The following is a 106,696-nucleotide window of genomic DNA, read 5'->3' as shown; positions in this document are numbered from 1 at the left end:
GTATGCGTCACACACTATGTTTACTACTTTCAGAAACCGGCTTTCCGGAGAAACAGCAATCTGCAAATATGGTTATATGAACAACCGGTGGGTGTTGGTCATCCTACGTGCAAACGCTTTCGAATCGAAACGGGGTTTGAAAAATTTGCTTATAGCTTTGCAAGCAACATTTATTGTAACCAAAAATGTTTTAAATGAGACAGTTTCTTATCCTTTATACATCGTAGGATAGCATTTTGATATTAGAATAACATTTAATACTATATAAAATTTGTCAATTCCGAGCTTATTCTGTGGTGTGATTTTTACTATTTGCAAAAAAAATCAATCCAAACCTACAATTTTTCTAAAAATTGCATAACATGAGACACACGTGACTGATTTGATATTAACATTTATTTGCTTCTCTTACCCGGATCAAATGGATGCACTTGAAAACTGCACGCTGTCACTGATATACGTAAATATTTGCAATGCTATGTCTAAGAAGATAAGACAAAACAACTGTCCTTAACTTTTGCACATTTGCCATCAACCAACAGTTGCATTTTTTCTTGTTGTTAAGTACTACAGTATTTGTTTATATACCTAGTCAAATACCGATGGATAAAAAATAAAACACAAACATTGCCGCAGCAGTTATCTGATTCTGCTATCGTCGCGAACGCAACTTCTCACCTTTTACTGCGTGATAAGAATTCTAATCTTATGCACTGTTTTAAGGGGGTCACCTTTCTTAGTTTCTAAAAATCATCTGAAATGTTTTTACTTTCAATTTTTTAACGTTTATGCCCTACTTTCTAACAAATCCTGCATTATTTACATAATACGTACAGTTCCAAACAAACGAATCAAATAGCTTTGCGTTATTTTTGCCAAAGCGCGATTTTTTCTTTTTTCGTAGACATTTGTTTGCTACCTATGGTACCAATGACCGATAGTGACACCTTATGATCCCTCTATCAACTTGCTGGCTGGTTACACTGTAGATTTTGCTTTCATTCTACGACAGACGTGACCCAGAAATTTTGTGCATCAAAAAACTTATCAGCCATCAGTTGTAACTGAAAACCAGACCAGTCAGGGTAACCAACGTATTTTGGACCCCATCAGCAGCTCTGCATAATTTGGACACTTACAGCAAAATCAAATGGAAGTGTCCAAATTATGTACAGCTGCTGATGGGGTCCAAAATAGGTTGGGTACCCTACGGTGCGAAGTGGTCCCATTTAGTCTACAATCACTGATACTCACTGTCATGGGCTTTTGACTTGCACAGAATGGTTATTAACCCGGACATACTCAGATATGGACTCGATGATTTTATTTTTCGACATTCAAATCTTTGAACCAGTCATATTGTGCAACTTATTTTCTTACTTCGGTTTTATTTTATTTAATCGACGTAAAGCGATAATTGAAAAATGGATGTACACTTCAAGACCATCCAGTTTTGCTAATGGAATATGGCTTTCAGAACGGTCAAATCACAGGAAGATGACAGGGCGTTTGCAAAAGCAGGAGCATATCGCTAAGAGATTTCACTAGAAAATGCAGAGCAAGTAGGATACAGAAGGTTATTTTCAGCAAAAAAACCAAAGCCATGGGTATAAACGTCCTTACGACCTTGACCCTTCTTTATCGACAATACCCCGGAGCTAACTGAGCGGGCGGGGGTATTTTCGGCCTGTTTCTAAATTCAACCTATTTTCCTTTTCGTTCGCTAATAAAAATACTCTGCCGATATGCAATTTTAATATGTTATAATTATTTTGTCAAGACTGTAAGTAATCTACTGTTTTTTATTTAAAGAAACTCGAAACCACCTGACGGGTTTGACAAACTGCCCGCCAGAGGTTACCGGTCTCGGGTTGAAGGTTAATCTACGAACGATTACAGCGGGCACCCGTATGATGCGAAAAGATTTGCTATATTTTATTACTTATGCCATTAAGCGCTGTTGGACTATTTTTGTGGGATCATGGTTTTCCGCGAACAATTGCCGTCTTGGAAACCAACCAATCAGCCACGTTATCAATAATATACGGGCCGGCCTCGACTGCTGCAAAAGGTGTTCATTGGACTGACCGATCGATTGGCCGAGCCAACCGACATAGATATATATTATAAAACACAGAAAAATGGCAATGGGTTATTTTCTGAATAAGACCAAGTTCTTACTTACTTTTTCGGCGACATCCCGAATTCAGGAGCAGTTTCCACATTTCTCGGTCTTTGACTGCAGCTCTCCAGTCGCCCCTAACACCCGCACCTCCAGCATCCACGTCAACAGCGCTCTTCCAACGGATACGGGGTCTGCCTCGAAGTCGTCGGCCTCCGTCGGGTTCTCTGCTAAATATTGTTTTCGCTGGACTTGCTATGTATGTGGCTAGCCCATTGTAGTCTGCCGTGTTTTAGTCGCTTCATTATAGCTTGGACAGCATATTTTTTACTTTTTTTACTTTATGTGTCCATGTCCGCCGGTACGGCAGAACAAAGGGATGAAATCAGAGATCTCCACTGCTGACGGTTACCCGCCATGGCTTTTACCTGTCGCCAGAACAGGTTCTCGTTTACAGCCCGAATGTCGTTAGCCAAGCTCCGTCGCCACGAGCTTCTGGGTCTGCCTCTTCTACGCTGTCCTTGTGGATTCCAGTCGAGTGCTTCTCTGCAAAACTCGTTCGCTCCTTTCCTCAAGGTGTGTCCGATCCACTTCCACCTACGTTCACGAATTTCTGTGGCTATCGGCCGTTGATGACACCGACGATGGAGTTCCTCATTGGATATCCAGTTCTCCGGCCACCAGGCACGAATAATGTATCGCAGGCACCGGTTAATGAATACCTGCAGTTGTTGCGTTGTCTCCACTGACAACGCAGTGGAGACGCAGCACGTTTCGCAGGCATACAGCAGTACGAATTTAACGTTTGAATTAATGATTCGGGTTTTCGTACGTAGAGTGATCTGGTTTGAGCGCCAAATGTTTCGCAGACCTGCAAAGGCACCCCTAGCCTTCCTGATTCGTGTGGCTATATCAGTCTTGGTACCACCATCGGGCGTTGTCTGGCTACCAAGATATTGAAAGGCGTCTATCTGCTCAACTTGTTGTCCCGCTACTATGAAGTTGGTGGAATTGTCAGTGTTCACTACCATAGACTTAGTTTTCGCTACATTGACTGTGAGACCTGCTGCCTGGGAGCTCTCGGAAAGGTCATCTAACTTGCTCTGCATGTCGTTTCGGCGTTATGCGAGCAAGACAATGTTGTCGACTAGGTCGACGTCATTTAGCTGCTCCATCGTTAGAGGATTCCAAGGCAATCCTCGATTTGGTCTACTGTCAATTGCTCCAACTAATATCTCATCCATAACGATGAGAAACAGAAGCGGTGATAAAATGCAGCCCTGTCTCACACCAGCAGTAACCCTTATGGGGTCGGACGAGACGCCGTCGTGCAAAACCTTGCACGAGAACGCCTCGTACTGTGCCTCGATGAGATGGACTAGCTTATCTGGAACTCCTCTACGCCTAAGTGCGCCCCAGATATTTTCGTAGTTGAGTCGGTCGAACGCCTTTTCGAAGTCAACGAACACCAGCAGAAGAGAGTCCTGGAATTCGTTGATCTGTTCCAATATAATGCGGAGCGTAGTGACATGGTCTACACATGATCGGCCAGCACGGAATCCATCTTGCTGCCACCGGAGAGTAGCGTCATATCCTCTTCTGTATCCGGTTGAGGATTACCTTACAGAGTACTTTGAGAGTAATACAGAGCAACGTGATGCCACGCCAGTTACCGCATTCAGTTAGGTCTCCTTTCTTAAGGACTTTGACCAATGTGCCCTGCATCCAGTCCACCGGGAAAGTTGCGGTTTCCCATATATTGCTGAAAAGCTGAAGCATCATCATGGCTGACAAAGATGGGTCAGCTTTGAGCATTTCGACTGAAATACAGTTTATCCCTGGCGCTCTATTGAATTTCATACTCTTGATGGCTGCTACAATTTCATCCAGCGATGGCGCCTCCGAGTTGACGCGATTAATTCGACGAACTGTAGGCGTCATAGGCTGCTGGTTTTATTGGTCTCTGACATTTGAAACTCGGAAGAGTTGTTCAAAATGTTCAGTCCATCGCTTAAGCTATTCTGTACGGTCAGTCAATAGCTGACCAGCTCTGTCCTTTAGCGGCATCTTTGTATTCATCCTGGCACCACTAAGGCAGCGAGAAATATCGTACAACAAACGGATATCACCATTGGCGGCGGCGGTTTCTCCTTGTTCGGCTAGGGAGTTAGTCCAGGCTCTCTTGTCCCGCCAACAAGCACGTTTAACAACCCTCTCCAGTTCGGCGTATCGTTGATGGGAAGCTGTCTTAGCCGATCTGGTCCGTGCCTGCTCAATGCCGGCTTTCACCTCTCTCCGCACGTCGATCTTCCTCCATGTTTCATCCGAAATCCACTCCCTCCGCCCGCTGCGTGCTTTGCCGAGGGTTTCATCACTGGTCGTGATGAAGGCGTTCTTGATGCCGATCCATTCGACGGTTCCACCAGGTGGCAGCTCCGAGGCTCGAGATTCAAGTTGTTCGACAAAGGCCCTTTTCACCTCAGGATTCTCTAATCGGCGAACGTTGTAGCGGCACGCAACTTTCTCCCCCCGTCGTTGGACACGTGCGACGAGCAAACGTATCTCAGCGATAACAAGATGATGGTCAGATGCAATGTCAGCGCTGCGTTTGTTGCGTACATCAAGAAGGCTCCTTCTCCATTTCCGGCTGATACAGATGAGGTCGATTTGGTTTTCTGTTCGGCCGTCGCGGGAAACCCACGTGACTTTATGTACTGGTCTATGGGGGAAGAGCGATCCACCAATGACCACGTTGTTATTACCACAGAATTCTGTAAACAGCTCCTCGTTTTCGCTCATCTCTCCTAGGCCATGGCGTCCCATGACGCGTTCAAGGTCCGCGTTGTTTGAGCCAATCTTCGCGTTGAAGTCGCCCATGTGGATTTGGATCTCCCCCTTCGGGATTTTCTCAACCACGCTGTTCAGCTGGCTGTAAAAACTCTCTTTCTCAACTCTCATTCTCTTTCGCATAGCACTGGATTGCGGTAAGGTTCCTAACCCGCGTTCTGAATCTGGCAACGATTATTCGCTCATTTATCGGTTCCCACTTCATCAGGGCCGCATGTGCCCCTGGGCTCAATAGGAATCCAACCCCTCTTTCTCGAGTAGCATTTTCACCTCATATGCCAGAGTAGAGCAAGACTAGCCCGGATGATGTCCTGTGTTCGCCAGTACCCGGCCAGCGGACCTCGCTCAGTCCCAGGATTTCAAGCTTCAGGCGGCTAGCTTCCCTTCCAAGTTGAGCCAGCTTACCCTGCTGGACAAGGGTCAGTAGATACACGTACCGCCAGATAAAGAAACATGGTATCGAGCAAAACGCGTTTGAAATTTCGTACAGCAATGCACTTCCCTTGAAGTGAACCCACATTTTTGACGTAGGACTACGTCTTTGTTTACTATACTGAGACTGGGTAGCACTTTGTGAAAACGAAAATAGAAGTGTAACGTTTGAATGAAAGATTTCAAGTGCTTATAACTTCTATACTACTGAACGAAACATAACGCTTAATATGTCGTTGGAAAGATAAAATGTCCAGCAATTTTATAGTAACATACTTATAATAATCTTTCATACGCTTAATAGTGAAAATGTATGTAAAAACAAGGTCAAATTTCGTTAACATGGAAGGCTAGCGGTAAGTACGAATGACAAACGGGAGCAGACCACTCAGATAACGGCTAGTAAAAGCTTTTCGGTGCAGGATGCAATGAACCGATGCCGATAACCTACATTCCTGTTGCCATCAGAGGTGTTAAATTGTCATAATTTGGCGGACTAAACATCCACTGATGGCGACAACTCTAAAGTAACCTTCATATCAAAAATAACAGCTACTAATAGTTAAACTATGGCTAATATACTGTGTTTAAATGCTTTCTGATTAGTTCAGTTGATTTAAGGATAATCATCAGTAAGTAGGTACCAGAACCTATAATACTTGCTTTGGCTTTGATGTTATTTGTAACCAATGGCTCTTTTAAGGGCCACCAACAAATTAAATGAAAGTTAAATAAAATTCTTGGTAATCTGCACTTTGCATTTATAATTGCAAATTGACTTTCTTGTAAAAATGTTTACTTTATCGTACCTAAAACGCTAAATATATACTACTTTTGTGGCGTTCTTTTCAAACTACTGTGTAAAGTGTCGTTAATATAAAACATTAACGACAACTTCAAACTACTAGCTACAACACTGTAAAATTCCCTAAAACAATTTTTGCTGTTGCTGATACATCAAAGATATATTTTTAGCTGAAAGAAAATTCAATTTTTTCTTCAATTATTACTTGATGTTGGAGGCCACCAAGGCTGATTGATGGATGATATTCACATTTATCTTGAAACATCTACTAGGAGCTCGAATGACATAATTCTGTGCCTTCCGGGACGGCATTTTGACTAGATCACTCACAATAAACGAACGAAGATCTGAACCTCACGAGCGGTTTCCGTAGCGGTTCCTGACATAGAGGAATACTTCATCGAGTAAAACATGTATTCAATATGTACAATGCAATACAATGTTAACATAGGCCTACGTCACCCTTTCGTACAACCCTTAGGGCTGTATACCTTGTAGTTTTTGCTGTAACTTCTCAACAAGATCAGATATCTAAAAATCCTTTTGGAATTTCCTTTCTGAAGGTACAAAATAAATTTCGATTTTTCCGATTTTCCAGAGTAGGGTCTACCCTTAACAAAGAATTTTAATTTTTACCGTAATGGATTGAATGGATGATTCGGTGATTACATGCATAGCAGTTCCGATTAACTCTTTCCTCCCCGGGGTAGTGCTTCATTGTTTTCGCTTCCTGATAAGAGATATTTCAAGCTTAAGAATTCTTTTCAATTTCAATTTCTTTTCGTTTAATCGATCGTCTGCTAGTTCAATACAAATGATATTTAATTTCACGCCTTAATCATGATTTCATTCAAGAATCCTGTACTTATTGTCAACAAATACTTATGTTATTTCACTTTAAATACAATTTTTTTGATACAGGCTGTCATCGAATCATCAAATAAAACCAAGTTTAAACTATTAGATTGTTTACTATAAAATACAGTTTAGTCTATCAACAAATCTGTTTTAATCAAACTAATCCTAGCAAAAGTATATTTATTGCACTCTGTAGTACCTAAACCTTAATAAAAGGATTGATCAAAATAATAAACAATAAGTTGATACTTCTTTAATCACTATTATCACACAGAAGTCAAATCAAAGGAGGTCTGCGTAAACCATATTAACTTCAATTAAAATAAATAAATATCTAACTAACTCAGTACATTCAACATTGTTTAAATAGATTTTTTTTTCTTTTTTCTAACGACGTATAGCAGTCGGCTTTACTTTTCTGTTGGGGAAGAATAAATGCTTAATGCAAGAAATGTAGATTCAGGCAAACTGAAAATTCTTGATGTTAGGCCAAAAATATAGACTTAGCGAAGGTGAGAGTCGAACTCACAGCTCCCAATCTCTAGTTGAGCGTGTTGTTTAACCAATTACACCACTAAACCGTCTATACTCTGTGGTCTTATATAAAGGTTTTGTTATGACGCAGAATGGAGTGCAGTTTACTCTGGTGGTGCGTATTAAAAAATGATTTGCAATACTAAAAATATTTGTTTTTTATTTTTCTTTATTTGAAATTGACGTATAACGTCCTATATCAATCGATGGGAAATTAACTAATAATGAAAACTCCATTTAATACAAATAAATTCTATTTGTAATGACTACCCAGAACCAGACCAGAAAAACCAACCGTTTATTAGCATATCATGTTATAGCTGTTGTAAATTTGCATGAAATTCTTTTTGTAATTAGCATTGTCAGCACTATAAGAGGGTTAGCAGTAAAGTAGCCGTATATTTTGTCAAAGTAATTTTTACGTAGCATTTAAGGTGACTTGAATGCTTATTGACATACATTTGAATAATTGCACTGGAAATACTTATTAGTTATCTGGGAAAAGTTTCTTTGTTGAGCTTCTTAGTAAAATATATTTACAAAACCTTGTCAGCGTAATACACAAAGCATGGAATTAATAGATTGCTGCCATCGTCAAAAATGAGTCAATATCAATAATATCAAAGTCAATAATATCAATATCAATAATATTAGTAGATCAAAGATCAGTATTTATTTACATAAAAGTTTTGTTTTAAGTTTACCGATACCATTATTGGATCCCATATAACAAATCATAGGAATCAAAAAACGAATTCTGTCACACTAAGAAATAAGCTAGACGGATTTGTGTAAACCTTAGTCACCGAAAATTACAAACCAAACCTTCTTCTGTGAATTTGTTTTCTGAGTCTCAATATACAATGCAAATTCTTTTACAGAGTGTTTCTAACAGCAAAATATTGAACTATCACTAGCATTACTGGGTATATACAGATCCCGGGAGCCGATAATCCATGCAAGCTATGGGAGGAAATTGAAAAAAGTGTAGGATGAAACGATTTAACGCTCACGTCTGTACATTACATCCAATCAATACAACTAAAAGAAGGTACTGTCGTACCCGGTAATCAACAACAACAATTAGAATAACAGTAATAACTAAGCGTGCGCCACATTTAAACTTACTTCCGGACGGACTACGATGGCTGACCGCCTCCGCACAGATGACTCAGTGACTTCATCGGTTGTTAGTCTCCGTCTCTAGACGCAAACAATTCAACTGCTTTTTTCCATTTTCATTCCGGCGGCGGCGCCTATGTTTCACCCAGTTCAATGATTCTCAGGACGGCCTCGATGTTGTTAGCTTTTAATGCATCTTTGAACTTAGTAATGATTGAAGCGGCGTAGGTTCCGACTGAAAGTCGAATTAAAAGTGATGGATCAACAGTATTTACACGAGGTTAATAAATATGATAGTAGGATATATTTGAGAAGATTAAAACAAGATTGATTTTCTTTTTATAATTTCATCAAGTAGGTCAACCTCTAGTAGTGCAGAATTTTGAACTAAAGGAGATCCAACATTTGGTGATAATAAACTATTTTTTATAATATTATCGAAATGAAAAAGAGGAACTACATATATAATGACACTTAGGTTGCTCTATGCGAAACTATGCCATGTGAATAAAAAGCGCATACAGCCGTTGAATTGCGTAAAAATAATATTAAAAATATATAGGGTAGTTGATCCAATAGTTGTGGTAGTACCAATAGTTGCGCCACTATTCATTATTAATGCATATTTTCGTCACCGTAGCATTTTAGATAAAACCATTACATTCATTATATAAAATAGGCTTTTAGAAGTATTGGTAGTTAGACTACATCATTTAAAATTAAAGCATTATTTGCTAAAATGCCAATTTTCCAAAATCTAACGCGCAGTTGGAGCGCACAACTATAGGCGCTCATCTATAGTTTTGCTACGATGTTTTTTCACTTAGCAACCTAGCAATGTATATGGAATAACACAATTACAGGAACATCAAACTTAATTAAGGAAACATTAGCGCAACTGTTGGTACAATATAATTGAATCGGAAAATTCATTTTTTCTTTATAAAGCTTCTCGTACAACGAAAGCAATTGTCTTGCCTTGTGACAAATACCTTGTATTTGATAAATTTATATCCCACAAGCATTAATTGAAGCATATAGCTCAATAAACAAGCAAAATGAAGTTATGTTGTGCTTAGTGGCGCAACTAATGGATCATCTACCCTATAAAAAGAAAAATAGAAAATAAGAAAAGATTTTTGGAATGGAAACAAAATCAAATCAACCAAGTTTCGTATTCTACTAAGACGCTCCAAAAAACTTCAGAAAATCAAATCAACTAATTGCTTGTTTTGAAAAATCGTAAAAAGACCGTGAATACCTACATCCAAAGTAATATTAAGAACACGGAATCGTATTGATCTAAATTACACCAGTATAAAATCATAATTTCAAAAATTGAACCGAAAATAGAAGACGCACCAATACGAGCGAACAAAACCATAACTATCAGACGTACAACCTGAAGGTGCAAAGTGCTTAATGTAGCGTACAACTTTTGTGTACACAGTTTGAATTGAGAAATTAGCAAGGTACCTACGAACCTCTCAGCTTCGATGCGCTATACAGTATGTTATGGATACGTTTCAGTGCCAGTTGTACCTCGCCTGTGTTGACCAAGCGTATCTTGTAGTTTTTCACGAGATCTTCGTTGGTGTTCATCATCTCGTTGTGATATTTGATAACATGATCACTTTGGGAGGTAGCATCGTGAAAAAATTCTTTTATTAGATTGATCAGAAAACACGAGTGTTCGTTCTCGATTCGTTCATCAGTCTTTTTATTTCAGCGGATCATTCAGTAGCAAAACTTACCCATTATAGTATCGAGCATCCTCTGCTCGTATGAGATGGCTTTTAACTTGATTTATGTTGTCAATAATTTCAGAATTTATCTGTTTCTCAGTCTCTTGCAAGCCTTGCAACTTACTGAACAGATCTCTGATTTCTGAGTAAACCGACGGAAAATAAGCGCTAGCCTGCAAAAGGAAGAAGCATTATAAAGTACGCCTTTGCAGTATATAGGTAATAGGATGACCGATTTTGCATGGGTCAATATATTAGTTGTACTTTATTTAGTGAAGCGATTTAGTGAAGTTATGATTTTTTCTATGACATGTAAAATGAACATATCAAATATTATTAATTAAAGTTGTATATGAAAACTGAAAACATAATTTTTGACATGATCCAGTTTTGCGAGAAATTACAGTTCGGTTTAGCTAGAAATTTTTCATAAAAATTACAAACAGTTTCTTTCTCAAAAAAATCGGAAATGTCCATTTCCACTGTCACTGTCACCCTAATGGGGGTATGCAACAAGTATCGGTTTCTCTGCTCCGTACTTACTTACATTCATATTTTCAATATTCATAAACTGCACCAAAGACTGAATGAGGTCACCGGCCAGTCCAATGTCTTCGGTGTAAAAACGGGTTTTGCCGTCATTGTTGAAATGGAGGCATACGTTTTTGCCGGTGCGCAGACTGATTAAGTTCAGCTTTAGCTCCGTTGCATCAGAGTCCGATGATGTCATATATTCAATGTCCGACGGGAGCAAGAAGTTCTGCGTGCCACGAAGAAAAAATAGATATATAGATCATCATCAACTGGCTAACGCCAACGCTCGCTGGCTATGCACGATTTACAGAAACTACCATTTGCGACAGTCAGTGATATAAAAAAACTTACCTGATTAATCCATATGCAAATCCGCTTCAACCGTTCGGTGATACGGAATTCAACGAAGCTCTCGCCGGGAGTTTTCTCACTTGAGAGGCCATTGATGTAGGCTGTAAACCAAGAGTATGGATAGCAAAAACAAACGACACGTTTTAGTGTGAATGTTGCAAAGAAACGTGATATTCATGTAAATTTTGTTTGGTTGATCGAAATTGGTAAAGCATCTGGTAAGCACGTTGGAAAACAATGCTATTTGCAGCTAAAACTTCTGTCATATATGTACCATCAATTGTTTGTTAGTAAGGCAGCTTATAATCGATACAACCGCAATTATCATCTTCCCGATACAAATTAGCCGCCTGGTTAGTGGGTCGTGACTGTTGCAGAGCATGAACTAGATAAGTCACGTACCGTTCACCTTTCTAATTAATAGGTGTAAAGCTGTGATTAACACACAACCAAATCGGGTTTAATGACTCTCATGTTATCGGTTGAACGGATATAGATTACTGATTTCTGTACGATACATTGATGTCTTCCATTTTTATTAAAATTAAGTCGCATGAATAATAACAGAACATTTCATCATTGCAAAACTTATAACACTTGTACCAGGCAATGTAATAGACAATTAAATAATTATTTAAATTTTCAAAACCTTTACAGAATTTATGGATGTTACGGAGGATTATTTAAGACATAACTTTGTGTGTCAACTATTAAAAAACATCTCGGATTTTTTTTATTGAACTGCACTTAATCGCATGATTTCATCTCAAAGTAGGTAATCTGCAAGTAAACTAGTTTATTCAAGTATTTTAATGATTTTATGTACTTTTATCACTGGCGTTCCGAAATTGGGGCACACTGGGGCACGTGCTCCACCTTCTCTTTAATATTTAATAGAAAACCAAATAATTTTCCAAACCCAGAAGTCCGCAGCTTTTAATTTTTTTTTGCAATAACTAAATTAATTGCGTAAAAAGTTGCAAGTTCGATGTCAAGTTCAGTTATAAATTAAATTTAAAGCTTACCCGGTCAACATTGTTACATAACATTAACCAGGTTGTTACGTAACTGTGTTATGATGTGACGTTGAAGTTACGTAACCTGAGAGTAACATGATGGTTGAAATTTCCCACTTTTTTACATAACATTGTTACATTACAATGTAACATTGCGATAATGTTTATGTAACATTGCAATAACATTAAAGCAATGTAACGTTACGCTACATTATTGCCATTGTTATGTAACAATCCTATTATTTCTGTTATGTAACAATATAAATGTTTTTGTAACGTCACAAAAAATACTTAACTGTGACACCTAAGTAATACTTCCCACCAGAATGTATGTACAGCCTAGAAAATACTATGCGAATTGACTAACTGCTAGCAAGTGCACTTAAAAGCTGATCATAAACTCACGCAGTTTACGATTAGCTTGCAAGCGCATTTACTAGCAGCTACATAGTCAATTCACCTAGTATTTTCGAGACTTTACATATATTCAGGCCTCCGTCACCAATCTTTGTTCTTTAAATAATCGACAAATAAAAAGGGCATTAGATTCCAAATCATTTATTGCGGAGTTTCCACCTATTTAGAGTCCCACGCGAAAATTATTAGCGTGGTTATTTTCTGCGTTTACCACAGATATTTGCAATTTAGCAATTTAAACCATCAGTTGGTCGTTATTGCCTCTGCACTGCACCCCTCCTTGCTTGACAAGTATAGTTTCAGTGTATTTAACAGGTACAGGATAATTATTATTAAAAAACGTATTTGCGTAGGACTCGTAAAATTGCTGCAAGGTACAATATTATTCGATTCCTTTTAATTCATGTAGGGTAGATGCTCGAGTAGTTGTGGTAGTACCTATAGTGGTGGAAACTTTAAATATTCCGTTATTTTTGCAGATTTTGGTACAGTTTGAGAAGTATCGATATACCAGTACCAGTTTCATTTGGTAAGTATCAAACGTCACACGCAGTGCCTTGTAAGTCGCAAGAGCCTGCATAGTGTCGTCGTCCCGCCAGTAAAAACAAAGTTAGATTAAACTTCTCGGTCGGTGGTTCAACAGCAGACGAACGAAGAGGCACAGTTTGTGTCTAAAATAACCCATCCCATGTCGCTAGCTTAATAAGGGGGGTTTGCAGTCTCCTTTTGTCCAGCACCTCTGTGGTGAACACACGGTATTCAACACTGAAAGTAACACAATGTTGCTGTTATGTAACACAGAAGCAACATTGTAATGTAACAAAGTTATCAAAATTTGACGTAACATTTAAATAAAAAAATGGTAGCATTGTTACGTTAAAATGTTACCTGTAGGTTATGTAACAATAACATTAAGTTTGTTACATTACAACTTTTATCAACATTTGACGTAATATTTAAATAAAAAAATGGTAGCTTTGTTACGTTAAAATGTTACCTGTAGGTTATGTAACAATAACATTAAGTTTGTTACATTACAAACTTAATGTTCTTGTAACATAACCTACAGGTATCATTTTAACGTAACAATGCTACCATTTTTTTATTTAAATATTACGTCAAATGTTGATAAAAGTTGTAATGTAACAAACTTAATGTTCTTGTAACATAACCTACAGGTAACATTTTAACGTAACAATGCTACCATTTTTTCATTTAAATATTACGTCAAATGTTGATAAAAGTTGTAATGTAACAAACTTAATGTTATTGTTACATAACCTACAGGTAACATTTTAACGTAACAATGCTACCATTTTTTTATTTAAATGTTACGTCAAATTTTGATAACTTTGTTACATTACAATGTTGCTTCTGTGTTACATAACAGCAACATTGTGTTACATTCAGTGTTGACCGGGTAGTTGCAAGCCTAATTTAAGCTTGAATTCAAGTCCAAATTTAATTCTAATTTCATAATTCCAATATCAACACTGATTTCGAGTCCAAAAAAAAGTTTCTTCCATGAAAAATAACAACCGTAACACAATGGGAGAGAAAACGAGACGTACAGGGACAAAAAAGTGAAAAAGAAGAAAACAGGAGAAGAAACGTAAAACGAGGCAAAAAGAGGATGGAGACTGATCGATAAAGAGGAAAAACGATAAAGAGAACTACACACATAAAAAAGAGCACCGAATTCGGTGAAATATTGCCGATATCTCAACAGCCGACCATTCGGGAAATTTTTTCATGTTACCAAACGGTACTTAAGATCCGTAAACGTCGACATGCACCAAGGAAACTTTTACCGAACGTGCGGCTGTTGAGATTTCGGTAAATTTTATCGAGTTTTTCAAGTGTGTAGGAAAATGAAAAAGAAAATGAAATCAATATGGACAAAAAAGGGAACAAAAAAAATAAAAAATTGAAGCCAGACGGGATAAAATGAATAACAGAACGTGAAATCAAAAATGGAGGAAAAGCAAGATAAAAAGAAGAAGAACAGAACAAACGAATACGAAAAAAAGAGCTAACAAGACAGAAAACAAAAAGAGACTGGGTCTGAAAGTGGAAAAAAGACCAAAAAGTGGAACAGAAATAAGAAAAAAAGAACTGAAAATGTCGAAAAAGGGAACAGGAAAACAAGAGATAGAAGAAAAAGCGTGCAGAAAAAAGAAAAAAAAAGAAAGAGAAAAAAAGAGAAACGAAACAAATAGAGAGAAGAGGAACAGAAAATAAAAAAACGTGACAAAATGTAACAGATGGAAAGAAAAAGAGGGAGACAAGAAAGGGAAAATGGTACCGAAAACAAGGAAAATCAAAAAGGAAAAGATCAATAACGAGGTAAAAATGAAAACCGATAAAGGAAATCAGGAAAACGGGAAAAACGTACCAAGATGGAAAATGGGCATGATATGAGAAAATGGGACAGAAAAAACAAAAGAAAAACAGGAAAACGCACCAAAGAAAAAAGGTAGAGAAACTGTAGCAGAAAGGAAAAAGGGAGTCAAAAACAGAATAAACGTGATAAAAAGAAGAAAAACGGGGCATCCAAAAGAGGAAAACCAGACAGATGATAAGGAAAAGATTAGAAAAAGACAATCGAATAAAAGAAAAAAGACGGAAAACGCCAAAGAAAATGCCAAAAAATAAGTGGTAAACTAGTAAAAATAGAAATAGAAAAATAGAAAATAGAGAAAAAGAAAAATGAGAGAAAGAAGAAAAACAAGGAAAAGTATGAAAAGTGAGAGCAAAAATCAAACAAAATCGGTATAGAAAAGAAGAAAAAACAGAACAAAAAGTGGAAAAAGCGGAAGAAGAACTAAAAACCAGATAAACATATAGAAGATTAAGACTAAATATGTCAATTTTAATTTCAAGTAAAACTTCATGTCTAATTTCGTGACCATGCTCAAATTCAAGTTTAATTTAATGTCCAATGTCGAGTTCAATTTCAAGTCCAATTGCATGTCCGATTTTGCCCAATTTATATTTAATTTTAATTCTAATTTTAAGTCAAATTTAAACTTTGATTTCAAGTCCAATTTCTTACTTGCTTACTTATTCAGCCGGGAGCCGGGGTGGCTCTTGCTGTATCAAGAATTCCTCTCCATTGTACTCGGTTCTGGGCCACTCGTCGCCAATTCGTTGCGCGTCTCGACACACGCAAGTCGGCTTCAACCTGGTCGAGCCATCTAGCACGTTGAACCTCTCTATTCCTGGTGCCGGTGGGGTTCTTAAAGAGAACGGATTTCACTACACAATCGTCCGGCATCCTTGGGACGTGGCCGGCCCTCCGTAGTCTCCCAACTTTCGCCAGGTGTACGATGAGAATCTTTCCAAGCAGTGCCTGTAGCTCGTGATTCATACGTCTGCGCCACTCTCCGCTTTCCGTCTGTACTCCGCCAAAAATAGTCCGCAACACCTTTCGTTCAAAAACGGCAAGTGCACGTATGTCTTCCGTAAGTAAAGTTACTGTCTCAAGTCCGTAGAGGACTACCGGTCTGATTAGCGTTTTGTATCGTCAGCTTTGTGTGGCGGCGTATGCTCCTTGATCGAAACGTCTTACGAAGGGGAAAGTAGGCTCGGTTTCCAGCCTGTATGCGTCGTTGGATCTCCTTACTCGTATTATTGTCGACGGTGACCAGAGATCCCAAATATATGAACTCATCAACCACTTCCAGTTCATCGCCGTCAATAGTACCTGTCCGTGGGAGGCAAACGTTACTTTCTCGGGAGCTTTGGTTTTCAACGCATTAATTTGTCTGAAGTTTTTGGAGCAATAATTTGTAACCCTATCCCCCCAGCCTTCGTTTTTAGTCTGGCGTAGATTGCCTCCGTCGTCTCACGGTTTCTGGTAAAGATGTCGAGGTCGTCTGCAAAGGCTAGGAGTTGGCTACTCTTGCTGAAGATCGTTCCTCTCGTTTCGATGCCCGCTCGCCGGATCACACCTTCAATAGCGATATTGAATAACATACAGGACAGTCCATCCCCATGCCGTAACCTTCTGCGCGATTCGAAAAGACTTGAGAGTGTCAATATTTAGTGAACGGGACATAACACTAATAGTTCTTACAAACGGATAGTTTACCTTTTAAACCTACCGGTTTCGGGAAATATGTTTCCCATCAACGGGGTGATGTCCAACTGATCCTTGAGAGTGTCAACTTGAGAGTGTCCCCGAAACGCGCACGTAGCACATCACCCGTTCCACAGTAGCTTTGATCAGCCGCGTCAGTTTGTCCGGAAAACCGTACTCGTGCATTGTCTGCCATAGCTGTTCGCGTTCAACGGTATCGTATGCTGCTCTGAAATCCACGAAAATATGATGCGTGGGCACGTTGTACTCTCGACATTTCTGAAGGATTTGTCGGAGAGTATAAATTTGGTCCATAGTAGCACGGGTCCCCATAAAGCCCGCCAGATACTGCCCTACGAATTCTCTTGCTATTGAAGATAGACGACGCAACAAAATCTTGGAGAGCACCTTCAAGGCGGCGTTGACCAGCGTAATGCCGCAGTAGTTACAGCAGTCTAGCTGGTCGCCCTTTTTGTAGATGGACAGACTCGCCTTCCATCCACTCCTCCGGTAGTTTCTCTTCTTCCCAAATCCTTGAGATCAGCCAGTGACGTACCGTTGCTAGCGGTTCTTGGCCATTTTTGTAGAGCTCTGCCGGGAGTCGGTCCTTTCCAGCGGCTCTATTATTCTTCACCAGACCGATTTCTCGTCGGATCTCTTCGAGATCGGGAGCAGGTACGCTGTTGCCATTTGTAGGTACTCCGAGGTTAACTTCCATTGCGTCTCCTGCTGCTATATCGCCGTTGAGGTGTTCATCGAAGAACTGCTTCCACCTGTCGACCACCTCGCGCTCGTTTGTGATTAGATCCCCTCCCTCGTCTCTACACATGTCAGGATTTGGTGTGTGGGCCTTGCGAGTTTGGTTAACCTTCTCGTAAAACTTGCAGGTATCATTAGCCCGGAATAGTTGTTCAAACTCTTCACGATCTCTGTCCTCCTTTTGGCGCTTTTTCCTCCTCAGGATTCCTCGTTCGTCGATACTTGGCCAAATTCTCTTTCTTGGATATGCTCAGATAGTTTTCTCAAGCTCTTTTTTCCTCTCTATCGCTCTTGGCATTCCCCGTCAAACCAATAATTTCGTGCACTTGAGGTTCTGTCTGTCGGGATGTTCCTTATAGAATCGAAAACTACTGAACCAATCGGAGTGAAAATTTGCATGTAGAGGTTTTTGGAGCCAGGAAAGGTTCTTATGATGGTTAGAGACCCCTGCCCCTACTAAGAGGGGGGGGGGGTTCCCATACAAATGAAACACAAATTTCTGCATAACTCGAGTGCTAATCAAGCAAATGGAACAAAATTTGGCATGAGGCTGTTTTTGGAAACAAGATTTTTTTCTATGGTGAATTGAGACCCCTCTCCTCTTCAAGAGGGGGGGCTTCCATACAAATGAAATACCAATTTCCTCATAACTAATCAAGCAAATGGAACCATATTTGACATGTGAAGGTTTTTGGAAGCAAGAAGTTTTTCTATGGTGAATTAGGAGGGAGGGGGGCTCCTATACAAATGATATACAAATTTCCTTATAATTCAAGAACTAATCAATCAAATGGAACTATATTTGGAATGAGGGTGTTTTTGGAGGGAAGAATTTTTTCTATGATGAATTAGGACCCCTTACCTTTTTAAGAGGGGAGGGCTTCCACACAAATGAAATACAAATTTCCTCATAATTCGAGAACGAATCAATCAAATGGAACCATATTTGGCATGTGGGTGTGTTTGGAGGCAAGAATTTTTACTATGATGAATTAGGACCCCTTAACTTTTTAGAAGGGCTCCCATGCAAAAGAAATACCAATTTTCTCATAACTCTAGAACTAATCAATCCAATGGAACTAAATTTAGCAGGGTTAGGGGGTTTTGGAGGCAGAAATTTTTTTGAGACCCCTCACCAAAAAGGAACCAAAAAGGAAAAGGACTGTCATACAAATAAAACAGAAATTTTTGCGGAACTCAAAAACTAATTGAACTCGAGAAATTTTAGACTCTTTTATAAAACATTAGTCATTAACAAGACCACCAGAAACTATCAATAGTAACATTAGATGATTCATGGTGAGACGGACACAGGCCGCGAGTATTGCCGGCGATCTGCCGTCGGAAGCGTCGGTCACTGCGGGAGGGCAGCCCCCCGCAGAGATCACCTCTATCTAGATTTATTTATTTTCCTAGATCTACTGACATCTATTACTTTCCTTCAATTGGGTCACTCTTGCGAAATGGTACTTTCTACGAAAAGATTTTCCATGAAATAGTACATCCCGCGTAATGTTTTTCGCAAAATGGTATTCTGTGAAACTCTATATTCCGCGTTATGGTCAACCGAGAATTGGTGTTCCGCAAAATGGTACTCGGTGAAATGGTTTGTAATTATGGCGAATATTTAAATGCTATCCGCTTTATTTTATCAGGCTAAGCAATGGTGGGAGTTGTTTTCTATTTTACTGTGGGGAAAATTTGTATATTAAAACACCCATGAACTCCTCAGAAACTTGCAAAACTCGAGATTGTGACAAAGGTCATCCGAGATTCACGATTTATGTACAATACAGTTTAATTTGTGGCAATACGAAGTTTGTCGGGTCAGCTAGTAAATAATAAATAATAAATAATACTCAGTTGAATCATAAAATACTTCGTTCATAACATAGCAAGATTTTTGTTTATGTAGTATGAAAGATGACTTACCAATGCTTTTCGGTGAACCAGTTAGACTATGCGGTATAGTGTACATGGCAAACTTAGGCAACTGACGTGTTAACTCGAACACATGAAACTGCACACTTGTGGGATAGCCAACGAAAGCCTTTATATGAATGTCCTGTGCATTGTCTTTCACAGTTTTTAGAGGAATCAAAATCCTTGAAACGTCTTTGGTAAGGTGTGCAATCAATGTTTCTTCCTTGAATAGTTGATCAGCAAAAATTAACACCGCTCGTATGGTAGTGGCGTTGTTGGTAGAAACGGTAATGTCTATGTTCATGTCCGAGCTATCGTAGCTTGTTGAAATACCTATCTGTAGCCGTGTGTTGGATGGTATTACTCCCACGTCGTCTGGTACACTTTGTACTAACTGTGAGTCGTTGCTACTAAGGATTTCCTTGTTGAATTTTATATTGTTCTCATAGTGTTTCAATTCAAGCAACAATTTTTGCTTCTGCGAGAGAAGACCGTTCATTTCTTCGTCAGCCAAGTTATGAAGATTCAAAAGATTTACGGTTGGAGTTGTATAACCTCGAACTGAAAAAATAAAAGTAGTCTAGCATAACTTGTCCTTCTATATTACACAAAGAGAAACAACTTTCGCCATCTGCTGTAACGATCACCAAATCAAGAACGCCGATTCCTCGGTAATCATTGCACGCAATCCCGCACACAAAATCATTCAGCTTCATCTTAATTAGTACATCTCCAGTCCGACAGTCTCGTACATCGATTTTGCCACTTTTCCAACTGACAATAATTTGCTTATTTTCACATCCCAATATGTCGTACATTACCATAGCAGTGACCCTGGTTTTCGATTTGATTCTCCACAATCGAACGCTCTCGTCGAAAACACCAATCGTTCCATTCTTGACGCTATACATAAACTGGTTCTGGTTGATCATCATAAGATTTTGCACCTCGTTGCCCTCGGTAAATTCATGCAACAGTGTGTCCTTCTTGTAGATTTTTATGCAACCGTCATCCGTGCCTACAATAAGCTAGTGAACCAACCAGTTCCTGTGAACTGTTAACAAGTGAAGTTGTGCGCCGCATAAACCTACCTCATTTTGACCGTCCTTGTTCACGTCCATTAAAAGCAAGCAATTTACTCCTCCGGCAGTTATCAGCCAAAGAATTTCATTACCGTGTGAATCGAACCCTTTGATCACGGCTTGAATATCAAGAAACAAAAAAGTTTTTGTAGTGAAAAAAGAGGAAAATAATAAGTTAAATTTAAATGATAAAATGCATAATCTTATTGTCTTACGTACCATTTCCTCCTACGATTAATGTATATCCAGAGAAATAAGAAAATGACCCTATCAAAACCGTCCGAACACCTTCGTGGAAATCTCTTTGAAACAAATTGTAATTTTCATCGACATGATAAACTGAAATTTATTACAATTCATTTACCGATGCATATATTATTTCACAGCGAGCTTACCTAGGAAGTGCGAAGCACTGCCAATTACGAGTACATCGCGCTCGTCGTCCTTTTTCAACTTTCCCGCTATCAATGCTCGAATGGAAAAATTCATATTAAGCATTGCTATGTCATTCTTAATTTCCGATACCGATAGTTTTGAATTTTGCAGCCCATAGCGTTTATGTGGTGTGTGTATGAGTATCTTGGACATAGAGGAAAATGCCATTGCCATAAACTATTCATTCGTCCACAGTAAATACAAGAACTTACCTTATCCGCGTTGGTCACCACCGTAAGACAGGAATGTATACCATCGTATTTTCCACAAGTTACTAGCTTCTCGAATACCTTATAGTTAAGCGAGAAGGAAAAAACAGGCTTTATTGTGATGTCCATAGTAGGAATCTATGAAACCAAACCAAGCCAGACAGCAGCGTATCGAAATGCCACTGCTGATAGAATTGCAATGGATTTTATGTTGTTTTGGCCAATCAATGTGTTTGCGATATGATTCGCGCCATGGAAACAGCTCCTGACGGTGTCTATACAGATCATGCGTGAAGACAGAGAATATACTTGAGAACGTTTATTTAGTTCTTTAAAAGTCAAGTATTGTAAAATTGTATGTATTTTCTTAGAACTGGATGTAGCTACTCATAGTTAAAATTTATTATCGGGTAAAATTTGATAAGAGAATCAATTTTAACTATTTTTTGTACAAATTAAGTCTTAAATATGGCAAGAGAAAATGTATGATAACGTATATGATATGATTAGGCTAAATTTGACAGAATTGTAAAACAAAAAATAAGCAAAGTATATTAGTTACGAAACATATAAGAGATGAGTTGAAATTCAAATGACTTTAAGTATTGCTAATTGCAAGGAAAATTTTATCATCCAAAGTGCGCAATCGTTCATAAAACTGCTATTTTGGCTTAAATCGTTTCGGTCTCTTCGGCGCACTTATTGCTTGGAATGAAACGAAAAAGTGCGCCGAAGACACCGAAACGATTTAATGCTGGATCGCAGTTTTATGAGCGATTTCGCACTTTGGATGGTACAATTTTCCTTGCAATCAGCAATATTAATAAAACGAAAATAATTTTTTACCACAAAAAACAGAGGTAACGCAGATTTTATTTGTTTATTAGTTATTATACGGAAAATTAGGGTCTGTTTACTTTATCTCGGTTTGTTCTCAGTCTATTTACAATTACTTTTTATACCATATTCGTTTTAATTCCCTTGTGAATGGAATTAATGCTGCTTGGATATTTCAAATTTGTATTTAGATTTTGTTTACATTTTACCTTAGTTGCAACCAACTTTTTTTTAATTTGTTACTGAAAATTCAGTTTTGATTATATGATATTTTGTTCAAATTTATTCCCTTTGAATTTTATAAATATTACGTTTGCAGTTTGTTAGTGATACACTAGAATCTCTTTTTACGTCCACTCATGTTACGTGATTTCGTTTTACGTCCGAAATTTGAATTGACGTCCTTTCGTTTAACGTCCAAAATTTGAATGAACGTCCTGTCGTTTACGTCCAAAATTTGAATTCTCGTCGTCGTCAAAAATCATTAGGAGATATGTCTTTTCTTTTTACGTCCAAAATTCGAAATGACATCCTCTTTTTTACGTCCAAAATTTGAATTACCATTCTCTCTTGTTACATTCAAAACTTGAATTAACGTCCTCTCGGTTTACAACCAAAATTTGAATTAACGTTCTCTCGTATTACGTCCAAAGTTTGAATTATCGTTCTTTTTTTACGATCAATTTTGTCACGTTCCCCAATAGTGGACGTAAACTTTACACTTACTTTAAGCAAAACTACATCCGATCCGTGGCTTCTGTGTATTATCAATTTCCCACCCTTTCGTACGCGAAGTGAGCAGCGCATTTTGTTACCAAAGAAACGGGCAATATTAGGGTAAAGTGGCGCAGAATGCACCGCTTAAGCACCTTTCGCGTGCCTAATGGCGGCTAGTGGGTACAGTTGCCGACAATGTTTATTTGCTTTTGGGAATTCCGCTCACGTATGCTTGAAAGTTCTACAATAACAATTAAGGCTGGAAATATCAACTTGACGTGAATAAAGTTGCCAAAGGCACATATATGCCATCGACCTTTTCGCGTGCGTAATGGCGGCTAGTGGGCACAACTTTCAAAAAACGTTAGCATGGCTTTGATAACTTTATTCACGTCAAGTTGATATTTCCAGCCTTGATTGTTGTTGTAGAACTTTCAAGCGTACGTGAGCGGGGTTCCCGAAAGCAAATAAACGTTGTCGAAAAGTGTACTAGCCGCCATTAAGCACGCGAAAAGGTGGATTTGCGAGATATTTATATATGTGACTGTGAGATACTATGGTTATTGTTTCAGTGTTTGCCAAGTGTTTGCATTCCGAGCAGTTTTCGTTCGGTTTTCGAAGAGCTCAGCCTCAGAGTATATTTTTTAAAATCTGGCATCCATGTCGGCAGCCGAATTCGAGAAATAAAAGCGCTTTCGCTTTTGCCTTTTGTGTTTGTCATTTCTAATGTGAAATACGGTTTTAAAATCGTAAATTTTATCGAAACAAGAGTTTTTCGTCAATTTGCAAGTTGGTAAGTACCGTACGATTATTTCTCTTCTTATACCGTAATAATCAAAAACCATATTCACAAGTTAAAATATCACATGAATTGGTTCGTATCTATTTACAAATAGATGCTCACAGAAAGGTTTTATGCTTTTAATTTCAGAAATGCCTCCGAAAAAAAATGCAACAGCCAAAGGGCCGTTCTTCTTTTTTATGCTGGAGTTTAGAAAAAAAGAGGAAGCAGCCGGGTACCGTTTTACTGGCGGTATGCCAGAAGTCACCGAACGTGCTGGACCACTCTGGGAGAAGCTCGCTCCGTATGAACGGGAACCCTATAATATCATGGCAAAAAAATACAGAGCACATCCGAAGGACTTGCTCGGAGAACGTTACACTTCGCAGGGCATTGCGTTTTCACAGGTTGAGACAGAAGCTCAAAAACAACGAGAACATCAACAGAAAATTCAACAACTTATCATGACCATGATACACAGTGCCGTTAAGAGTAACAAGCTGGAAGAGCTAGAAGTGTTTATGATTTCCTGTAATTATTTCTGCGCTACTTCGACAAATGATTACATTCCGGCAGAACTGGCTATGGTTAAATACAGTTTGGCAGACGGCATCAAGGATCGTATACATATTTTGATTAATCCTCAAGAGTTGCCACTTGGATTGGCTCATGACGCAGAATTGCATACCGCCGAAACTCATCAACTTCCGTTACCACCTGACGCCGTCGGGGAAACAGATTTCGAAGAAATTTTGAAAGCGATATTTAAATTTACTGGCACGTCGTTTACCAAAAAACAGCTTCCACGGCTGTTTACATACAACAAAGACTTGGCCATGGTGACCAACATTTTAGTTGGTATCTTAGAAGCTACTGGAGTTGATAATCTCGAACCTCAAATTTGTCCACTGGTGGACTATTTTTACTATTTGAAACAGGCAACCGAAAGTTATGGTTTGGATATATGCACATTTCCATCGGTCCATATGGCTAAAGCTTTGTTGGAAAAAGATGTATACGCGTATACTATAGGTATTGGGTGTGAGGTACACGAAGGACTCGGTAATTCGATTCATTGCTCGCTGTCGAAATGCGTTCGTTGGGCATTCACAATATCAGATAGTTGCTGTTTGGATCTAGGACTCGACATGGAACCGGGTAAGCATCTACCCAGAAACATGACTTTGCCAACTGAGATAACCGAAACGGTTTCCTGTGTTTCATCGCGCTTTAACAAAACTATTTTGCCATCCAACAAAACTCGGGATGGTGCCAGCCGCCGTCCACGCAGTTCGGAACGCCAAAGTATTGATCAAGCGAACACAACGATTTACAGCAGCCGAGTTGCTGCCGACGAAATAAACTGCCACGATTTCCCGACCCTTCAGGAATCTCTCAATACAACCAACCCATTCTATAAGTTTATCGAGGGTCAAAAACCTGGTAAGTCCAATGCAAACAATACGAATGCATTATCGAAACCGAATCCCTGGTCTCGGGAATTGAAATTGAACGAAGTTCGTGTTCCGCTGGAAACACATATTCCGGTAATCGGCCGGGGCCGAGGAACGCTGGTTAATTTAGTTGCCGGACGCGGTACTAAAATTAACCAAATTAATTTCGGAAAACTTAAAAATTAGTATAATTGCTAAACTGATCAGAATTATCATTGTTCAACGAACTAGTTTTGAAATTTCCTCGATATGTTTGATACGCGAATCAATAACTAGTGCGTAAAATGCTATTTTAATACGAAAAAAGGACACCCGAAATACATCGAATGTAATGTAAAAATAAAAAGTGATAAATATAAGTTGGTTTATTACATACATAGCTTAACATACTTAACAAAAATTAAAAGAATTTTGCCCTAATACAAATTATCAACAACCGTGGTATAGTCCAACCAAAGCTTCTTGAATTGCTTTTAAGCAAGAAATACTAGTGTTGAAACCACCTGCTTGCTCGGAGATTGTTTCTTGTCTGAAATCAAACGAAAAATTACTCTTCACTTTGTTGTACGTCATTATAATTGCTTCTAGCTTACCTTATATGCTTAACATAACCATTGTTTTGAATCTCCTCCAAAGTGGGTTGCATTGGGCCCTCCTTGGGAAATATTTGTGGTTCGTAAGCATAGCATGGCCCTTCCTCGGTTTTGGGCACCGGAAGAAAGCCATGTTGAGACTGAAATTTGATACCGGTTGAGAAGTGTGTTTGCTTGGGTGCCGGAGGAGCCATCGGTTTCGGGATGGTAATCTGCTGCTGTTTTTCCGCCCTCTGAGCGAATTTATCCACAATGGCACTGGCATCCTCATAGCTGGCCATTAAAGAATCGATAAGATCTTCCTTATTTTTAGCCTTTTGCTTGCGCAGTTCAACTTCTATCATCGCTAGTTCTTTTTTGCGTTGCTCAGTTTGCTCTTTCTCTAGTTCAATCAGCTGCTCTAGTTCTAGTTCGTCTTTGCTAAGTTTGGATTTATTCTTCAGTATTATATCACGATTTTCCTTTTTGTACTGCTCTATCCGTTTATTGGTGTTGATAATATCGATGTTGTTACATAGATTGAAAATGATCTCTTCGATCATCTCCAGATAGTCATTATACTCGGCTAGGGTGTTGAAATCATCCTCCTTCTTGTTGAAGTCTTTCAAAATTCGTTTGCGAATTTGGACCTCTTTGTCCACCGTCGAATCCTCAAATAATTGCACACGAAAATTACTGCGACGTAGTGCAACATTACATTCAGGACAGGAGCCGGATCCTTTGAGAAACAGCAGTTCGACACAACTTTCACATAAAGTGTGTCCACACACGTTTACCATAAGCTTCAGCGATGGATTTCTGTACTTCGTAGTTTTACATCTGGGACAACCTTGATCATCCATTATTTTGCAAATTTCTTATATTTTTACTACAGCTAGAAAAATAAGCTTCTTTCAATATCTTTATTTTGATAACAATGTTCGCGGCTTTCCGGGCTATCTTTGTAAACTTGTAAACGTAAACAACCAAGTATGCACTAGGCTTTAGTTTAGTGAAAAGGGTAACGCAAAAGGAAAAGAAACACACAGAACTTCCGCTTTCCGAAATAAAGAATATTCTGGCAAAAGATGGGCGAATGGTTGTAGACCAATGTACGCAGACGTCAGTGCGTTCTTTGCTTGGTGATAAAAGATAGTGATTAAAACAAACCACACAAAAAATTCAAACTAGAAGTGAGGTTACGCGCCGTGCAATGATCTTTGGATATATTTTGCTATGATGCGGCTGTGGATTACAAATTTTAATCGTAAATTTGACCCAAAATGTACTTGCAAGCAGAGAAAAATGATTGAAGTTTTTGGAGCGTCTTAGGGTACCGCCAGAGTGCAAGCGACATGCGACGCGACGCGACATTTGTTGCAGTAGTTATACGCGCAGCTCTTTTTCGCCCGAAGCAGGACTGTGCATTTAGCAACATGAGAGCGAAGTCGTGTCGCGTTTACTCTGTACGGGACCTTAGTAGAATACGAAACCTAAAACTAAATAAAAAGAAGAAAAGATCCAATTTAATTCTACTATGTATACTTTATTCACGACAGATACGTATTTCGCCTACGACTTGCAGGAAGCCTGCACGTCGTAGGCGAAATACGTATCGGTCGTGAATAAAATATACATAGTAGAATTAACCCATTATGACCCAGCGTATGATATATCATACCTCGTCTTCACAACCTGTTTACTGCTGAATTTCAATAGTTAGCATTGTTAATATATCACTACAAGAGAGATAAGACATCAATCTGATGTGTGTGTGATATAATTTGTCAGTTTTTGTCATTTCATCTGTATTTTCAACAGTGCAAAGTTGTGACAAATGGCGGAAAAAAAGTTGAAAAAATGGCGAAAAAAATTTTGTCTCCAAAACGCATGAAAAAGTCTACATTTAGTGACGAAACATTACCTGACATGTAAATTAGTATTTATATGTAAAGTCTATCACAAAATTCGGTAAGAAATCTGTAAAAAACTTTGTAATTTGTCTGTTTGAAACTGAGCCTATAAAATATTTAACCTGCGATATTTTGGCCCTGAAAGCATTCCAAATGACGATTTTGCGTTTCCCGACACATTCGAGCCATAATATAATAGATTACAGAGTTTCACTTCATTTGGTCCAAATTTAGGTATACCCGGGTCATAATGGGTTAAATAAATTGGATAAGTTTTCTTCTTTTTATTTAATTTTAGAGAAAAATGTGAAACTCACATTAAAGTTCGGTAAAGTTGTAAGGAAGTGACACTCAAAATAATTTTCACGTTGAAACCATAAGAAAAGTTAATGTTATGTGAATGTTGTCGAATAACATGCAAATATAACGTTTATTGCAATAACACATATTCGCAGTAGGTCAGGTAAGACAGTAGAACATGATTGGTTAATAACCCAGGTAACCAATAAGCATTAGTATAAGCAGCTAATCAATCGTTTATTAGCATCCCCGGCGTTTTATACTGCAGGTTGCTGTTTATCAGCCTTTTGACTGCATAACTGTTGTAAATTTGCATCCACAATTCTATTTAAATTCTTCTTGTCGGTAACTAGCTGCAAATAAGCATTGTCAGCACTATAAGAGGCCTAGCAGCCAAGTAGCCGCCTATTTTGCCAAAATAGCATTTAAGTAGCATTTGAGGCAACTTAAATGCCTATTGGCTTGCATTTAAATTGCATTGGAAATGCTTATTGGTAACCCGGGAAGTAACACCAGCAATATTTTAATCTGTTCCGGATATTTACTTTTAGATAACTTGATAGTCATATACACTCAAAATATTCTGCATATAACTAATGGTAAATTTCCATATGAAATTCCAGATGATTTTCATGTGCCACATATAAGCACAATCCGCCTAGAAATACACATAAAAATTATACGGATATGAATTGTATGTGCAATTATACACATAAAAAATATATTAATTATAACTGTTTGGCATATAAAGTTCATTAACTGGGCACATTGCAAAAATCTATGTGTGGGACACATAGAAACTATACGAAAAGTTTTCTCAGTGTACTTGGTCACATTTTCATATTTCAATGAACTTTATCAGTTTGTCTAAAGACCATCTTTTGCTGTACCGAACACCAACCGTCATTTTTAGCTACAAAATATTACCTGCAAAAGCAGAAGAAAAAACGCTTTCTATTTATTCCTCCGTTTTCCTCATAACTTGTACATTTTAATTGATTACTTTCGCTCCTTTTTGCTGTAGCGTGTAGAATAGTCTTGTTGCGAAATTCTACACCCAGTGTTTGAGCGGGGAGAGACCAGCACCGACGCGTCAGCATCTACAGTGTGAGCGCGCCCTTAGCAGCCGGCAGAAATTTCTAGATTTGCTCTTCCAGTGCGGCTGTCGCAGCGCAGGGTAGCCAAACTTTCGATTTTCCCCTCAGCGAACAGACACGCGCTAGAGCTTGGACATAACAGACGCTACGGTCGCCCGCTCGTTCGCTCGCTCCGTTTAGACGCAGGCATAAAAAAAGAATTTTTCTGATTCAGAGCAGCCATCTTGGCCAAGATAAATTTTGTGTGTGCTACAGTGCGCCCAAAGTGAAAAATCTAGCGCTTCGATTTTCTTTCCGTAAAAGAAAATTCATAAACGTTTGTCGATTTAAGTGTATTATTGTTGAAGTGTAAAAAAGTATTACGAAAAGCCATGGGTGATTATCATCACGATTCACTCGGTGCGGGCCAGCTAGAGTTGGGTGGTAATCCGGGCCTGGTGTTGCGGCGTGCTTTCGATCCGACAGCCCACGACTTGGAGGCTTCTTTCCGGCTGACTAGATTTGCCGATCTGAAAGGTCGCGGCTGTAAAGTTCCGAAAGATGTGCTGGAGAAATTGGTCTCGTCTCTGCAGCAGGACTACACCCAGGACCCGGAAGCGCAGTACTTGTCGATGTCATCTCCACGCATAGGTATTGGATTAGATTGTTCGGTTATTCCGCTTCGTCATGGTGGTCTCTGTATGGTGCAAACGACGGACTTTTTCTATCCGATCGTGGACGATCCGTACATGATGGGCAAGATTGCCTGTGCCAATGTTTTGAGCGATCTGTATGCCATGGGAGTTACTGAGTGCGATAATATGCTAATGCTGCTGGCGGTCAGCACCAAGATGACTGAGAAGGAACGCGATGTTGTCATACCGCTTATCATGAGAGGATTTAAGGTAAGCTACGTAATTTTTTTTTTTTTTGATAGTTTTTCGTTATCATTGGAATGAGAAGAATTAGCATAAACCAAACTGCTTCTCTACCTGACAGCATATATGTAGGTAACTAAAATTAAATGGTCTGTTCTCAGTTTTATTTTTACGCATGTTTCGCTTGTTAGAATCGACCAACAATTTTCATCAACTACCAAACGATTTGTAAATGCTATGGTTTATAAAGTTCTTATTATCAATTTCAAATTCCTACAACAAAGATTGCATACCTAATGATTGTTTATAATGTTTAAAGGTAAACATTTACTATTGTGCATAACTAATCCCGTCTTACTTTTGTTTATTTTCACAGGACTCTGCGTTGGAAGCTGGCACTTCCGTCACCGGAGGCCAAAGTGTGGTCAATCCATGGTGCACAATCGGAGGAGTGGCCACGACCATTTGCCAGCAAAATGAATTTATCGTGCCAGACAATGCGGTCGTCGGAGATGTGCTGGTGCTAACCAAAGCCCTTGGCACTCAAGTGGCAGTTAACGCACATCAATGGCTCGATCAATCGGAACGCTGGAATCGGATCAAGTTGGTTGTTTCGGAGGAAGATGTCCGTAAGGCATATCATCGAGCAATGGATTCAATGTCCAGGTTAAATCGCATTGCCGCCCGTCTAATGCACAAATATAACGCCCATGGATCAACTGATGTCACAGGATTTGGACTTCTTGGCCACGCTCAGACATTGGCGTCACATCAAAAGAATGAGGTTTCTTTTGTGATTCACAATTTGCCGGTAATTGCTAAAATGGCTGCAGTTGCCAAAGCGTGTGGAAACATGTTCCAGCTACTGCAAGGCCATTCTGCCGAAACCTCCGGTGGATTACTGATCTGTTTGCCTCGCGAACAAGCTGCTGCTTACTGCAAGGATATTGAAAAGCAAGAAGGATGTCAGGCTTGGATTATTGGCATTGTTGAGAAGGGCAATCGCACCGCTCGTATCATCGACAAACCACGAGTTATCGAAGTACCGGCGAAAGAATAAGCAGTCACATTCTTAACTTTTTTTTTATCAATAAGCTGATAAGCATTTCTAATCTGATCATTTCAAAAGGTACGACACATTTCCAAAAAATGCGATCTATCACTAATATTTTTCATAAATAGAAGAAGTTCGATGAGAGATTCTTTCTTGTAATCTAGCACAGGAAGATTGCTAACCCGTTCTGCTGCTGGCATGGTAATGAGAAAACGGATGTGTTATAAATACTAGATATAAGAAGTTTTACTAATTTCCCATTCTATATTTCAACTCAGTTCACGCATCGATATTGAGTTGATTAGATTTTACTGTACGAAGAAAAACAAGACCGGAATGAAACAATGCGGGATAAGACATTTTTCGTTTTATGAAAAAGCTTTCAAATTTATGCAAGATACAGTTAAGATATTCACACAAAATTATAGAAGATGAGAATAAACTCAATAAATCGAAGAAAGTGTTTTTAATGAAAGTTAATGACAACAGTAGCAAGGTATAAAGTTGAAACTACTTCAGTTGACCTGCTATCCCCAGTCAAACTAATAGAAAGATGTCCGATAGTAACGGTAGAACAAATGATGGATTAACTGAATACATGAATTACTAGGATGTCTAACAGTTCCCCTCAACCGTGAATTCCCTTAACTCCCAATAGCCGTCTTGCTTCTTTTAGATTTGGTTTTAGATAGAAAACAGCTTTCATCAGGACATCTGCAGTTGGCAGTCCAGTTTCAACGTCGAGTAGCCCGATGGATTTCGTCTAAACTTGTTCGTTAACAAAATGAAGCGCAAATTTATAGGCTGCGTTCATGCAGAGTAACCAACATCCTTGTTCGCTAGCAGGGCTTGTTCGTTCACTTTGACTCAATTTTGATTCATTTGACAGTACCGTCTCAGCCGAGCAAAATTTGACAAAGTTGTGTATGGAACATTTGTAGAACTCGTTATCATCTTCAATTTTGCTGAATAAAGTTTTGCTGTATCTGTAGTAGTTACGATGCTATATTGCTAGTACGTCATTAGTAACTAAATGAGCATTTATTTAGTCACTAATAAGGTACTAACATTGTATCACCGTAATTACAAAAGATACAGTAAAACTTTATTCAGCAAAATTGTAGATAATGACTGGTTCTACAAATGTCCCATATATAACTTTGTCAAATTTTACTCGACTGAGACGGTACTGTCAAATGAATCAACATTGAGTCAAAGTGAACGAACAAGCCCTGTTCGCTAGGCAAATGGTACTGCTGTTATTATGTAATACAGTGCTGTAGTAATTATAGGTTTTGGAAAGCTCGACCTTGAATGATCTTCACCATAAAACTGCTTGCGTCGCAGCTGAAATTTCACGCTAACGTTCCTCCAGCATATACAAATGCATATCCAGTTACAGACCGAATGCTGATTTCAGTATCGTTTCCCCAGTCGTTTATACGTTTGACAGCTGTCTACTGAGACGCCCCAAGGCTGCTAAAGGAACTTACAGCACTGACAGCATACGATGTGTCTGGCCCAGTCGCTTGTGCGAGAAACTACAAGCTTCCGCAAGTATACTTTCTCCATTTCTTTAGCTTCCTCGACTGATATCGGACTCATCTCCTTGGTCAATCGCTGTTTCGGGTCGTATGGTGTTGACACGGTGTTATGGTCGTACCAGTCATACCAAACTACAGGAGCAATTTATCCTCGCAGCTTTCTCAATTCCCGTCCATGCGATCCACACGAATGCTGAGTATTTGCTTCGCAACGCAGAGTTTTTTCATCAGGAATGTCACCAACTCCTGTGACTCCTTGAAAATATCAGAAGATCGTCGTCATAAACGCTTTCTACCCTGGGAACAGGCCCGCGAGCTCCTACGTTTCGTTGTCATCCAAGGTTTTGTTTTACGCCAGCATAGCCTCTTACCCACAAGTCGCGGTCGTAGCGCCACACCGCCTCGCGGTACGTAAGTAGGCTCGCTATTCGTTTATACCTGCCTGAGATACGGAAATCTTTTGAGAAGGAGTACCAAAAATCATTTCAAAATCAATGTACTATCTGAATTCCGTCGCTTCCGTTCACTGCACCCCACCGCACAGTGGATCCTCTCCATACAAAAGCTGGACAAAAATAAAAAAGTTGTCCAAAGATGCTGAAAATGCCACCTAAGGGTAATTTTGGGTCGCTGAATCTGATTTTTGCATCTAAAATGTTCTAAAATTATCATATGAACGTCTATGGTTGATTAAAAAAATATTAATACTGTAAATCATATACTTTATTTTTCTGCAAATACCTTTTATGTATTCTTAGTGTTTTGCAACAAACTGAACTACTAAAATTAAAATAAATTGGGCAAGCTCATGTTTCCAATACATAGCTGTGTTTAAATTTGAAGTATTATTTCATATTCACGTATGTTTTGAAATAGATTAAAACTGTTTTTTTTGCTTATAGTGTTTCTTGCTATCCTCGAAATTTTGAAGCAATTTGAAAGATATTGATGGATAACAAAAGTAATGACCTAATATGGAATCGACATATGAATCAGAGAAAGATTTCGTTCGATTTCAGATATTTAAGATGATAAAGAAATAATAAAAAATCATGCATGGCACAATCATTTTGATTCAATTCACATTCATTTGACAGTACCGTCTCAATCAAGCAGAATCTGAAAAAGTTATGTATGTGGCATTTGTAGAGCTAGTTATTATCTTCAAATTTGCTGAATAAAGCTACGCTGTATCTTTTGTATTTAAGGTACCATATGGTTGCTACCCCGTTGGTAACCAAATGAGCGTTCACTTGACTACCAACGGGGCAGCAGCATTGTAGCACAGTGAATACAAAAGCTACAACCCTGCTTTATTCAGCAAAATTGTAGATAATAACTAGCTCTACAAATGCGACATACACAACTTCTTCAAATTTTGCTTAATTGGGACGGTAGTGTCAAATGAATATGAATTGAGTCAAAGTGATCGTGCCAACCCTGTTCAGAATTCATCAAATTTGAGACCTTGGCGCAGAACGGCGCAAGATGCCACTATGATTTTTGAAAACTAGACAAAATTTCCTGTAAAATGAAATATAAGCGGTCGATGCACTAGTATGCACTCCTAAGTAGATGGCGTCCTACAGACCGAAACACTGTTTAAAAATCAAATAATAACGTGTATTTCATATTGTAACTTTTATAACAATGATGTTTTGTGAAATCTAAAAATTCCATTGGATTTCCAAGAAAATTTCCTATCAAAACACATCTTTGCATAGACTGGTGTTCAATATTTTAAACTAACTAAAACGAATTGAATATCACAGGGTGTAAAGTTTTCGCATTGCGAATTTCAACAAATTTCACTGACTTTGGTATCTTCAAAAAATTCTACAAGCTTTAGTTTTTACTCGATTGTCTTAAAAATTTGGCATATATATATTCAATGATAGTACTTTTAAGAAAAAATATGAGAACAATAAAAATCGAAAATCGATTTTAGCATTTTTGTCCGGCCCGGCCCCTCTGTGCACCGCTTCAAGCTGGTATGCTGGTTGTGCACTTCCAAGGAGGGAGTGCAGATAATGAAACTGCTGTTTCTGGTTCGCATACGTGGTCCTCCAGATGGTTCTCTGGCTCAGCACGAATTTCAGCATGCGCAGTCACATCGTCAATAACATCCTATTCTACTAGGTAAGTGACGTACCTTGCTCAATCGGTTCTAGACCGAGATCGGTTTTTGTCCGCTTTGTTGCTCACTCAGGAACACAACGTCTCGGCTTATGCAAACTTTCCTGGTTTGTGGACACGGTCCCTAGGTTCCTGCTGCATACACAACGAACACTCCAGTCTCGAACATGGAAGCCTATTTGTTCCTACGTACTTTCCAAACATGTCCAACTTGTGTCCCGAACGCATGAAACTGCGATAGATCTGGTCTCTTTCCGGTGAACTTCTTCTGATGTAACTGCAAACCTTTTAGTCGGAGATCGGTTGATAGGATATGTCGCCGTTCCAACTAATTCAGTCCCAAAAGTTTTATACAGATCACCATCGAATAGAATACAAATCGGAATGGATCACGTCCAGCACATGGTCCCCTGGTGCACCCTTGTATCGGAATGGTTGACGTTGGTGCTTTCCACACAAGCACGGGGCACACGACGAAAGTTCCGCCTCACTGAATTGCACTTCCAGTTCCAACACCATGCCCCGAAGTTACGTTCAGGAGTCCGATTCGCCTATACCACAGCTCCTGATCTTCAATGACTTCGCTACTCACGAAACTTTTTTACCTTCCTGATACAGCTTGAACAGACCATCACGTCACCAGACAGATTGATTACCTCGCACCAGTGAAGGTGAAGGTGTCTTAATTGCCTAATTCGTAAATATTCGACACTGATATAAGGTTTATAGCCAGCTCCGGAATACAAAGCACACATCAGCAACCTTGACCACTCTTAGCCATAAACCTCCCAATGTAAGGTTTCGAGGGTTCTCAAGCTCTTCAAGATCCCGACACATAATATTATGACGGGAAAATCCAGAGTCCAAAATCCAATCTTCCTGCAATAGCATCCCTCCGTTCGACACCGCAAACGCCAAGTGCATATTCGACTTTTCTCACCCTTCTCTGATGGCTCATTTGAAACTACCGGTTTTTCTTGCATTCGAACGCGTAGTGTCCAACCTGCTCGCATAGGTAACATATTTCATCTTGGACTTGTCGAGCTTTACGTTCACAGGTTTCTTCTTGTTCTGGTCTAGAAGGCCCTTCAACATCGCATCGTGCCGACTCATCAGGCCGCCCGGCATTCTGTAGAATCTTTGCTTTAACAGCATCCATCGTCACGCTTTAAGGCCCATGATCATGGCACCGTAGGGTAACCAACGTATTTTGAACCCCGTCAGCAGCTGTACATAATTTGGACACAGATGGGTTAAATGGAAGTGTCCATCAACAGGATACTGGACATCCAATGGTCATTACTTCGAATCCGATTTCAGCCAACTTGTACCGAATGGTCATCAAAAGATTGACGTAGGCTTCGACCGATTTGTACCCCATAAGCTTGACCTGGCCAACTGCTGAAGCCGTCCGAATTCTTAGATGCAATGCTGAAGAGCCACCTTCAGGCTATTCGATTCCTCCTTGGTTTCTTGCACAATGCTGTAGCTCATAGGGTTAATACTTAGACTTATCGTCGGAAGAACCCGAAAGAACCCATCGAGTTGGACTCAGAATTGGCAAATTATTTCTACTAGATTTTGCACAATTAACTGAACCGTTCAACCAAGCAGAATTTGAGCGCTCATTGTGCTACCAACGTAGCCCAATTGTACCATCAATATTGCTAATTTCTCGCCCTTTCGTACGCGATTAATTATTACCGTCGCGGGCGAAACCGTCGCCAGAATCATCGCGGGAGCAAATATCGAGTCAAGTAAATCAATAGCTTACGTGTTAGACAAGCATAATATATACTTATAACTTACATACAGCCAAGCATATTATTTAAGCGACGATTTCAAGCTCAAAAAAGTGAGCAGCGCGTTTTGTTACCAAAGAAACAGACAATACAAAGATAAAGTAATACTTCACTCAGTAATACTGCAGATTTTACCTCATGTTACCCACAGGTATGCTCTTTTCGCATCGAATTTGATGTTTTGATTACTGCACCACAACCAAGCAGAATTTGAAAAAGTGGTGAATTTATATACAATATTACGGAAGAAAGTAACGTTTTATCTTCTGTATTTACGGCTGCAATGCCGTTGGTAGCAAAACGAGCGCTCTACCAATGGGGTGGCAGCCTTATGGCGCCATAAATACAAAATATATAGAAATTCTTCCTTCAACTATATTGCAGATAACTAATTCTACAAATGCTATACATACAACCTTCTCTAATTCTCTTTGGCAGCGGTTATCTAATCAAAGGAACAAGATAGAAGCGAATAGAGCGTACCAAACCTGACCACCTATAACTCGTTCAAAATCTACCTGGTTAAGGTGGTAGTTCAATGAGTAAACTAGAACCAATACCTGATTGCAGCCCATGAATACTCGTCAGCCCTGAGAAATTTCTTTTTCTAACGAAAACAAAAAAATTCGGTTCCACTAACATTATTTTCCGTAATTGTATAGACTATATTTCACCTCCGCACATTCAGATGTTACAGAAAACTGTTGTGGCTTAGTTTTACGCTGACAGCCCGGAACATTTGACTGCCACAGGGAATAGAATCTAATGCTGACAACGAATTGATCTTCTTCAAAAGGCTCCGCCCCTTAATCCTTGCTTTCCAAGGCCGAAGCACCGGAGATGATTTCAATCAGCTCTCGAGTAATTACAGCCTGTCTGGTTCGGTTGAACGTCAGTGTGAGCTTGTCAATCATCTCACCAGCATTCTTGGAAGCGTTGTCCATAGCTGTCATACGAGAGGACTGTTCCGAGCAAGCACCTTCCTTCATGGCATAGAACAACATTGAGGCCAGCGAAAATTCCAAATAATTCTGAATAACGTCCGAATCAAGAGAATCATACACCGGCAGTTTTTCGGCAGATTCTACGGTTTTCAAACTAAAGATGGGCATATCGGCAACCGCATACGATACCACAGACTTGAACTTGTTGTATACGATTTTACCGTCGGTGTATTCATAGCCCAAGTTCAAGATTGCATTCGTCAACTTGGCAGCATCCAGGAAGGTGGGTGGCAAACGACCAATTTCATTGCACACCATTTCGATGTTCTTGCCATACAAACGTTGAAGTATGGCACGGGACTTGTCACCGACACAAATAACTCGAATGTTAGAATCCTGCGCCAGCTCACCACGAATGTGACGGGCCACGCCGGTATGAACCGCACCACATAGACCTGAAAATTTTTCACAAACATAAAGCTACATGAACAAAAAAAAGCAATAAAATTTTTCTACCTCTATCGGAAGTAATTGCAATGTACAGTTTTTTCGGTTCTTCCGTTTTCGTGGCAACTTCGGCCTTTTCATAAAATTGTTGCGCTCCAACACCATATGGCCTAGCCTGCTTCAAATCGCGCTCAGCTCGGGAATACCTAAATCAAATACAATTAACAAAATTTTCCTAATTTCTATAGGCAGCCTAAACGTACTTAGCTGCTGACACCATCTTCATGGACTGCGTGATCTTCTGGATGTTCTTGACCGACTTAAGACGGATTGATATGGCCTTCAGGGTGGCCATTCCGCGGTTCTGTTGACCGGCACATGCGACCGACGGCACTTGGCCCAAAACCGGAACCACAGACTTGAACATTTTGCAGCTTTCTGAAATTGTTGGAAACAACAGCTTTATTACACAATCGCTTGCACTCACTTGCTTTATTCTATAAAAAATTTAGGCTAGAAGTTACATTGATAGGTTGAATAGCGAAGTGTTATGTAAGAATAAAACCATACAAAATATACATCAAAACAACTATTCAAAGAGTAAATTTTGGTTACAAAATGTAAATCAATGTACGCAAAATGCTAACCTGTATTAAACGAAAACGCTCGATCGGAAAATTAGTGAAATTCGTACAATTTTTTTCGCTCAACACTTGTCTGTTCAATGTCTGCGGATGTCAAAAATATGGTCGCTGATCCATCAGTTTTTGCTGGAATGTGTTCAGTGCAGGGTTGGGGTTTTAATTTCGAAACACCGTTCATCGACAAATCTGTCAAATTAACTTTTCTCGCACAAATTGAGAAAAGGGCTTATGCAAGAATATAAGAACAATAGAGTGACTATATACAGAGTGGCGCCAAGTCATCCCAAATGTATGCAATGCGGTTTATCCTAGGTTTTTCTTTCTCTTTCCTGCATACGCGTTGGATAGGTTGTCTGCTCGATTGGAATGACACTGACAGATAATTATCATTCCAATTTTGACATTGTCGCCACTCTGTATATAGTCACTCTAAAGAACAAATTCAAATCAATAGCATGTGTGTAAAAATCAAAGGCATGGTGTGTTGCTATCTCTTTCTCATATAAGAGTGAAGAGAGCAATTTTCAAATGGTCCTCGGTAAAGGGGAATTCCCAGCAAACTTTTTGGTTCCTGTCCAAATAGACCAAATCAACATACCGTCAATTGACAAATACTGGCGCCCTTGTTTACATTTTGGAAAATTTTCCTTTTCGTTTATAGCGAATGTACCGTGTGTTTTAACATTTTAAAGGCATAATGGCGTTTGAAATTTATCTTAATGCTGTTTAAAACAACAAACTTGCCGTTTAACAGCTGAAACTTTTTTGGACTCTGCGGTCTGTTTGTAAACAAGGGCGCCAGTATCTGCCAGATGACGTCACCTTGATTTGGTCTATTAACAGTTTGGTACCTATGCGTGGGACATTTATGTGTGAATGTATGTATGAACAATGTATGAATTTGACAGTCACTTCAACCCGTAGCAGGGATGGCACCTCCTCAGAAGAAAAAAAGAGAAGAGAAAAATTCAAACTGTGCTCAGTCTTCAACGCGATTTATTCTGCTCCGTTTCATTTTAACTGTGCTCTTTCTTGCTGAACGCAGTTGTATGAGCAGCCGCACACTGTGCTACTCATTGAGGAGAATGTTAATACACTTTGAATACGTTGATGCGATGCGCTGACGTATGACAACTACGGGTAGTTTTAACATGGGTAGTGCGTTGAGAAAAAACGACGATTGTCAGTAGCGATCATTGCCATCAGAAAAATATTAATCCATTAATGCAGTTGAATCATGATTCTTACATTTAGTATATTCAGTTGAGTTTGGCTGCCGTGAACGCAAATGCATCATATGGTTAGGCATGTCACAACGGCAACAGTGCGAAAAATGTTATTTAGATATGGCAACATTTGAATTCCCATACTTTTGCTTCTTGACGCGTACCAACAGGAAAGTCCCATTATAAACAAAGGCAATTCTCCGCTAAGATTCAAAATATAACGACTTTTGATTGTCTTGACGCCTCTGAGTCTATAGTTGCTGTACGCGCACCGGTTGTTTTGTTTCCACGTTTACTGCTGTAGCTACCGAGAGGACCGGGAGCAAAACCGAAAGTTGCTCATCTAAAGAGCGCATTAAGAAATTTTTCTGCACGTCAGTTTTTCTCATTGTGTTTAGTCTGTTTCTCATTGTGTGGATTTACTTCTCATTTCTGAAAGCAGTTCTGCTCATTGTGTTGAACAAAAAAAGTTGCACTTTTTGCACAATGAGTGAGGAAATAACAAGCCTGCCCCGTAGATAAAAATGTGTTGACTTGACGGTCATGAACAATATAAACCAAAAATTTAGGGATCAATGGAATTGAATAAATATTTCTTATCAGAGGACTAAGAGGCGAATCAAACTGTCCTGAAAACAATACCATCAGTACGAAAACGATTATTTGAAAAAACTGGAAAATTTCTATCCACCGCGCTTTGCGCGCTTAATGGCGATTAGTGGGTACAGTTTTCGACAATGTTTATTTGCTTTTGGGAACTCCGTTGAAGTATGCTTGAAAATGTTTCAACGACAATTAAGGCTGGAAATATCAACTTGACGTGAATAAAGTTGCCAAAGGCATGCTAACGTTCACCGAAAGTTGTATCCACAAGCCGCCATTACGCTCGTGAAAAGATCGATATGTAGACTTAACATATACCTGTCATAAGTCCCACGTAACAATTCAATAATAAACCCTCTTCAATAATAAACTGAAATGCTGGATCAATTATTTTGGTGTAATGGCTGTAAACCCGATAAAACTAACTTATGAGAGTTAATTTGGTACCGTGCATTTTGTTGTGTGACGGGTGACGTATGAATCTGATCACTGTACTATTACTAGAAAATACCGTTCGTTATTATTATTATTATTATTATAATTCTTTATCTAAGAGGTTGTCAGCCTGCGGCTGACTCATCTCTTAGCGTTCATTGATTTTTGCTGAATCGAAAAATGCAATTTTGGTGTGAAAGAAATTAGATGGCTTTTACTAGGCTTCTATAAAACTTTTTTTAAACTCTCTGACACATTCCAGCGTTACGGGACATAATTAGTACCCATTTTTACCATGTGAATCGCCTCCTGTGTGATCATGTTTTTGGCAAATATCTTGTAAAATAGTTGTTTAAAGAGTACTTTACATTCCACTAGAATGCCGGGGATTTGATGAAACAGGAACCGCAGTAGGGATGGTGTCCCGTAACACTGGAATGTGTCTCTGATAAATTTCAAATAACAATTGTTTCAAATCTAATGCTAATATGCTAATGTTACTAAATTACGAAGTGCGGATGGACTGCGGGCCAGCATGCAGGTACCCCATTATGACGTTTCATACAGGCATAATTACAGAGCGGGAAAAAGAAGGTAACGAGGAGCGTAAATACCCATAATTAAATTAATAATACCTAATTAAAAAGCCCGATCTATAGGGTTTTCCACTCAAATGCAGCAGCAAAGAGAGAAAAAATGGGGGAAAACAAAATATCGAGTTTGACGATTCGATGTTCTATTGGCGATGCCAGCAGTGAAAGAGATTTCGTAGGCTGCTCGCACTTACAGGAAATCTCGTGCCGAACTGTCAACGCGTGAGTGTTGACAAAAGCAAAAATACTTCCCTTTCTTTTTTTCTCACGCAGAACCCTGAACAATATCAGCAACTATCGTTATTACACTCATGCCCTTGCCCATGCCAATCTTAAAATCATTACAACTTATTACCTAGATTTTGCCTACAGAATTATTTACCTAAGTTCTGTTTACCTAAGTTTACCTAAGTTACCCATTAAACCCCCGATAAATATGTTCGAAAATATCGCATTTTCCTCAGTGTTTCATCAGTCATCCTTTGTTTGGATTTTACAAAACGCCGTTTAGCTCACTCAACAAAAAGCAACCAGCACGAGGATTTTTGGGATTTTACGATCTAGCGGAATTAATACGTAGTGTTTTAACGAATTGACGACAACTTAAATAAAACTAATTACGCCGGACAACAATGGACGGAAATTCGATGGCAGAAATCAAGCAGCTAATTCGCTCGCTTGCGATATCAGGCGCAACCAATGGTTTAACCGCCAAGGATTTGGCCAGCGATTTCAAAAAAATGGAAGGTTTCGACTTGCCTTATCAGCGATTGGGCTTTCGATCCGTTGATCAGTTTCTGCATTCACTTACGGATACGGTTACGGTTAGTATATATTTTCATGGACGGAATGCTCGTGAGTTTCAACAAGTAATTTACAGATAATCGGTAATGGTCCAGCAGCACTGGTGCGGCCCGTTCTTACTGAAAGCAACAAGCACATTCGGAAACTTGTTGAAAGTGGAAAAAACTTCAACGGAAAGCGACGTCCTAGGCAAACATACCAAAATCAAAGCTATCAGTGAGTGCATAGTTATAAGCATTATAAAGTGAATTAAACATTTTACATTTAAATTTTTTACAGGCCACGAAAGAACTATAACAATTACAATAATGGTTATAATAACAATTACAATAAAAGTAATGGGGTTTCAAATTATCCGAGAAGAGACAACGGCCAACCCGAAACATGTCGTAAAGTGTTTAATAGGGAATATGATTTTTGTGATACGACCAACGATAACGATGGATCGGACAGCTCGGACAGTGCACCAGTTTTTACGATGAATGAAAATAAACTGGAGCTGGTTAATAATAGCACCGCAAAAAATGAAGCTCGCGAGATCTATCAGAAGAAATCTCACACTAACGATGCAATTCCGGATGGCCAAGGCTTGCAGATAATCAATTCGTTAGAAATTCCGAAAGACGCCATGAGTTTAGGCGATAAGATCGACGAACCCAAAGTGCCCGACTCGATGGTGCCAAAGCAGACGTTACAAATTTTTGTCACCGAAGTGCATAATCCCAACCGGTTCTGGTTCCATATTGGTGGTTGTGTGGAAAAGATTGACGAACTGATGAACGACATTGAAACGTTCTACGGACACCTTGAACGGGAAGAGTGGCGAATGGCGGCGTCCAACGTCGTTGTGGGTATGTACTGTGTGGCAAAGTTTCTGGGCTTGTGGCACCGGGCAAGGATAGTAACTGAGTATGCGCATAACCGTGTCAAGGTGTTCTACATCGATTACGGAACCGTAGCGGAGCTTGAATTGAAAGACATTAAGTATATGGCAAAGTGTTTCGCCACTCTGCCCGCTCAAGCTATGCGTGCTTCGCTGGCTTACGTTAAGCCGGTAAACCATAAGTGGACACGGGATTCATCGTGGTCTCTGCTGTCGCTTGTATACGAGAAAATTTTGTATGCTTACGTTGTGGACGTTGACCGAGCGGTGAGTATTTCTGACGATAGTCAATTCGTTGCAGTTTTGCCTATAATTGGAATCTCGTTTCAGAGTAATGTTGTCGACGTGGTTCTTATTGATACTTCCGGGCAGCAGGATTGTGTAATTAATCAGCAGCTCTTTGTGAAAGGACATGCAATTTGGGAGGACGATTTACACTATAAAGATAAAAGCGTAAGTTGAAGTCTACGAGTCCAGGCTCTGTAATTATACATTTATGCTTGCGAGATTTTGTGATTACGATTGTATGTTTAGCCTGTACGTAATCATAAGATGAAAACTTTGTTGTGTATGCTGAAAACGTTTTTACACTAAGTGAAAACTAATTAAAAATTAGTTATATAAATTATATTATGTAAAGCATGATTTTAGAATTTTAAGTACAACTGGTACCCGATCCTTTTATGGTCACTCTTGTTTGCTACGCTACTTTTTATATTATTAGTCTTCTATTATAGAACTTTGTTCAATGATCATATTCATGATATGTTTATGAATATTCATGCTGATTACAGTGTTAGCAAGCATATGAGTTTTTCCGACATCCAAGAAATAATTGTTATTAAATTTGTAGCTAGAAAGCAAGAAAATTTAATGCTCTTACCTAATTTCAGATGACAAGAGCTAATGCTTAATTTAAATTTATATAGGAAACTGCATATAAAATGGAACTGTTATGCAAGTAGCGGCAGTTTATCTTAGCCGTACAACACATTTGAACACTCTTGTAATAAATTCGTTCTGACAATTTTAAATTTATATTATTGGTTTCTCAATCGATTTTAATTCTACACTGGGGTTTACTTGTTTGGATTGTCCATATATTTTAATATGGTCCCTATAGTGTAGTTTATGTTAATCGCGTAGTGTTTCCGTTTATCGACATTTAATCCACCAAAAAGGGTACATTTTGTACACTTGTTTTTTTTTGGTGCCAGAAGGGCATTGGGTTAAAAGACCAATGCGACAGTCTTAATGATCGTCTTTTGTGGCAGACCCCGATTGCTGTACACAGTTTCTGTACACTTGTTTAATACTGAAAATGTTTCGCCGTATTACGAGAAGTATGTCTTTGTTGAAAATAGATATATAGATATAATGGTTAAACAGCAAAAATGGAGTAAATACTCTTCAAGTACAGTTATGGTAGCGTTTCCAACCTGCGAAGTTTCAAATTAGGCAATTGAATTTAGAACCTAGACAAAATGTGTCCAAATAAAAGTAAAACCTTGGTCTTAACCGTCTTTAACGACTTACCATTATCCTTTATGGACAGTCTTTTCAACTGGTTGTGTGAGTGCCGTACAATTACGAGGCAGGTACAACGATCCTTCCGACTCTATCCAGACTGGGCTGTTAATCCAGCATCGTACCTAGAAACTAACTAGAAGATAATGTATCTCTTAGCTACAGTGGCCTTTTAACCCAATGCCATTCTGGCATACAAAAAAAATCTCTTAGCTAATGTGATTTTCTTAGCTCTCCCTTATCGACAAAAGGCTTCATGGTTTGTGACTGCGAGTTTATTGAGCTTTTGTTTATTGTGCTCTGATTTTATCCCCATTTTATGCAGCCTCAGTAGAGCAAAATTTCAATAGATTGGAAATGTAAAACAGTCAGTTCTATCAATTATCCCTTAAAATGGCAATAAGGGTTTAAAGAACGAAATTAAAAATGAAAAAGCGGACTTAAACCTATAAAAATGTTTTATTTAGAATTCCGAAAGAAGATGGACGGTCGTGATAGCTTAGAGCGTATCAAATATGCTACCTAATCAAATAATAATTTATTTACCAAATACTAAAAAACAACGTCTTGGAAGTTTGAAACTTTTCCTAAAATTGCACCCCGTAATAAGCAAGTAAGAAAAAAGAGTAGGTACATTAGCATTACATGTTAACATGGCAGCAGTATAAAAGTACTATTATAAAAAGGATTCATTTACAAAAGAAATACAATCAGAAACGTTACTCCCATAATGTGTCATGCAGCCATTTCAAAAAGTGATTTACCTAAGGTCTATTAGATAATTCAATTTCTCAAAAGGTCAGCGATTGCCTTTAGTACAATAAAAATAGACACTTCTATATGAATACTCCGTTTTCATTTAACCTTTCCACTGTTTGTCACTTGATATGTTGTTTAATTCGTATAATTTTTCAGACAGAAGATTTCCAGAAACGCATCAAATCGTACTGTGAATTGTTCCCACGGTAAGTGTGACGAAATAATTCGGAGGATATTTGTTTGCAAGTGATTTTCCATTAATTTCTCAGTTTTGAAGACATTGAAAATGCAATCTACCCTGCGCTATTGGACATAGGAGAATTTCAGTCGCAAGGCTTCAACTTTGACCACTACTACACTCAAGCACTACGTACAAATTCTAATTATATGCGATACACTGAAAAGAGGACATTTAATATTCAATCCAGGAGGATAACTCAGCAAAACACTAAACAATTCGATGCACCTAACTCTAATCAGAAATGTGAGCGACAGTTTTCGGAGGATGTCGTGTTTCAACAGCGACCACTTTCGGCCGCTTTTGCGGAATCGTGCGAATCCATTTATGGTGTGGACATGAGTAAATGCACCAGCCCCGAAACATCAGCTGTGGCAAACTACGTAAAGCGAAAGCAGGTAAGATTCGTGGAACCATAAAAGTGAGGAAAACAAAAGATATTTCGTGCCGACCGTCGGCTCCGTTAGACAGAATTAAGGCAACCCCAAATGAAGTGGTTAATGACAGTGAATTTTGCGAGCCATGTTGGCCTATGTTTTTAATCGTATTTTAGTTAACGTTTTATGTACAATTTGAATATATCAAGTCTATTCAAAAGGATGATCTTATAACTTTCGTTTATATATTTGAGAATTTCAGCGTTGAGTTACTCAATCTCAATGTTTTTTTGCATTTAACTCGGGTCATGAAACAATTTTTAACTTATCCAAGAACAAATTTTTACTAGTTTCTACACTCTCTGTCTCTAAGGAAAAAGGGTGAAAATACCGGCAGACAAACTAAATTCAATGTTGGCGGGAACTCAACATCTATACGTTGTTTTCGTTCTTCAATTTATAATCGCTGTTTGTGGAAAAAATTACATCCTACGAGCCGTGCCAAACGAAATGTTTTCTTCTGACTCTATTTTCTATTCGTTAAACTAAATCAATACAGCAGTAGGTATAAAAATCGCTAGAACCAAATTTTATTTCAGCGCATAACAATACAATTATTTTCAACTCATATTACAGCAAGCAAATAGAAACGGACAATTTCAACTGTTTTAGTCTTCGCCGCCTTCCTCTTCCTCGTCAAACTCTCCCTCCTCGTCGGCGGTCGCTTCCTGGTATTGCTGGTATTCGGAAACCAAATCGTTCATGTTACTCTCCGCTTCCGTGAATTCCATCTCATCCATACCTTCGCCCGTATACCAGTGCAGGAAAGCTTTCCTGCGGAACATGGCCGTAAACTGTTCGGCGATTCTTTTGAAAATCTCCTGAATCGCAGTCGAATTTCCGATGAATGTGGACGACATCTTTAGACCACGCGGTGGAATATCGCAAACCGCTGTTTTGACATTGTTTGGTATCCATTCTACAAAGTAGCTGCTGTTTTTGCTCTGCACATTCAGCATTTGTTCATCTACTTCTTTCATCGACATGCGTCCTCGGAAAATCGCCGCAACGGTAAGATATCGGCCATGACGAGGGTCACAAGCGGCCATCATATTTTTAGCATCGAACATTTGTTGGGTTAGCTCAGGTACAGTGAGTGCTCGATATTGTTGCGATCCTCGCGAGGTCAAGGGTGCGAACCCGGTCATGAAGAAATGTAATCGAGGAAAAGGAACCATGTTTACTGCTAGTTTGCGTAGATCTGCGTTTAATTGGCCGGGAAAACGGAGACACGTGGTAACGCCCGACATCGTGGCTGAAACCAAATGATTCAGGTCACCATACGTTGGTGTGGTAAGTTTAAGCGTTCGAAAGCATATGTCGTACAGAGCTTCATTGTCGATGCAATACGACTCGTCGGTGTTCTCCACTAGCTGATGTACGCTCAATGTGGCATTGTATGGCTCAACCACGGTGTCGGATACCTTAGGCGAAGGAACAACGGAGAACGTGTTCATAATGCGATCGGGATATTCCTCTCGAATCTTGGAAATCAATAGTGTTCCCATTCCTAGAATTAAATGAAATCGGAATTCGCCATTTTTATATCATGTTATGCAATATTTTACCTGATCCGGTACCTCCACCGAGCGAGTGGGTAAGTTGAAAACCTTGAAGGCAATCGCAGCCTTCCGATTCTTTGCGAACTACATCCAGCACAGAATCTACCAGCTCAGCACCCTCTGTGTAGTGTCCTTTGGCCCAATTGTTACCGGCGCCTGACTGCCCGAAAACAAAATTGTCCGGTCGGAACAATTGTCCGAATGGGCCAGCTCTTACCGAATCCATGGTACCAGGTTCCAAATCGACTAGAATCGCTCGTGGAACGTATTTTCCCCCTGTAGCTTCGTTATAATAAACGTTTATACGTTCGAGCTGCAAATCGCTATCCCCGCAATAGGCACCGGTCGCGTCGATTCCATGTTCGTCCGATATAACCTCCCAGAATTTGGCACCAATCTGGTTGCCACATTGGCCGGCTTGAATATGAACTATTTCACGCATTTTCTGTTCTTTCCCGTATGCTTCCGGTAAATTTTCCAAACTCTTCAAATGAGGATAAAATTAAAAACGCGTTCGTATCCGTCGGTGGTGAAAAACTATGTGAAAATTTTCAGTCGTCTTCCCAATCACCACGGAAATGAGTTTTCATGACCCACTACGATTGCAAGTTTGCTCCACACCAATAGAAATTCAAACAGCGAATTTTTCACTCTACTAGGTACATTGCGAGTGTACAAATGTTTTTGAAGAAACTTCCATGTGTTATAGTTTATTTGAATGATTACTCAAAAACAAACATTAAGAACCCGTACCCGACCCGAACCCATAGATTTTTTTTTTTCAATACCCGAACCCGGCGGGTACGAAAACCGCATTGGTATTCGCCAACAAAGATTTCTTCCAACGGTTTCAGTCTGAGAATCAGGATGCGGGAGAGAATTTTTTATGCAGAATTGAGGAGAGTAATGCCTCGATAATTGCTGCATTCGAGTCGATGGCCCTTTTTGTAAATAGGGCACATGAGACCCTCCAACCAGTCCATAGGTAGTTCCTGCTCAGTCCGTACCTTTCGTATAACCTGATGGATTGCACAATACAGTTGTTCGCTCCGTTCGCTCCCGACTTTCAAAAGTTCGGCGGGGAAGCCGTCCTTTCCAGCTGGTTTGCCGTTTTTCAGCACTCTCGCTACTTTTCTAACCTCGTCCAAAGTTGAAGGATCCACGGCTTTTCCATTATACATTATCTCTAGCATCTCGGTATCTCTCTCTGCTCTGGCGTGTTATCATTGCACCCAATATATGACTTCTGGCTGGCTCACTGGAAGTGGCTGCAACAGTAGTAAATACCCAACACTTCTCGCGCAGTAATACTGATCGCGTCGTGGATGTGCCTCCACTGTTGGTTCAGGTTCTTTCCAAGTTGTTCACCGATCCGCTCGTCAGTCTTCCGAAAGTACACTAAAGCAACTCCTTCCGCTGATAACCGCCGAATGTTCAGTCCTATCTTCATCGTTGGTTTCGATTTGAATAGGTTACTTAGGGCTTACTTAGAGATAGCGATCCGAGTCGATGTTTGGTTCCCGGAAGGATCGCACGTCTGCGACATCAGAAAAGTGGCTGCAGCGAGGTTGATTAGCCCCAGGCCATTGTCGTTTGTGGTAGGATTGAGGCTTTCTCTATCAGTAACGAGACGTAAGAACTCTTCGCGTCCGACCTGTGTTGTATCCCCGATGACTATCTTTATGTCATTTCCTGGGAACTCTCTATAGGTCCTTCCGTCATCGGGTTTGTATTTCGTCAATGCGTACACATTTATCAGACTATAACTAAAGAATTTGGTCTTAATTCTCAACACGAATAGACGGTCATTAATGGGCCTCTACCTAATGACACGCTTTATTTGTTTTCCATGAATACGAATCCGACTCCATGCCCTGCTTTATCGCCGCCAGTGTAGTAGATGTGATACTTTATTGTCTTGCCCGCAATAGGATCTACTACGCGGAATTCACGTTTTTCCGTCTTCAGCCATCGCACTCCCTGGATGGCTGCAACCTCGACTTTCATCTTCTGCAGCTCTCTTGCTAGGATACCCGCGCGTGCCGGTTCAAGTAGAGTCCTGATATTCCAAGTACCAAGTTTCCAATAATCGTCCTTTTTCTTTTACTTGGGTCCATACCGATTATTCCGTTGTAGTTCATTTCCTGAGTTTCTCCTTGCATAAGTTTTTTAAGCAAACTTGGATATAGCTGGCGAAACATAGTGTTTCATAAGTCAGCCGCCCGCTCCGGATCTATTGCTGTTGTTTGCCGTCCCTAACCTGGGATACAGCCATGCATCTGGTACGGAAACGACGATTCACCGCGTAGTGGGATCATCGTGATGAGCCGCCCCTAACCTGGAGACAGACACTCATGGCTGGCAATGCTGTTCCTTTTGCTAACACTCAGCAGAAGCTTAGGTGCCTTCTTCTCTGTCGGTATACGACCTTAGTTTCCACCCTGGTTGGTTACCTGATCTCTACTAAGGTTGCTCGTATTCCTCTACAAATTCTTCTATAACATTATATATTATAAATAACTCTACAATTGCCCCTTATACTAGTTTTTCGAGTTCTATTTCGCTGAGGTGCTGTAGTCAAATGAGCATTTACTAAGCAAAAAACCGAAAATGACGCCTGGTCACAGCCCCCTGAAATACGGGTACGTAGCACATCACTCGCTTTAAGGTAGCTTTGATCAACCGCGTCAGTTTACCTGGAAAACATTTCTCGTGCTGCCGGGGTCAGTCCCGACGTAGTAGTTAGCATTCACGCCTCTCACGTCGAGGACCCGGGTTCAAATCCCAACCCCACAGAAGTCACGAATGACCCAAGCTGGTAAAAGTGACTATAATCAAACAAACAAAAAAATTCTCGTGCATTATCTGTCATCCACGAAAATATGATGCGTGGGCACGCACGCATTTTGACATCACTGGAGGACTTGTCGGAATGTGAAAATTTGATTCGTATCAACCTGCGTAAAGCCCGTCTGGTACTAACCTACGGAATCTCATGCAGCATAGGAAGTCTATTGGGGATAGACGACGTAACAAAATCTGGGAGCCTATTTTATGAATCCGCAAATCCGATTTCCCGGCGAATCTTTTTGACATCGGGAGCCGGGGCACTTATTGTTTATGGGCAATCGCAGATTGACTTCCGTTCCACCAACTTCTGTTATATCGCCATTGAGATATTCATCGAAGAACTGGTTCCACCTGTCGATCACCTCGCATTCGGTTGTGGTCTGGTTTCCCCCCTCTTTGCACAACACATTATCAGGTTTCGGTGTGTATCTTTAATGAGATTGGTTCACCTTCTCACAAAACTTGCACATTTTATTAGCAGTCATTGTTCTCACACTTCACGAACCCTACCCAACAAGCATTTTTGTTGAATAACAGCTAGTCAATCACTTGTTATCCGGTAATTGGCTATACAATGGTTGAATAAGGTATTGTTCAAAAAAAATGTTTGTTGGGTATCCTCCTTCTAGGGCTTTTTCTTCGTCAGGATCGTGGTCAACTGATTTCTCAATCGTCAACACTTCAAATTCTCCCTTGTGGCAATGTTAAGATAGATTTTCCAAGCTCTTGTTTCCTCTCCATCGCATACATAATGGTATCCTTTGTCAAACCAGTCATTCATTTCGGTCACCTGGTATTTCTTCACCTAATACCGCGGATGCGGCCTTATCAATTGTCGAGCAAGGAAGGTTGAACCTCATCCAGCAGATCTGTGTAGTTTTCAGCAATTTGCGGGTTATCTATTTGCCTAATGTTTAACCGAGTAGGACAGTTTTGTTTGGGTAGGTACACATGTACTGCTACTACGTAATGATCCGAATTATTTCCGCACCCCGTAGTGAGCGTATGTTGTATTGTTCGAGAAAACTGGCCATTGCTGAGAATATGATCGATTTGACTCAATGTGCGTTGGTCGGGTGACCCCAGGTCCAGGTGAATACTTTTGTGGATTTCTTTGTGGGGAAAGAAAATGCTTCTGATGAGCAGACCACTGGAGGCCGCCAATTTGATGTATCGCTGGCCGTTATTGTTCGTGTCGGTGTGCAGGATATGGAGTCTGAGTTTAAATAGGATATGGAGACATCGGTTTAAATATTGCTTCCCTGCCGTCCTGAGCCTTCATATCTCCGATGAAGATCTCAATGTCTCGTGGCGAATGCTTCCATCGTAGTCAGGTCTACCTTCGTATGGACAGTCCCAAAGTATGCTACAATTATGAAACTGAATATGTACAATTTGGCCAAACACCAAGACAATCCACACGAAAACAGGACTGATAAATCAGGCCTTGTGGTCGCGCAACGAGTGATCATCAGTTTAGGAGTACATATTTTCATTGTAGCAATTTGGGCGAGAAGCACTCTTGTGATAACAGAGTTTTGTAAATCGTATGTTATAAACGTTACACGTCGTACGAGCACATGTTAACGAGTAGGTAGTTAATGTTTTTAATCAAATTAGGTCTTTTCCCACCCCAACCAAATACTTTTGTGTTAAACTACTTACAGATTTGCACGCGATCCTAATTTTTTGCTCTTGCCGATATTGGAGGGGCGTGCGCTATCGCTTGCGAGTACTATAGCTTCGCGAGCAACCACGAGTGCGAATTAGCAACATCAATTACTAATTTGAAGTATGTGCCACTACTCGAAGAATACTTAAATTTTAACACTTGCAGCAAACTACTACCATACTGCGTATGAAGCTGTCCTCAAATAGGTATGTTCAATTATTATTCAATCAACATGTCAGTCAACAGAAATGGTTCCCGCCTTCCTCCTTCGTCAATTTTTGAAAACAAATAAAACAAAACAAGTTTTTCCTTTCTTTTTAAGGGTTGTTTCATATTTTCTCGAATTATTTTTTTCTGGTTTTTCATTGCTTTGGTTGCATTAATTAATATTGGAAAAAGAAAGGACGTTTTCAAACATGGAATTAAGATAAGGTTTGAGGGATTGATTCGTTGCTATTGTTCTATACGGAAAAATATCGTTTTCTATGAGTATGTAAATAAGACAAACTAGGTAGTTATTGTTTTTTCTTCAGTCGCACCATCACACTTCCGGTTAGATAACTTTGTGGGACGAATGGAAAGTAATTGTTGTAAACTGAATGTTTTTAAAAAGGAACTCTTGGGCGCATACGAATATGTCCCTAAAACCGCATTATGATAAATAATTCACGTTATTTGCCCATCGTTCTAAATTATTATTAATTATTCTGACAAGTTTTTTTTTCGGAACTAAGCAAAATACTTTACACATCAAATGATAGGGGACAATTCTTTTTCTGAGTGAAGAAAAAACAGTGATTATTCGAACGAAAGAAAAACCAAAATTTGTATCAGTATCCTCTAAGTTTAAAAGATTTCAGCTGTTTGTTTAAACTTCTCATATAAAGTTGTTGTTTGTTGTTTTTGTTGTTCTTCAAACGGATCACTACGACACACGCAATAAAAGGTTATAAAATGGGCAAACTATTTCGCAAACGTATTGTTTCAGTTATAAGTCAGTTGTTTCTTGTGGTCAAACTTGTTCTCTCTAGTGAGTTGTTATTTCTAGAAAATAATATTTTTAATTCACTTGCTCAAAGATGTTGTTGCTCACGTTAGTTGTAAGAATAATTTGCCAGGAAATAATCACTGCTTTTTACTGCAAGCATTTAATCTAGTACAGTTTAATAACGTTACAGTAGTATATTGAAAGTACGAAATAAGAGTAGTTTCACCTTTATTGTTTTTTTTTCTGTTGAAGATAGATTCCTACACTGAGTAACAATTATAAATTATTTAATCTAGCTATTTTTAAAACATTTTCTGTCTTTTCATTCACTTAACATTTATTAATTGGTTATTAAGATTTAAAACTAACAAACCTTCTTTAATGTTAATTGATTGATGTTATTTTCTTGATCTTGATGGTATTATTACAAACGAACATTATGACATAACCTCAATTATTTGCACGATGTTAGTGTGCTAGCTGTTGATGTTGTTACAGATTTTCAAACTTTCAAAGAAGGAGGCGAGAAATATTTCTTAAACAATTAAAGCTAATATTTAAAAACACCGTAATCGTTAACATATATGAACAATAATAATTAGAGTAAAAATAGTAGTTTCACTAAAAATCATTAACATTAAATAGTGTTTGCATTATTGCTAGTAGTTAGTATGTTTTCAGAACAAGTAAAACTTTTTCAATTTTTCAATTGTTACTATCTAGTATTTTAAAAAGTTGATATTGATTCTCACTTGGTTTTATGTACAAATTCAAACAAGTAGAAGAATGGAAAAAATAAAGTGAAACGAACGGGCTTAGGCAATTTGCAGGCACAAATTCGCCTAGCTGGTTCGGAAATCAAAATCGACATAGGGAACGAAACTGAAAGTGGTAGGCCTAACAAAAAAAATTACTGGTAAATGCCTGGGCGGGGTCTTGGTTGCTCGGCATTCTACTCGTTCGTTAGACATTGCACCTTCAAAATGGGTGCTTATGTTCCCTTCTGCTCGTAACGGGTACCGGGGGTCCTTAGAGTGTGAGATCACAGTCGGGAACACGGGTATCCGCTTCGTCTTTTAGTTGGAATGGAACCGGATCAGGACCACCCGTCAAACTACCACATTGTTTGGAAAGAGGAACCGATTCGTGATGCTACTATATTGTTCTAGGTCCGAATCGTTAATGATGTCTAGAGGTCGGTAGTTTGATGATCTAATAAATCTCGTATACAAATAAAATTAAATTTTCGGTTTTGATGTTTGCTTTATTTAGTCAGTTGGGATGTTTTAGTATTCGAATCAAGATGTTGTCTGATGTCGAGAGGTTGATTTAGAAGCTTTCCTCTTTCTCATTTCTAGCATCATTTGCTTTAGTCTATAATCTTATGCTTAATACTTAAACCTGGTGTTGTTAGTTTACTGTTAAGCAAAAGCCGCATTTTGGTTGGTGGTATTCATTGTTTTGTTTGCCAAAGGTGGTGAATCTTCGAATGTTGGTTCAAACGGTTTATTGTGGGATCGGGCCGTACAGGTAGATGGCCGAGCACTTGTCGCTTTCGTTACCCATGAACTGGGCGTACAACTCCTGGTATCTCTGCAGGGTAATTCCACCGCGCTTGTTGTCCTCGTCCTGCAGGAGGAAGCAAATGAAAATAAAGTTTAAAAATGATTATTGGTTTGTGTGACACATCGATCATATGACGATGGTTCTCGGCAACTTGGAAATTCGTAACTATTAGATTCTTGGGATATTGGAATCTAGGACTTCTGGACTCTTAGACTCTTGGACTAATTGAACTTCTGAACTCCTAAAATCTCAAACTTTGGACTCCTGTACTCCTAGATTCTTAGAGTCTTGTACTTTTGGGCTCTTGGAGTGTTGGACTCTTGAAGTCTTGAATTCCTGCAGTTCTAAACTTCTGGGTTGGACTGCTAAACTCTTGCTAAATGCTCTTTTAAACTCTGGAATCTTGCACTTTTGGGATCTCGTATTCTTAGATACATCAACTCTTCGTACCTTAGACGCTTGAACTTTAATATTCTCTTGGATTATTGAATGCTCAAACTCCAGATTTTCGGACTCTTGGGACCGAAGGTTCCCAAGGGAAAAGATGATCTTCCTCTTACTGAGGTAATAATAGTTTAGGAGCACAGTAATGATAACACGAGATAAAAAAAAGAATACTTACGCTGACTAGGGCGTTGTACGAGTCATCGATCACCTTGATGTCATCGACTGCGATCCGGGTGATTGAGTTGTAACGGTACTCCTCTATGCTGACCAGACCGTCGTTGTTGATGTCCATCATTTTGTAATGGGCATCAATGAAAGCCTTCATGGCCTACAAATAAACATAATATCGTAAGTAATTGGTTGAAAATACGAAAATTTCATTCATAATCTTTTGTTATTGAACCGTCATTTGCAGGAAATGTTTTGTAAACACAGATGTCAACATGAATTTATTACGTTAACTTAAATTTAATTTATTTCTGAGGAACCATCCTGAAGTACGCCCGGAAACAGTAAGCAAAAGTTATTGGGTCAAATAAATACATCGGTAAAAAATAATTGTTGAAGCAACAACTTGTAAGAAAAAGTGGGTGGTTGTGCTTCGATCATCCAGGATTCTCTAACTGAAATAGAAGCCACATATCAACTAATGAATTTTATTTGCTGTCGAAAAAAAATACTTAAATATTTTCCTTTTCATTAAGTTCGAATCAAGCCATAAATTTTACGGCTAGGCTATTTTACGATACTTTTCTTCGGTCCGATAACAGCATTCCATTCACTTGCATTTTGCATTGCATAGTCAGTCCTACACATCACAGGTGGATGCAAACATAATTCCCGACAACCTAAGCTATAGGCACCGGCAGAAGTAACCACAAATCAACAGCAGTATTGCGGAATGCCCCATGGTATGGTTATTTTGTGCACACTAACCAGCCTAATGGCTGGCGGTTTGCCAGGTGGTGTATCATTGTCAAAGATAACAAATTTCAGTGTAGCACATGTCATAAAAATTGTAACAAAACCGAAAATCAACCAGTATGTCTGTGAAAATTCTGCAGAAATTTAAAAACAATATGTTTATAGTCACTTTTACCAGATGCTGCATAAAACTTTTTTCATATATGTAAATTTAGATCAAAAATGCTTTAGCCTAGTAGGTGCGGGAACTAAATTGAAAACGCCAGTTTATCCACGTGACATGCACGCACGATTGATGAGTCATTCTATAGAAGCTGTCAATCTGTTTCATTATCATCGTGCAATAACGAACATTTTGCGGCTTTTATTAATACATGGTTGTATGATAGCAACGCTCGCTGGCATGGTTTCGGTTCGAAAGGCAATAAGAATTGATTCTATGCAAATTGTCCAACCGGTGTCAGACACGATTCAGGATCAATAATAATACCTAATTGATGCCGCGTCGTCAAGCTGGAGTACTTAATATTAAAACGAAATTTTGTCAGTTTGAATGTTTTCTGACATATTTTTTGGGATATGGGCCTTCCCGGGTCAAAGTTGTATCTGGCCGCAGCTCAACGAGAACTCTCCAGCCGATTTAAGTTTACTTTTGCTGATGAATTTGCTAGAAAACTCCTTATCTGCGACCAGAAAATCGAGGTTTTCGTTACACACACGAACTCAAAGTTCTATAAGGAAGAGTATTTGAAGAAATGCATTCTGCCCTATATCAAAGCTCACAAAGGCCCTCACAAGTAACAATTCTAAAGCCACTTAGTTTTAGTTGCGATTTTTAAAGTTTTTTTTGCAGCTTATAGCTAGCCATAAAATCATAATAACTTACTGTTAATAAAGCAAATTTATTGTAGAAAGTGCGAGTTGCGAAAAGAAAAGTAAATATCAATCGGTTTTCATGTCATAGAGAGCAACTAGAATGATTTTGCTAGAAATTGAGATTGACTAATTGAATATATTTATTTTGTTAAAACAAGTTGTTTGCAACAATTGCAACATTTCGATGGGGCGTTGATATTTGGCACCTATCATATCAACATGCAGGATAAAATTTAATGCGCTATGCTGCAAAACTACGGAAACTACTGAAAATTTATTATTTATTCTATCGGATATTTTATTATGGTTGCCATAAACCAAATCGATAAAGTTAACAAAGTTGGCTGATTGGTTTAGCCTTTTACCAGAGTATCAGTAGAGCGTAATAAAACTACTTATAGCGAATTCATAAATTAACCTGGCGCGGGTCGATTATCACTCAGTTTTAATCGAAGTGCTGTCAAAGCGTTCATAAATTAACTGAAATTGCATCCCGGTTAAACTGACAGTATTTAGTTTGGAGCGCACATTAAAACTATCTAGCATTACGGTTTAAGGGTCGATCTGTCAAACTGTGCGTATCGTTCATAAATTTCTATAAGGTTACTTTTAAAGGCATTCCGTAACTTCATCAAAACCAAATGAGAATAAATTGCTTGTTATTTGTTTATGAAAGTGCGATAAACAGTATTTATTTTAATTTTTTAATGCCAAATTAATCGGAATCAGTTTTTTTGCGTCCAAATATTGACGAAACCGAACTTAAGAAGAAATATGGCACCGACACATGAATGAGCTTATATACTTTACATAGCAATCGTTCGTAGTATTTGTTATAATCAATCATTTTAAGGCAATTTTTTGTGCTTTACTGTATCTTCTGACATAGCAAATTTGTCCTGCAAACTGCTCGATTCCGCAGCAGAAAAGTTATATTTAATACAATACCATTTAACATATTTGCAAAGCTACATTGAAATCGTATTCAAGCGTCAGTTGGCTCTGTTTGCGCTGTGAAAACTCGAGTACCAGCACATTTTCTCACCCGCTATCGGTTGTATACTGTTGCCCAGCTTTCATTTGTAAAATTTATTACACAGATTTTGGAAATTGTTTACACGTAAACACAACCGAAAAGCCACTTCCGTGGCAGAGCGCCGCGGTCTGTACAATCGAGCACATGTTGCGAACAAAATTAACCACTTCCACGGAACGGGTTCGTTCGTTCACCGTGCGTCTCCATGAACCCAAATTAACGCCTCCTTTGGTTTGACAGTAGAATAATGTTATGATTGGTAACTGTTGCCCAATGGACATTATCATTTGGGTGGGCGGAAATTCTTCCGTGTTTAAGCCATCACTCATCAGACACGGAAAATTTATTGTCGTTGCTTTTCTTCATCAAAATAATAAATAAGCAACAGATCGACTTGTACGGTGCGGGTGCGGTGTTATTTCGAACTGCTGAAGCGCCCGAAGACCGATTTAGTGTAAGCTCAAAAGAATACTCTAAGACGATCAGGAATAATTTGAAACCCCCGACAGTCGACACAATATATGGACCGAGTTAGGTGACATTTGTCACGGGCAGATGAACGATGGTGATAAGTGTGTTTGTAGTAATCGTAACGAATGTGAATGTCGCGCATAATACGAGGAAAATCGCAACAAACGAAACATCGAGCGAGTAAATTGTTCTATGTCGAATGCGATTCGGGGCCTAATTAAAAATGATGCGGAGATGATCTTAAAAATAGATTACAACATAATTCAACAACATTCCCCCAAGGGAACAGTTTTTTGACCGGATGGGAAGGCCAGTGTAAGATTACGGCTCGTACATTTCGAACTAACGAGAAATAAATACTGCAAGAGTGGCTTAATTTGATTTCATGTCGAACGAAACCTTTACAGAACGTGTCGCTTAGCCGGAAATGGCAAATAAATGCTCTTAGAGTATGACGATGTATTTGAAATTTTCAGCTCGGTTTGAGAGTTTTTAATGGGAACTCTAAATGTAATTCAGTTTTGAAGGTTTGACATTCTTAGTTTAATAAAAGCAGCAATGGTTAAGTAAACAAACGTAATAATTCTTTGGCATATATCGATGATAAAGGTTTGGGAAAATATCACATTTTTTCCTTCCAATTTCAATAGTAAGTATTGGAGCGAATTTCCTTGAAAAAGTTTTTGTTTTTGGTTTGTTCTAAAAATTAAAGATATTTTGTTTCGTTGAACAAAAATATCACATTTGCAGTAGACAATAATTAGGCACGGATGAACTAACATAAAATTTTACAGCTTATTTATCTTGTAATTCGATTCGCGTAAACAATTCATCGGTGAGTCAAGGCATTTCGCCAATTTTTCCATCGCTGTTGCACATCGCGCCTCGCCATATAAATATTATTCTTCTGGCGGGTTAATTGCTGATCGTAGTGAAATTGATTCATTAAAAGTTTTATCAATACATGCTCTAAAACGTTTTCCGAACGGCGCCAAGAATTTACTCGAAAATTAAATAGAAACCAATCATTCTCAGTTTGAGTGTTGACGTAATTTCAAATAACAGAAAATTAATTTCGATTTTGTTTGTTCACCATGACTGCAACTACAACACATGCAGATTAATGACGACCTTTCAATGAGTCTTAAATCAATTGTGCTCTTTGATTCCTGTTGGTATGCAATACTAGTAGCGTCTTCCAAAAAAAAGACACTGCATGAACAGATGCAAATTTTGCTTTCATCGTTGCTAATTTTCAATTGCGCCATTGTGCATGGGTTTATTATAGTGCGACTGTTGGTACCTAGATTATGAAAACAAGAACTGCAAATGTTACGGGATGTGCAACGAAGGAGAGCAGCAGCAAGTAATGCACCGCACAGAACAGGACAGGTTACTTACCTTGGGGAATTCGGCATAGGGTTTGCCAACGCACGTCTGCCTGACGGCCTGTTTGAATTCGTCGGTGGTGATTTTACCATCCTGTCGAAAGAAAGGAATCAAATAAAAACAATTAAATGCATTGCTAATTTTCTACGTATGTTATAGTAATAAGATATATTTAAAGGCTGACAAATTGTACTATCATCGACAAATATATCATTATCATCACTTTTTGCACGATGTTTTAATTGCCTGTCAGCTAAACAAGTCGAACGCAATCAAAGCAATAAAAACAGTTGAGCGTGAAATCGTCGTTTCCGCTCGCTTATCAACATCTATTGATCGGATCGAAGATTAAAAGATAAACAATCTCTATGTGTGCTCTATTTCGGCTGTTTGAGGCAGCTGACACCCACGGTGACGGCTATCTTTTGATGCTAATTGAAGTCAGCTAAGCAAGCTGTGCAAAAATGTTCTTTGATTTCAATACCATTCATTCCATTACGGTTGGTGGGGACAAATTTGACTGCATTTAATTGCTCTATCGGCCGGCAACGCCCGGTAGAATGTTTGTTATTTGTTTCGTTTTTATTGGATACACGGATACATCAAAGAGATAAGTAAAAACTGTCAAGTTTTTATGTCAAATGATTTAAACAAAACCACATCATCTCGGATTGGTCAATCTTACGACATTTCAAAGGATTTTTTAACTTCTATTCAAACCAGTTAGAATTGTACGTAGAGTAACGTACAAATGAAAATGGAAATGAAAGGTAAACAACGAACATACCTATACATTTGAATTCATTAGTTCTGGAAACCGGCAATCAACAGGTGAGTGAAAGGCGGCTCCCTTTGTGGCAGTACCTGGCATACGTCGAGGGATTATTAAATTTCAAACTTTTCGGTCATTTCGGTAATATACCTAGATGATAGAAGTGGACTATATTGATATTTTGAAGGACCGAGTGCTTCCCTGGGTGAAGGCCCACTTAATACGTTGTCCTACAACAGGATGGAGCGCCATGTCACACGACAATTCGGACCCAACGATGGCCGATGGAAAATATGAAGTTTTGGACGAGATATTTATGGCTCTAGCAGACCGGACCTTAACTCGTTGGATTTTTCGATTGGGGCGTATAAAGAAGCATAAGCCTGCAATTTTAAGATCCTGAAGTCTGTCATAACGTGGACCTAATAAAGTTAACTGAACTCGAAAATGTTGATATTATTGCTTAAAGTAGTTGAAAATGGGATTTGAAAGAAATACCATAAATGTTCGCATTTTTTTCTGCCGCAGCCTGACAACAAGCATTTGAGACATATGGAAGAAATTACTCTATTTCTTGACTTGGCTGGTAAAAAGCACTAAAAAGCATAAGAAGACAAAATTTTATTATTTTGTACCTCTTTTTGTCTCTTTCTTTTGTTTAGTTCTAAGGTCAAATGTCAAAACTTCTCTCTAAATGCCTACCACGAAGCAAAATAAGCCAAAAATAGCAGCGATCCTTTACTTCCTTGTGGAACTCCTGCGATTACTTCCTTGTGGAACTCCTATATAAATCGGGATAGCTGCTGTGAACATCATTGATTATTACGAACTATTTCTTACTTTTTATCAAATCATTCTCCTCTTTTGATATACCATATCGTTCAGTTTTATCAATAGAAATTCACAGTTTGACACCTAATACTTTTTGATCCGGAGACCGAAGAGCTTATGAACTCGCTTATTTTAAAAATTTATTTATTTATTAACTTTTTTTAATGGGACTTTCAACCAGTGGTTGGTTCGCCCCAAACTTTTAAAAATTGATAACCCAAACATCTAGCCAAACATTCAAGAATTAGCCTTTGGTAATAAGTTTTATCACCAATCCGGAAAAAAAATATTTGGATTTTTTTTTCATAAATTCCATAGTGGTGAAACCTTCACAGATGACAACTTTTGAAAATATTTCATGTAGCTTAGGCTAGCTGTACGCAAATTTCTATTCTTTTTATTTTGAGTGTGCTTAGAATTTTTATGCAACAATATCGAAATTTGAAGTTATTGCATCAGACATTCGCTCTAAATATACACGCTGCATATGAAAAAGCTCCAAATGCAACGTAGCAAATTTTTTCAATAGCTATTCATTACTCGTGAATAAAGCACACAATTTCCTGAATAAGTAATTTAATTAAAATTAAACTGAGATAACTTCATTCGATTCGAGTCTAATTGATTGTTCGAAATTTATTCTTTTTCGAGACGCGCTATACTTATCAATGTAAAACTTTTTGATACTCTGCTTTATGCCAGCTAGAGGAGTAATTATTTTTTCTCGTGCTTTGTAACGTTGTAGGTAAAGCCTGATTTTACATTATTTAGAAGAAAGAAGTAAATTCATTGTAATTCACTGATCCTTCTATTAATAGCTAATTACTAATAACTATTTACTGCAGCGCCTATTCTTACCTTATCGAAATCGGCAAGGGCGGAGATTTCATCCCACAGGGCCTTCATGATGGTGCGGTACTCTGTCAGGCGAGCCTGGTTGATGTCGCCCTTGCCCTCAACGACGGTGGCACGCAGAGCCATGCACTGGAAATCGTTGTTGTCCAGGAAGCCATTGTTGTCCAAATCTGTCAAAGAGAAAGTTATCGTTAATTAACTCGTCGTCACAGTCGATCGGGGTGCCAATGGGCGCGCAGGCGGCAACCGAGCTGATGGCACAGTTTATGGCAATTATGTATTTAGTGTCATGGAACATATGTGTGCAGCAATGTAACAGTGCCGTTAGTTGGGTTCATTATAAAGTGATGTACGCTCAGTAATTGCATTTCGATAATAGTGGTTTTCACAGCTCCACTTTGATAGAAAGCAGTGGTAACGTTAATAGCCCAAGCAACCGCGAAGCAGTCATTAAAAAGCTGATGGTGCACTTGGCTACGAATAAAATTTCATTTCTTAGATAGCTCCAAAACATTATTATTCTTTATTTAGATCAAATTCGCACGATTAAGGTTCTATACCATGCATAACTGCAAATAGGCTGTAAATGAGTGACACGCTTCAACGGAACTAATGAAATTTTAACGAGGATTTGATGTCTTCATTTAGCATATCGACACTTTCTGTTTAAAAAGAATTTTCCCGAAGCATACCACATTTGTGATTCGCATCACTAGCTGTGTCAAAAGAGAGTTGGAAGAAAATTGACGCTGACAGCGTTTTCGGCAAGCGCAGAAAAAGTGGCTACCCATTACAATTTGGCAGAAATGTAGGAAAATGAGCAAAATTGCATGAACCGTCCGGTTGTCGCTTTAGGTTTTCAATTAGTGAAATAAGGAAAAGCGTGGAGAGCGAACAGCATGAGCTAATTTCGGTATAGTGCTGCTGCAGCTTCCTGTGGAGATTTTCACTATCAATATTGGCGTTTGCCGAAAGCTCGACCAAGCGTGATGGCTGATAATAAAAGCGACTCAAGCGCAATTAACGTGGGAATGCCTTAAGGCGACGAAGCTGGCAGTTTCGATGAGGAATCCACAAACTGCTTGCTTCACAATTTATGACGTACAATTATGCAGGACAATAATTACATGGTTAGCTGAATATCTTATAACCCATAGCCGGCTGACTAGAACTAGAAATGGTGTAAAACCCAAATGTGTGTGACGATTTAAGGAAACTGGCATAGTTTCGAATGAGGTTAACCGCAAGTGTTTCGTACTTGGAAGTACATATATTCCAAAGGACAGATAGGAGTGGGGTAGAAATTTACTGCCTGTCCGGTTTTTGTGTTGTTATTTTTAACTCACGAATGAGTGAATTCAATTATTCAGATAAATGTAGGGAGAATGTAAAAACACAACGTAAATACAAAACAATATAATAATTATAAAATACGATTTGAGTTTGAAATTCTCAGGCACATCTGGCAGTTTTAATACATTTTTTTCTTTTTGACAATTTTAATGGCTTTTCAATACAGATAACCATAAATTCATGAATGCATGCAACTCGTCGAAACGGTCAACAATCGTCAAATTGTGCATAATCGATTGAGGCAAGCTAAATATAATAAAACAAATATCATAACGAGTGGTGAAAGTGCACTAGTTCAATGGAGAGAAAAATTGTTTTAGATTTATTTAATCGATATCCAATCAGTTGTTCTCTTGCAGCCTTCCCGCCTTAGGGGCTTCAATCACAAGGACGTGCAATCATGATTATATGCATGATTTATACTGCATTTGCCTCAAGGTTATATAACATGAGTAACCATCAATTTGTTGATAGTAAGAAAAATTAGAAAAAGGCACATCTGCAGATGTACCAGTTCGTCATTAGAAATGCTCAACCAGTTCGGGAGCACTGCATGTCAAATTTTCCATTTCGTTACTTTCCTTTATCTGTATCTTTATCTCAGTCATAATAGCTAGCGTAAATAGAACGTGTAAACTCTAACTTTTACTTTTAATTCTGGACGCCCCTCTTGCATCATCGGCACACATCTTGTGGCAGGAACCGGAACCATTTGACATAACTTTTACATGTTTATGAAAAACAGGTGTAAGTTTCGTCAAAATATTCCACCACGTTAAGGAGTAGTACAGAATGGAACTCAAACGAAGTAAAAAAGTACTGAAGTCTGCGCCACATTATTGCTACATTTATTATGAACCGATTGATATTCAAAACATCAACATCCATTCATATACTAGCAGAGCTATTAGCGTTCAAAATTTTTCATTTTTTAGCGACGTTCGCATTTTTTTATTTTTTGGAATTACCCTCTGATACAAGCTACCTTCCTGAGAGACGTAATTCTACGTCAAAAAAATCTTGCACAAACACCTGTAAAATACAAAGTGGTCTGGATCAAAGTTGGCTAATGTGATAAAAATGTCAAAATCAAAAGTGTGTAATGTCCTGAAGGGTTATAAAAAGAACCTAGGTTCTCGATCATCGCCGAAGAAGGTTATAGGTCTTACGGAGTCAGTTAACATCGGAACTAGTACTTGAAGCAGAATTTGATCGCCTGATTCAGTCGCATCTTCAACTGTGTGCAATTTGAGATTTTATCAGAACCAGAGAAATGCAATGGTGTAATACTATGAAACTTAAACGTGAATAAAAATAGTACAATCCATTCATTTATGAGTTTTTTGCGACACTCTGTCCTGAGTCTTGGATGTTCTATACGTCCAGAATAACTTTTAGCCAGACTCTAGTGCTACGATTTTATTGACTCTAACAGTCTCTCGCTCGAGATTGTAACATACGGCAACCAGTTTGTTAACGTGGCCATACACGAAAATACTTCAATTTGTAATTGAGTAGCCGAACTAGGAGGATCGGAGTCGTGTGGTTTTCGGTTTCCAATCTTACAGCTGAAGTTTTAGGCAAATCACTGAACCACACGGTTTTATTCTCAAGTATTATTCGCATATCAATTTATTAATTAAAACTATTGGTAGTTGGTGTTTTCGATCTATTTTCAGAGAAGGAAATATGACGTCATACCCTTGACCCATTCATTGTAGTATGGCTTCTAGTCTAAATGTCATTAGTTCATCCACGAGGGTCCAGAGTATTATTTAACCTTTATTAGCAAAGGTACTCTCAACGACTGTAAATAAATCATTATCTATCCGGAAAGTAGTCGGTACGGGGGGTCCACGCTTTCTTCCTTTCCCTTGATTTCAAGGAGTTGAATGGAATTAGGTATCATTTCTGGTTTCACTTGATTCTTGCAATTCTCTTTGCCATACTGTGCAGTTAGCTTGGCCATTGGCAAGCAAAATTATAGATTCATGTAATTGTCATTTTCCAGGATGCTTTCAAGAATTGGCTGCGTTAGAATATGATTAGATTACATTAGAAAAAGGGCATTTTATTCTAGTATTCTCGATATGAAGAGATGTAACAGTCCAGATCACCAGATTCCACTGGGAATTGATTGAAAACTTATATTTTTCGCCATCAATAAGGTATTTTCATAAGGAATCCGATGGCACGTTTTCGTTTTACGACGCATAGTTATTTCATAGTTGTTTCGACGCATAGTTATAGAATATCTCTGGATTCCGCTGGGCAAGACTTCATATTTTTTCACCAAAAACACTATTTTTGTCACAATCAAATATCAAGCCTAAAGAAACTACTAAAAATAGCTTCATTTCGGGAACAACGATCGGTTTCATCCCAGCGGGTTCCAGAATTATTGATCAGTACATCTCTGAATCTGAGAAAAGTAGGCTAAAATGCTCTTTATTTGGCCAAAAGCTGCTAGAACCTGGCATGTGCCGCACTGTGGGATGAAACCTAAATCTAGGTGGACAAAAGTAATTACGCTAAAACCGTTAGTCCTAGGTATATAATATATTCGGAGTAAATTTGTGATTCTACTTTCTGCATTTTTGGTGTATATGAAATTAGAGTGACCATCATAGCAAGCGAGTGCAAAATATAAACTTTTTTATGAGTTACGTTAGCTGAATAAAAAGTTCAGCAAAATTAAAGGACATTAAATTTCAAGTAACTTTGCTAAAGAAATGAAAGTTCTATCTCTTATGGTTGATGGGCTGGAGCTATTTAAAGTTTTTTGGCCGGGGTGGACCTAAAAAATCCGTTTTTTCTTTATATCTTCTTTCGTGTTTATTTCTCACAAATCATGCCTTCTGGGCACTTTCACACGAATGAAAAACACGTATTTTGTTTGAAGGAATTAAGTCGCTATCTCCTTCGGTTCTCAAGCTACAGGCATCACATCACATCGGTCCAGGTCGGCCCTTTTTTGCTAGACCGTATTGAATAATGAAGTAAAAATTTACGGTTTACTTACTAAAATCACATTTTTTAAGTAAAAGAATGGATACTTTTATCTTTTGATATTAAAAGATTGAATGTTACAATTGAGGATGCAATTGAAATGCATATTTCAGTGTTCTAGAAAGTTTACTATGATAGCAGAAAGGGAGCTATTTGATTGCTTTAGAAAATTGTAAAAAGATTGACGAAATAAATTGAAACAAAGCAAAGCCATGGGTATGAACGTTCTGTTGAGAACTTGATCCTTCTTTATCAATAGACTTCGCAGCCGGTTATTAGAATACAGGACAATTACGGGGATAGTGCAACGATCCTACTGACACTATAGAAACACCTCCCAGCCGAGATTCGAACATATGGCTTGTTAGGCCAGTATCGTAACCCGAAGCTAACTGGGCGGGCTAAAACAAAGCCAAAACCGTATAAAATAAGATTATATTATATTAATTCTAGAAATAAAACTTCTGATAAAATCAATATAGAATCGAAATTTCAGAATAATTGTCTAAAATATTTCGAAATATCGGAATATGGAAACAACAATGTCGAAATTAGGATAAATTGTTCGATTTTTCCTATAATTTTGGTTCAATTTTATTCTATTTATCGTATCCTGATTGTGAGGAACTATTAACGAAATTTGTTATAATCTTGCCTTAATTCTCCTTGTATTAATTTTCTAAATATGAATTTTTTGTTTGATTTTCTCGTCTTATACTACGGCAGGTTTAAGCGTGAAATTATGATACGTTACATATTTATTTTATTATCAATTCTGCCAATTAATAGCATTAATAGCGTTCCCAGACCTTGATCGATAACTTCTGAAGGTGTGCCACAGGTCCTAGTATGCTCCGGTCCGTGCACATCAGTAATTTTAAAGTAAAATTATAGTTTCTTTATCGTTGAAAAAGACAACAATTCTGAAAAACGCATAAATTATGCATCTTCTTTAAAATATTCCATTTCTGCCACGGTAAAAAGTAAAATACAAAGCCTTGGCATTCGTTTAAGGTCCTTTTTCCAATCGAAACAAATATTGCAGTTGCCTGTCAGTGTAGAATGGTTAGCATTACGATACACCAGACTCTTGAACTCTCCCATCCTTTATTCGGAAGGACTTTCTTTTCAAACCAACATCGCTACCTTCAGGCTAAACGACAAAGTAACAACTGTCCGGGCGCAGGCATTAAAAGTTTGCTGGAAGTTTGATTTTTTATCCATTTTTTCTCTCTAGTTAGTTTCATAATTATGTCTACATTGCTTACCGTAACAGAGTAGCAAATATTCAAATTATCAAAGGTTAAATTACCGTCAACATTATCGATCTAATTTTGAAACTGTCGCATTATTTCGAGCAGCAATGTCAAACCTGCTGGGGCCAACTGATTTCACTTAGCTAGCATCGGTTTGACATCGCTTTTCACCGATTCCGAAAGCTCCTTTAATAATGTATAAGCTTTTGGATCCCTGTTTCGTTCGTCCAGCTCTTGGGATTACACACCACATAACGTCCCTTTATTTTAGAGTTCAAAATAAAGTTTTTTTTTCTTTCCACAAATTAATATTTATCTTTGTGAAAATTTTAAATTATTCTAAAACCTCGTATATTTGTAAGGTAAAACTCCTACATCTGCTCCTGACTGCCATTTTTCTCGTATCTGCTTCGCTAATTCTGATAAGCTGGATTACTGGTAAAATTCGTTTCAGGAAGCACCAATGCAAATGAACTCCATTACCAGCAAAAAGCGCCGCTCGGAAAAACTGCTGTGTACAAAAATCATTCTTTATCTCACCTGGAAATTACACTTTTGTTCTTTGCTTTACTGTGGCTCTGTCGACTGTAGCTAGTGAGAGGAACGGAAAATTCCAAAGAACTTTCTATTTGTTGTTCTGCGTGCTGATGAAACATTACTCAATAGGGCAAGGGAATTCCTAGAATTTCATCGTGATATACGATTTACTTATTCCAGGATGGTTTCGTGGTTCTGCCTACATAGTCGAGAGATGGGTACGAAAGGCTCATCTTTCTATCTACTGTATAGTTTCACTAGAAAAAGCAATTATCCCCAAAAAGTATGTCATTGAAAGTATTCCTTACAATTTAAATTGGCTCTATTAAATCTGTAGACTGAAACTTCAAAGTGACAGTAATTTGTCAATCAATCGGGAATAAAACAAACTCGGAAAAGTCATCCAGTGTTTATTGGACTGGCTTAATAGAGAACGTCTTGGCTCAATTAGGCTGGTTGCTTTGCCTTGGATATGCTTCCCATGTTTAATTTGACAATTAAGCACCAATTTAATTTTTCAACACCATAATATCATCAAAAGCATAATTAAAGTCATAATTAAAAAATATATCACACACAACTGTCTCATTGCCTCTTACGTCCCGCCAGTCCCATTTCATGCTAACATGATAGTGAACAAGAAGCAAAGTGTTTGAAACAAGAAAATTAAATTTGTTCAAAATATGTCTTCAACATATATAATCTAAATTCAATTAGCTCTGATGTTGCATAGACCCCATGACATTTGCGGTTGAATTATGTTTCGGTTCTCGAATGTTTTCATCCTTTTTGCCATAAAGCACTCGTGCCGTTCGCTTCCGAACGACCACTGGAATAAGCTGCTGTTTCTTTCGTTTAATATTTATATGTCTCATCTGATCATGACATTTAAATAGTTCTAGTTAAATTAAGGTGAATCATAATGAGTAAGAATGAAGAGCGTAATTCTAGTACTAAGCTTGAGAATTCCTGCACTGCTGGGTGGATTCATTCGTCTTTCACTTGACGAAAAACCAACAAACCGGGCTGGCAAAAACATCAACCCGGTTTGCGTATGCAAACAGAGCATGGAAACTCTTGGTTTTCTGTTTTCAGGTTTTCTCAACCTAATTCAGTGTATAACAATTAGAGAAAGCAATATTTTTTATGCTTCTCATTATTGGACTTCAACGGGTTGTGACGAAGAAGTGCAGCAATCCTGTCGTCTTTCCCGGGACGAAAAAATAAAACGTTCATTCTGATTCAACAGGTGGGCTGTCAATACCTACTGCTATATAGCAACACGCCCGCAGTACCTTGGTAGCGCGACTTTCGAGCTTTGGTGGTTTTCACTGGGTGCTGCTTGGTTCGACAAAAGGTCAAATGTTGCCGCTCACGAAGTGGGTTGCTATGTATATTCGACATTTATGTCTTCTTTGATGTACAACAAATTTTACTAGTTTTTTGTTTTGTTCAATGTTGTAGGTACTGGTTCAACTCAATCGTTTTCAAATATCATCTTACTAAAAAGCGAAACATTTTCAAATTATCGCTGTTACAAGTTAGTTTCAGCTTTTCATCGTCATTGTCCGTTGATGACAGAAATATACGTTTAGATTTTAGACGCTGGGTTGAGAGCACCAATTGCAACACTTCAGCTTGTTCCTTTTTTTTTGTTCAACGGTCAAACAATTGTATCCAAGCCGGTAAAAAAAGTATCTATTATAAATAGGCCCCCGGACGATATTCCTCGCACCAGATTTACTACTGCCCAGGGCAGGCATACCGTTCGTACATAAATTGCGAGTGTTGAGAATTAAAATTAGCATCATTTTATTCATCGGATGATGGTTCTCGGGGGTTCAGTTTTTATTTGTTACCCGGCTGCATTCTTGACAACTGCGGAAACACTTTCGCATACCGTAGTGTTTTCTAATTTTACAGTTTACTTATTTTATGGTTTGGTTAGTTTTCGACTTTAACATCTTTTTGAGTACCATTAAAAGCCGCACGGCTATTATTTATGCATGTAATAAAAAATTAGTGGTACTTACGTATGAATTATATTTGAAATTCTTGATTTCCCTTTAACCAATAACTTTGATGTGGATTTTAATTGTTTTTTCACGGATAGAGATTCTGGCAAACTGGTTGATATTGCGGTATGGGATTCCACAGTTTACTGCAAAAAATATGTCACGTACAAACGTACTATTTTTGCGAAAGCTTTGTTGTTGTCTTTGCAATTTAGTTTCATCGTAATTTTTAATTTTTTTAGCTTCTAGGAAATGTAAGTCTTTCGAACATTAGCTAGCTATCGTTTGTCGAATTATTGGGTAGAGGTTCTCTTGTCAGTACTAGAAGTTGAATAAAATCTGCAACTTCGATCTAAAAGTGGGTTTTTAAAATAGGTCTTTCGGTGTTAAAAGTCAAATTATAACTCAGGTTATGATAAATCGTTTAGGTTACAAAATTATAAGACATAGAAATGCCCTATTTGATAAGATATGAGTTACGTTAGCGTCGCATACCTGGGTTATTAGAAATATTTTTCGAATAGTTTTGAACAAAACATCGGCCAGATTTCCAAAAACAATAATACTGTCTTCAAAAAATTATGTTACATTCTCGATTTGAAGAAAACAAGTTTTATTGTAAGTTTTCAGTAAGATTTTCCGAATCTTCTGTAATAAAAATAAAAGAAAAAATGTAATAAAGATAGTAACAGGAAAAGTTACCAAACCTGAACCTGAACTTTGTTTTTTTTTGAAATTTCTATATGTTGTTTGGTCCTATAGCAATTTATTGAATATGGTAGTGGCGGATTTCGTCCACCCGGCAAACATGACAGGCCTTAGCCATGTACATAAAAAACCGAAAGCGCACAGCTCCACCCACCGTCGTCTTATTCGGGGAACTGATGTGTCACAAGCAAGGCTACAAATAGGTTTTCTCGAAAGTCTGGCAAACACGGATAATGGGGAGGACTTTTTCGGGAACGATCTTGCCAGTTTTGCTCAACGCAGATGTCCGAAATTAGAAGTGATGACCTTTTCACAATACGGAGAAACGAAAATCTGGCAAAATCTGGCACATTACCAAATATCTGGAAGAGCTTTATCTTTGAGCTTTGTCTGTTTTTCTGGCGAGGAGTCAAAAATTTAGTGAAATCCAGGTTTATCTGCCATAATGGCAATTATGGTCACAGATCTGCTGGGTTGAAATTGTATCACCCAAATAGCTTTTTTTCGTATCTAATATTAAGCACATTAAAATAACAAAATGTCCTAATTAAGCACATTGAAATAAAAAATACTAGAGTGAAGTCAGTAGTTTGTGAAAGTATTTTGAATTTTCATTCAAAATTGATAAAAAGATAAAATTACAAAAGAAATTTATCAGTAAGTTTATTTCTCAAATGAGGTTTATTTTACATTGTATGAACGATTTTCAGGCAACTAATAAGTTATTTCCGACCTTTTCTCGAGCAATTATTTTATAAGAGATATATGCCTTTTAGTTCTTACATTGAGTTGATGGATAGAAAAATTGTTAAAAATTGAATTGATGTATAGAAAATCACTTCAAAAAAGTTTCAACTTGATTTAAAAGTGGTCAATATAAAGTATGATAAAAAGGTACTCTAAAAATTGTCTGCATAGCCAAAATCTGTGTAACTAATCGCACAGATGGTTTTAAAACTGGATGTAGTTCAATAAACAAATCTGCATTTAAGATGAATGTTTTGAGACATTTGAAAAATCCGCGATGCGATGCGAAAACAAACTGTCTGACACGTTTTATTGAAAAAAGAATGGAAAATTGTTGACATAAGCAATCATAGGTAAAACTTTTTTTTCACTTATGCCATTTTTCGTTGTAAATAAAAAGACTTAAATCAATTTGTTCTGAAAGTTCAAAATATGCTTCCTCTGCTAATCCAACAGTAAGTAAGCAAACAATGTCCTGCCTCCGATATATTTTTCAAATAACGGAGGAGTGCCTTCCAAAGTAAAAAGTGTTGCACTTTCGTTTCTTTTGAAATATCATTTTGCACGAAACATGAGAACACGGTAGGTGTTTCGAGTAACTGGCCACGAGCCACTTTTATACCCAAAAGGTTATCACATGTCACCCACGCATCCCAATCTGGCGACAGGCAGTGAGAAGTTTGCAAATTTGAATACAAATTATCTTTTTTTGCAGCATAACAGTTCGACTTGTTCGATAAGTGTTTCACTTTGAATTTTATCTATTATAATTGGAAAGTTTCGTTACAATCTGCACACATTTTCTTATGTTTTAAAATTTTGTTCATCCAAAAGACAGATACATACCGTACATGTGACTGACGATGAATTCGACACGCTTATCCCACGAGTAACTCATTTTGAATAGCTTTCAATTTAGGTTTCAACTGAACTAACTGCGATCGAAGAAAGAAAGTTAAAAAAGATAATTGTAATAATTTGACAAACAGTTTATGAAAACAAACACAATTGTAAATTCACACAGTAAAGCACAAGCATGGTCATTTGTTTCCAACAATGGTTCAACAATGCTATTCCACTGCAATTGGTTCGTTTTGAGAGTTCTTGTTGTTGGTTCGAACGAAAAGCATCAATCCCACTTGTGTTGAGCCAAACGAAGCTTCTGATTCTTGGCCAACAATAACTCTGTAGATTTTTGCTTCAGTTTTTAAGTTCAAACCAGATATTCAACACGCACACACAGTAGGTTAAGTCACAAACGCTTATGCAGGATTACAATGCACTTCAAAAAGCATTCACTTGGGCAACACCACGTAAACAAGCGCTATCTAGCATAGACAATAGAGTAGACTATTACTTGTCTAAACCAACTCCCGTCGAAGACTAAAACAATCTCGAGTGTTGGGTTTCGTGGTGCTCTTTTTTAAAAACTTTGTTGGGGTACTAACTGATAAAAAAATTTCCCGACCGGGCCCGAAATAAGCATCGAGCGCGCCGAATGGGAAAACGATCGAACGCTGGCCGAGTATGCGCAGTACGCACCGGTGAGCCGCTGGTCCGCCGGGCGAATTGGCCGGGAAGCGGTCGGCCTTACGAAAATTCCCTCCACTCACAACAGGTGCCGGCGCGGCAGAGCACATGGCTCAGTGAGCGTGGTGAATCATGCATGCGGAAGCAGGCGGAAACTTAGCAGACTGTAGTTATCTTGAGCTAGCATTGTGATATTCGAAGGTATGATCCTGCGGGACAATTTAAAAAAAATCGTAATTTAGAGCTCACGTAGTTTGTGACATTTTATAAAATTATAACATATGTATTGTGTTTAATAAATTATTGTACAACATGGGCTGAACGGTCCCAGACTTTCATTAAATTTAGTTCACGGGTATAGTTAATAGATTTATAAATGAGAACACTATTTAAAAACTTAGAGATCCCCTATTTTGGAAAAATGTTAAACTCTTGGGTCAACGTAAAAGAAGTTTTTCTTAAAAAATGCGAGCAATTTTTGTCAGCAATCCATGTAAAATATAATATGTTTCTCAGAAAGTTTTCGATGCGAGAGTATTTTTTTTTATATGGGCTTATCGCTAGCGCTAGCAAGAGTATAGAAAAAATACTAAGGAAAAATAATAAAAAAAATTTTTAAATATCTTTTTAGTTCTCAATCCATAACGTTTCAGTGAAAAATTTTATTCATTATAGACTTATGAACGAAAACACTATTTAAAACCTTCGAAATCTCCTGTTTCCACGAAAATTTCAATGGAAGTTTTTCGGTTTTCATCGTTAGTTTTTCAGCCATAAGTTAGGCTGTAACTGATGAACAACTAAAAACGGTATCGTGAAATTTTTATCATCAAAAGAACATGAATTGATAAACAAGAAAAACTGACTTCCATGAAGTAGAACATAGTTTCTCCAACATTTCTTTGAAGTTTCCTGCCGGTGTGGAAAATTTTGTGAAAAGTTTTTTCCAGATGCTATTTTTCCCCTCCCCCGGTAATATGAATGTGTATTTCGTTTGATCGTTTTTTATTTAACCGCATCCAAATTAGCGGGGTTCAGATGAAAAAGCAGTACAAATTAAAAAAGGTCACATGAGCGGGGGAAAAGGTCACGGTACTATAATCTTGAAAATTGTGTATGTTTCCTGTTTTCAAAAAGGTGATGCCAAATCTAAAGTGTTTGAAAAATGTATTATAGACAGCGATGATGAGCAACAAGAATATGAGCAGCAAATCTCAAGTAGATGCGATTTACAAAGACCTAAAAGCTGCTTTTGATTCGGTTAATCACATTATTCTGTTATCCAAGTTGGATAAACACGGCTGCTCAGTAAGATTCTACAAATGTCTGAAATCACATCTCGTACAAAGATAGCTATGTGTGCAAATTAATAACAATCAATCCAATATTTTTGCCAATACGCCAGGCATTTGCAAAATGGGTATGAAATGGGGAAGGCAAATGAGGAAGCGCCCAACATAGCTCCAGGCATCCCAAGCCCCTACCTAGCGCCTCCACGTGACCTTACCTAGTCATGCTCTATTGAGTAGCCAAGCTGCGATGCTGGGTGATTCCCGGCTGCCTGATCTCGGCTGCCTAGACCTAGAGCCGCGGTGACGGCTGAGCCACAAGACCTTGTCAGTTGGTAAGCTTAATATAAGTTATTTTATTTATTTGTTTCGTTTTAGTTCATGAAGCACCTCCTACTGTATAGTGAGAACTCTGGCCGAAAAAAAGTTTAAATAATGCTCATGGATATCAGAAGAAAGAATTAAATTTATAATGGAAGCACTTATGGAAACTCAAATGATGCAAATCTATTCCATTCGAAGGACTGCTGTTGAGATTGTTCTGTTTTTGCCCATATATCTTCATATATTGTATACTAGCTGACCCGACAAACTTCGTATTGCAACAAATTAAACTGTGTTGTACATAAATCCTGAATTTCGGATGACCTTTATCACAATCTCGAGTTTTGCAAGTTTCTGAGGATTTCATGGGTGTTTTAATATACAAATTTTCCTCACAGTAAAGTAGAAAACAACTCCCCCTATTGCTTAACCTGATAAAATAAAGCGGATAGCATTTCAATATTCGCCATCATTACAAACCATTTCGCCGAATACCATTTTGCGGAACACCAATTCTCGGTTGACCCTAACGCGGAATATAGAATTTCGCAGAATATCATTTCGCGAAAACCCTTATGTGGGATGTACCATTTCTCGGAAAATCTGAAGGAATGTAATAGAGGTCTGAAGATCTAGGAAAATAAATAAACCTAGATAGAGGTAATCTCTACGGAGGGCTGTCCCCCCCCCTCCCCCCCGCAGTGGCCTGTGCTTCCAACGACAGGTCGCCGGCAACACTCGCGACCTGTGTCCGTCTCGCCCTGAATCATCAAATGTTACTATTGATAGTTTCTGGTGGTCTTGTTATTGACTAATGTTTTATGAGTCTAAAATTTGTCAAGTTCGATTAGTTTTTGAGTTATCCGTATTCCTAATAAATAAATAAATGGAAGCCCCCCCCCCTCTTAAAGGGGAGATGGGTCATAATTCCCCTCCTAAAGAGGGGAGGGGTCTCAATTCACCATAGAAAAAAAATTTGCTTACAAAAATACCCACATGCTAAATTTGGTTCCATTTGCTTGATTAGTTCTGGAGTTATGAGAAAATTTGTATTTCATTTGTATGTGACCCCCCCCCTCCCCTCCTAAAGTGGGAAAGGGTCCTAATTCACTATAGAAAAATTCTTGCCTCCAAAACCCTTCACATGCCAAATTTTGTTCCATTTGCTTGATTAGTTCTCGAGTTATGCAGAAATTTGTGTTTCATTTGTATGGGAGCCCCCCCTCTTAGTGGGGGAGGGGTCTCTAACCAACATAAGAACCTTGCCTGGCCCCAAAACCTCTACATAAAAAATTTTGACGCCGATTGGTTCAGTAGTTTTCGATTCTATATGGAACATCCCGACAGACATACAGAAATTCATTTTTATAGGTATAGATTCATGGAACACATATATTTAATTACATTGCCATATATCATCAGTATAGTAAAGGGTAGGAAGCATCAGGGTATCAGGGGTTGTGAGGAACGTGCTGCTCGAGCCAAAGATGCTGATCAGGGTATCAAATGAATCGAAGACTGGATGAGGGATGTGGTAACTAGCCCAAGTCATATCAGGTGGGAGATGATTTTGAGGCACCCTTCTAGTACAAAAATCATCACGCAAGATAAGTTTGCACGGCGAAATTATGTATCTAGAACCCGGAGGTCTATGCTGGAAGGAGTGTCTTTTATTCCCGTGGAATCATGTAAGCGCAATTGCTTATAGATCCACCCAACCCCTTTTACAATTTTAACGTTTATTCGACATAAGCTGAGATATTGCAAAAAGAAATATGATTTTACCAACTGCGACACCTAACGGGACAGTTTCGAATTTAACCGATCATTTTCAAATTCGTCTTGTCTAGACACACAACTTTGTCAACAACCGCAACCTTCTATCGTATCATGGTCATGAGATATCATCATAAGATTATAATTTGACCACGTGCGCCACCTAGTGAGACAGTTTCAAACTTTGTTATGCATTACCAAATGTGTCTGGTTCGAACAAATAGCTTTGTAGAACACAGTAGCATCACGACTCTGAGATATTTCCAAAAAAAATCAATATGCTCGTAACAAGCGCCATTTATCGTATCAGTTCCGAATTTTGTTGTCCGCAGTCAGATTGATCTCGTCCAGATAAACAAGTTTGCCAAAGACAGCAACCTTCTATCTCTTCTCAGTCCCTAGATATTAGAGATTTTAGTATCGAAATTCTAGAATCATTTATTTTGGTCGCCATTTGCGCCATCTAGCGAATCAGTTCTCAAACTTTATTGCTCGTTTCCAGATGCGTCTTAAATAGATAAACAACTTTGTCGAAAACCGCAACCTTCTATCTCATGCCAGTCCTGAGATATAGGCAGTATTATTCGCCGTGTACTCAGTACACGACGCGACCGCTTACGTAACTTTTTTTAACGCGACCGCTCTAGGGTTAAGATTATTAGAGAACTTAACTACTTAAGTGTACTAGGGTAAACGCACCATTAGTAGTGGTAGTACCAGTAGTGGTGGAAACTCGAATTAATCCATTATTTTGGTAGATTTTGGTACAAGCTTGATACTTATCAAATAGTACTGTTACTGGTAGTTCGATACTTATCAAACTTGTACCAAAATCAGCAAAAATAATGAAATAATTCAAGTTTCCACCACTACTGGTACTACTACTACTACTGGTGCGTCTACCCTAGTACACATTGCTTCAAAGGCTTCTACTATTTCATCGTTCGGTCTTCGCCTGAATTCGCTCATACATATTGTATGGTGCCTCAAGAAAGCCTTTGGGTTGGTTGTCCGTTTTTTACAACGCAGGTTTAAGAAAATTTTCTAAGGACAACACTTTCACGGCGTTGTATAGGATTCGCAAAGTGCAAGCATGCCTACTAGAAACTCTTCTGGTCTTCCTTTCCTATACCCCTCCGGGAACCACCGGTAGATATTACTTCGGAAGAAGAGAACGGGTCTAAACATTCCACCTGTGCTAGCTTCTACTTGCCCTAATATCTGCACCCATCACATAAGGCTGCTTGACTGCCTATTCGACATTGAAGCAGACCCTAGCTAACCTACATCAAGCCCTTATTATCTTGCTTATGGCGTCTGATGTCAGCTATACCACCACTTCGAGGAAATCACCTACCACTGTTAGGACGTTATCGTCGAAGAATCTCGACCCCAGTGGGCAGATAAAGCCTCAGCATCTCGTCGTGCATGGCGTTCCAGAACGTAGCACCGAGAATTGAGCCATGTGGAACACCCGCGGTCACATTGCACTTCCTCGCGCCATCAGCCGTGTCGTACATTAGCGTCTGCGTCCTGTTCTCGAAGTTGCTTTTAAGCAAATGTATCGCTTTATGCAGTATCTATAAAACGTTACATGTGAATTTTTCCTATGCTCGGACTGATCGAAAAGGTTTTTAGTTCCCTTTGCCTACAACGGCTTAAGCATCACTTTCGTATCCGAAATACCGTTGCGGATGATGGATAGGGATGCCCGACCGATAACTCTTATCTCGGGGCGAGTATTTCGCACCTCTAAAACCTTCTACGAAGATAATCGACAACTAAGTTTCAATACTTTTTACTGGTCCACTCCGATCCGAAATTAGCAATTCCGGACTCGTAACTCCAGTTGTTTGTACTTAATGCGATAGCTCCCCAACTATTAATGGCATTTGATATCAATCGTCACTATGTCACAATATCTGTCTATCCGCCTCTTTTACCTCATTGACTCCTCTGCCCTCTCTGCGACGGACTTATTGGCATCGACGGAGGACTTCTACTTATGTGTCCATATCCGCCGGTCCGGCAGAACAAAGGGATGAAATCAGAGATCTCCACTGCTAATGATTACCCGTCATGATTTTTACGTTTTACCTGTCGCCAGGACGGGTTCTCGTCTACAACCCGGATGTCGTTGGCTAAGCTGCGGCGCCTTGAGCCTTTGAGTATGCCTCTTCTACGCTGTCTTTGCGGATTCTAGTCGAGTGCTTCTCGTTCGCTCCCTTCCTCAAGGTGTGTCCGAACCTCTTCCACTTACGTTCACGAATTTCTGTTGCTATCAGCCGTTGATGACATCGTCGATAGAGTTCCTCATTGGATAGTTTTTGCTACATTGCCTGTGAGACCTACTGCCTGGGAGGTCTCGAAGAGGTTATCTAACTTGCTCTACATATCGTTTCGGCGTTGTGCGTTCCCGAGCTCTTCGATTGCTTGGTACCAATACGCTTGTATGATCTGCCTAACCTGTGCTTTATTATCATTGATCGTCGGCTAGGTCGAGGTCATTTAGCTGCTCCAAGGCAATCCTCGATTTGGTCTACTGTCAATTGCCTCAACTAATATCTTATACATAACGACGGGAAACAGACGCGGAGGACTTCCTTTTGCAGAATTCAAACTGCGTCTTTGTAAGCTCAGAATCGCTTTTCACAACAGGTATTAGCCTGTTGTTTAAAATTACCCGCTCTAGTAACTTCCTTAACGTGTCGAGTAGGCAAATAGGCCTGTACGATAAGGGATTTACTGGGGCTTTCCCCGGTTTTGGTCTTCGGATTTTCCATTTGTCTGCAAATTCGTAGACTTCAAGGCAGTCGACTAATCTCTCAAACAATAAAAAAGGGCTGCAAAAAGTGATATTGATAATCACTAGTCAGTAAGTTTACCTAGCATCCGCTTAAACTGCTCCGGTGTCCTCCTAGGCGGAGTATAGCTGCTGCAGATGTATCACATACCCATCATTGACTACTATACCCTTCTTATCCGGTCGATACCACCTCTTCTATGGGACCTCTGCCCATGATCGCTGCCATTCTATCCTTGTCAGCCACCCAGTTACCGTTGCCTTGAGGGACACGGTAGGGGTCTGCGATAATGGTAATATCGCACTTTGTTTCGGCTGCCGATTGCCAGAGTCGCAACTGTGGACCCTGTGCCAATCTTTAAGTTAAAAGTTGCCCTGGCAAGAGCTTTCGTTGTTGGTAAGGAAGTTGTTGGTCAACACGAAGGAAGGTTGTGTAGGGACCTGAAACTAAATTCATGCTAGAATCTTGACATAGAATGCCCTGATTCTACTGAGATTCGAACTCTCGACCTTGCCAAAACAGACGTGCGGTAACCTTATAAAGCTAAAAAAATCTTATAGCATTTAAAATGTCATAGCAAGACTCTTGTTTTGCAAAGTATGTTTCCTGAAATTAAATAAAAAAGAATAAATATACATAGTAGAATTTAATTGGAAAGTTTTCTTTTTTATTCAATTTCAGGTTTCGTATTCTACTAAGACGCTCCAAAAACTTCAGTCAAAGTATGTTTTATTTGATCTTATACATCCTGATACCCATATAAAAAGCGTAAAAAAGCAAAGCAAAGTTTTTTTTAACTAGTTAGTGCTGCAAGAGAATAAAAATTTTTGATAACGCTGAGTTTTAGTTATTAAAATTAGTAACAGTGCAGGATTTTCTGCGCATATCCTGATCGGTGAACGTTTCTTCAACTGTCGTGCTCGATGAAAAGCGCTTTACGCATGTGCCATCATTGTTCCTGCTTCGAAAAATTACGAAAAATATTGCTATTTTCTACTTCTTGCTTCAAACAAAGGGTAGGTAAAGTCCTGACAGAATATATCTGTGAATTAAATAATTATGTGTAAATGTGCTGAGGTAGGGTGACTGCCGCAAATATAACTACATAATGGTTTCAGACTATTTTTATATCAGGCAGCGGGCAGGCAACGCATTTTATTGCGCGGTTGGTGTGTCGGCCAGGTCCATCTTGTCGCGTGGTCATCATGCCACGATGCCGGAAATATAATTGCTACCAGAAGACACTAAACTAAACAAGTTTGAGACGCTAACGGTGATCGATCAGGTCGTTGATCTTACAATCGAACAAATTGGCAAATTTTCAATTTCGTATACGATACAAACAGAAGAACATATTTGCAATTTACTGCCACCGTTGAGATTTACGTTTGCATTTGAATTTGCCCAACAACTTGTTTCGATGCTCTCGTCTTCTGAAAAAAGCTGACTCGATTCATATACCTATACCTATTTGAAAAACATAAAGTTCAATAAAAATAAAAAATAGCGATCAAAAAGCTCTTTCGCATACTTTTCCTTTCCAAGGATTGTAAGTTTTTTTTACTAAAAGTTTTACGAGCGTCGTAGTAGAATATGAAAGGAAAACTTTTTCATGATTAATAGTGGAATTTAATCGTGAAAAAGTTTTCGTTAGAAAGTAGTTATTTAAGTAAGAAAATTGTCAAACCTACCCATTAACCGTGCCTTTGCGACCCCCTAGTAGATTTACTAGTACGAATCGAGAAGCACGCGTCATTGTCGGATCATACCCATTTGTAGTTACTCGTCGAAAAATACAGTGCAAGTGATAAATTAAATGATTATTAGAAACATACGAGCTCATGCGTCACTACGTGGTGTAAGTTGACGGTCAGTATTTAAATAAAAAGAGAGCCTTGGCATTCTGGTTTCTGAATTTGTCCTTCAGCACAGACAGTCTATGTAGGTAGCCTTAGCTAAATGTAGAGTGAAAGAATTATTCACAGTCTGAACTGTAATATCCTACCTCAATTAGCTCATCCTACAGCATCTTTTTGCAAAACAAAATCAATGTCAGGTTCAAGTTTCAGTTTATTTTGATATGTAATATAATTTTCATATTTGCAATTGATTTATATTACTTTTACTTTTAGAAATAGAAATAAACTAGAATGTTATTTTTATTTAAATTTTTTTATGTCTAAGGTCTATTTTTGAACTCCCGTAAAAAACTTGTGTGGGCGGCGCATCAACTAGTGAATTATTTCTGTTGATCTGAGAAGGGTGTGACTTTAGACCCAAACGCAATGCGCACGATTTCGAGTACGTTGCAGAAATCTGTCAGAAAACCCTCGGAAAAATTTAAATCATTTATTTTTATAAGGCCATTGCAAATCATTTTCAAAGTTTTTGTCACCCCCCTTGGAAATTGGCTTGAAAAATTGGGGGGCAAAAAAATAATTTGTAGGATATGAGTTAAATTTTTTTTATAAAATCAATTGTCTGTGGGCTCTACAACCTGAAAAACTTGAAAAATGAGTGTACGAGTTGAGTTGAAGCTTCTAGCACGAAATAGAAATGGAAGTTCAAACAAGGGAATTCCGAAGCTCGGCCAAAAAAAATTTCTTCCGTTTTTGTCTTTTTGTTCGTGGATTTTTGCATAAAAAATAACAACGTATTTATTAAAAGCAAAAATAGATTTGGTTTTCACGTTTTAACTTTAAGTAAAAATGCCTTAAATCCATATTTTTTTTGCTCGATTAAAAAATTCTCTTTGTTTCTTTTTGGCTTATTAGACCAGCATCATACCTCGTTAAAAAATCATCATTTGCGGCTGATCAAACAATATTTCATTTAAGATAATTACTTTTAAAACTTAAAGTATACCAATAATCTCCTTATTAAAACAAAGAAAGTATCCTTAGGGTAGGACAAATATACAAACAAAACAAAAACAAAAAGATTACATTAAAATGCACAAAGTTAAATATTTTTTTCTGTTTGCAAAATATTTAAATTATAAATGAATCGTTTAAACAATTTATAAATCGTAATTTTTGACAAAAACAATACTAAAATGCTGAATGGCATTAAACAGATACAAAAATGACACAAAATTCACACACATATGATACAAAAAATTACACAAATATTATACACAAACTGATACAAAAGTGCAGCTATGCTACATTTCTTTTATCCTTCTGTTTTTATTCGAACGAACTGTTAGTGTACTGAACAATTTCGAGGCTAGTACTACGATTCTATTTACTCTAGCAGTGTCTTCTAGTGTAGATTCGAGCGTATGAGGATTAGCTTGATGGACCGTAACGTGGAGGCTTAATATAAAAATATATTAATATGATAACGGCACACAAATAACACAAAATTGATGTATCAATAAAAAATATATTACAAAAATAACACAAATAAGATCAATTAAAAATAACAAAATCACTCAAAAGTTATATATAAACTACACAAGAATGACACAAATTACAGCAATAAGGCCAATGCAAATTATTTTTAACGGGAAACTAGCAATCATTAACTTTTCGTCGAAGAGCCCAATTTCGGAAGCAGTTTTTAGGCCCAAAAGCGGGGTTCTGTTTATAGAAACTGCTTTTTAAATTTGGAGAATCGATGACGACTAATTTCACCTTAAAGTTTTTGTCGCCCCCTTTGAAATTGTCTTGAAAAATGGGGGGCAAAAAAATTATTTGTGGGTTATAAATCATTTTTTTTTATAAAATCAATTGCTTGTGGGCTCTGCGGCCTAAAGAACATGAAAAATGAGTGTTAACGCTCCTAACACGAAGCAGAAATGGCAATTCGAACAATGGAATTTCTGAAAAATGGCAAAAAGATTTCTTTTGTTTTTGTTTTTCTTTTTGTAGGATTTTACTTAGAAAATAATAACGCATATATAAAAAGCAAGAAAAGATACAGTTTTCACGTGTAGACTTTAAGTAAAAATGTTTAAAACTCATATTTTTTATTCGATTAAAAAAATCTCCTGTTTTTTTGCCAGCCTCTTTACCCCTCCAGTTGCCCAACATCGGAAGGACAAAAACTTTATGAAATATTCGTAATGACCTAATATGAAAATAATACAAAACTGATATTGAAATGGCATAAAAATGATATAACAATGGTACTCAATTATTACATTACAAATAATACAGTAAAGACACAAAAATAACACTGATAGCAAAGAAATGTAAAAAGAATATGCTATACACAAACGATCCACAAGCGATAAAAAAGTACTCCAAAATAGCAGAAAAATATAAAAAAACATGCACTCTGTTATATAAAAGTACACTGAAGTCGCTTTTTACGCGGTTTTTTACGCGAATTTCGGAATTTACGCGGTTTTTCAACGCGAATTTCAGAATGTACGCGGTTTTTTTTACGCTAATTTCGGAATTTACGCGTTTTTTACGCGATTTTCGGAATTTTCGCGGTTTTTTTACGCGATTTCGGAATTTACGCGGTTTTTTTACGCGAATTTCGGAATTTACGAGGGTATTTTTACGCGATTTTCGGAATGTACGCGGATGTGCTCGAAACATCTATTTTTTCGCGTAGTGTTGAAATCCACAAAGTGTTTTTTACGCGAAATTTTGGTTTTTTTTACGCGAATTTTGGAATTTACGCGGTTTTTCACGCGAATTTCGGAATTTACGCGTTTTTTTACGCGATTTTCGGAATTTACGCGGATGTGCTCAAAACGTCTATTTTTTCGCGTAGTGTTGAAATCCACAAAGTTTTTTTCACGCGAAATGTTGGTTTGTTTTTACGCGAATTTTGGAATTTACGCGGTTTTTTTACGCGAATTTCGGAATTTACTAAACATACTACACAGTTCAGGTTAAAAATTTTAGTTGAATTAATAATCCCTTAAAATCGACATTTTCAACATGTTAGGGTCCATTTCGGCACTAACTTTTCAAAAGGGTAAATCTGCAAAATTTAAACCAACCGAATGAGGGTTTCTTTCCCTATGCTAGTCCAGCAAAAGACAACCCTCACTCGGTTTGTTTACATTTTGCAGATTGGCCCTTTTGAAAAGTTGGTGCCGATTTTATGGTTAACAATGAGAAATGTCGCCATTAGTAGACCCTCTTCCTGCGAAATACACTAGAATTCCTATAATGGACCCGGTCGCTATCCTATTGTAAACCACTAGGTCCATTAAAGGAAAACGGACATTCCAAAAATGTGTAAAATATAGAGATTTGCAACATACACAAATCTCGTTTTACGTCCACTATTGGGGGGACGTAAATCAAATCGGTCGTAAAAAAAGTGGACGTTAATTCAAATTTCGGACGTAAAACGAGAGGACGTTAATTCAAATTTTGGACGTAAAACGAGAGGACGTTAATTCAAGTTTTGGACGTAAATAAAGTGGACGAATTGACATAATTGGTTCCAACATGGAATAACTCGTGATCCTGACCGTATAGCACGTTGGTGTCTTCGACAAAGTTGTTTAGCAGATCAAGGGCTTTTCGTCGAATTGTATGGATTATAGAATTGGCTCACTACGTGGCGCTAGTGTATATGTAGTACTCTTATGCAGGTCATATCTTGCGCTGCTGACTATCTAGAATGTTGCGGTCTTCAGGAGGTTACTCAAATGACTGCAACCTTCAAGATGGCGTGGAAAATAATGCAGAATTCGCTCATTGCGTGGCGCTAGCGTATATGCAGCATTCTTATACAAGCTGTATCTTGCGCTGCTGACTATTTAGAAAGTTGCGGTCTTCGGGAAGGTTACTCAAATGACTATCACCTTCAAGATAGTATGGAAAATAGCGCAGAATTGACTCACTACGTGGCGCTAGCGTATATGTAGCATTCTTATACAAGCTCTATCTGGCGCTGCTGGCTATCTAGAAAGTTACGGTCTTCGGGAAGGTTACTTAAATAACTGCCGCCTTCAAAATGGTATGGAAAATAGCGCAGAATTGACTCACTACGTGGCGCTAGCGTATATGTAACATTCTTATACAAGCTCTATCTGGCGTTGCTGACTATTTAGAAAGTTACGGTCTTCGGGAAGGTTACTCAAATGACTGCCGCCTTCAAGATGGTATGGAAAATAGCGCAGAATTGACTTACTACGTAGCGCTAGCGTATATGTAGCATTCTTATACAAGCTGTGTCTTGCGCTGCTGGCTATCTAGAAAATTACGGTCTTCGGGAAGTTTCGGAAAAATGTCTGTTTTATTTGTATGAGAGTCCTTATCCTCGTACCACAGGGGTAAGGGGTCTCAAAGCATCGTAAAATAAATTCATGTCTCCAAAAACACCCACAAGCCAAATTTGGTTCCATTTGCTTGATAAGTTCTCGAGTTATGAGGAAACTTATATTTCATTTGTATGGGATCCCCCTTCTTAAAGAAGGCAAAGGCCTAAATTCACTATAGAAAAAAATCTTGCATCCAAAGCCCCTTACATGCCAAATTTGGTTCCTTTTGCTTGATTAGTTCTAGAGTTATGAGTAAATTTGAATTTCATTTGTATGGAAGCCCCCCTCCAAAAGAGGGAAGGGGTCTCAATTTATAATAGAAAAAATTCTTGGCTTCTGAAACCTTTATATGCCAAATTTGGTTCCATTTGCTTGATTAGTTCTCGAGTTTTGAGGAAATTTGTGTTGCATTTGTATAGGAGCTTCCCCTCTTACGCCCTTCTTAAAATTGCTCTTTCATCCACCCTTAAAATGATCAATACTGTGATGGACATACGCGGGAGAGCGACGCAACAAGTCAGACCGATTAGAAACAAAAGAGCATGAGATGAGAATTTGAGCGCAAATGACAAAGAAACGGGATTTCAAAATATCCAAAAGATATGTCGTCCCTCCCACTCCAAAGAGGCGTATGAGGTGGAGGCAGGACCAAGAGGTCAAGGGCCATCACAAAAAAAAAATTGCTGGTCATTTTATCTATCCAACGACATATAAATTGTTCAGTTTCGTTCAGTAGTTTAGTAATTATTCGCATTTGAAATCTTTCATTCAAACGTTACACTTCTATTTTCGTTTTGACAAAGTGGTACCCAGTCCCAGTATAGTAAACAAAGACGTAGTCCTACGTCAAAATATTTTAAATGTTTGAGCAGTCAATGAAAACCTTGAGCTTTAACTCCATATTTGGTACCAAAATAATAAAAATCAATTCAGTGGTTCAAAAGTGATAAATTATTAAAGAAGGAAAGCTTGGCAAAAGTTGGGATTTGGGACCACTCTTTCTCAAAACGGGGCTCCCTAAGTGCCAATTGAAAAAATACGGGTGTAAATTTTGTAGAATTTTTATGGACGGTTGACCAAGCGGGAAAGCGAGGAATAAAAAATACACAATCATCCTAAGAAACTTCCCCGGCCCCAAAAACTTGCACGTTAATTCAAATTTTGGACGTAAATCGATAGGACGTTAATTCAAATATCGGACATAAAATGAAATCACGTAAAATTACTGGACGGTTCGGTAACTTAAACTACCTTTCCGAAGAAAGGAACTTCTTGTACAACCAAGATCATGCGTTATGGCAAATACAAAAAAAACATACACTAGTGCAGCCTAGGTTCCATACCACCTTGAATTTTCCATACCATCTTGAAGGCGGCAGTTATTTAAGTAACCTTCCCGAAGACCGTAACTTTCTAGATAGCCAGCAGCGCCAGATAGAGCTTGTATAAGAATGCTACATATACGCTAGCGCCACGTAGTGAGTCAATTCTGCGCTATTTTCCATACTATCTTGAAGGTGGCAGTCATTTGAGTAACCTTCCCGAAGACCGCAACTTTCTAAATAGTCAGCAGCGCAAGATAAAGCTTGTATAATAGTACTGTATATACGCTAGCGCCAGGTAGTGAGTCAATTCTGCGTTATTTTCCATACCATCTTGAAGGCGGCAGTCATTTCCCGAAGACGTTAATTCAAATTTCGGACGTAAAACGAGAGGACGTTAATTCAAGTTTTGGACGTAAAAAAAGTGGACGTTAATTCAAATTTTGGACGTAAAACGAGAGGACGTTAATTCAAAATTTGGACGTAAAAAAGTGACGTAAAACGAAATCACGTAAAATGAACGGACGTAAAACGAGATTCTAGTGTAAATTGATATTTTTTTAGGCTTAATCGAAAGTTACTCGTATTGTAAGTGCCGTCGGTTGCGTGTTTAGCGTTACCAGTTTAAAATAATTCGTGGAAGAAAATTATTCAAGTACTAACTGGTCCACTAATGGTAAATTAATGGTTAATTGGAATTTAAAATTCGTTCACAGATTTGTCTCAAGTTGTTCCTACGTGATGTTATAATTTCCCTGTTGTACTCAGTTAGGGACCTCCTGTATTGTTCCCAACATCCCGATAAATTTGCCCTACTGAACAGTTTTCTCATGGATTTCCTTAGTACTTCTAGGGATTCGTTCCACCAAGGCGCGTCTTTATTTATTGATCTCGTCTTTAGTGGACAATTTTCCCCGTAGGCAATCATAGTTGCTTGAATTCTATTCAATCTATTCACGATGAAATAGCAAATCAAGCTATAGCTGTCAAAATAGCGCACATATTTTAAAAACGTTGTCAGCATAAAGCTCTATTTCGCAATAACCTATTATTTAGTCCGTTCTTGGCATTGAGTTGCGTCCATCATCGGAGATCATCTTTTTTGGACGGTCTTTAACACTGCTCCGCCAGCAATGCATATGTTGTAATTTCAGTATCTAAACTAAAGTGATTCTAGATCTAGATGAAAGTGGGGTATATTGGATGACAGAAAAAGAGTAGCAAATTGGGACTGTTGTGCATAAAAAATTTATTTCAATTAGGTACATGCTTTTTTTATTTGAAAGTATTTGTATTATCATGTTATTCTTCGTTATCAATTTTTTTTGAAAAATGGTACTTTTCAGAAAAACGCTGTCTCATGCTTTCCTCTGAGCGTTTCAGCATTCAACTAATCCGAGATCAATCAATGCGCAGCACTCTCCGAAACAATTGGTCATCCGAGACGAGTCATCCAAATCCGGAACATCTGGTCATTTTAATCTAAACAGCACTTGCAAAGCAAACTTCATGCCATCACAGGCTAGTGACTTTATTCCCAAACAACTAAAAGTCGTGAATCTTTTTCATCAGCGAAATCTTAACTGACATCGGCTGCTTCTGTAATTTTTCAACTGTCTGTGGACTTACAATATTTTATTGCTTGCAACGAAAACCCAGGCTGTTGCAATAGCTAATTGTTAATGACTTTCTGCTGGCATGCCAAAAAGTAATAATTTCATAACTTTCATCGCTGGATTAATTGATGCATTATATGACCCACAAATCGTCGGTTAGTAGATTTGAGCCAAAATCGAAAGGTCGCTAGAACCGCTAACCACATTTATTTTATTGCGGGGAAGTTCTGAATTTCATTTTCAAACAATAAACTGGCACACTAGTACCTAAGTCATGTCCTCGCATTTTAATTGATTCGCTTGGCAACCAGCAGTATGCAGCTGTCGCGCAATATTTAGCATTACAAACAAAATGTATGCACAATATAACAACGAAAATAATAATAATCTATTGGCGCACTGTTCTGACTGGGAGGCTGCTAAGGTATTCTTTTAAATTTGGCAACGAATTCCGAGAGACAGGTTACAGAGCTGTACCTACTGTACTGTGATATCTAATGACATATCATCCCGTTCGGTTCTCACGCTTATTACAAAACTTTACGAGATTCACATCTCGTGTATAAAAAGAAATACAAATTATATAAAAATGCGATGTGATCTCAGGACGTTCCGCCGCGAGTACAACTAGACTTATGCGCGAACGATAAAAACACGAGTAGTAGCGCGGGTCGCTGATCCACATGAAAAATTAACAAAGAAAAACAAATTTGCTCGTTCGTAGCGTGATTTTTCACTTCCTGCAGCGAAAACGCTATGCAAGTCGCACCATGGGGTCAACTTCAGGGAGCGAGCATCCCGAATGAAAAAAATAATTCACATCGGTGAATTAAATCTTACACTGTCGGCATACTCTCGATGTTAGTAGTTTTGTTGCCAAAAAGAAAATATTTATTTGTACAATTTACGAATAATTTTGCGGCTGAGGTAACTGATCGCGATTAATATGTAATCTGAAGTGTTTTTCTACAAATTATAAAGAAATGAGTCACGCATGCTGGCCTAATAAGCCAGTCGTCGTATGTTCGAATTTCGGCTGGGAGAGGCTGTTGGAATCAATAGGATCGCAGCAACTGGCCCTGTAATTGTCCTGTATCCTAACAGCTGGCTGCGAAGTCTGTCGTATAAAAAACTGAAGGTCAAGTTTCGATAACAGAATGTAGCACCTTTGCTTTGCTTTGCTTTGAGTCACGCAAGCACGAATTCTGTTTTTATAAGTGATTAATAAGAAATAACTTTTATGATTCTGATATCAAATGGAAGTAATTCTTTTGAAGACAGGAATTCGACAGATTTCCTGGTCAGCCCAGCGAATTAAGCTTCCAGCCTCTACACTCATAAGCATTACTAAACTATCAATTTTTCAATTCGTTTTAACAGACGCCTTTTATAATGAGTATCTTGAAAATAAAACTTAAACAGATTTAAATGATTTGAAGCCATTAAATTTCGAAAAAATACAATAATAGATAAAATTCTTTACTTATTTTTGAGTTTGTGTGCTTTGAGAAATTAGGTGTTTCAATATATTTTATGTGTTTTACATATTAAACCTGTCTTGTCTCAAAAATTCATCTCTTTAATTATGTATGTATGTTAAAATTGAATAAATCAATTTGTAAATTATTTTAGATTGTCTTCTTAAAAGAGTCAAAAGTTTTAAAAAAATTCAAGAGCTCAGATTAATTTTTACAGCTGTCGATACAGTTGATCCCGCTGTGCGACGTGAGGACCCTTGTATAAATTATTTTGCCAAATCTAAACATAGAACATTAGCAACCTGTAATGTTTTGTTGTGACTTCTCGTTGTCAGTTTAAACTAGGTAGCTATGTGGCTGGGGTTTACGGGAAACCATGGTAAATAGCACACAGTGACCTTATTTCCCTATAACGAAATGAATAGAGCTGGCTCACGAAATAGAAATTGTTTGATGTACCACGTAATGTTTAACAATTACGTGGGTAGCGTACTGTATGACATCAAATCTCGTGTTCGAAATAGGCTAAAAATGACCTCGGCTGACGGTTTCAGATTATACGGTTGCTTTGCGAAAGATCATACTGTGCGCCAACCAAAAAAGGAACAGGCCTTACGATTCAGCTTTCAACAATTGAAACGTGTCGCTGTTAATTATTCGCATTTTCGTATTCGCCGAGTTGATCTCTTTGTAGGTAGATATTATCGGCATTCACTCGGCATTTTTCCCAGGGCATTCAAAAGCGTTACTTTTTCAATTTAAATTTAGTGACAGTAAAAAATAGTGAACCGTACAATTGGTACGTCATATTCTGCATGAAAAGCCGCACAAATGAAGCTAAAGTAGAAGAAAATTTATTTCCCCAGTCAAAGAAAACGATAGAGAAGGAAATGTCGTTACACTGAAAGTATAGAATCATACAATAAAACGAAAAGTAAAGGCACCGTTAAAATTTGTGTAATGCTGCTATAAGGCAGTCGATAGGATCTTCCTTACTGACTTGCACTCATTCCGCTCAGCAACGCGGCTAAATTGAACACTAGACAATATGTATTACTATATTTAATTTTTTCGTCACTTCTATTATTACTTGCAATGCTTGCTACCAAGCAGTACCAGCGAATTGAGCGAATGTGTTGATGTGTACCCTTCTAGTCTTATAGTTATCACATACCGCTAAATTGAGCAAACATTTGGTTAAAAATATGCAAATAAATGTCCTCAAACAAGCCACTTCCTTAGTGCGTGATACCAGTGATCCGCAAAAATATAAATTACACAAAGAATGCCTGAGGTGATTCGGTTAGCGTTTCAAGATTATACAGTAATATTTGCAGATAGGGATGAAAACTGCATGAAATTTGCACGGTTGGCGCCGACCATTTTCTGAACTGGTTTGAAATTATCCCATGACTGTGGTATTCAGATATTAAAATAGTAATAGATCATTTCGACATATGTAAACCAACAGTAATAGCTAAAAGACGTATTCCACGCTTCGGTATCCGGAAATGTTCACAAGAAATCTGTAGTAATCAACTAAAAACGAATTTCCTGCATTTTATTTTAGTAAATCGAAAATATTCGAGAAATTTGGAAAAGAAGAACTGCTTTGCTCATGCCTTTATAACGGGTGACAACTAAAATATTGAAAAATTTTTTCTCATGATGTCAAAAAAAGACAAAGATACATAAAGAAGATCTGATCTACCGAAATTAAAGATGCATTATCCATTGCTGAAAAAAAATTAGTGTACATTTGAAAACGGTCCGTAATCGGCTGTCCGGCGAAGCTTTCGTTTGACGTCGAAACTGGAGCGGTGTACGGCCGATATGTTAATTTTGCGAATGCATCTCTTGATTCTACCAATCAACTTTGTGCAATTCGTGGTTCTCCAGTTATTTTTGTATACCAAGGAACTCAAAATCCCGAAGAAATCTTCGATTGGGCGCACTGAGACTTCTTCGGGTCGTGGTTTTTGGGTACAAATGGGATCGAATGTGATATTCAGGATGATTTTGGCTGGTCTTCCACTACCTTGCTTCCGAATAGTTGTTGGGGATCTTAGGATTTGGTAAACAGTCGAAGCCGCAACATATTCGCTTTTTAAATGTTATACCGTATACTTTTTGCCGAGGTTTCTGTGACAGTTCGTAGAAGTGTACAACGCGCTCTCAAAATGCTTCTTGTTTCGGAGACATTTCAAGCAAAACAAGGCAAGCAGAAACAAAATGAAAAATATTGACAAAAATAAGAGAGTGCGAGAGAACTAACACATACATACTCTCATTTCTCTCTGAGCTCGTTTGTTGTGGAGTATAGGGGCATCAAAAAAAAAATCCACAAAATTTTAGTTGTCACCCGTTAGTTGACAGAACTACCAGCATCATCAACCAGTAAAGTAACCTACTTTACACGAATTTCATGCGAAGCCCTAATGAGAATAAAACTTCAACGAACAGTCCGTTTATTCGCTTAAAATGACGTATACAATTTTTAAATACAAAAACGAGAACTAAGTCACAAAATCTCATCGAACCTCTTTTGAGCAATAATCTCTACTGAATCCACTAAATCTACAGATTGTTCACTCAAAATAATTTTCACGTCGAAATTACGGGAAAAGTTATGTGAATATTTTCCATCCACCTTTTCCCGTACTATTTACCGTAGTTCCCGTAGTTTGCATTAGTATGCATGCATTTACGTGTAAATCAGATAGACATTATTTTCTAATAATGTTCAACTGAAAGTCACGTAACTCCTTGTAGAGGAATTTACGTGATTTTTCACGTGGAAAGGACGTGTGTTGTGTGTTTGATTGAAACAGTTAAAAGATTCGGTTACACAATTTTGAACATTTTTCACAATAAAAACGCGTTGTTGTTTGTTACGCCAATTATGTAACCATGGGTAGATAGAAAATTTCATGTAGGATAAGATGGCCCCTAAGCAAGTATATTGCAAGCATAAACTGCCGCTACTCGCGTAATAGTCCCATTGAGATAGGAAAGTCCAAAATGGGATTGTTATGCGAGCAGCGGTATTAAAATGTGTACGAAAATTGGTTTCATCTATAGTTCGGCGGTTACAAAAATCGGGAGCCAAATACACGTCAAAAGCGGAGCCAAACTTTTTTCAAAATTCGAATTGTGGGACTAATGTTAATAAACACACTTTAATTTCAAATTATATAAAGAATTGATAAGACTATTTTTTCATGATCTTTCATCATTTTTCGAAATTCCTACAAATTACGTGTTCACAACCAGGCGGGGTAAGAAGGATTACCAAAGAGGTAGGACGGAAAATGACCAAGTAAGGCGGATTGTGGCAGTTTTGAAGGTTCGTTAGAGTTGTAAACATGATTTCAATAAAATTAACTAATTTTACCAAACCTCGTGATCTTCTTCTTTTGTCCAACGCCTTTATGGTTCAAAGATACACGGGTACCAGCGAGCCACATACCCTGGCGGGTGTTTATTTTATTTAACACCGCCTCCGATAAAAAATCGTACAGACTGAATATGCTTATAAACTATCTTTTACTGTGTAATTTCGCTGATTCGTTTTTTAAAAACTGACTTTGGCATGTCGAAGTCAACAATTTCACCAACAGCGTTGAAGGCTTGAAGACATAAGTTTAATGCGTTGTTCTGGCCAAAGTTCGCCCGGTGGAAAGGTATTGCAAGTAACTGCGTATCGCGAAACCGGCGAGGAGGTACGTCGATTGGCACCTGTTCTAATAATGTTGGGCAGTCAATGTTTCCCTGCATTAGGTCGAAAACGAACATTCTTTGTTGATTGGACGCCTACCCGACAGTAGATCGAGTTTGATCAGCTGACACCGAGCTTGATAATGAGGAAGATTGATCGGATCGTTCCAGGGCAAATTGCGCAGAGCAAAACGTAAAAAAAAATCTGTACTCGTTCGATTACAAGGGTTTGTGTAACCTGATGCGGGCACCAAACGACAGACGCGTCCTCCAAGATGCTACGCACCAACGCGCAATACAACAACGTTTTGAGTGGGTAAATGTCGCTAAAGCTGGAAGCATGACGACGAATGAATCCTAGTGTGGTGAATGCCTTTGCGGTGATAATTCCGATGTGCTCGTTGAATCTGACTTTCGAGTCAATTGTGACGCCTATTTTTTTCCATGTGTGCACTCATTACTGCGACCAGTATAGTGGATCTATTGTAATATCCCCCGGGTATTTGCTGTATGCCCTGCACTGTATTTCTTTTTGCTATAATCGCTATTGAGGGAGCGATATGCTTATAGAATTTTTTTATGCGTGCTTGCGTGTATTGGGGTTTACCCTTCCTTCAAAGCATGATCTACTTTACCCACTTATTCCTCGCTGCCAGCACTATCCCATATTATAGCCGTTCCTGGCGAGGACTCATTCGTACCTCTGACCAGTACACTTAACTATAGGAGCGACATTTGCACTGTCAAGAGGCTTCAGAGGGTAAATATAGAATTCAGCACGAAGGAAGGGTAAATGGAGGGGCGTGAGAATAAACCCATGCTAAAGTCACTTGACATCGAATGGCTTAATTCTACTAAGATTCGAACCCACGACCACTCACTTGTCAAAGCAGACTCGGTAACCTTGCGGCTACGGAGCCCCCCATTGTGACGCCTAAGTCGCATATTGAGTAAACGCGATCTACAATGTGTAACCCCAATGAATATTGATGGTGTAGAGCATTATTACTTCGAGTGAAGGTTACTATTTTGCATTTTTTGTAGTTGACGCGCATGCCATTGCTGTCGCACCAAATTAATATTTTGTTTAGGTCCTCTTGCAGTGCCACGCAGTCCAAAACCGACAGTATAGTTCGAAAAAATTTTCAAATCATCGGCTGACGAGAGTACAGGAGATGACATAGATGTACCCAGGCCGTTCGCGAAAATGTTGAACAGCAGTGGTCTAAGTACGCTTCCTTGGGGCACGCCGGAGGGAATAAGAAAGGTTCGAGAGCGAGCAGAATTCGCTACCACGTATGCCGTGCGGTCCGTCAGATATGAACCGAGCCATTCTGTAATCCAATTCGGTAGACCCATGTGCTTCAACTTGGCGATAACCAGAATGTGTGGAACAGTATCAAAAGCTTTTGCAAAGTCGATGTATACCGAGTCCACTTGTCGTCTAGCTTCGACTTCTCTGGATAAAGTAGTAACGTAGCACATCAGATTAGTGGTAGTTGACCGGTTCCTCATGAAGCCGTGCTGAGTTTCAGAGATGACTGGTGCAACTGCGTTATATAGCGTGCTATGGACTAGTTTTTCTAATACCTTACTAAGGCAACATAGTAGCGAGACACCACGGTAGTTGGACACACAGCTACGATTTCCTGATTTGTAAATTGGAACAATATATGCCGGATTCCAAGCAGACGGGAAACCAATACTAAAACTGATTACGCTATCTACGAAATTTTAACGCAATTTTTAAGTGCTAGAACCGAGTTGTTGTGTGATCAGGGATGGTTCGATCACTTTGACTCAATTTTGATTCATTTGACAGTACCGTCTCAGCCGAGCCAAATATGACAATATTATGTATAGGACATTTATAGAACTAGTTTTAATCTACAATTTTTCTGAACAAAGTTTTGCTGTATCGTTTGTAGTTACGGTGCTACAACGCTAGTAACTCATCAGTGACTAAATGAACGTTCATTTAGTTACTAATAAGATACTAGCATTGTAGCGCCGTAACTACAAAAGATACAGCAAAACTTAATTCAGCAAAATTATAGATAATAACCTGTTCTACAAATATCCCATACATAATTTTGTCATATTTGGCCGCGTTAAGACGGTACTGTCAAATGAATCAAAATTGAGTCAAAGTGATCGAACCATCCCTGTGTGTGATATTTCTAGAATCATATAAATATAGGGGGAAGTCTCCCAACGCCGGAGCCGGACAGCTCTCAATACTATACACTTCTAACTTTCATAGTTCAAATGATGCCCCTTAGTACCTAATATGATAAAATCGACAAAAAATTAGCATATGGGATTTTTTTATTTCAGAATCATTCGTGTTAAGATTTGTGTGTTTTCATCTACCGCTGATCGAATTGTGATATTTTGGCTAAGTTTGGGATCAGCATAACAGCATCATTCGGTCGGATAAAATATCTTTCATTAAATATTTTCCAAGCTTTATAGTTCATTTTTCTACAAAGATATTCAATTCGTTAAAAAATATAGATTGTATTCAGTGATTCCCGTTACCCGGTCACTGGTCATCCCCCAATACCGGACAGCAAAATGCTTTACTTGGTTCAGTTAAATTTTTGAATCAAACCAAGATTTTGCAAAAAAAAGAGATTGAGAAGAAAGAAAACATCATTTATACTGAATCGGTTATTAGATCTCAGATCAGAAAAAAAACAACAAGGAAACCAGTTGATGATCAGTTTTTCAAAGAAAACAGAAGAGATTCGATGTAGTGCATAAAAAACTGCAAGCAATAAGAGATTTTGAACATTTTAACATGAATTTTTCAAAATATAAGCCCCGAATTGGTTTATTCTATAATTTCTGTTAAGTATCCGGTACTGGGAGACATAACTTTTAAGTTTTTGGGCCCAAAAGCGGAGTTTTGTTTATAGTAATACTAGCTGACTCGACAAACTTCGTATTGCCACAAATTAAACTGTGTTGTACATAAATCGTGAATCTCGGATGACCTTTGTCTCGAGCTTTGCAAGTTTCTGGGGAGTTCACGGGTGTTTGAATATACAAATTTTGCTCACAATAAAGTAGAAAACAACTCCCCCATTGCTAAGCCTAATAAAATAAAGCGGATAGCATTTAAATATTCGCCATCATTACAAACCATTTCACCGAATACTATTTTGCAGAATACCAATTCTCGGTTGACTATAATGCGGAATATAGAGTTTCGCAGAATACCATTTCGCGAAAACCCCTACGCGGGATGTACCATTTCACAGAAAATCTTTTCGTAGAAAATACCATTTTGCAGGGGTGACCCAACTGAAGGAAAGTAATAGAGGTCAGCAGATCTAGGAAAATAAATAAACCTAGATAGAGGTGATCTCTACGGGGGGCTGCCTCCCGCGGTGGCCGGCGCTTTCGACGGCAGGTCGCCGGAAACACTCGCAGCCTGTGGCCGTCTCGCGCTGAATTATCTAATGTTACTATTGATAGTTTTTGGTGGTCTTGTTATTGATTAATGTTTTATGAAAGAGTCTAAAATTTCTCGAGTTCGATTAGTTTTTGAGTTACGCAAAAATTTCTGTTTTATTTGTATAATAGTCCTTATCCCCCTACCACAGGGGTCAGGGGTCTCAAACCATCATTAAAAAAATTCCTGCCTCCAAAACCCCTTACATGCCAAATTTGGTTCCATATGCTTGATTACTTTTCGAGTTATGAGGAAATTTGTATTTCATTTGTATGGGAGCCCCCCTCCTAAAAAGGGAGAGAGGTCCTAATTCATCATAGAAAAAATTCGTGCCTCCAAAAACACCCACATGCCAAATATGGTTCCATTTGATTAATTAGTTCTCGAGTTATGATGAAATTTGTATTTCATTTGTATAGGAGCCCCCCCTCCTTAAGTGGGAAGAGGTTTCAATTCACCATAGAAAAAATTCTTGTCTCCAAAAACACCCACATGTCAAATTTTGTTCCATTTGCTTGATTAGTTCTCGAGTTATAAGGAAATTTGTATTTCATTTGCATGGGAGCCCCCCTCCTAAAAAGGTAAGGGGTCTCAATTCATCATAGAAAAAATTAATGCCTCCAAAAACACCCACATGCCAAATATGGTTCCATTTGATTAATTAGTTTTCGAGTTATGAGGAAATTTGTATTTCATTTGTATAGGAGCCCCCCTCGTAAAGTGGGGAGGGGTCTCAATTCACCATAGAAAAAATTCTTGTCTCCAAAAACATCCACATGTAAAATTTTGTTCCATTTACTTGATTAATTCTCGAGTTATGCAGAAATTTGTGTTTCATTTGTATGGGAGCCCCCCCTCTTAGTGGGAGGAGGGGTCTCTAACCACCATAAGAACCTTCCCTGGCCCCAAAACTCCTAGATGCAAATTTTCACGCCGATCGGTTCAGTAGTTTTCGATTCTATAAGGAACATTCGGGCAGACAGACAGAAATCCATTTTTATAGGTATAGATTTGTATGGGAGCCCCCCCCCCCCCCTCTTAGTGGGGGGAGGGATCTCTAACCATCATAAATTTTTACGCCAATCGGTTCAGTAGTTTTCGATTCTAAAAGGAACATAGGGACAGACAGACAGACAGAAATCCTTTTTTATAGGTATAGATATCTGAACACAGCGAATATATTTTCATGAACAGAATTTTTGTTTCAAACAAAAAAACTGCTTTTGAAATTTGCAGAATCGATGACGACTAATTTCACCTTAAAATAATTTGCTAGATGAAGTTCTGCAAAAAGGAATTGATAAAAACGATTGGAAGATTACTTATACAAAAACAAAATAAATAAAATCTATACCTATAAAGAAGGATTTCTGTCTGTCTGTCTGTCTGTCTGTCTGTCTGTCTGTCTGTCTGTCTGTCTGTCTGTCTGTCTGTCTGTCTGTCTGTCTGTCTGTCTGTCTGTCTGTCTGTCTGTCTGTCTGTCTGTCTGTCTGTCTGTCTGTCTGTCTGTCTGTCTGTCCTGTGTTCCTTATAGAATCAAAAACTACTGAACCAATCGGCGTGAAAATTTGCATGTAGAGGTTTTTGGGGCCAGGAAAGGTTTTAGTGATGGTTAGAGACCCCTCCCCCCACTAAGAGGGGGGGCTCCCATACAAATGAAACACAAATTTCTGCATAACTCGAGAACTAATCAAGCAAATAGAACCAAATTTGGCATGTGGGTGTTTTCGGTGACAAGAATTTATTCTAGGGTAATTTGAGACCCCTCCCCTCTTTATAAGGGGAATTATAACTCCTCTCCCCTTTAAGAGGGGGGGTTTCCATACAAATTTCCTCATAACTCGAAAACTAATCAAGCAAATGGAACCAAATTTGGCATGTGAAGGTTTTCGAGGGCAAGAAAATTTTCTATGTTGAATTAGGACCCCTCCTCACTTTAAGAGGGGGGGCTCCTGTACAAATGAAATACCAATTTCCTCATAACTCGAGAACTAATCAAGCAAATGGAACCAAATTTGGCATGTGTGTGTTTTTGAAGACAAAATTTTTTTCTATGATGAATTGGGACCCCTCCCAACTTTAAGAGGGGGGGGCTCCTATACAAACGAAATACAAATTTCCTTATAACTCGAGAGCTAATCCAGCAAATGGAACCAAATTTGGCATGTAGGTGTTTTTGGAGGCAAGAATGTTTTCTATGATGACTAAGAACCTCTCTCCACTTTAGGAGGGGGGGCTCCTATACAAATGAAATACAAATTTCCTCATAACTCGAGAACTAATCAAGCAAATAGAACCAAATTTGGCATGTGGGTGTTTTCGGTGACAAGAATTTATTCTATGGTAAATTGAGACCCCTCCCTCTTTATAAGGGGAATTGTAACTCCTCTCCCCTTTAAGAGGGGGGGCTTCCATACAAATTTCCTCATAACTCGAGAACTAATCAAGCAAATGGAACCAACTTTGGCATGTAAAGGTTTTCGAGGGCAAGAAAATTTTCTACGGTGAATTAGGACCCCTCCCCACTCTAAGAGGGGGGGCTCCTGTACAAATGAAATACAAATTTCCTCCTAACTCGAGAACTAATCAAGCAAATAGAACAACATTTGGCATGTGGGTGTTTTTTTTGGTGACAAGTATTTATTCTATGGTGAATTGAGACCCCTCCCCTCTTTATAAGAGGAATTATAACTCCTCTCCCCTTTAGGAGGGGGGGATTTCCATACAAATTTCCTCATAACTCGAGAACTAATCAAGCAAATGCAACCAAATTTGGCATGTGAAGGTTTTCGAGAGCAAGAAAATTTTCTATGGTGAATTAGGACCCCTCCCCACTTTAAGAGGAGGGGCTCCTGTACAAATGAAATACAAATTTCCTCATAACTTGAGAACTAATCAAGCGAATTGAACCAAATTTGGCATGTGTGTGTTTTTGGAGACAATTTTTTTTCAATGATGAATTGGGACCCCTCCCCACTTTAGAAGGGGGGGTCCTATACAAACGAAATACAAATTTCCTCATAACTCGAGAACTAATCCAGCAAATGGAACCAAATTTGGCGTGTAGGTGTTTTTGGAGGCAAGAATTTTTTCTGTGATGAATTAGGACCTCTTCCCACATTAGGAGGGGGGGCTCCAATACAAATGAAATACAAATTTCCCCATAACTCGAGAACTAATCAAGCAAATAGAACCAAATTCGGCATGTGGAGGTTTTTGGAGGCAAAAATATTTTCTACGGTGAATTAGGATCCTTCCACACTTCAAGAGGGGGACTTCTACACAAATGAAATACAAATTTCCTCATAATTCGAGAACTAATCAAGCAAATGGAACCATATTTGGCATGTGGGTGTTTTTGGAGGCAACCATTTTTCCCATGATGAATTAGGACTTCTTACCTTTTTAGGAGGGGGGGGGGGGCTCCCATTCAAACGAAATACAAATTTGCTCATAACTTTAGAACTAATCAAGCAAATGGAACCAATTTGGCATGTGAGAGTTTTAGATGGCAGAATTTTTTTTCTGTGGTGTATTACGACCCCTTTCCCTTTTAAGAGGGTGGGCTCCCATACAAATGAAATACAAATTTCCTTATAATTTGAGTACTAATCAAGCAAATGGAACCAAATTTAGCATGTAGGAGATTTTGGAGTCTTGAATTTATTTTACGATAGTTAGAGACCTCTCACCCCTGTGGTAGGGGGATATGGACTCTCATACAAATAAAACAGAAATTTTTGCGAAACTCAAAAACTAATCCAACTCGAGAAATTCGAGACTCTTCCATAAAACATTAATCAATAACAAGACCACAAAAACTATCTATAGTAACACTAGATCATTCAGGACGAGCCGGTCGCGAGTGTTGCCGGTGACCCGCCGTCGGAAGCGCCGCCCACTGGGGGGCTTGCAAAACTCGAGAAGTGACAAAGATCATCCGAGATTCATGATTTATGTACAACACAGGTTAATTTGTGGCAATACAAAGTTTGTCGGGTCAGCTAGTATATATATATATATATATATATATATATATATATATATATATATATATATATATATATATATATATATATATATATATATATATATCTATACCTATAACGAAGGATTTCTGTCTGTCTGTCTGTCCTGTGTTCCTTATAGAATCAAAAACTACTGAACCAATCGGCGTGAAAATTTGCATGTAGAGGTTTTTGAATCTTTTGGGGCCAGGAAAGGTTTTAGTGATGGTTAGAGACCCCTCCCCCCACTAAGAGGGGGGGCTCCCATACAAATGAAACACAAATTTCTGCATAACTCGAGAACTAATCAAGCAAATAGAACCAAATTTGGCATGTGGGTGTTTTCGGTGACAAGAATTTATTCTAGGGTAATTTGAGACCCCTCCCCTCTTTATAAGGGGAATTATAACTCCTCTCCCCTTTAAGAGGGGGGGTTTCCATACAAATTTCCTCATAACTCGAAAACTAATCAAGCAAATGGAACCAAATTTGGCATGTGAAGGTTTTCGAGGGCAAGAAAATTTTCTATGTTGAATTAGGACCCCTCCTCACTTTAAGAGGGGGGGCTCCTGTACAAATGAAATACCAATTTCCTCATAACTCGAGAACTAATCAAGCAAATGGAACCAAATTTGGCATGTGTGTGTTTTTGAAGACAAAATTTTTTTCTATGATGAATTGGGACCCCTCCCAACTTTAAGAGGGGGGGGCTCCTATACAAACGAAATACAAATTTCCTTATAACTCGAGAGCTAATCCAGCAAATGGAACCAAATTTGGCATGTAGGTGTTTTTGGAGGCAAGAATGTTTTCTATGATGACTAAGAACCTCTCTCCACTTTAGGAGGGGGGGCTCCTATACAAATGAAATACAAATTTCCTCATAACTCGAGAACTAATCAAGCAAATAGAACCAAATTTGGCATGTGGGTGTTTTCGGTGACAAGAATTTATTCTATGGTAAATTGAGACCCCTCCCTCTTTATAAGGGGAATTGTAACTCCTCTCCCCTTTAAGAGGGGGGGCTTCCATACAAATTTCCTCATAACTCGAGAACTAATCAAGCAAATGGAACCAACTTTGGCATGTAAAGGTTTTCGAGGGCAAGAAAATTTTCTACGGTGAATTAGGACCCCTCCCCACTCTAAGAGGGGGAGCTCCTGTACAAATGAAATACAAATTTCCTCCTAACTCGAGAACTAATCAAGCAAATAGAACAACATTTGGCATGTGGGTGTTTTTTTTGGTGACAAGAATTTATTCTATGGTGAATTGAGACCCCTCCCCTCTTTATAAGAGGAATTATAACTCCTCTCCCCTTTAAGAGGGGGGGACTTCCATACAAATTTCCTCATAACTCGAGAACTAATCAAGCAAATGCAACCAAATTTGGCATGTGAAGGTTTTCGAGAGCAAGAAAATTTTCTATGGTGAATTAGGACCCCTCCCCACTTTAAGAGGAGGGGCTCCTGTACAAATGAAATACAAATTTCCTCATAACTTGAGAACTAATCAAGCGAATTGAACCAAATTTGGCATGTGTGTGTTTTTGGAGACAATTTTTTTTCAATGATGAATTGGGACCCCTCCCCACTTTAGAAGGGGGGGTCCTATACAAACGAAATACAAATTTCCTCATAACTCGAGAACTAATCCAGCAAATGGAACCAAATTTGGCGTGTAGGTGTTTTTGGAGGCAAGAATTTTTTCTGTGATGAATTAGGACCTCTTCCCACATTAGGAGGGGGGGCTCCAATACAAATGAAATACAAATTTCCCCATAACTCGAGAACTAATCAAGCAAATAGAACCAAATTCGGCATGTGGAGGTTTTTGGAGGCAAAAATATTTTCTACGGTGAATTAGGATCCTTCCACACTTCAAGAGGGGGACTTCTACACAAATGAAATACAAATTTCCTCATAATTCGAGAACTAATCAAGCAAATGGAACCATATTTGGCATGTGGGTGTTTTTGGAGGCAACCATTTTTCCCATGATGAATTAGGACTTCTTACCTTTTTAGGAGGGGGGGGGGGCTCCCATTCAAACGAAATACAAATTTGCTCATAACTTTAGAACTAATCAAGCAAATGGAACCAATTTGGCATGTGAGAGTTTTAGATGGCAGAATTTTTTTTCTGTGGTGTATTACGACCCCTTTCCCTTTTAAGAGGGTGGGCTCCCATACAAATGAAATACAAATTTCCTTATAATTTGAGTACTAATCAAGCAAATGGAACCAAATTTAGCATGTAGGAGATTTTGGAGTCTTGAATTTATTTTACGATAGTTAGAGACCTCTCACCCCTGTGGTAGGGGGATATGGACTCTCATACAAATAAAACAGAAATTTTTGCGAAACTCAAAAACTAATCCAACTCGAGAAATTCGAGACTCTTCCATAAAACATTAATCAATAACAAGACCACAAAAACTATCTATAGTAACACTAGATCATTCAGGACGAGCCGGTCGCGAGTGTTGCCGGTGACCCGCCGTCGGAAGCGCCGCCCACTGGGGGGCTTGCAAAACTCGAGAAGTGACAAAGATCATCCGAGATTCATGATTTATGTACAACACAGGTTAATTTGTGGCAATACAAAGTTTGTCGGGTCAGCTAGTATATATATATATATATATATATATATATCTATACCTATAAAGAAGGATTTCTGTCTGTCTGTCTGTCCTGTGTTCCTTATAGAATCAAAAACTACTGAACCAATCGGCGTGAAAATTTGCATGTAGAGGTTTTTGGGGCCAGGAAAGGTTTTAGTGATGGCTAGAGACCCCTCCCCCCACTAAGAGGGGGGGCTCCCATACAAATGAAACACAAATTTCTGCATAACTCGAGAACTAATCAAGCAAATAGAACCAAATTTGGCATGTGGGTGTTTTCGGTGACAAGAATTTATTCTAGGGTAATTTGAGACCCCTCCCCTCTTTATAAGGGGAATTATAACTCCTCTCCCCTTTAAGACGGGGGTTTCCATACAAATTTCCTCATAACTCGAGAACTAATCAAGCAAATGGAACCAAATTTGGCATGTGAAAGTTTTCGAGGGCAAGAAAATTTTCTATGTTGAATTAGGACCCCTCCTCACTTTAAGAGGGGGGGCTCCTGTACAAATGAAATACCAATTTCCTCATAACTCGAGAACTAATCAAGCAAATGGAACCAAATTTGGCATGTGTGTGTTTTTGGAGACAAATTTTTTTTCTATGATGAATTGGGGCCCCTCCCCACTTTAAGTGGGGGGGGGGCTCCTATACAAACGAAATACAAATTTCCTTATAACTCGAGAGCTAATCCAGCAAATGGAACCAAATTTGGCATGTAGGTGTTTTTGGAGGCAAGAATTTTTTCTATGATGAATAAGAACCTTTCCCCACTTTAGGAGGGGGAGCTCCTATACAAATGAAATACAAATTTCCTCATAACTCGAGAACTAATCAAGCAAATAGAACCAAATTTGGCACGTGGGTGTTTTCGGTGACAAGAATTTATTCTATGGTAAATTGAGACCCCTCCCTCTTTATAAGGGGAATTGTAACTCCTCTCCCCTTTAAGAGGGGGGGCTTCCATACAAATTTCCTCATAACTCGAGAACTAATCAAGCAAATGGAACCAAATTTGGCATGTGAAGGTTTTCGAGGGCAGGAAAATTTTCTACGGTGAATTAGGACCCCTCCCCACTCTAAGAGGGGGGGCAAATGAAATACAAATTTCCTCCTAACTCGAGAACTAATCAAGCAAATAGAACAACATTTGGCATGTGGGTGTTTTTTTTGGTGACAAGAATTTATTCTATGGTGAATTGAGACCCCTCCCCTCTTTATAAGAGGAATTATAACTCCTCTCCCCTTTAAGAGGGGGGGCTTCCATACAAATTTCCTCATAATTCGAGAACTAATCAAGCAAATGGAACCATATTTGGCATGTGGGTGTTTTTGGAGGCAACCATTTTTCCCATTATGAATTAGGACTTCTTACCTTTTTAGGAGGGGGGGGGGCTCCCATTCAAACGAAATACAAATTTGCTCATAACTTTAGAACTAATCAAGCAAATGGAACCAAATTTGGCATGTGAGAGTTTTAGATGGCAGAATTTTTTTTCTGTGGTGTATTACGACCCCTTTCCCTTTTAAGAGGGTGGGCTCCCATACAAATGAAATACAAATTTCCTTATAATTTGAGTACTAATCAAGCAAATGGAACCAAATTTAGCATGTAGGAGATTTTTGAGTCTTGAATTTATTTTATGATAGTTAGAGACCTCTCACCCCTGTGGTAGGGGGATATGGACTCTCATACAAATAAAACAGAAATTTTTGCGAAACTCAAAAACTAATCCAACTCGAGAAATTCGAGACTCTTCCATAAAACATTAATCAATAACAAGACCACAAAAACTATCTATAGTAACACTAGATCATTCAGGACGAGCCGGTCGCGAGTGTTGCCGGTGACCCGCCGTCGGAAGCGCCGCCCACTGGGGGGCTTGCAAAACTCGAGATAGTGACAAAGATCATCCGAGATTCATGATTTATGTACAACACAGGTTAATTTGTGGCAATACGAAGTTTGTCGGGTCAGCTAGTGGTTAAATAAATTAAACTCGCATAGGATACAATGGCCGGTAATAAAACGGTGGTTGTCGTCAGCATGCGTTTTGAGTTTGACTTCATTCAGTAGACTTTTTTCCTATCGCATTTTTGCTTTTCTCTGCTCTGTAACATTTCAACTGCTGCCCCAGGAGTATACTAAATGGAACGAACAATATTAAGCGATCCCGTTTTATCCGATATTATTTGCAGATACATTTGGAGGCGTTAAAAAGCTAACAACAATAAGGTGGTACAAATAGGCGGCAGAAATAAAATAATTGGTTTACTTTACGGTTGCCGCAGATCAGTGGCAAAGCGAAATTTTTCACAGCACAGTGGAAATAATTTTAGCACCCGTGAGTGTATTTAATGTCATTTATCCCGAAGATATTGCAATAAAATTAGTTCTATATGAGTAAACGAGAATTTTTTCCATTTAGTTGTACTACATTTAGTCGCATTTGAGATGTTACTAAGACGCTCAAAAATAATTATTTCGATCATTTCACAACTTATTCTCAGCACAATTTATTAGTAGCTTCAAAGATTGAAAACACAATGTAAAATATATTTCTTTTTTAAAAACTTGAAAAAAAACTGTTTCGTCCAACCTTGATACAGCCCTTTGGGTTTGAATCCGGTATTAATCGGTTCGAAATATTTCTTCGAAAATAGTTGATGGTTGATGGATTTGAAGTATAATTGTCTTTTAACTAATAAGTGAACAGTCAGTTTAAATACCATCAATTGGCTAATGCCCATTGCATCTTATTAGTTATTTTGG

The 106,696-nt window shown here is 38.5% G+C and overlaps 8 protein-coding genes across 8 annotated transcripts; 3 read left to right on the top strand and 5 right to left on the bottom strand.

The window, feature by feature from the left end:
* Positions 1-7,800: 7,800 nt before the first annotated feature.
* LOC128742878 (Bardet-Biedl syndrome 2 protein homolog) lies at positions 7,801-21,401 on the bottom strand. The gene is made up of 11 exons (XM_053839368.1): positions 21,276-21,401; positions 21,024-21,207; positions 20,848-20,967; positions 20,638-20,747; positions 20,169-20,574; positions 19,556-20,107; positions 11,351-11,451; positions 11,013-11,225; positions 10,475-10,638; positions 10,205-10,353; positions 7,801-8,955 (listed from the first exon to the last, which is right to left on the bottom strand). The coding sequence occupies exons 1-11, from the start codon at positions 21,399-21,401 to the stop codon at positions 8,855-8,857; spliced, it is 2,226 nt and encodes a 741-aa protein (XP_053695343.1). The 3' UTR covers positions 7,801-8,854.
* Positions 21,402-23,759: 2,358 nt separating this feature from the next.
* LOC128740492 (protein maelstrom homolog) lies at positions 23,760-25,247 on the top strand. Its single transcript, XM_053836035.1, has one exon. The coding sequence runs from the start codon at positions 23,760-23,762 to the stop codon at positions 25,245-25,247; it is 1,488 nt and encodes a 495-aa protein (XP_053692010.1).
* Positions 25,248-25,430: 183 nt separating this feature from the next.
* On the bottom strand, positions 25,431-26,642 carry LOC128743210 (CDK-activating kinase assembly factor MAT1). Its single transcript, XM_053839739.1, has 2 exons — positions 25,655-26,642; positions 25,431-25,590 (listed from the first exon to the last, which is right to left on the bottom strand). The coding sequence occupies exons 1-2, from the start codon at positions 26,494-26,496 to the stop codon at positions 25,491-25,493; spliced, it is 942 nt and encodes a 313-aa protein (XP_053695714.1). The 5' UTR covers positions 26,497-26,642; the 3' UTR covers positions 25,431-25,490.
* Positions 26,643-29,053: 2,411 nt separating this feature from the next.
* LOC128742055 (inactive selenide, water dikinase-like protein) lies at positions 29,054-31,340 on the top strand. Its single transcript, XM_053838247.1, has 2 exons — positions 29,054-29,827; positions 30,177-31,340. The coding sequence occupies exons 1-2, from the start codon at positions 29,315-29,317 to the stop codon at positions 30,858-30,860; spliced, it is 1,197 nt and encodes a 398-aa protein (XP_053694222.1). The 5' UTR covers positions 29,054-29,314; the 3' UTR covers positions 30,861-31,340.
* A 5,629-nt stretch (positions 31,341-36,969) lies between these two features.
* On the bottom strand, positions 36,970-38,485 carry LOC128741672 (ATP synthase subunit gamma, mitochondrial). The gene is made up of 4 exons (XM_053837634.1): positions 38,375-38,485; positions 37,991-38,165; positions 37,797-37,933; positions 36,970-37,735 (listed from the first exon to the last, which is right to left on the bottom strand). Exons 2-4 carry the CDS (start codon positions 38,152-38,154, stop codon positions 37,143-37,145), a joined length of 894 nt encoding a protein of 297 aa, XP_053693609.1. The 5' UTR covers positions 38,155-38,165; positions 38,375-38,485; the 3' UTR covers positions 36,970-37,142.
* Positions 38,486-41,758: 3,273 nt separating this feature from the next.
* LOC128740491 (uncharacterized) lies at positions 41,759-45,858 on the top strand. Its single transcript, XM_053836034.1, has 6 exons — positions 41,759-42,052; positions 42,109-42,248; positions 42,312-43,182; positions 43,246-43,368; positions 45,358-45,407; positions 45,471-45,858. The coding sequence occupies exons 1-6, from the start codon at positions 41,861-41,863 to the stop codon at positions 45,856-45,858; spliced, it is 1,764 nt and encodes a 587-aa protein (XP_053692009.1). The 5' UTR covers positions 41,759-41,860.
* Positions 45,859-46,484: 626 nt separating this feature from the next.
* Positions 46,485-47,880, bottom strand: LOC128743931 (tubulin beta chain-like). The gene is made up of 2 exons (XM_053840635.1): positions 47,445-47,880; positions 46,485-47,386 (listed from the first exon to the last, which is right to left on the bottom strand). Exons 1-2 carry the CDS (start codon positions 47,878-47,880, stop codon positions 46,485-46,487), a joined length of 1,338 nt encoding a protein of 445 aa, XP_053696610.1.
* A 4,409-nt stretch (positions 47,881-52,289) lies between these two features.
* Positions 52,290-73,132, bottom strand: LOC128741914 (sarcoplasmic calcium-binding protein 1). Its single transcript, XM_053838035.1, has 6 exons — positions 73,098-73,132; positions 72,587-72,675; positions 62,119-62,285; positions 59,670-59,750; positions 55,137-55,289; positions 52,290-54,577 (listed from the first exon to the last, which is right to left on the bottom strand). Exons 2-6 carry the CDS (start codon positions 72,636-72,638, stop codon positions 54,455-54,457), a joined length of 576 nt encoding a protein of 191 aa, XP_053694010.1. The 5' UTR covers positions 72,639-72,675; positions 73,098-73,132; the 3' UTR covers positions 52,290-54,454.
* Positions 73,133-106,696: the final 33,564 nt, after the last annotated feature.

The sequence above is a fragment of the Sabethes cyaneus genome, chromosome 3, assembly GCF_943734655.1.
Source record: "Sabethes cyaneus chromosome 3, idSabCyanKW18_F2, whole genome shotgun sequence".
Taxonomy (NCBI): Eukaryota; Metazoa; Arthropoda; class Insecta; order Diptera; family Culicidae; genus Sabethes; species Sabethes cyaneus.
The sequence above is the reverse complement of the archived record's forward strand: the minus strand, read 5'-3'. Positions and strand labels throughout refer to the sequence as shown.

What these genes read in the sequence shown, in the direction of transcription:
- LOC128742878 (XM_053839368.1), bottom strand. Translation starts at nt 21,401, where the DNA reads ATGGACATCACAATAAAGCCTGTTTTTTCCTTCTCGCTTAACTATAAG. An exon ending in TGAATATTGAAAATATGAAT is followed by an intron (nt 10,639 to 11,012) that starts GTAAGTAAGTAC and finishes TTCCTTTTGCAG; the next exon opens with GCTAGCGCTTATTTTCCGTC. An exon ending in GATGCTCGATACTATAATGG is followed by an intron (nt 10,354 to 10,474) that starts GTAAGTTTTGCT and finishes TACCTCCCAAAG; the next exon opens with TGATCATGTTATCAAATATC.
- LOC128742055 (XM_053838247.1), top strand. Translation starts at nt 29,315, where the DNA reads ATGGGTGATTATCATCACGATTCACTCGGTGCGGGCCAGCTAGAGTTG. An exon ending in TTATCATGAGAGGATTTAAG is followed by an intron (nt 29,828 to 30,176) that starts GTAAGCTACGTA and finishes TTATTTTCACAG; the next exon opens with GACTCTGCGTTGGAAGCTGG.
- LOC128740491 (XM_053836034.1), top strand. Translation starts at nt 41,861, where the DNA reads ATGGACGGAAATTCGATGGCAGAAATCAAGCAGCTAATTCGCTCGCTT. An exon ending in TTGTGGACGTTGACCGAGCG is followed by an intron (nt 43,183 to 43,245) that starts GTGAGTATTTCT and finishes ATCTCGTTTCAG; the next exon opens with AGTAATGTTGTCGACGTGGT. An exon ending in TACACTATAAAGATAAAAGC is followed by an intron (nt 43,369 to 45,357) that starts GTAAGTTGAAGT and finishes ATAATTTTTCAG; the next exon opens with ACAGAAGATTTCCAGAAACG.
- LOC128740492 (XM_053836035.1), top strand. Translation starts at nt 23,760, where the DNA reads ATGCCTCCGAAAAAAAATGCAACAGCCAAAGGGCCGTTCTTCTTTTTT.
- LOC128743210 (XM_053839739.1), bottom strand. Translation starts at nt 26,496, where the DNA reads ATGGATGATCAAGGTTGTCCCAGATGTAAAACTACGAAGTACAGAAAT. An exon ending in GGTTATGTTAAGCATATAAG is followed by an intron (nt 25,591 to 25,654) that starts GTAAGCTAGAAG and finishes GTTTGATTTCAG; the next exon opens with ACAAGAAACAATCTCCGAGC.
- LOC128743931 (XM_053840635.1), bottom strand. Translation starts at nt 47,880, where the DNA reads ATGCGTGAAATAGTTCATATTCAAGCCGGCCAATGTGGCAACCAGATT. An exon ending in CGGTGGAGGTACCGGATCAG is followed by an intron (nt 47,387 to 47,444) that starts GTAAAATATTGC and finishes ATTTAATTCTAG; the next exon opens with GAATGGGAACACTATTGATT.
- LOC128741914 (XM_053838035.1), bottom strand. Translation starts at nt 72,638, where the DNA reads ATGAGTTACTCGTGGGATAAGCGTGTCGAATTCATCGTCAGTCACATG. An exon ending in CATCGTCAGTCACATGTACG is followed by an intron (nt 62,286 to 72,586) that starts GTATGTATCTGT and finishes TCTCTTTGACAG; the next exon opens with ATTTGGACAACAATGGCTTC. An exon ending in CCTATGCCGAATTCCCCAAG is followed by an intron (nt 55,290 to 59,669) that starts GTAAGTAACCTG and finishes GTTTATTTGTAG; the next exon opens with GCCATGAAGGCTTTCATTGA.
- LOC128741672 (XM_053837634.1), bottom strand. Translation starts at nt 38,154, where the DNA reads ATGTTCAAGTCTGTGGTTCCGGTTTTGGGCCAAGTGCCGTCGGTCGCA. An exon ending in AAGATGGTGTCAGCAGCTAA is followed by an intron (nt 37,934 to 37,990) that starts GTACGTTTAGGC and finishes TATTTGATTTAG; the next exon opens with GTATTCCCGAGCTGAGCGCG. An exon ending in TGCAATTACTTCCGATAGAG is followed by an intron (nt 37,736 to 37,796) that starts GTAGAAAAATTT and finishes AAAAATTTTCAG; the next exon opens with GTCTATGTGGTGCGGTTCAT.